At 44.5% G+C, this 144,179-nt stretch overlaps 1 pseudogene; it reads right to left on the reverse strand.

Annotated features, from left to right (window-relative positions):
• Positions 1-8,217: 8,217 nt before the first annotated feature.
• Positions 8,218-75,277, reverse strand: LOC144769670 (uncharacterized; annotated as a pseudogene).
• Positions 75,278-144,179: the final 68,902 nt, after the last annotated feature.

Genomic DNA, 144,179 nt, shown 5'->3' on the forward strand with positions numbered 1-144,179 from the left:
TTTTTCTGACTAGTGTTTCTTTGTTCTAATTTGTTTCCTTTTTACAGATGACTGCATATGTCATTGTCTTCCACAACTTCCTTGCAATTTCTTCATAATCCACCATCCCTGTAATTAACTTTGTTAGGAATTCTGCATTTAGCAACGTTAAATGTAATTTAGAGACTTGATTACTTAAACTAAAATATTTTTCCTGAATTTTGAGTTGTTGGTCCTATGTATCAATTAATTTCTTCATGCGATTCTTTTGCACATGACTACGTATGTACACGAGGAGGCACACATTGTTCTATGGTTACCCTAGGCAATTGTGATTGTGAGAACAGCATATGTCTTTGCAGCATGACACCCAATTTCCTGCCAGAGGTCTCTTCCAAAGCCCTCATAGCCCCTACATATTGATTATAAGACTCACCATCGTTGTCCACGTCATCATCACCGTTGCTATTTCATTGCTATTTGTCATAGGTACTGGGAAGGTCTTTAAAATTCTCCTCTCCTAGCTCCCAAATTATGCTTTAACATTTTCTTTATACCACTTATTCACCCCCTCTACGCCTCAAAATAATGTTTCTCATGCTTCTTTTCATTTCTCTCAAAACATAACAGGTTAGCTTATGTTTCGCAAAAACATTTGAAAGGCAATCACTGGCTACTTTTTTCCCAAAGAAAACCTAATCAGTAATATGAAATGAGTAAATACCATCGTTAGGTGCATAGGGTAACACAGCCACAATAACCTAAAATAAAAATTATTGAATTACTTATATCTACGGCTGCCACCTGGCCCGTTTTATACCGGCTTTACCAGTATTTTAATGTTCCTGCTGTCCAAACATTAGAAAAATCAGATCGAAGCCTTTGCAGAATGTGAAAATATTAACAAACAGCTGGTATTTTTCTCTGTGAACGGTAGCAACCCTACCTATATCATTTCCTTGGCTCTCTTTTTTTCCTTAGTCTGTACCTGCATTAATTAGGTCTGTAAAATGCAAAATCACTTTAAGAGTCTTCTTTCTGTTTCTATTAAAAAGCTTTGTCAAACTCTTTAAGAGTCTTCCTTCTGTTTCTATTAAAAAGCTATGTCAAATACAAACTGGCTTCCCATTACTTCTTGACTTCAGCAGGTTTAGTCATTTCACATCCAGCACCTGATGTGGGAGGAGGACTTCAGCTCAGGCAGAGTCCTTGCTTTTTGGATGATGTACATCAAGACATTGCTAGTAAGCTTATGGATCAGGATGCAGTCATTGGTGCTTATCAAATGCCCATGTAATAAACGGCTCCTTATCGGGCCAAAAAACATACAAATGACGATACTGTAGTCATCATAGCTGTTGATAGTTTCAGATTGCTGTGTGAGACATTTTCATAATTTCAGTGTTAGTTATGAGTGAAATTCAACGACTATGAGTGACACTTTCGCGCGAGCAAAACATATAAATATCAGAAATTTCACAGATTTGAGCAACCAAAAACTCTAAGAAGATCTTAAAACTGCTGCTAAGCTCCAGCAATGTAAGGGCCCTAACCGGAGTTAGACTGCGTGACTGCAGGGCAGGCACATAGCTGCCACGTTTTCAGATTGCTTATGTCTGACATGTCCATGGCATTAGTGGACTTAGGAATTACATTTAACCTCCAAATGTGTGACACTTAAGGTAAAACCACATAATAAGGTGCATGGAAAGAGATAATTAGAAGTTACACACAATGAGAAGTTCTAATAATATCCTGCAACTCGACCAACATCCCTGAAATTAAATGCTATACTTGCTTTATAATGAACTCTAAATGTCTGCACTTTTTGTGGCAGCCTAGCTTATACTGTGTGTAATACAATTTTAAAACAATGTGCATGTTCATGTGCCTTCCAGTGTCAGGCTGGGTCGTCGTAGCACTATAATATGGAAGTAACTAGCCACCACTAGCCGACAAGGACACACTTCTGTTCCTCTCTGGTTACACACAAAACATATGCAGTGAATGCATTAACCAATTGAAATCCAATAACATTAATGGGAAAGATTGCATTTCCCATCATTTTTGTTTATCATGCATGACTGCATGCAGGATCATCTTACATTTAAGGTGTGTGATTATTTTGCATGTAGTTGCCTAAAGACCAACAAAATGCTTAGAGAATACTATATGTTTCTGTTTTGTTGTGAGACCGGGGCTGCGTTGGACGCACTCAGCAGTCCAAGCTAAAGACCACTTATGCCTTAAGACCTGTGCAGTTCCAAATATGTCCACCTTTTTAAGAGTGCCTTAAAGTAGGACATCCGAGCAGCATATGTGATGCTGACAGCTTGGCGTGTACAGCTGCTTGTCGCTGGAATTCGACATTATTCATCGCACATTAATACAATTCATCCTCTTCGTGTACTAAGTAAACTCCTGAGATCAGTCTGAAATGTAAATTAAGAAAAAGATTCCTATGAATGGTGTAAACTAACTGGAATTGCAGCCTATTATTGTTAAGCAAATGCTGCAGAGATCTGCTGAACTTGACAATGCAGAGCCTGTAGACTGAGTATTCCTGAATGACTTACCTTACTGCTGCCAGTAAATGAGAGCTTGGGGAGTGTATATCTACCAGGCAGAGCGCTTCACCGCGTGGTTTCTCTTGAGCTGCATCTTGGGGCTGAAGCTCTTTAGTTGGCTGGGTACGGGGGCTGAAGGGGCATAGTTGCAAGAGCAGGCATCAGTTAAAGGGTGGTTTTGAGAGAACAAGGGTACCCCAATAAATAAAACCTGGGGTTAAAGTATTTTTAAGAAAAAACAATGGTTTCTGGTGGCCTAAAAAGGTCCTTGTGTGATGAAATATAGTTTACGATATTCGAATTAATCCTGGGAGAGAGGCTTTTTTTGTAGGGTAGCATATAAAAGGATACTTTATTTTATTTGAAAAGCATATGTTTCAGGTGCTCACATTGGTGACAAAGTGCATAGGGTGACTGAGTGACAACATTCAATAGAACTATAGCCAAAAGTCACACAAACAAGGACGTATTCCACAAAAATATATACAATGGGACAGGGGAATTTCCTTGGTGGGGTCGACGATGTTTCGATCTATATGATTTTAGATCATCATCAGGACACAGTTTAGGGATGATGTGGGTTCATCTAGGGAGATCCAGGATGAGTCTGACCAAGGCATTCTGTGTGGTCTATAGTCTTCGACGGTGAGCTGCAATCCCTGCACTGAGAGCTTCACCATAGTCCAGTCAGCTGGAGACAAGGGCTTGGTTGATGGTGCCTCTTGAGCTTTGGGGTAGCAAATTAAATATCTTATGTGACATGCAGAGGATGAAGAAGCAGGTGAAAGAGACAGAGTTAAACTGCGTTGTCATGGTAAGCTTGTTTCCCAGAAAGATGCCTAGGTTCCTAGCATGGTCAGTGGGGGTAGGAATAGATCTGTTTTCTAAGGTCCACAGGGATGCTTCCCATAGGGAGATTTTGTTTTCAAAACTCAGTACCTCTGTCATGTACGTCTTGATCTTAGGCAGTTGTCATTCATCCAATTGGTGACGTCTGTCATGCAGTTGTGGAAGTTGGTCTTGGTATTGGTGGTGTCGTCTGAGAGGGAGAGGATGAGTTGTGTGTCGTCAGCGTAGGATATGATGTGGGTTTTGGCAAAGCTGGCAGAGGTGTTATATATGTGTGAAAGAGGGTGGGGCTGAGCTATGATCTTTGCCATATTCCACAGATGATTTCCTTCCTTCGTAGGTGAAGAGGTTAAGGCTACTTTTTGCGTTCTTCTGTTGAGGAAAGAGGTGATCCAACTGAGAGCTGATCTTTGGATTCCTATGTTGTGCAGCCCTGTGATGAATGTGTGGTGGGAGGCCATATTGAAGGCTGCTGAGAGGTCAAGGAGGATCAGAGTTGCAGACTCTCCTCGGTCGATTAGGGCTCAGATGTTGTCTGTAGCTACGACGAGGGTTCTCTCTGTGCTATAGTTGCTGCAGATTCCAGATTGGGCGGAGTTGAGTAGGCACTTCCTTTCCAGATGTGAGGAGAGTTGTTCGATGATCGTTTTTTCAAATACTTTGTCCGGGAACTGGAGCATGGAGATTGGTCATTAGTTCTTAAGTTTGCAGGGGTCTGCCGATGGTTTCTTTAGTAGGGCGTTCAAATATGCATGTTTCCAGTTCACAGGGAAGGTGGCTGTGGCAATTGAGGTGTTGAACAAGGTGGGAAGTATGTAGTTGAAGATGTGGTGAGTGCAAGGGTCAGTTAGGGGCACTGTGTAAACTGAGTTCATGATGGAGGTGGTGTTCTTTGGAGCGAGCAGGTTCCACACGGTTAGTCAGATGTCTGTGGTGGTAGTGAGGTCACTGTGTTGCTTAAAGAAATCAGTGGACTTGGGCTTGTTATGTTGTGTTATTGAAATTTAGAGTGCACATAGCTACTTCAACGGAGTCTCCCAGCAGGTAAGAGGGCACTCAGGAGCATCAAACTGAAAAATCCAGATCTTCAGACATTTACTAAAAGAAAGAAGTTACGCGCAGGTTCTCAGCAACTCTGGAATCCAGAGTTTAGGGACTAAATATGTAAAGGAACATCCACTCATGCGAGTCAAGCGAAACAGTAAACACAGCGCGATTCAGTGATCTCATAGATCGAGCGGGTGATAAGGCACCACCAAGTCCTGCAGGTACCTCAGACCAAGTCCAGCTTTAGCCTTGAACATATATCATAAAACTGTTAAGTTGATATGCTTAGAAATTGTGAGACAGTGCAGCTCACAAAAAAGATGGGAGACCAAAGCAAATTTCAGAAGCCAGTAAAGAAGGCTAGCAGCTGCGCTCTGCACAATCTGCAGCCAACGATTTGTGACCGTAGTCAAACCTGGTTATGATTAGGGCTTGAATTACATTCCTTTGGGCAGGAGCAGGAATCAACAAAATGATCTTTTTCTGCCACTTAAGCAGTGCTAAACAAGTTGCAGTTAGCTTATCATCCAGAAGAAAGCTGAGATTTTTGACCTTCCGATATGGAGTAGGCAGAGCTCCCAGAGATTCTGCCCAAAGTTGTCGACCCTGGAGAGAGGAGTTCTTACCCAGAATCATGACCTCAGCTTTATCACCATTGAGATTGAGCAAGTTGGTATTCATTTAAGAGGAGATGTGACTCAAGCCCAGGCTAAAATGCAAAGGTCCATTATTCTATGCAGAAGGCAAAGCAAAGGTGATCCGTGTGTCATCTGCATAAGAAAACAGGGTCAGACCACAACTGTCAACTACATCTGCCGGAGAGCAGACATTGAAGTTAAACAACAAAGGGCTCAAAACAGAACCCCAGGGACTCCTGAAGTTACAGCATGTGTCTCTGACCTGGTACTAGATGAAAACATTTGAAACAATGGATATTTTTAAAAAGGATAACAGCCAGGCCAAAGCAGAACCATCAAGGCCAAGTGGCAGCAATCTTTCTGCCAGTATGGATTGCAACACAGTATCAGAGGCAACACTCATGTCTAACAAAATGAGTGCAGCTGTTCTGCCTTCATCAAGGCCCTGCTTCAAGTGTTTGGTTATGCCCAAAAGGGCAGATTATTTGCTATGATCAGCCATGACACCTGTCTCAGATGAATGAAGGAAATTCTGAGCCTCCACAAATTAAGTGAGCTGAGCAATAACATGTTTCTCCTGAATTTTTGAGCAGATAGGAAGCAGAGAAATTGGGTGAAAATGTGATCAATTGGCGGGGTCTAAATTAACTTTTTCCAAAAGTGGAAGAACCATCACGTGTTTCCACTTCTGAGGGACAAACCCTCCTGTAGGGAGGAATTAAGAAGATCCATTATTATAAGTTACAAGCTGGAATCCATATGCCTAAGCACAGTAGGTGGCAGGAGATCAAGCAGAGTTCCTGATTTTATAGATAAAAGAATGGTATTAAAAGTTTCAAACTCTAAAGGGGACCATGTCCTTCGTTTAGGTGTGAGACCAGAATTGGCCTACGTCCAAACAAACTGCTTGAATGAAATTCTCAGTGTCTGTGTTGACAATGGCATTGCACACATGTGTTTCATTTAAGTTATTCTTTTCCAGTTGGGAGTGAATGTTTACCACTTTCTGAATAAAAAAGAGAGCTAACTCCTCACATTGAGTCTGCGAGAGCAACAGTGTAGGAGGCGAATTACAGGAATTGTATAGTTACTTACCACCGTAAAAAGTGTTTTAGTGCAATTGTGAGCACTTAAACATTTTTCCAAGTAAAATGCTGCAAGAGCAGATTTACGAAGCCCATGATATTTTCCAGCACTGCCATGTAGTTGATTTAGCCTTCTCCATATAAGACTTACTCCAAAGTCTTTCCAAGACATTTCATTGTTTTTTTCATGCTGTAGTGTTTCATTAAACCATAGAGCCGGCAGATGGAGCCAGCCTGATCGTTTGACAGTGGCCGGTAAAATTTTCTCCAAGGCCTTCATAAGCCAGGTGTGAACCAGATCTTGATTCTCAGCAGACGCTTGTTTTAAAAAAGACGTGCTATGATGGACTGCTTTGTTCAAATCTAGGATATTCAACTTCCCCCAATTCCTTAAACGTGGTGTTATTACATGTCGTTAGAGGAAACAAATCATAATTCTAACATTAAAAGACACAGCAAGTGGTCGGCTTGGGTCTGATGTTTCTGCAGATGTTGGCGATCTTGTCGTGGAAGAAGTTTGCAAGGTTGTTGCAGAGTTCCTGAGAGGGGGTAATGTTTTTTCTTGCAGCTGAGGGGTTGGATAATTCTTTGACGATGCTGCATAGTTCTTTGCTGATATTGGAGCTTGATTTGACTCATGAGGCTAAGGCCTTTTTCTTTGTTTCTCTCAACTGTCCGTGGTAGAAGTTGAAGGCTGTCTTGAAGGCAGTCTTGTTGGTTGTTCCTTGCTGATGCCCCATCTTCTTTCCAGTTGTTTACAGTGTCATGTTGTGGGTATGATGTCTTCAGTGTACCAGCTAGCCTGCTTGGTGAACCTTCTGTGGGTGTTGTTGTCGTTGGGAGTGATGCTGCCAGCACAGTTGTTGATCCAATTGTTGAAGTCTCTGACATTCAGGTCTAGGTTTTTGCACGAGATGGGATAAGTGGTGTTTAGGGCTTTGATCCATTTGTCCTTTGAGACTTTTCCAGTTGTGGTGGGGGTTCTGGACAGAGTGTGTTGGGGGGGGGGGGTGGTCTGTGAGCTATTTTGGTTGAAGTGAATGATGTAGTGGTTAGTCCAGGTGAGTTCTGTGATGTGGTTGTACCTAGTGCGGTCACTGGAGGTGAAGATGGGATCTAGTGTGTGGCCTGCGTGGTACAAGGGGTCTTGGATGAGTAGGGTGAGTCTGATTTTGTTAATGCTGTTGAGGAGGTTGCTGTTGCTATCATAAGTTTACAGATACTCTTGCAATGGGCCACAGATGTTCTTGTACCATGCTGAATGGTTGAATAGTGGAGTTCTAGTTGGTCATTGCAGTATATCAAGTCATACAACCAGGTCTACACTGGGGGTATGCAATCCCTGCTCCACACACAAGACATGCCTCTCCACATCCTTTACTCCTCATGTATCCAACCTCAATCCTCAACCCTAACCCATCAGTCCTTATCCATTACTCATCCTACTTCTCTCCTGACTTTCTTTTCATCCCCTTGCACTTACATCTTCTTCACTTCTCTTATATCACGCTTAGGGCCCACTTTAATTTTTTTCCGGAGAGGCAACAGTGGTACCTGTCAATGCTTGAAATGTCTGTCGAGGTAACGGATATTTCAAAATGTGGCAGTCGGCTCCTCCGTCAGGACAACGTGGTAATTTACTCCATCGCCCTGGCTGACAATATATAAAGGAGGCCCTAAATGCCCTAGTTCCTCCTCTACCCTCGTCCCTCACCATCCATAAGCCATCCTCTATTCCGCATACATAAGGCATCACTCATGATTTCTAATAATCCCTTCACATCCCTCACTCTGCATCACTCAATCGACTTTTTATTTTCCAAGACTGTGTCCCAGTTTCCGATGAGGGAAGTCCATCCTATATACCACCCTGAATTGCCGAAATTACGAGATCAGCGGAATACTGTTATTAGACCGAGGAAAGAGGCCCGTTTCCAAGAACAATGGGTGTACACTCCGTGGAAAAGGAGTGAGGTTCTGTCCCTTAAGACTCAGTTACCTGACCCTAGGAAAAATCCCACTACATACTATAAGGAATTGACTGAGACTGCTTCATCGACTGTAATGACGCTTGCGGATATTGAAATGTTCTTTGGTCTGCTGGTGCCCATCGGCATTTGGATGTAGATGCACATGCAGGACCACGTTGTGGACTTGGGCGGTACCTGGGATCAGATTAGGGCCTGGGATAAGAAGAGGAAACATGGGGAGAAGCCTAAGGCAGAGATACTAGCTTTACCAGGCCGAATTATTACGTATATGCACTCTCTCATTCCACCAAGAAGGATAGATTGGGACAAGTTAACGACATGTTGTCAGAAGAAAGATGAACGTGTAATATACAGAATGATGGCAGTGGTTTTTAGAGAAAGGCCAGCACCTCTGTTAGTTTGCAATTTGTACAACGCAATATGTCCTCTGGCGCGCTCAATGTCAACACTGTGCCATCCACAGTGCCACTCAGTACATAGAGAAAATTCTCCATACACATTGAGCATTAGAATTTAAACAGAGCACAGCACAAAAAAAGTATTAGCTGACTTTCATAAGTCAGTAATCAATTTAATTCCAGACAAAGCAATAAATTAAATGATCAGCATACAGTAATCTTGATCTCCAAAATGTTGACACGTAGGTATAGAAAACAAACAGCCGACACATGTTTCGTCGTTAGACGACTTTCTCAAGGCTGTTGACGAAACAGTATGACAAGTTTTTAATGTCAAAAACAAGACGGAATACATTGTCAGACACTCCAAGTGTATATGTGGACGAAAGTCATTTACAGTCGAAAGATTAAACATTAAAAAATGACCATTTCTGATCATCTGGAGAAAGTTCGACAGGTCCGGGGTCATGGCTTTTCATCAGAAAATTGATTTTTTTGAATGTAGAAAAAATGATTCAAAATGTCAATTGGATTGTGCCTCATGTTAAATAACTACTTTTTAAAGCCTTACAGTGACCAAAATTGCCATCTTTACAGACTTTTCCTCCTACTCAGAAGCTTCTATTTCAATCAATTTTGGGCTGGAAAATGACTCTAAACACACTTACTTAGTTCCAAAAGTGTACATTCACTTTGCACGAAAGAAAAGGTGCCCAAAATCAGGGCCGGACTGGCAATTCTGGGCACCGTGCAATCCCCCGGTAGGCTGGACGGGGTGGGGGCCGGTTTGGTGACAGGGGGCCGGTTTTGTTGCTAGGCCCGATTTGTACCCTGAGGCGTGACCAAGCAAACAAGCACAATCTGCATAAAATGCAGCTGCTGTTGCACGCACAGTCCGGGACCGTCTCCTTGATGTCCTCCGATTTTATTTTAATTATTAAAATTCCACCAGTGACATCTGACCTGGGTTCGGTGGTGGGTGAACCGTGAAGCGCGGCGCGCAGAGACGTCTACTCTCGGTCTGCGCACCGCGGTATAGTCATTCACCCTTAGGGTGGAGTGAGCAAGCTCATTGGGGGTCGGCGGGTCGGGCAATAAAAAGTGCGCGTGGGCGAGACGACTGAAAGACAGGCTGGCATGGATGGAGAGTGGAGCCTGCCTCCTGCCTGCCTCCGTGTCTGCCTCCTGGCGCCTGCAGCCCACAGCCAAAGGATAGTGACAGGCATCCCTTCCCCTGCGTGAGTTTCATGGCCAGGCTGGGGAGGGGGGGGACGAGCTGCGTGTTCGGGCCCAGCCCAGGCCGCAATTAAAAACTAAAGCCATTAGGTGGATTTTGGGATAAAGTACTTCACACTTGTATACGTAGGTCCTGGGGAGAAAACACCTCAGGCCTCGAAGCTGGGAAGACGTGTCCTCAGCCTTGGGGCAGAAAACTACCACTAGGCGCAGATTGTAAAAGGCAAACCCGAGCTCACACAGCACGCTCATTTCCGCTTAGGCAGTTTGTTTGGGAGTCCGCAGTTTTACACCACATGGCTGAGTCACAGGCACAAGCGCACTTGTAAACAAGGGATCCGCGACGGTGTCTCTACTCTCTAACCTCTACCTCCTCATCCTGTGCTTAACACTACAATATCCAGTGGAACTGAAAGCTCAACGGCTGTACAATAGTTCGCTGTGGTTATTGTTTTATGAAATACAAATGGTAAGTATGCACTGTGTTGTTTTACATATTTGACATTTCCAGAAATGAACATTTATGAGAAACTAAGACCTGGCACCTGGTATGAATTGCCAGTGTGATACCTGCGTCAAAAATATTTTTGGGAGGGGGGCTCTCACTTATTCTATATTCCAAGAAATGAATGAAATGAAATGAATGAAATGAAAATTGCATTTGTATAGCGCATAAACTACCCTGAGGCCTCGCAGCACTTTGTCTGAAACAGAAGGATACAGGAATTTCGTGCTAGCAGGATGTACCAAATAGGTGGGTTTTTAGAAGTTTCCTGAATGCCAGCAAGTTATTGGCCCTTCTAAGCGAGAGGGGGAGGGAGTTCCACAGCTTTACAGCATTGAATGTAAATGAGCGGCCTCCCCAACGAGCTTTGTATATCTTGATTGAGGTAGCCAGATGGAGTAAGCTAGAGCGCAAGGCTCTGTGGGGGAGGTATGGGGTGATCAAAGGATGCATTATGGTTGGACCGGTCCTCCAGATTGCTTTCTGCGTAATACACATAGCTTTGAACTGAATCCTAGCTGTTATGGGCAACCAGTGTAACTTCTTAAGAGCAGGCCTCACAGATTGCCTCCGTGGGATTTGATAGAACAGTCGGGCGGCACAATTCTGTGTGACCTGAAGTTTATTGATTGTGGCCTTTGGAGCTCCCAGATAGAGAGCATTGCCATAGTCCAGGCGGGAGAGTATTAAGGCCTACACCATAACTCTCCTTGCCTGGAACGGAAGAAGAGGGAGGATCTTACGGAGCATCCTCATCAGGTGGATGAGGTCTTAGTGGCCTGGACCATAAAATCCAGGGAACTGTCCAACCAGACTCCCAGGCTTTTTATTTGTGTCTTAGGGGAGGGGAGGGGTCCCATACATTCCAGCCACATAGGGAGCAGGATGTTGGGTGCGGGGTTCCCTAATAACATAATTTCCATTTTTTCCCCATTGAGTTTAAGACATGAGAGCTCCATCCATTTGGCGACAGCCTCCAGACAGGGGCCCAAGGTGCTAGATGACTCCCCAGCCTGGTTTAATGAAACCACAAGCTGGGTGTCGTCTGCATAGGTGACAATTTTGACGCCAAAGGGATGGACCACCTCCGCCAGAGGCCTCATGTAAATATTAAAGAGGGTGGGACTCAGGGCAGAGCCCTGAGGCACCCCACACATGAGTGGCTGTTTAGTGGAGACAATGTCTCCCTCGAAGACCAGGAAGAAGCGCTCCTCCAGGAAGGAGGTCAGCCATGTTAGCGCCACGCCCGACACCCCCATGCCACTAAGACGATGTAATAAGGTGGCATGGTTAACCGTGTTGAACGCGGCACTGAGATCTAATAAAATAATGGCCGCCTTACCTCCCTGGTCCAGCAGACTCCTTGTCTCCTCTATTACTGCTAATAGAGCTGTTTCAGTCCCTTGATGGGGACGGAACCCTGTCTGGGATATCGACAGCAGTTGGTTAGATTCCAAGTACTCGACCAATACGTTGTTAATGTGTTTCTCCACCAGTTTGCTCCTCCAGGGCAAAAGGGAGATGGGTCGGTAGTTGGACAAGTTGCTTTGGTCCAGATTGTTTTTTTTTTTAATAAAGCTCTAACCATAGCACATTTCCATGATACAGGAACTATGCCTGAACCAATTGAGGCATTAAGAACATCAAGGATTCCTAGGCGGATTGTATCAATGACCTTGATTAGAGATTGAGGAGGCGCTGGGTCTCTCGGGGAGCCCGAGGTGACCTTGGGAATTATTTTCTCCAAGGAAGCAGGCTCTATAGGAGTAAATTGTTCCAGCCTGCAGATGGCCGAGGAATCGGAGCTCACAGTTCTAGCTGTTTCTAACTCAGCACTGTTAGGGGTAAAGGAAGCATAGATGGTCTGGATTTTTTGCTGGAAGAAAGTTGCCTGATTATTGCATCGTGTCAATGCTCCCTCTGCGGAAACCAATTCTTGGGGCGGGGCGATCAGTGATTTAGCTATCTTAAAAATCTCCTTAGGCGAGTTAGCAGCTCTGTTAATTTTGGTTTCGTAGTAGTGGGATTGTGCTGCCTTGCTTTCGGTTTTGTAGAGACGGACCGCTGCTCTGTAGTCTGCTTTCTTATCTTGAGAGTAGTCCCGTCTCCACCCCCTTTCCATCTTACGGCAGGATTGTTTCAAGTCCCTTAGTCTAGCTGTGAACCATGGGGCGACTTTTTGTCTCTATATATGCTGCAACCGTTCTTTAGGAAGGACTAGATCAAGGGAATTCTGGATCCAGTTATCAAAGTCACTACTGGCTTGAGTGGGATTAAGGACTTTTACTGGCTTGAGATCAGCAAGTGCAGATTCCCAGTGAGTGGAGGAAAGTTTGGACCACTTCCTACCCCATTGTTTTTTTGGCTCCTAGATAGACATGGGGCTCCCTGTTACCCAGTTCAAGGGAATCAGATAGTGGTCGGTCCAGGGTAAAGGGAGAGGTGTTTCCGTGGTTAATGTATCAATGTTGCTGAATACATGGTCCAGTAAATGGCCCTTGTTATGTGTTGGGACGAAACCTTTTTGTGACAGATCCATTGCTTGGAGACTCAACCGCAAATTATTAGCCGAAGGGTCAAGAGAGTTATCTAGGTGGAGATTTAGGTCGCCTAGTACCGTATAGTTGGCAGATGCAAGTGCTGAGTCGGCGACTAGGTTGACCAAGTTGGGGATAAACTGACCCAGGGCTCCAGGTGGACGATAAACCAGGATACCCGAAAAGGTGTTTATTGGAGAAAGTTCTAATGCAAAAGACATGCTTTCGCTGTCTGACAATGTGGAAGGGGTAATACGACCGTGATATCTCTCTCTATAAATAATTGCTAACCTGCCTCCTCTGCCAGAGGTGCGGTCGACTCTTTTTATCGTGTAGCCTTGCGGAGTGGCCCAGACAATGGTTGGATCAGCTTCCGATTGGAGCCATGTCTCTGTCAAGAAGAGAACATCAGGCTCATGCTCTTCTATCAATAGGGATATCTCAGTGTGGTGTTTAGATAAAGATCTGCAATTAAGAAGAAATAGCTTCCAGCGCTTAAGGGTAGTGTGTTTTCCAGAGGTAATAGGAAATAGTTTCAAATTGCAGTGTTTTCAGTGAGTCGTAAGATCAAATGTATGGAATGTACGCATTTCGCATTAACAGCAGGTCTTAATTCAGTTAGTCTTATAGGGTCGTAAGTGATTGGACTTTTAAATCTAGGGGCAGAGGTCTGGGGGCCTGGGCGCGGCTGGGCGCGGACTGGCGCAGACTGGCTTCTCTTGGGCGCCTCTTTGACGCTTCCGCGGCGCTCCCGCGGCGCTCCCGCTGCGCGTGTTCGCTGCGCGACAACATCGTGTGTTTTAATATAGATTGGGTTCCTGTGAAAGCTGGAGCGTCACCTCACAAGATGGCCGCCCGCAAATGGCACCACCAGGAAGTGCAATGCACTGTTTTCTCCCTCCACAACAAACAGCACAATGAGCTGCGGTGGAACAGGGAGTAAGTGCGAGGTTACAGCGGAGTTACAGAGTGCACAGAACAGTTTTAAAATGTGAGTAGCAAATTAAAAACAAATGGCAACAGTGTAACAAATAATAGCCCCCAAGCGCTAGCGCAACGAAGACCTGAGGCTTCAGAATCAACCTGCGCGCCGGCGCTCTGCAGCTATATATAGTCAGGATTCCTGTGAAAGCTAGAGCGTCACCTCACAAGATGGCTGCCCGCAAATGGCACCACCAGGAAGTGCAATGCACTGTTTTCTCCCTCCACAACAAACAGCACAATGAGCTGCGGTGGAACAGGGAGTCAGTGCAAGGTTACAGCGGAGTTACAGAGTGCACAGAATAGTTTTAAAATGTGAGTAGCAAATTAAAAACAAATGGCAGCAGTGTAACAAATAATAGCCCCCAAGCGCTAGCGCAACGAAGACCTGAGGCTTCAGAATCCGTTTTATTTTCGTTCATGTGTTTTATTTTCGTTCATGCATGTAGATTGCTTGGACTTTGGAAGCAACCATCTGCGCAACTTTAACATATGCTTGCAAAATCTCATACATGCTATTGAAAAAAAAGGCCAATCTTTCATTTTTGGTACCTTCATCTTTTGCACGTTATCTCTCCCCTTCAATTAAAAAATTTATTCAAATACCGTATACATTTTGTTTACTGAAAAAAACAATTCTACAGAAATGTTTAAACAGTAAATTTTGAATACTGCAAAGAATGAAAGGGAGCAAAGTAAAAGGGAGGAACTCCTATCTAATGAGTGAATAATTTCTTAGGTAATGATTTAATTGTTTCCATCTGGTATCTGCAGTATGTATTGCATTTGTCAATAAGATACTGGAATTAATGTATTGGAAAGAGCTCCTGATAGATTGCTAGGATAACTGTCTTGGATCAGTGCAACACTGCTTACAAAAGCTATTACGTGGTCAATGCTGGCCGCCTCACAGCGCTTTTTTCCCTTTGACTGTGAGCCATGTTTCAAGGCAGCTTGTCCTACTGTGCAACTGGTCTAAAACAACATTAACAAAGCCAATAGTTCTCACATAGGCGAGACCTATTGGCTTTGCGAATGCTCGTTTACATTCTGTGGAGGGGGCACTCTGCAGCGCACATTAGACCTTTGACAATATATAAATTGTTGTAGTGTGCCTGGGCGGCTTACTTCCTAGAGAAAGGTTTACTGAAAATACATAAATCATCATAACTATGATGTAACAAAGTAGCATTTGCTTCACTAAAGCGTGGGAGGGAACATAAGTAAAGGTTGTGATCTAATTGAGTATTGGCTTTGTTGTGACTAAATGCCTTCAGTCGTATTAACTATTTCCAAAACTCATTATAAATGTGCAGATTTTTATTATATTCTGTATGTATGTTTACTTAACGCTATACATCACCAGTAAGTCAGTTGAAGATGGGCTGTTCATTAATTGTGATTTCTATTTTGGTTTGTGTAACTAAATTGCGAATCTTAATCGGCTGATTTTGTCATGGCTGGTAATTATTTAGCAAACCTCAGTGACCAACATTTCATGATTCGTCAAATCTGACCAAACTGTATTGTATTGCAACATTTAAATAGCACTTTCCACCCCTATGTAGGGTGCTGAAGTGCTTGCCTACATGAGTAGCATGCTACACTTTGTAGAGTGTGTGGTTGGAAGGATGTCTTTATTTTGGTCCTTTGTGGGAAATGTTTCCATGTTGTGGGTGATGACCACTGAGGTGCGGTTATCGTGTTATGAGATGCATCACCTAGCAGTGTGTTTGATGAAGTGCGCGAGACAGACGCACATTTTTAGGGTTTTCCGTATGCTGGTAGCTTCGAACAGCTCTTCAGTTCCCTTTATGGTATTTCATATAATATAGTCTGCTCAGCTGGTTGCTGCAGTAGTTTGTCCAATCTGAGATTTAGGATATGGTTGTGAGCAGGCATGGTTGAAGTAAGAGAGAAGTGGAAAGAGTGGGATGGACATTTTTATTATCATCCCATATGCTTGTCTTTGTGAGATGTAAATGTGACTTCCTTGAGGAGATATTGCTTTTTATCACCTAGAGTGCTGCTGAAAGGTGTCTAATCTACAGCTATGGAGTGGAGGTTTCTTTTGGGTGAAGTTCATCTCGAGTTCTCCTAAGAAACTCTCCTCAACCCAAATACCGCTTTCATTTTTTAGATCCCACCCATTGCTTACCATTGGTTGGCTTCATTAATACACTCCTTCGCTTGCTTCCTATTCGATGGCTTGCCTTCCTCTACTTGTATTTGCCATTCTCCTGGCGGCTAACTTCTTTAGCATCCTTTTGATTGGCTGACTTGTATCCTTCGCACTCCTCACATTTAGGATACTCGTTTCTTATTTTTCATTCAGCTCTTTGTAAGAGTGCATTTGGTTTCTTGCTTTCTTCCTTTGTATGTCTTCTCCCTCACCCCCAACCCAAATCACTTCGCTTGTTTGTAATAAGTATATATTTTCTGTAGGGTATGACTAAATATGAGACTTTAAATGTTGTTTTGGTTTTATTTCCTCCATACCACATATTGCAAAGGCTCTTATGACACTCGATGAGTGGCCGGTTGCTGCACTCAGCTGGCATTTGAGGCAGAAGGTGTAATTAGCATGACTGAAAATTTGTTGTCTTTTGGGGGGGGGGTCCATAAATTTGCTCCCAGGCCTGCAGCAGAGGGCAGAATGGCTGTAGCTTGTTTAACTTCTGAGTCCTGTGAAAATTAAATTGGGCATTTTCATGCGTTTTCTTTGGAACTTCCTTCTTTTAAAAAAAAACAAAAATAAATTCTACCCACTTGCCCGTGTGAAAATTGTTTAAAAAAATAAACCAGACATTTACAAAGAAGTCAAATCTTGAATTCAAGGTACAGTTTAGCGAGACCTTAAGATACGTTTACGTATCCTCCAGTGTTGTGAAATTATTTTTTCCTCTTTAAACAGTACTATACAGACAAGCACTGGCAAACCCAATAGCTTGGCAATCTTACTGTAAAGGCAAGACCTATTGAATTCGCAAATGCTTGTTCCAGTGACAACAACTAATTTTTCCAAATATCCACCACTGAAATTACTTTCATATTTCACCATATTAATTCACCACTAATCCTTTATGGGCTTCCAGAGTAGCATGCTTCAACACCCCATCAGGGGTAACAAGCGCTATATAATTACAAACCTTTTTCCTCCTCTATCCTTCTGCTAACATTCTAAATCCAAATAACTGACTAACCTATCCACCAGTTAAAATGTACTTGCATGTTTCACCATACTAATTCAACACTAATCCTCTACGGGTCCCGGAGTAGCTTGCTACTCGCCGAAAAAGCGATTTGACGCCTCGTCAGGGGTAGTAAGCGCTATATAAATACACTACAATTAAAAGCCTGGTCCCCCGCAGACCGTACCTGCAGGGTAACCTGGACGCGGCCCCGCCCCAAGCCCGGACACTCCCACTGCTGCAGCTGCCACGAGCCACGGCTCCATCTTGTACAATCCCAATGACACACACACAAAACACTGCGCCCGCGGTTATTTATCTACCCCAGGCCAGCTCCCCGGCCCGGCAGCCAGTAACAGCTAGGGAGGGACCCGGACTACCCATAATAATCGGCAATGAGGCTCCTGCAACAGCACATGATCATTAATCACCAAAACACAGAGCCTGCCTGGAGTTCGCTGGAACTGGCATCGCAGCCGTGAAAGGGGTTCTTTGTATTAAGACACGTGGGGGCAGATTTATGAGGCTCTTGCGCCTCCTTGCGCCGCAATTGCGTCACGTAATGTGTAACAATGCGCCCTATTTATAACGTGACGCATCTAGGAGATGCGTCACGTTGGAAACCCCTGCGCCATAAGGAGGCGTTCCTGCGCAGGGGGGGGCGTTCCTGCGCAGGAACGCCTCCTAAAAGTGTCTGAGTGAAATCTATGAGATTTCACTCAGTCACTTTCTACGTCAATTCCTTACGCCTGCTTGAAGCAGGCGTAAGGGTGACGTACCATACATTGAATAGGTGGCCCCTGTGCATTGCAGGAGTCATGTCGCACTTGCGACATGACTCCTGCAATGCGCCGCCCGTGCGCCGAGAGATGCGTCACGCATTCTCACTGCCTTGCACCATGGTGCGCCGCATCATAAATGCGGCGCACCATGGGTGGCGGAGCAGTGGAGCGCAGTTGTTAACATACATTACGGATTGTTCTGGAGAACTTGAGCAGGTAGACACAGACACACAACCAGATAAAGATACAGAGAGAGGAACAATAGAGCAGAGGGACATCAGTAGAGCAGAAACAATAGAGCAGAGGGACACCAGTAAAGCCGAAAGCTGCAGAGACAGGAACAGCGGTAATGAACAGACAGACAGGTACACAACCCGACAAATAGGAAGAGAGGGGGACACTAGAACTTAGAGACAATCATAGATTGACAAACACACAACCAGACAAAGAGAAAGACAAACACTAGAACACAGAGACATGAGCAGAGGGACACAGACACAAAACCTGATAAGGATATGGTGAGAGGACCACTAGAACAGAGGGACAAAAACACACAACCAGATAAAGATATAGAGAAAGGAACGATAGAGAAGAGGGATACCAGTAGAGCAGAAAGATTCAGGCACCCAACTGAACAAAGATGCAGAGAGGGGAACAGAGGTAAATGAACAGAGAGAGACACAGGTACACAACCTGGCGAAGGGGAAGAGAGGGGGAAACTAGAATTTAAGAGACATGAGCAGAAATACATAGGCACAGAACCAGACAAAGAGAGAAACACTAGAACCCAAGGACATGAGGAGAGAGACACAAACCCACAACTAGAAAAAGATACATCATAGAGAGTAATGCTACAACCCAGAGGCACTGAGTGTAGGGCTGCAGGGGTGATGCAACCCCAAAATAACCACCATGGAGTTTAGAAGTGAATGAGCAATAAAACGCCTTAAATTGTGTTTTTATTTTGTCACATTTACTGTGAGTTCATAGGCAGAGGTCAAACGCCAGGTCATGCCTTCAGACAAATCGATGCTTATTCTTTTAACCTGGAGATTGGTGTTTTCTTTAATGTCTCCGTCAGCTGTTAGGGAACCAGAAAAGAAGCACTTTTTGTAATTTAGAAGTGTGAAGGAAACAACGATTCTACTAGGATCAAAACAAAGTCACACAACTTTACATGGTGATGCACACAACAAATATTTGCTGAAAACAGATTTCCACAAATATTATTGTTTGTGCTAAAAAAAATACTGCAGACCGTGATATGTACCTGCCTGAGAGGGAAGCTTGCACTGCTTCCTCTTATGTTGCCTTACGCCCGTCCTGTTAGGAAAGTGTGCATACTTGATGCACATCTCGTAATTGTGCTGTCTGCGTTAGGGAATCTTGTGCTGTTGATGTACATTTCTGAAATGGTGAAGCTCAAATTCACTTGCATCTGCAAAACATTGAACTTGTATTGAATTTTTTTCTTTAGCAGCAGCCATGTTTTGTATACTGAGATTTACGAACTGACTCATGGTTGAGAATGCAGCTATTAATGTAGTCTGTTTTGGGCTCCTATGGCCCTGTGTGCCTGCAGCAGAGGAGTGGTTCTTGTTTTGACATGTGTGGTCATTTTCCTTCAGTCCATAGAGACCATCAACCTTGATGGCAGTGGAAGGCTCTCCTTCCCGGAGACACTAAAGAAAAAACAGGACCCGGTCAGGCTGGCAGTGTTCGAGGGCTGGTTCTTCTCATAGAGTCTGTGTTCTGCTAAGCGGAGTGTTGGCGCCTAGACGTTGTTCGTGGGATACCCTGAAAGGCCTCAAGATGCCGCCCCCATGATTAATGTTGCCCTAAACATCTGATTAGATGTTATCTCTGGCCACCGTAATTCACCAGCCCATTCATTACCAAGCAGTCTGTTCTAGTCGCTTACACTAGGCACCAGGTTCTGGCTGCGGCTGTACCAGTCTCAGCACTGAAGTGTAACATATTAGTTGATGTACATACTTTCGAGATTCGAACCACGGACTCCCATGCTACTATGATGCCTAAAGACACAAGTCAAACCAGAATGTCACCTCACACACAAGATTAAAAAGAGAAATAGTTTGATAATGTATTTAATTAATTTTTGTCCACCTAGGGATTTTATTCAGGGGACTCAGAATTATGTAGTTCTAAGCCATGAGAGAGATTTTTCTAGTTACAGAGGACTAGTTCCAGGCATCTGACAGCAAAGCTATCTCTTAGGGGTGAAATAATTCCCACAGGCTCGTCCCGGAGAGCGTTTCCTCGGGTTAGAGGGTCTTCCGGCAACCCTATAGTCTTCAAGATGAAGCCCAAAACTTTGTCTCTTCTGACCACATTCTGCGAGACCCCTAGAGGCCTGAGGGCTGACCCAGTCACATGAAACAATGCTGGGGCTAAGCGGGGATCTGAGTAGGAGACTGCAGAACAACTTATCACGAGGTCAGGCGGATTCAGTTCGGGAACCCCCCCTAGAAGCTCTACATAGTAAGCAAAGCATTTGGAGCAGGATGCACTGGTACTGTCTTCATAATCGCGGATGTGATCTGTGGACCTCTTTAAGGCATTAGCTACTCAACTACATTGGAATAAATGCAAGAGTTGAGCCTTCAAAATGTAAGTCATACAACCAGGAAACTCTGCTAGAGAATAACTTTAATCACCACAAACAATTGGGTAAATGGGATGATTTCTAATTGAATGCAATGACCTTCCTATATTTTGTTTTAGACCACCTGTACATTTTGTAGTGTTTTCTGTATATATAATGTGGTAACAAACAATGCACACATTGGGTTAAGGTGTTTCAGCAGATGTGGCGGAGCTATACTTTCATTTTGGGTCCTATTCTTCAGCCTTAAATCTGCCCAGTGTCTTCACCAAGTCTCTGAGCTAATTCAAGGGACTTCTCCACAAGCTGGTGATCTCGGTCAGTGCTTACTGGCCTGGATGCCTATGTATGACATTTCCATTGCTTCTGGCCTCAGTGACCTAAAAGCTCATTTGTGACATTTCAATGCTTTCTGGCCTGGGTACTTATGTGTGCTATTTCCATAGTTTCTGGCCTCAGTGACCTGGAGGCTCATTTGTGACATTTCAATGCTTACTGGCCTGGGTGCTTATGTGTGACGTTTCCATAGCTTCTGGCCTCAGTGACCTGGAGGCTCATTTATAACATTTCAATGCTTACTGGCCTGGGTGCTTATGTGTGACGTTTCCATAGCTTCTGGCCTCAGTGACCTGGAGGCTCATTTGTGACATTTCAATGCTTTCTGGCCTGGGTGCTTATGTGTAACATTTCCGTGCTTTCTGGCCTGTTGTGATCAGGCCAGGGTAAGTGCCTAGGTGCTTACTGGCCTGGGTGCTTATGTGTAACATTTCCGTGCTTTCTGGCCTGTTGTGATCAGGCCAGGGTAAGTGCCTAGGTGCTTTCTGGCCTGGGTACTTATGTGTGCTATTTCCATAGTTTCTGGCCTCAGTGACCTGGAGGCTCATTTGTGACATTTCAATGCTTACTGGCCTGGGTGCTTATGTGTGACGTTTCCATAGCTTCTGGCCTCAGTGACCTGGAGGCTCATTTGTAACATTTCAATGCTTACTGGCCTGGGTGCTTATGTGTGCTATATCCATAGTTTCTGGCCTCAGTGACCTGGATGCTCATTTGTAACATTTCAATGCTTACTGGCCTGGGTGCTTATGTGTAACATTTCCGTGCTTTCTGGCCTGTTGTGATCAGGCCAGGGTAAGTGCCTAGGTGCTTACTGGCCTGGGTGCTTATGGGTAACATTTCCGTGCTTTCTGGCCTGTTGTGATCAGGCCAGGGTAAGTGCCTAGGTGCTTTCTGGACTGGGTGCTTATGTGTGCTATTTCCATAGTTTCTGGCCTCAGTGACCTGGAGGCTCATTTGTGACATTTCAATGCCTACTGGCCTGGGTGCTTATGTGTGATGTTTCCATAGCTTCTGGCCTCAGTGACCAGGAGGCTCATTTGTGACATTTCAATGCTTACTGGCCTGGGTGCTTATGTGTGACGTTTCTGTGCTTTCTGACCTGTTGTGATCAGGCCTGGGTCAGTGTCTAGGTGCTTATGTGCGAATTTCCAGTTTCAGGCCTCACTTTACATAAGATGCTTCATTTGAGCTCTGTTTACAAAACTCAGAATATAAAAATCATTTAATGTTTGCACATTGTCTTGTACACTTTTTTCCCTCTGAACCCTTGCACAATTGTTTGAGGTTAAGTGCGTTTTTAAATGTCTTAATGCTATTTTATATGAAGAATAAATTGGTAATATTTACATTCATGTTTTGTGCTAGACATTTCGATTTTTAGTGTTCTCTGTAGGAATGTCTGATTTATAACTGGGTATCCTTTTGCTCCATAAGGTAATCATTTACTATGCTTTAAAAGTTAATACAATCTAATATGTAATGAAAAATGTGTTGAAAAATGCTTTGTTTTGGCCTTTCTGTCTCCAACGTTTTCTTGGGGGGGGGGGACCCCCCAAACTCCCTCTAGTAGCGGTTGCTCACTGCGCTTGCTTGCTACACATCATGTGGCGGCTGGTTTCACTTTTACTTTGTTCTCTCTGATTCACTACATGTGTCTATTTTTGGTGCTCTCTGAAAGAATGTCTATGGGTACATATGACTGGGTGGGTAACCTGGTGCTCTTTAAGGTCATCATCTACTATTTACTGTGCTTTGAAAGTTGATACAATTGAATATGTAATGAAAACGGTGCTGTAAAATTCACCATTTTGGTCTGTCTTTTTCCAAAATTTTCGTGGGTGGAGAACCCCCCTAAAACCCCCTAGTAGCATTCGGGCTCGCTCGCTGCGCTCCCTCGCTATGCACTGGACGGGGGCTAGTCTGCCAAAATTTGCCAGGGCTGCTTTCAGTTCCCAGTCCGGCCCTGCCCAAAATGAACTGAATCCCGACATACTTGTAACACGGTGCCACGTGAAAAGGACTAATAGTTGGTGTTCATCAAGACTCCCAAACACCCTGAGATATTAGGCCATTAATAAATAAAAGAATGAAGAAATATGAACCAGAAAATTCAAACCAAACACCCGTGTTGAATTTACCTATTCAAAAAATCATGTGTGTAAAAAGTGAAAGAATAGAGAGGAAAAGAGGTGGGAAATAAAATTATATTCCATAAGCACCTTAAGTCGGTAATTTGTATATACAAGGAATCAGCAAAAACACCATATTCTTCTCTAGTATAAAGATACGAAAGGTGCAAGGCAATTCCGATATGTATTCGTTAGTTGCAATAATTTGGAAGAGTCACTAGGTGAGAGGCAAATTAAGATAGTAAACAGTGTAGCTTTGCAACGCCCCTTAAAACAAGCAAAAGATAATATGGTGCTAATACAATCTTGTACCATAAGGCATAAAAGTCTTAAAATATCTCAAATTAACAGTTGAAATGCCTTGTAACCCTAAAGACAGTATGCTTTACTCAAAATAAACTCTGTAACTGTCAAGAATCAGGACAGGAATGAGGAACCCACAGAGTGGTAGACCGTCTATGACACAAAGTAAAAAACAGTTACTCAGTCATCCTAAATAACAAGATGTAGCAACAATTCGTATTTACACAAGTCGCAGAGTAATGCCAGAGTCAAACGGTAAAAAGCTGAAACAGATTAATGTTTATACAGCTGGTGTACGACAATCTGCACATCAAGCAAATATTTCATGCTGAACACCACCCCCAGTCAGCAGGTCTGGTTGAGAAGTACAAGGGTACTCTCAAACTGAAATTGACAAAGATTCAGGAGAGCACAGGATTGCAGTGGCCAGATGCTTTACCATTAGCTCTTTTGTCTACAAAACCTACAGCTCACTCTAGGACAGGGTTGTCGCCGTATGAGGTCGTGTTCAGATGGCTGGCGAATTTCTGGGGCGTCTCGCAACCTCAACGGTTTTCAGTAATTGAATACCCTTTGCTAGTGGATTATCTGTATGAGTTGACTAAAAGCTTGCGTTCTATATACCAACAGATCCACGGAGTCCTACCACCTGTACCTGAGGGGCAGGACACAATATTAGGCCTGGGGACTTTGTGCTGACCAGGCATTTTCAGCGCAAAGGCAGCTTGGAGCTGCACTGGAAGGGGCAGATGCAGGTGCTCCTCGCTACCAGTATTGATGTGAAGGAGGTCGGCGGGAGGAATTGGATTCATTCCCAACACTGCCGCAAGATGCCTCTCCCTTTACCTTACAACCAGTGGGTGCTCGATGGAATAGGTGACGCCGAAACAGAGCAGGTACCCCATTTCGTACCTTTTCAGATGCGTGGCTGAACAAACGGAGGAGGAAAATGATGCAGTGTTGAACGAGGTACTGGCTTCTGAGATCAGGGCCATCCAGGAACCCCAATCTGCTGGCCCATCTGTGCTTGAGCCCCAGTCCATTGGCCCCTCTGTGTCTGAGCCCTGTTTGCAGACCCCTCTGTCCCTGGAGTAGTGGTACTGAGTCTAACTATCCTTTATTAACAGCCAGAAAGTTTTTCTCGTAGTTGCAGCCAGTCAATCAGACCATTTCAGGTTTGTAGACCTGGAAGCCGATCCCAAGCCAGAAAAGGACAGGGGGGTACAAAGCCCCCTTGTTCAATCACATTTAAGTATTTTTTATGTACCCATTTTTAGAGGTCTGTGAAAACAGATTTGCAGAGCTCTGTGAATTAATGGTCCAGGATATCTAAAATGTTAACCTCTGCATGAACAGTTGGGTACACCTTTTAAGCACTAATGTATTGACTACTGTTGAATAGTTACATAAAAGTAAGCAAAGGCACTTACCTGAGTAAATCGCTAATTTCATGTCACATTTGGGGTAATTCTTCCCAGATGTTTTTTTCTTATACCTAGGAGCAAAGAATTGTTTGGGAGTTAAAATAGAAACATTTTACTTTTGGGACCCCCCATTTTTGGGAGGTTGTTTAGTCATCAAATGATGCCAAATCTATTAACAAACAAACAAAAAAGCAATTCCCAGTGGAAAATCCGACCTAACTATAAGCACACACATGCTGTTGTCATATATGAATACATACATACATATATTTATACATGTGTGTATGTGCATCTGTATATATATATATATATATAGAGAGAGATAGATGTATGCATATATATCTCTCTCTATGTATATATGTATATATATATATGTAAATATATTGTTCCCTGTTCTCGGTGTGTTTCCCTCGGGCAGCCTTATCTGGTGGTGCTCAGTTTCGGTGCTCTACCGCACACTAATTTTACATTAATAATAGGCCCCGCACTCTGCCCCACTCCCACATGTATGCCACATTCCCCCATACTGTATTCCTTATCATGATAAGGAAGCCCAACGTACATCTTCGTCTTGTGGTGGTCATTTGTTGGCCTCAGTTTATTAGGAACACAAGGAAACATGTATATATTTTGCATATTTTTGCATGTTATATCATAGCAAACTTCCTTGGTATTATCTCTTGGACCTTCTGGGTCGTTTTCTTTGGTAGGTTGGTTTTGCGCGCACTTTACGCGGGGAGGGAGTTGCTTCTGTCCCGGGGTTAGGCCACCTCGCTACCTTGTCCGACTCTTGTTGTGCCCTGCCGTCCAGCGCGGGCTGGGCTGCGAGCGCTGTCTCGGTTTGTTACCTCCCCCTCTTTGTTAGGCCAACTCACCCAGCAATGAGGCATCCCAGAGTAAGTGGTCCTACACACCTGTCCTTAGGCAAACTCACCCAGCCATGAGGCATCCCAAGGGGAGTGGACCTATTCTGGCACACCGCCCTCTGGTGTGCCTCTGTACCAACCGATATCAGCGTAGTTCTTTGCCATGCCTTGCCTGTTCCTCAGCCCTGCAACATTGCTGTTCCTTAGATGTGGGTGAGTGGGACAAAATTGGGCTCTGAGAGGTGATTTCCAGGAGGGGATGCTGGAAGTCCTGGCAGGCATCAATACACGGTCAAGGCTACCTCAACACCCTTGCACTGGTTTTGTAATGTACTTCTCCAAAGTTTTATTACTTTCATTTGCCAATTTTAGGGCAATCCTGATGTGGTGGATGAATTTCCCCAGTCTAGCTAGGGTCATCGTGCTAGGCTTGGAAAAACACATGGGTGACACTTCGCTACAGGATTTTGTTCCATTGAAGGTCCAAATCGGACACAGTAGTTGCCTTTGTTCCTTGATAAGATTGGGGCAACAGTATAGAAGGTGCAGCCACAATTCCCTCTTGTATGAGTCTAGAGTTTGTGGCTTCCCCTCTTCGAGCCCACGCAGGGTTAAAATCTGCAATTCCTAAGGTGATTAGTCTCATGGACAGAATTTGCTTCGGGCTGATGGAGTGATAGCGTCACTTAGGTAAGCCTGGGCTTTGCCTGCTGTGTAAGATCTATTCAGCAGGTCTAAGAGTGGGCTTGAATGGAGGGATTTACAGTCAAGAACAAATGAAATTTCGCACACTTGTTTGTTTATCACTTTTTTCCATGTGTTCAGAGGGATATCCGGCCTCAATATGCTCTCTTCCACTATATTCAATGTTTCTATCACTTTATCAAGGGCGGAGTGCCAGGGCGGGCATGACTCTTCAAAGATTGATCTTAGTTGGTGTTTTAAGGTGTTAGCTGGGGCCCTTAAAATCCTGAGATAGGGTTTTGTGATGTCATCCTGGCACATCAAGTCCTGCCTCACCACCACTAGCTCCAGCCTTAGCCTTGCGTTCCTTGCTGCCCTTGGAATTTGAAGCACTGTTTTATAAGCTTTAGATTGCGCTGAGTTTAGGCAGGCCTGTTGTCACCCGGGGAAAGCTTGGTGACCATAGCTGATTGCTGGTAGCAGTTTCACTTTCAAAACTTTCAGTATTGGGCCGGCAGTCGGGCTGATCAGATGATGGTTTAGTTGCCTGAGTAGATCTATGACCCTGTTAGCCTTGGTTCTCTGATGTTTCAAATGGGCAAACGCCTTAGCTTGTTCCGTCAGCCAAACCCCTAGGTATTTGTATGACTCCGCCGTCTTGATTTGCAAGTTGACCCAATGCCATTGTGCTTTCTTTTTCTGATGGTAGGTCCCAAAGATGACAACCTTGGTCTTTCCTTGGTTTACTGTCAGATTATTGATGTTATTAAAGCGATTTAATGCAGTTAGGGCTCTTTGTAGGCCCACCTTTGTGTGATCCATAATGGCGGTATCGTCGGCGTATTGAAGCACCCGCAGGCTCGTGTTTAATTGTCTTGGTGTTACTAGGCCAGCTCCTTTTAGGGCGTCCCCCAGATCCGCCGTGTATAAATTGAAAAGAATGGGAGCCAACACGCAACCTTGTTTCAGCCCGTTCTCCGTATTAATTTTCAAGGACAGTGTGCTGGCGCTAGTTTTAACTCTTACCCAGGTGTCTTCATAGAGTGGTCTTATTGCCTTCAGTAGGTTCAGTGGAATGCCCCCAGTTTCCTAGCTTCCACCATAGTCTTCTGCGAACCACTTTATCGAAGGCTGTGCTGTAATTCACGAAGCAACAGAAGAGTGGAGGGTGGTTCTTCATGGTAGCCTGGGTGGATAAGCAGGCCAATGCCAGTACGTTATCCATGGTCGATGCCTGTGGCCTGAAGCCAGTTTGATAGGATGGTATAGTGCTATTCTCTTCTGCCCACCCCTCCAAGTGCCTAAGTAGAAGGCGAGCATAAGCCTTGGCTTCAAGGTCAAGCCTGTAATTTGATGGTTTTAAGCGGTCCCCTTTTTTGAAAATAGGGACCAAAATGGAGCCCCTCCAGGAATTGGGGGTTGTTGCTGATTTAAATGTATGGTTGTATAAAGGAGTTAGCAATGCTGCCCAGACGTCGGGCCTTATTAAAGACCGGTGCTCGAATTCCATTTGGTCCGGGGGCCTCATCGTTCTTCATGTTCTTGATGATCTTACTGACCGAAAGGGGGTTTAGCTGGGCTGGTGTTTCACCATGTGACTTACAGACCCACACAACCACTTGAACACCTACTCACACACTCACATAACCACTAGCAGCCCGTCCCGACGTTGTCTGGGTATAAATTGCTGCCGGCCAGTAGTATATTGTTTTGTAGGATTTCGTTTAGATAGCATTTCTTATCTGTGACAGGCCTGTGAAACGCTCCGATTCACAGTGCACTGCTGATGCACTTAAGAGTGCGTGTTCAGTAGTGTGTGAACTCGAGTTTCCCTACTTTATTTTTCCTATATATATATAGCGCGAACTCGACAACATGGCATGAGCAAAATTTAAATTACAGAAGAACACATTCATTTGTGGTAATCATGGGAAGACAAAACGATTTGCCTGGAATCACAGGATGTTGACCTGATGCCGAGATTCGAACGTAGCTCCCCAGCTCTAAAGTTCGCAATTCTAGAACTTGTGGCGGGAGGTGTATCTAAAAGTGTATGTCGGTGCTGGCCATCAATGAGAGAGACCTGTGCATTTTTCAAATGGGTGGTGAAAAAATATGAGTATGTTGCTGGAGATGTGGGCCGCCGTGCCACCAATGTACTTACCGGGGAGGGTAAACACCCATTATTCTGCAACTTTCTTTCCGCATACCATCACTCCGCATACTTTCATTACGAAAGTACCATGACTCCGCAATGCCCTTATAATGCATGGCATTACATTTTATATGCTTTTACCACGCATACATTTACAACGAAATTCGTTGTAAATGCATGAATGGTAAAAACATGTTTTTTTTAATGTTTAGATAAGGTAAGTATGGGTTTAGGGGTATATGTTTTGGGGTGCTGAGGTATATGTTTTGGGGTGTTTGGGTATTTTAAGGGTTCAGAGATAGTTTTGGGTTATGGGGTACAGGGGTAGTTTTAGGGTTTAGGGATAGGTATAGGTTTTGGGGTACAGGGGTATTTTTAGGGTTCAGGGCTAGGTTTGGGTTTTGGGGTATAGGGGTATTTTTAGGGTTCAGGGGTAGGTTTGGGTTTTGGGGTACATGGGTATTTTAGGGTTATGGGGTAGGGTTGGGTTTTGGGGTCCAGGGTTCTTTTGAGGGTTCAGGGCTAGGTTTGGGTTTTGCGGTACAGGGAAATTTTTAGGGTTCAGGGCTAGGTTTGGGTTTTGGGGTATAGGGGTATTTTTAGGGTTCAGGGGTAGGTTTGGGTGTTGGGGTACAGGGGTGTTTTAAGGGTGCAGGGCTAGGTTTGGGTTTTGGGGTACAGGGGTATTTTTAGGCTTCAGGGCTAGGTTTGGGTTTTGGGGTACAGGGGTATTTTAGGGTTATGGGGTAGGGTTGGGTTTTGGGGTACAGGGTTCTTTTGAGGGTTCAGGGCTAGGTTTGGGTTTTGGGGTACAGGGGAATTTTTAGGGTTCAGGGGTAGGTTTGACTTTTGGGGTACAGGGGTATTTTAAGGGTTCAGGGCTAGGTTTGGGTTTCGGGGTAGAGGGGTATTTTTAGGGTTCAGGGGTAGGTTTGGGTTTTGAGGTACAGGGTTATTTATAGGGTTAAGGGCTAGGTTTGGGTTTTGGGGTACAGGGGTATTTTTAGGGTTTAGGGATAGGTTTGGGCTTTGGGGTACAGGGTATATTTATAGGGTTAAGATGGGTTAGTGTTTAAGGGTGTTGGGGTATTTTAAGGAGTAAGGGTGGGTTATGATTATGGGGTGCAGGGGTATTTAAAGGGAGCAGGGTGGGATTAGCACACAACATGAGACATGGCATGAAGGGCGGAACGTACCACACGCCCCCAGCGTTTGTCACGGCCCCAGCACACGCCCACAGCACAACGCAGACACACCCACAAGGAACTACTTTGCTGGCAGGGTTCTTTTACTTTTTAAATGTATATGGTGGGCGTCTGCATAGCCTATGTCCTTCTGCTGCAACAGCCCTTTCCAACGCTGTATTGGGTGTTGTGATTGGTGCTGTGGTTCCTGAGATTACCCGCCTCAAAGGTTTGGGCTCTCTCTCTATTATATTAGTATGGATAGCGGCATAGACAGATTGCCTTCCTGGTTTTCTTCCAGCCATGTTTGTAACGTGTTGCCTATCTTGTCCGACTATTTGATCCTCCTCAAGACACTGTGGGGCATATTACCAACCAATAGAGATAATTTTTGTCTCTAACTTGTTTAGAGACAAAAATTATCGCCGCACATCGGCGATTTTTATCGCAGATAAACCTTGCTATTAGCAAGGTTTATCGCAAATGCGATAAAAAACGGCCGCAATGCATGAATATCGCTGAAAAGTCAGCGATATTCATGCATTATCGAGCAAATGCTCTTAGCCATGTTATCCACCTCCCATTGGATAACATGGTGAAGAACTGCTCAGGGCAGGTGTTAGCTTTTGGAGATATTCGCGCTTAGCGCGAATATCTCCAAAAGTTGGTAATAGGAGATAGCGATGTTAGCGACTGTTTCCAGTCGCTAACATCTTGGCACGCCCACTTTGCATGTCATTAGTGATAAATATCACTGACATGCAAAGCGGGGCCCAAGATGGTCGCTATCTCCTATTAGCTGTCACTAACTGGTGTTAGCGACAGCTTGGTAATAGAGAGATAATTTTATCTCCGCTTTCTTGGCTTTTAAAGCCAAAAAAGCGGAGATAAACCCCCTTGATAATATGCCCCTGTGTTTTTTGTCCCCTCTTGATGCTACGATGGTTTGGTGGTGTAGAGCTGTCGGAACTGTCATCAGGAAGACGTCTCTCAGTGGCCTAAGATCGCTTTCCGTCCTATCTTCAACTTCAAAGTCATTCAATCTGGCAGCCAGTGCTTCGCTGACCATGATGTAGACTATTCTTGAGATGTCTCTGATGGTGGGGGGAGGGTCCCATGTGTTCGAGTGGGCTTTTTTCAGTGCATGAGTTGAGGTCAGCTTAGGATTGCTGATGAGGTTGAATAAGGGTACAGCCCTGCCGGAACTCAGGGGAGGGAGGTTGGTTACATCCAAATCCCTCAGATTGAAATCCCCCGCTAGGTTAACCTGGGGCCATATTATCGAGATCGGCGATAAAATTATTGCTGTTTTAACGGCAGTAAACTGCCGCTAAAACAGCAATAATGGGCTTGATAATATGCCCTTGAGAATTCCCATAGAAGCCCAGGTTAACACCACAACATGGGCTTCTATGGAAATTCACAAGGGCATATTATCAAGCCCTTTATCGCCGCTTTAGCGGCAGTTTCCTGCCGCTAAAGCAGCGATAATTTTTATCGCTTGTCTTGATAATATGGTCCCTGGTCTTCCAGTTTCCCCAGAAGCCCCTCCAACGTCTCTTTCGTGGTAAGCTGGGCCGGATTGATGTAGCAGTTAATTATTAGAAGAGGCGTAGGATGTAAGTTAATATTCAAGCCTCAGATTTGCAGAGCTTGCAATTCAGGTGTGTTTAAGTTGATAGCTTTAGTTTCAAAAGCACTTTCGTGCTTTATAAACACTGATAGACCACCGGCCGGTCGGCCAAATAGATTATTTTTTATGGCTAGAATAAAGTGTTTGTAGTACCCAGCCAATGAGGCGCTGGACAGAGCCCAGGTATCTTGGAGGCAGAGTATGTCGGCAGTTTCCAGAAACTGCTTCAGGTTTTCATTGCCACTGATTTTGCTTATCCCTGCTATGATCCAGGAGATTATGGATAATTTCTGTTTGTGGCCTGCTCTTCGCCTTATCCCTTGTCTTGCCAGCCTGGATTCTCTAATGTTAGGCATACTGGTGCCCCCATTTATGCTTCCTGGTTGATTAAGGGGAGAGGGGCCTGCACTAATGACCCAGTGGTTGTTGCGGCAGGAAATCCTGATATCCGTTGGGACCCTAGGGGCTGTCTGAATTTTGCCGGAATACTCCGAATTATTTGTCCCGTGCAAGATTGACCACGGGGCCTTTTGCCCTGTTATCCAATGCCAGGACATGAGGATATTTTGGATGCAGCACCGTCTGAACATCGATACCCCACTCGGCAAGTTGAGTGGAGTTGTTTGCGATGGCTTGTTGTATTTTTATATGGTTTAGATTCACCACTGTTGAATTTATTTATTTTATTTATTTATTTATGTAATTTTTAAAGCGCTACAATTACCCAAGGGTGTCTCGGCGCTAAGAGCTGTATATGCTACCAGTATCCTAAGGACAAGTAAGTTCTGAGTCTAACGGACTGAGGGCTCATTGAGAGAACAACCAAGTCTTAAGTTGTTTTCGGAAAGTAAGCAATGTAGGGCTAGATTTTATAATAAAAGGAAGGGAGTTCCATAATCTTGCTGCTGCAACAGTAAAACGTCTGTCTCCCCAGTTTACTTTCCTTGTTCTGGGGGTTTGAAGCAGGTAGGCCGTGTTAGAACGAAGCGTTCTGCGAGTTGGAAGGGGCTTTAAAGAATTTCTGAGAAATTTGGGTCCCATATTGTGTAGTGCCTTATACACAATACACAAAGATTTAAACTTAGTACGGCTTCTGACCGGGAGCCAGTGTAGTTGGGCCAAATGTTTTGTAACAGAGGCAAATTTTGGAAGGCCTAATAGAACTCTGGCAGAGGCGTTCTGGATCATTTGCAATTTAGAGATGACTTTTTCCTGCGCATTGAGGAAGAGGGCGTTACAATAATCGGTGCGGGAAAACACCAAAGTTGAAATAAGAGTTTTGCCTGTTGTAGTAGGGAGGTATGGCAAAAGCTTCTTAATTTTTCGCAGGATGTAAAATGACGATGAAACAACTGAGTTCACATGGTGATGAAAAAGAAGTTTGTCATCGAATGTAACTCCCAAATTCCTCACTTTGCCCACTGGTTCAGGTGGAATGCCCATCTCTTCCGGCCACCACGATGGGGACCAGGCAGGCTGGACCTTGCCGAACAACATTACTTCGGTCTTAGCAGAGTTAAGTTTTAAGCAGTTGGAAGCCATCCAACTGCTGATGGCTCGCATCCCATCTTTAAAGTTGGCCGCTATCGTCGGGCCATTTTTGTGAATAGATAATACCAACTGAGTATCATCAGCGTATGTAGTCAGGCTGATGTTATGCGCTTTTATTACTCTCGCCAAGTCCGACACATAAATATTAAAAAGGGTCGGACTTAGCGAGGAGCCCTGAGGAACGCCGCAAGGGAGCTTGAATGTTGGTGAGGTAAATGGACCCATCTTCACTGCCTGTTTGCGATCAGCCAGAAAGGAAGCTATAAGGTCCTTCGCCTTGTGTTTGATACCGATGGCCTCGACACGGCCAATCAAGGTAGAATGATCGACCGTGTCGAAAGCCGCTGATAGATCCAACAGTATCAAAATAGCCTGACCATCGTTGTCCATAATGGTTCTAATTTCATCAGCAGCCTTGATCAGGGCCGTTTCTGTCCCATGACCTTGTCGAAAACTGAACTGAGTGTCATCCAATAGGTCATTGGCTTGAATGTAGTCAGATAGTTGTTCATTCATGACAGATTCGAAGATCTTAGCTGGGAAAGGCAATGAGGCAATGGGACGGTAGCTGGAGGACTCAGATGGATCAAGAGATGGCTTTTTAAGTAACGGTTTTATTATGGTATTTTTCCAAATATTAGGATATGTGCCAGATGCGAACATAGTATTGCAGATGTAAGTCAAAGGTGGGACAATAGTGTCTGGAATGGAATGAAGTACAGAGGGATGACAAGGGTCCAGAGGAGAACCTGATTTAGTGGACAAAATAAGTTTGTGGATATGGTAGGAGTGTACCTGGGTAAATTCCAAGAAATTAGCTGGGTTAGACTCAAGTTGAATGTTCATAGGTGACCTAGTATTAGAGTTAGGAGTAAAGTCCTTAAATATGGAAGAGACCTTATCAGAAAAATAGTCAGCTAATTTATTACATAAACTTTGTGAAGTTTCAATAGGAGGATGAGCTGGTTCTGCAAGGTGGTTCACTACATCGAAGAGCTTTTTCGCGCTGCATTTCGCCTGATCTATTTGGATGGTGTAATAGATATTTTTTTCCCTGGCTATTTTCTGCTTATAGTCAAGGAGAGCAGCTTTATAGATTGTTTTATCTGGTGTTTTATAATGTTTACGCCAGTTGCGCTCTAAGTTGCGGCAGTGTTGACGTTGTAGCCTAAGTTGTTCTGTGAACCATGGGGCCGAAGGAGTTTTCCTGTTACGTTTGAAAGTTCTGGGCGGAGCTAGAATTTGAAGCGTCCTTTCCAGAATGGAAGTGTAAGTGGCGGCTGCAGTATTTGGGTCTGTTTCCCCCTCTGCGTGTACAAACGCGTTGGTGAGAATCAGATCAAGATGGTTATAGTCCCCGTGTGTGTCCCCCTTCGTGCTCAGGAATTTCACCCATACTATGTCACCCGGTTGTATTTGATCTAGGGTTGCCAGATGTTTAAAAAAGCTGAGTATATTGCTCCTATTCAAGATGTTGTGCTGGCCCGTGCTGTGATACCTAGGGGTGAGTATTACCTCTTGGACTACTGTTGATGATCCCGGGATTGGGGCCACTTTTCCCCTGTATGGGGAGGGCTCTGCCTGACCCAGTCCTGAGTTTTGACTTCCTTCTTTGCTCGATGAGTGTCCTGCTTGGGACCAATTGTTGTGACCTTGATTGACCCTGGCGTCGACCTGCTGTCCAAGTTCTGCATGAAATGAGGACTGATCCAGTGGTTGCGGCACTGGTATGGCTGTCACTATCTGGGTGCTTGCTTCACGTGGTGCCAAGCTTAGTGTGGCTGTTGAGACATGTCCAATAGGTCTGGCCTTACAGAGGATTCTGACCTTGCTGAAGGTTAATGGCCCATCACAGCTGAGGTGCTCAGGGAACTTAATTGGCTTTGCTCTTCTGCCCGTGGGTGAGCAACATGGGCAGCCTTTTTGCCCCAATTTTTGGCAATAAAAATGGGATAGGGCTGGGGAGGATTGATGTTCCCTTGCGGGGGCTGGGGAATGCTCCTCAACTGCAGTTGCATCCCTCTTGTCTTTGTTTTTTTCCATTGTTTCCTCAGCTTCTTTTTTGCTCGCCTTGATAGAGTGGAGTCTTGTATATTGGTTATACTGATGGTGTGTCCCTGCGGGTCTGCTACTAGGGAGTCGCGCCCCCCACACTGCCCCTGGATTATGCTGGATGTCCCTTTGGCCTTTGGGGGGCTGTCCTTATTGCCTGAAGACTCTGGATCCGGGCCCGCTTGAGATCCTGCTAGCTTTTTTGCCTCTAGGTGTTTGTGGTTTATCAATGCAGAGTCATCAGTGATGGATATACTTGATGTCTCCCAACGTTCTTTAGCTATTTCTACTATGTCCGTTGGGATCTCAGGGAGGGAGGCCCATTTCTCCATAAGGGTTGAGCAGCAGCAGGTACAGTCTCCGGGTTAGCGGTTGAGTACTGATAAACCCTGTTGTTCAATTCATCCACCCTGGAGCTTATAATGACTAAACAGGCTGCGAAGGCTTGAGGGAGGTCTATTTGGACTTCCATTTTGGATGACTGCCACAGAAGGGCTTTGTTGGTAGTGCAGTTCGGAGATGTATCCAAATCCACATCTATGCTGACATTCCTAAGGTTGTGGTCGACTTTTGAGGTAATGCCCCATGAGGATGTTTGCGTCAACAACAAATTAGGGGTTAACTCAAGGGTTCTTTCGATCTTCTGACCCGGATTGTGGAGGAATGAGGCTGTTAGGTCTCAACCCACCGGGGAATTTAGCCCTTCAGTAACTGAATGTGACCACAAGGTTATGCGATTTACTTCAGGGTCCGTGCTTTGGAAATCGAAACCGTGGTCACTGGCTTGGTGTATTTGTGCTTTCACCACAAACTTTGGTGCATCCTTGGTTAGAGCTGGTTCGTGTAGCTTGGTGGGTGTAGCATCTTGCCCCATGACTGAACTTTGGTGGAGAGTTGGACACATAATTGTGCCTTTAGGCTGCATTGAGTCCGGTTGGGTGCAGGCTGCGCCCTCCTTTCCCTTCTGTCCCTTGGACGCCTTACTCGGGAGTGGACCCTCCCCGCATTTTCGGGTGTGCTCCGGAGTTGCTCTGCCCAGCCCCTTGGGACTGCTGTCTTGGGGCACTCTCAAGCCATAAGGTAGATCGCCAAGGGTTGGCTTATGGGTTGTCCCGTGGTCAGGGTTCAGGGTGTCTTTTTTCCTAAGGAAGTGCGGCGTCTTGCAGTATTTCCTTTCTGTTATCTGTAAGAGACTTAATCTTTGTGACCATAGAAGTCCCCTTTTTTAAGGAATGGGTTTTGAGAATTTCCTCTGGGGTCGTGTGCAATCGCCCTTTTCGTTTTGGGCCCATTGCTGGGTGAAAAACTGAGGGGGCTCCCCCTGCTGTTTGCTCCATATAATTCCCCTGCAGATCTTGCTGGGCAGCGCCCCGACAGGCATTGAGGGGCAAGTACTCTTTTCATTTGTGCTGAGGAAATGCAAAAAAAATAAAAAAATTCTATGGGGGATGAGGCTGTTGAAGGATCTTAATGTCTTGAAGTGTCTATTGCTCTGCACTGTAGTCCCCCCTGTGAACTGGTGTCTGCCCCTATGCAGTATGCAAGAGGGCGGGTGGGCACAGGTGGGCACAGTAGGTGGGTACATAGTTAAGGAGCTGGTGCGGTGGTACCGTAGGGCTGGAGAAGGTGGAGGTAGGCAATGCTCGCAGATTGGATCGAGGCTCCCCCTGGCACCAAAGTTCCCCCGGAATACCTCCTCACCAGGCCTTATGCTTCCCTTGCTGGTTGTAGCCCCCTTCGCTCACATGTGCCTTTCTGTGCCAAATACTGGGAAGGTTGAAAAGACAGGCAGGCAGCCCTGTCTTCCTGGTCTCCTCTGTGCCTCGCCTCTGTGCCTCTGCCTCTCCCAGCTGCTGCTGCTGTAGGTGGCGGATGACCCGCACCTTAATAGCCTGTGCCTGGCCTTGTGGAGCCGCTGAAGACTGCAAAATGCGGCAAGGGCAGGGGGTGTCCTCGGGCATTAATTTTTAGCGGGGGCCGGAGGTATCTCAGGCGCAGGAGGTACAGGAAACAAGCCGGCCTGCTGTGGACCGGACCGTGCATCCTCCTTACACTGTGTCTGGCATGTGGCGCTTATCAATCTGGCGTGCGGCATGTGACGCTTGGAGCGAGGAGCACGGGTGCGGGGGACCAGGGCCGGAGCCGTAACCTGATTTCATCGTCCTCGCGCTCGCGTTCTACCGCTCACGTCCTCCTGCTCTTGCTCCGTGGTAGCTGCGGTCTGAGTGGTATGAGCAAAAAAAACGCTCAGACAGCTACTCACACACCCATTCACCAATCCATACAACCACTCACACACCGACTCACCGACCTATACAACCAATCACACATCCACTCTCCAAGGTTGTAGTCAGGAAATAAAATGTAAAATACCTTCAAAATTCACTAAAAAAACAAAGGTTAAAGGGATGTTATAGTTAGGAAATAACATTAGTAAACTGTAGAAATTCACTGAAAAAAACAAAGATTACAAGGACATTACAGTTAGGATCCGATTTCACATGCACAAAACCATAGATATTAAGCAGTTAAATTTACCTGAGCTAACTATAACTGCTTATGACCTCATGTTGGTTGTGGTGATGGAACATGCATCATTCATGACATGGTCAGTGACATCACTGATGACATCATCCACAGAACCACTCTCACACCCATACAACCACTCACACACCAACTCACACATCCACACAAACACTCACACCCCCACTCACAAGATCTCACATACTCAGTCACACATCCACACAACCACGAATACACTGACTTACAGACCCACACAACCACTTGAACACCTACTCACACACTCATATAACCACTAGCAGCCCGTCCCGACGTTGTCCGGGTATGAATTGCTGCCGGCCAGTAGGATATTGCTTTGTAGGATTTCGTTTAGATAGCATTTCTTATCTGTGACAGGCCTGTGAAACGCTCCGATTCACAGTGCACTGCTGATGCACTTAAGAGTGCGTGTTCAGTAGTGTGTGAACTCGAGTTTCCCTACTTTAATTTTCCTTGCAATATTATATAGCGCAAACTCGACAACATGGCATGAGCAAAATTTACATTACAGAAGAACACATTCATTTGTGGTAAGCACGGGGAGACAGAGCGATTTGCCTGGAATCACAGGATGTTGAGCTGATGCCGAGATTCGAACGTAGCAACCCAGCTCTAAAGTTCGCAATTCTAGAACTTGTGGCGGGAGGTGTGTCTAAAAGTGTATGTCGGTGCTGGCCATCAATGAGAGAGACCTGTGCATTTTTCAAATGGGTGGTGAAAAAATATGAGTATGTTGCTGGAGATGTGGGCCACCATGCCACCAATGTACTTACCGGGGAGGGTAAACACCCATTATTCCACAACTTTCTTTCCGCATACCATCACTCCGCATACTTTCATTACGAAAGTATCATGACTCCGCAATGCCATTATAATGCATGGCATTACATTTTATATGCTTTTACCATGCATACATTTACAACGAAATTCGTTGTAAATGCATGAATGGTAAAAGCATGTTTTTTTAATGTTTGGATAACGTAAGTATGGGTATAGGGGTATATGTTTTGGGGTACTGAGGTATATGTTTTGGGGTGTTCGGGTATTTTAAGGGTTCAGATATAGTTTTGGGTTATGGGGTACAGGGGTAGTTTTAGGGTTTAGGGATAGGTATGGGTTTTGGGGTACAGGGGTATTTTTAGGGTTCAGGGCTAGGTTTGGGTTTTGGGGTATAGGGGTATTTTTAGGTTTCAGAGGTAGGTTTGGGTTTTGGGGTACATGGGTATTTTAAGGGTTCAGGGCTAGCTTTGGCTTTTGGGGTACAGGGGTATTTCAAGGGTTCAGGGCTAGGTTTTGGTTTCTGGGTACAGGGGTACTTTTAGGGTTTAGGGGTAGGTTTGGGTTTTGGGGTACATGGGTATTTTTAGGGTTTAGGGATAGGTTTGGGTTTTGGGGTAAAGGGTATATTTATAGGGTTAAGATGGGTTAGTGTTTAAGGGTGTTGGGATATTTTAAGGAGTAAGGGTGGGTTATGATTATGAGGTGCAGGGGAATTTAAAAGGAGCAGGGTGGGATTAGCACACGATATGAGACATGGCATGAAGGGCGGAATGTACCACACCCCCCCAGCGTTTGTCACGCCCCCAGCACACGCCCATAGCACAACGCAGACACGCCCACAAGGGACTACTTTGCTGACACGGTTCTTTTACCTTTTAAATGTATATGGTGGGCGTCTGCATAGCCTATGTCCTTCTGCTGCAACTGCCCTTTCCAACGCTGTATTGGGTGTTGTGATTGGTGCTGTGGTTCCTGAGATTACCCGCCTCAAAGGTTTGGGCTCTCTCTTTATTATATTAGTATGGATTCACACCCACCTACTAACTCACAGATTCACTCACAGACCCATACAACCACTCACATGCCTACTTCCACACCCACACAACCACTTACATACTAGTACAACCACTCACATACCAACTCACATACCTATATAACCACTCACACACCCACGCAACCACTCCCATAGCCAATCACCCAGAAAACAATTCACAAACTCATTCACAGACCTATACAGCCACTCACACACCCACTAACAGATCCATGCAGCCACTCACAAACCCATACAGCCACTCACAAACCCATACAGCCACACAGGTACTCACTCACACACTGAGACAGTCACAGAGCCACTCAGGTGACATATGTTAGAAATAGTATCACTCATTAGTAGTACAGAAAGAATAGTAATTTAAGTTATGCAGTAGCTTAGTAGATATATCTTTAAGTCTCAGAAATGTTTAAACTCCCTGGATGATGTCATAAGTGATGTCCTTTGAAAGATGTCATTAGAGATGTCATAAGTGATGTCTTTATCATGTCATGAGTGATGTAATATGTGAGGCATTGCGGGTGCGTACGTTATAGTTAGCTCAGGTAACTATAACTGCTGAATTTCTATTGTTTTGTGCATGTGAAATCTGAGCATAACCTTTAGTTTTTTCAATGATATTGTAAGGTTTTCTTAATTCTGCTTCCTAACTATAATGTCCTTGTACCCTTTTGTTTTTCTCTCGCTCTAAACACAAGGGCGCGATGTCGCGCTGCTGAGGGGGCAGGGGGGGGGCGGACACCGACAACGTGTCCCGGCGCCCCTCCCTTCGCTTCTGGCAACACTCACCGGCTCTGAGCTGCAGGGCGGCTCCTCTCGCGGCGGTGCTCCTTTCCCCTCGTCCCGGGGCTCTCCTCTCCACTCGGGGAGCCTCAGGGACCCGGCCGGCATCTTCTCCCTTCCCGGCTCTGCTGAGCAGGCGGGACTTCCGGTCGGAAAATTCTTAGCGCCTTGAGACCCTCTGGGTGAGTAGTGCGCTTTATAAATGCCTGAACTTGAACTTGAACTTGAACTTATGGTTTTTCAGTGCTATTTCCTAACTATAATGCCCATCTAACCTTTGTTTTTTTGTGCTGCTGAAAGGACTGCTGCCTAGGGTATTTTAAGGGTTCAGGGCTAGGTTTGGCTTTTGGGGTACAGGGGTATTTTTAGGGTTTAGGGGTAGGTTTGGGTTTTGAGGTACAGGGGTATTTATAGGGATCAGGGCTAGGTTTGGGTTTTGGGGTACAGGGGTATTTTTAGGGTTTAGGGATAGGTTTGGGTTTGGTGTAAAGGGTATATTTATAGGGTTAAGATGGGTTAGTGTTTAAGGGTGTTGGGGTATTTTAAGGAGTAAGGGTGGGTTATGAATATGAGGTGCAGGGGAATTTAAAAGGAGCAGGGTGGGATTAGCACACGATATGAGACATGGCATGAAGGGCGGAACGCTGTGCTGACCTGCTGGCTTCTGTTCTCTTGTCTTGGTGAGCTGGACTGGACCTATATCTATTGAACCCAGAACCCCAGAATAACTCGAAAGTGTAGTTGGCTGGCCTCCTGATCTGAAGCCTCAGGGACACAACAGGCTTCTAACCTTGCCTCTGCACCTGGACTATGCCATTTATAAGTTTAGCCTGTCAAGTGGTGCCTTTGCAGTTTTCTGTTCAGCGGGCCTAACTGGGTCCCTGTAGCCAGCCTGTGCTCCATCATGTTTGGCCTGATCTTGTGACTTTGTTCTAGTCTGGCGCAACCAGATATCCACAGTTGTCGCTTTGTGCTTTTTGGTACTATTTTACTAAAATCTTTCAAATTGAAAATCTCTGGTTCTACAGATTAGATTTTTGTCATTTTGGTCAGTTTCTTTATGAAAAACAACTTTATTTTTCCAAACTGGTGTGGAATTCTTTTGTAGTGTGTTTTCACTATGTTATTGTTTGCAGTGTTTCACAAATACTGTACACATTTTCTCTGAGTTAAGCCTGACTGCTCTATGCCAAGCTACCTTAGAGTTGAGCATAGGTTTTCTGGGGTTTCTTGTGAATTTACCCTGAGAAGAATTGTGGTTGCTGCTTGAGAAAGATTTTGCCTCCCCCAACCAACAACCCCATTTCTTATAGCTTTCATATTTTTTTTAAATAAAATCTATCAAACATAAAACGTGCTATGGTCTAATAAGCAAAGCTAGCTATAACTTTACTTTAACCTTTGTTTTTTTCCAGTGAATATAGATTTATATTTGTGTGTATAAATAAAAATATGTCGCACAAAGGAGCACCGAGCAGCGAGATATCCTCACACTTCAGTTCATATTAATGTTATCATACTCACAGTATAGTTTCTCATTTTGATGTTGGAAAGTCAGAGCAATTTGCTGCCTGTAAAGACTGAAAGGCCTGCTTATCAAGCCACGCGCTCCCAGATGCGCTAATACTTCTTATCTCTCCTTGCGTGTGAAGTGTGAACCCCGGAATTGTGGAATGTTCCAGAGGGATCCAAGACGCGCGCGCCTCTCTCCGCTCCGCTGACAGGAGCGCGTGATAACAGCAGCACTTTGTTCCCTGCAGATCCCTATCTCGTCATTGAACATTTCTATTAGGACACATGTTTGGGACCTGCCTCGCGTGATCGGCCTACTGTGCGACTACCATGTTTGGAGAGCAAGCTTTGCATATTCTGCATGTGTGTTAATGGGAGACACCGCATGCATGCTCTCTTGCTGTTGATGTACCTTGGCCCCGCCTGCTCCTGCACTCCACACAAAATGGATTAAAAATCCTTAATGTTGCCCTTGAACAACCTCTCTTCCCTGCTGTTGTAATGCCAGGAATGCTAATAGTTTTCTTATGTGCCTCATTTGTTTAGGTTCTGCCTGCACAGGGCTTGCATTGTGTTTTTGAAATCTCTTGTAAATATATTTTTTTTATAAAGGGGCATAGAGCCCTCCTATTGCTTACCTTTACTTACAATTCTGTGGCTCCCACCTCACTCTTGTTTCCTTGCTTCCGATTAGTAAGAGCCTCCGGCCTCCTCCTGGGCTTTGAGGGCTTGATTCACAGAACTAACTTAAGACAAAATCCTAAAATTACTACCATTTTGGTATTCACAGAAGGCACTTACTCATTTCGGTATTCACAGAAGTTAGGAGTCCTAACTTTACTACTCCTAAACTGAGAAAAATCCAAACTTTAAGACTTTCGGTATTCACAGAAGGCATTTAGAAGTCCTAAAGTTAGGACTCCTAACATCTGTGAATACCAAAATGAGTAAGTGCCTTCTGTGAATACCAAAATGGTAGTAAGTTTAGGATTTTGTCTTAAGTTAGTTCTGTGAATCAGGCCCTGAGTCTTCATCCTGCCCGTGGCGCATGGACAAAGGAAACTGGCCATGGGCTACCGCAGGTACTCTTTTAAAAAATTTGCGGTACGACTTCTTAGAGAGTCCAGGCATCTGCAATCCCATTCCTTCCCTCACGCCCTCTTCCCACTCTCTGCAATGTCAATCCTCCTACTCTCTGTGGTGTTAATACTCCCCTACGTCCCCCTCCCTCTATCCATGGTTTCAATCCTCTGGCCATCCTCTTTTTGCAGGCTGATCTCTTTTAACGTGCCCTCCAATCATTTCAAAACATCCTGGTCATCATTCAATTTAACCCACCCCTCCACCCTCCTCCTGCTACCCATTCTTTGCCCCCTACTCTCCTCCCTCTTGTTGCTTGCCACTCCCAAATCCCCAGCGTTGTTTTATCTCCAATGATTTGCAACTGGTTGCAGAAAAATGTAACCACAGCATGGCTAGCACTACCGGCTGGATGCAGAACAACTCCCTTAAGATCAATGCTGAGAAAACTGAGGTCCTAGTTTTTGGGCCGCAGAACTCAATCTGGTCAAACGCCTGGTGGCCTGCAGACTGTGGACCTCTCCCTGTTCCAATAAAAAACCTGGGGGTCTGACCTTTGATTTTCTGGTCAGTGGCACTGTTAGCACCTGCTCCTATATTCTGAAAACCCTCATAAAGGTGCTCCTGTATATTCCAGCAGAACGACACCGGCCCACCATCATCGCACTAGTCACCTCCTGGCTTGACTACTGCAATGCCTTGTAATATCAGCATGGCCTCCCTGAACAGGCTTCAGGTCATCCAGAACGCAGCAGCCAGGCTGATCCTCAATATCCCTAAGCATCAATCAGCGAGGGAGGGGCTTCGTACTCTGCATTGGCTTCCTATTAGGAAGTGCATCTCTTTTAAAGTCCTGAGCACGGTCTACAAGGCCTTGCACAGCATAGGCTCGCAGCAGCTGAAAAATATGTTTCAATGGTACATTCCTGGCAGGACCTTGAGATACCCTCCAAGAGAAAATTGATCTCTCCGATATTCCGCAAGGTCAGATGGAGCGGACCCTCCTTCTCTGTGGCGGCCGCAAAAGTTTGGAATACCCTGCCGCCCTCTACCTCTCATACAGATTCGCTCCCTTTGTTTATAAAGCTGCTGAAGACATGGCTTTTCTCAACACAGTCATCAGCTCTGTGTTCCCCTTTCTCTCCTCAACCGTCCAGCGCCTTTGCACCTACAGGTATTAGTGCGCTTTATAAAACCTTAACTTATCCTATCCTAAGACATATTACACAGGAGTGCGGGGGGCTGTGCAACACAGCTTAAGGAAAATAAAACCAAAACGCATGCCGCACATTGGCAATCTGTTTTTATTTACTTGAAGCCATGTTGCACAGTAACCTGGATCTTTTTGGCTTTGATAATGTTTTTAAAGATGTTGTACAGCAGCAGAAACTGTTGTGAAACAAGGCTTGAAAGTGAACAAAAAAAAGTTCAGGCTACGGCATAGAGCTTTGAATTTCTTTAATTTGACTACAAAAAAAGGGGGGAGAGAGAGGATGTGGCCTGGGACCACCCTCCAAAAGTCAGAATAATTAAAGAAATAAAAGACCGAACCTTACAAAAGCGAGGAATATCTTGTTACTTTACGTGGGAAAAACCTTACGTTTTTTTGTCAAACCCTCACCCACCAGGGTTACCCCTTGGTGGCAGGCCTCATCATAGGGTCCTTCCTGTTCTGCTACGGAATGGGGCGTGCTGTTACCAAACGAATTACGCGGAAGCACTGATTAACAGACTATGAGAGGCAGATGTTCCTACAGGGAAGGAGTAAAATAAAGTGCGTTTAAAATTACCTGGCTAGTGGGTAAAGTACTTTAATCCTTCTCCATGTCGGTTTAGGAAAAATGTTCCTGTACCCTACTGGTTGACATGTTTCAAGCCTACCCCTTTCGGCTATTCTTCAGGACCTAGTCCAGTAAATAAAAAAACTAGTTATACTCCTTTAGTTGGTTTTCAATTGCAATTCACAAAGAAAAACAAAGTGCAACAAACGCACATGCACGTTCAGGTGTACAATTCTTTCATAACACCTGGTCTTTGCATTGTTAATTTACATTGTCAATAAAGCCACGCTTCATGGTTTCACCGGCGGGGAGTTCAGCCTTTAGATATACACTCGACTCAGCCGTACTCCTCAGAAATACCTAATGGTTTGCCGCTCAGGAACCGCATCGCTTTAATTTGAGCCATGTGAAACATCTTTCAAAAACATTGGCAATGCCAAAAGAATCTGGTTAGACGTAGCTGATCGGATTTGCCACTGCTTTTTTGACTGACAAGAACATTTCCAATGTTTCAGGGAAAATTCTATTTTGTCTTTTGTAGCACTCCCCCAAACACATATAGAAGGATAATTTTTGAGGCCGGTTGCTGTTATTTGGCATCAACCCTGGCTTGTGCCTCTGCCACTTTTTCCGGCTTCCACAGGTATTTACAGCTGAAATGGGGAGAGGGGCGCCTCAGGAGAAAGAGATAAAGAGAGTGACAGAGTCTATTGATGGAGGAGGTAGGTAGCTGGGCTGTTGAACATTTTTTGTCGGGGTTGCTTTTGGATCCTATTCAGTCACTGTTCGTCATCACTACTAAAGAAGTGCTGGCTGTGGCAATACTGATGTCAAGCGTCGGGGGGGGGGGCACATCTATGGTTTCTGGTGGATATTTTGAGGAGTATCAGGGTGGTTGAAAGTGTGAATCAGTTGATTTGCCACTGTTTTTCATATGCCTTTATGTGTGAACTTATTACAGATTCATGCGCAATGAAGGCCCAAACTCCTTCAGAATATGTTATCCCTCATTCCAGAAGCCAAAATTCGGAGGCATATTACTTAAGGGTTTTGTCTCACCCTTGCGCCACGTACCTTGAGTGAGCGTGACTGGCTTGATGAATCTGGAGTAACGCAAGGCAACGCTCTGTCCAACGAGGCGTTGCATGAGTGGAGCGTGGGTGTTCCCACGTATCAACCTATGGATTTGGGTGCATTTCCAGATTTACCAACACTGGTAAACCTTGGCAATACATTAAAATGCTGCACCTCACCACGGGAGGTGCAACGAGGAGAGATATCTTTATTTCTCCTGGATGTTTCTCCTGCAATCTGCAGCACACATAGAAAGAGAAAAATTCCTCTGAGGATTGTTTTTGTGCAGAAAGGTGCCCCTTCCTGTACAAACCAATCATACCTACAACACAGGCACACTTGTACCTCAGCACAAGAGTGCCTGCGTTGTTGCTAGTCAGCCCAAAACGTGCCAGTGCAAGGATAGGACAGGAAAGTGCTACATAATGTTAAATATGGTGCATTCCTGCCCTTTCCCTTTCATGCAGCACAGCAAAGTAACTTGCTGCGCTGCGTGAAAGTTTGGCAAATGGGGCCCTTGATGTCCATGAGAAACTCACCAGCCTTGTACCCTGTTTCTAAAATGTCTGACAATGTAATAAAGAAAACTTTGGCAACCACGATAATTTACATGTCATAACATAATAGAGGCCATGTGTGAACATGAAATCTGTGATATTTACTTTCTTTATTACAATTGGTTGGTTGATTAATTATTCTTATTATTTCATTTACTATATACAGTTAAGAATAAACCCACAACACATCTAATAATATAAAAACACACTCACAATACACAAAAAATATCAGAAGTAAATAATACAAATATGAAACATTTACAAAGGACCCTTTGTTAGACCTGGCACCATTGGCGTGGGTTTCCCTTCCATTTTTGCTGTTGCCTCATGTGTTTTTGCTGGTGTTAGATGCTTTGGGCACTGTGCGAGTGCTCCCTACTGTACAATGATGTATTGATTAGTGGTTCCATGATTGGATGTTTGGTTTACTGTCAGACCCTAGTACAGTGCACTGAGTGTGCCCAGGGCGTGTAAATCCAAATGCTGCTAGTGGGCTTGCAGCACTGGTTGTGCCACCCACAGAAGCGGCCTTGTAAAATGTGTCTAAGGTCTGCCATTGCAGAGCCTGCGTGCAGTCTGGTACTGTCATGCTGACTGGGCAAGTGCACTCACTTGCCAGTCCCTCAACCTTCCCTTTTCTTCAAATTAGTCACCCCTATGGTAGGCCCAAGGGCAGGGTGCATTGTAAGTATAAGGTAGGACAAGCCCTGATGTGTGTGGCATGTCCTAATAGTGAATTACAGCCATTTTCACTATTGCAAGGCTACCTGTTCTTCATAGGCCAGAATGGGCTGTTAGAATTCTTACACTTTATAATGCTAGCAGACTCAGAAAACATGGCAGAGATTTGAGTTTAGTATGCCTGGACTTAGAATAATAAAATACACCTTTTAGTATCGTTTATTTTAATATTCTGTGTTTGCAAATACCACTTTTAGAAAGTAGGTATTTCCTTGCCTAACCATTTGAGCCTGCCTCTGCGAGGTTGTGGATTCCTTGTCTGTGTTTATATGTGAAAGGGCTGTGGAATTCCAGGAGACAGGCTGGGGCAGCCCGGTGGTGAATAGGGAGATCTGCATCTAGATGGGAGGTAGGAGTTGCACCTGGGACCTGAATAGGGCTGGGCCTTCCCTCCACAATGCTGGCTCCACCCCCTGTGGTGTGTCTGAAGTCTGGTAAACAGAGTGCTTCAGAACTGACTTGAACTGGGCACAGGCCCCTCTCCCCTCAGAGAACAAAGGATTTTGGGGTATAAGTATTGGGACCCTGATCCCATGAAATTAGATCACTCCTGGACTTACAAGAGGAAACCTCTGCTGAGGAGAAGGAACCTGAAGAAATTGAGGAGAGACTATTCCCAAGCTGTAGTGCTGCTTGGGGGATTGGCCTGCAGTGGTTGCCTGACTGCCAAAGAGAGGAGAAAGAACTTTGGGCTTTTCTTTCAACTTGTGCAAAGATCTGCAAGGGCTTGGAAGAGAGCTTGCCATCTGAACGAAGTCCCAGGACTAGTGGACTTCACCAGCCTTTGTGAATTGCTGCTGGAAACAAGTGGCTACAGAGGCAGGGAGCTGTGACCGACTCTCACGACCAGCCCGTGAGGTTCTGTGAATTCTGAACCCGTGGGTTCCATTTTGTGTATGGCAGCCATTTTGTGGTTGCCCTCACATAGGCCGATGATTGTGGCTGAACTAGTCTTTTAAGGACATGTACACCTTAGCTCGAGTTCATGCTGACTCCTGTTTGACCTGAGTGAACTGACCCTGTTGCCTGAAGCTGACCTTGTTAAACCAGTTCCTGCCCTTTAGCTGATCAAGATTAAGGATCAGAGCACAGGACATCATAAAGTTTTACTGCACACAAACATGCCTTATCCTACTTCTATCTGTTTCTGTTTTGGTCTATTTACGATATGGGTTGTGGTCCTGTTTATTATGGGTTTGTCCGGCTTGTCTAAAGAAGAATGTTGGGTTTGCTCAATGATTGATTATCGGCCAGACAACTGTAAAATGGGTTTGTCATTTGGCAGACCTTGCATGTCCATGTTAGGCATTTTTTGCATGCTTGCAAAAGCAAGGACTGCCCCTTACTTTTATGCTGAGTTTTGTAACCCTGAGCATATATAAGGCCTCTGTTCTCTGTACTCCTCAGACTACCTCATTCAGTTGCTACGGCTTCTGTGTGACGTGGCCTCACTTATCAAATTTAATAAAGATGTCTTTTCATATTTTCAACTTCTGCGCCAAGTTCTTTTTTCTGTTAGTAAGTATTCCCTGAGAATGAAGACTACATTTCTTCAAATGGCGCGGCCAACGTGGGCTTCATCAGAGAAGTGACTATCTGTGGGAGTGATCTTGTCAGAGGACTGAAATCTACTGAGGAGGACAGAACAGGATTCTACTAAGGAGGTACTCTGTGCATCGGGATTCTGGAGATTCTTTGTTTCTGCAGCCCAGTATATTTCCGATCTTCCTGATTTTGATCCTCCACATGATGTCACTCCTGACTGATAACCTTTTTGGCGTGAGTATTCTGAAAAAGACCGTTAGGTCATGTAGAACTTGACAGTTAGAATTTGGATAACCTTTTGATTAGTAAGAATAAGAAGTACAAGTGGGTCGCTCCCACGACTATGTTTGGTTTCTTTGTTTTGATTTGGTTATTGCAATTACCAAAGCCGAGGGGTTGGTTTCTTGGTTTTGATTTGGTTATTGCAATTACGGAAGCCGAGGGGCTCGTATATTTGCGAGTATATCGTTTTTGATAACCCCTTGAAGTTTGAAGCTAGATTAGTGAGCTATAAGATGCCTGGTCTTAGCAAATTTAGGACTGTAACTTTGGAACTTTGGAATTTGTGTTGGCCAACTTTGGATTTGTATAGGTTTGTATATGCGAATTGCAATTTGTGTAGAACAGGTAATGAGGAGAATTTTCTCTATTTGGTTTAGTTGAACGGTGCACGTACGAAAAGTACATTAAGCACTACATTGATTATAATATTGTATATTTTGCAATATTTTTGGCATGCCTGTTTATAAGCTCACATAAAAAGAATGTGTGGCTTTATTTGGAAGGTACCATAGTGTGATGTGAAATTAATTAGCCGGCTCTCCTAGAAGGAATACTTAAATAGGTTTAAGTATACAAACATATTCCTTCCTTGGTGATTTTGTATCCCCAGGGAATTAAAATATGACATAATACAAAACAAGGATCCTTTATTCTGCGCAATTTTATAAATGAAGATATGCAGAGCGATTTTTTGGTGTTCTGCCAGCCAGAGCTAGTGAATTAGGTGTGTTTTGGCTTCTTGGATATGCAGCAGTCTGTTTTTGCAGTCTTTTGGAACACTATTGAGAAGCGTATCTTGTAAATATGACTTACAACTAGTATTTGCAAATAGCTTGGTTCAAGTACAGTCTGTGGGATGTCCTTTATTTTTGTTCTGAGTATTGATTTGTGAGTTATATGTGTGTTTAAATGTCTATGTGGTTTTCCCTTTAGTGCAACTTCGGTAAGTACATAGCGATGGCGCTATTTGTGACATGCATGGCTAAAGCGCGCCGTATTGTGTGTCCTGAGTGTTTCACCCCTTTCTGTTTATGTCTGAAATGAGCTCAAATGTGTGTTTGTGTTTTTTTTATGTTTTCAGTCTATTAAGTAAAATGTCTAAGGGCCATATGTATGAAGCTAATTAGCATTCGCAAAGGCCGAATTTCGGCCTTTGCGAATGCTAATTAGACAAATGGTATGTATCAAACATGTTTGATGCAAAATAAGGAATAGCAAAATTTGCTATTCCTTATTTTGCGATTGCACTTAAGGAATCGCAAATTTTGCGATTCCTTAATTGCAATGTATCAAACAAAAAATATTCAAAAAATGCCATTAAGGATTCGCAAATTACCACTAACTTCTAGTTGGTGGTAATTTGCGAATTCTTTTCAAAAAGCTTTTTTCCAAAAAACAAAAGGTGCCATATGACGCCCATACATGCCCTTAGGGCATGTATGTGCGCCATATGCCCCCAAATGTCTTTTTCAGGGGTGCAGCAGGGTGTACTTGAGACACCCCTGCACCCTTGGAAAAATTCCTTATTTGCGATTAGCAAATTGCTAATCGCAAATTGCCCCTTCATTCCTATGGGCCTCCTGGCCCATAGAAATGAATGGGTAAATTGCGATTAGCAATTAGCTAATCGCAAACTAGGAATGGTAAGGAATCGCTATTATATAGAGATTTTGTACATACATACCGTTTTGCGAATTCCAAATAGCGATTCCTTAAAATTCGCTATTTGGAATTCGCAAAACGGAAGTATGATACATATGGCCCTAAATGCTTAAAATAATAAAATTAAAATTCACATTCACTAGGAATAAAAAGGCCCCCAAAAACGAATGGTGTGTTTTTGTAGAAAAACCAACTTATAGCATTTCTTCATTATTTTGTATTACAGGAAGACATTTCAATTAAGGGTTTCCTCTCTTAAAGCATTTTTGTACGCATATTCTGGGCTCTGTTGCTAAATAAAAATTGTCCTTTCTAGAAATGTGGCGCCAAATTTTGTCATGTTTTAAGTTAGGCTTCTGTGCTTAGGCTTATAAATGAATGCGTCTAAAAATGATAGGCAAGGGATGCAGCTTGCTTTTATATGTGGTATTATCAAAAATGATTGGGTTTATTAAAAATAATTATTAAATTATGAAAAATAATTATTAAAAATAAGTGCTACAAAATTCATTTTTTTTTATTCATGAAGCTTAATGCTCATACTGTGACCTCCTAGCATTATAATTTAATTTGAGTTGTGTTGCACTGCATAATGAGGACATTAGCATATGACATCTCACTTAGTGCAGGCGTAAAAAACTCATTTTTCTAAGGATTTACATGAGATATGTCTAATGTCTAATATCTGTAATGTGTAAAGAACATTCTGAGGATGATTAATATGTAACATACTTATATTTATTTTTAAGTGCCCCAAATATCAAAGTCGAAATTGGGTATTTTTGCCATTTATAATAGCTTTAAAGTGCTTTAGGCTTCAGTAAATGCATACATTTAGGTATAATACAAATTTGCAGGCTGTCCCCATTTGGGGTTTGCTTTTAAATGACGCTGTGAGATCCATTCAAGGTTGATGAAATAAGTACCATTTCAACAAGCATTTGTTCTAAAAACTGGTATGTATGTTATTAGGTTCTGTGAATTATTCACAGTAAATATTGTTTAATAATCTGGAAACAGAGATAATTTTTTAGCTCCTAAAAAGGAGACATTATTTTTCAAAATAGAGTGAATTATTGCAGGTTAGGAGGAATTAGGAAGGCCTTTTGCCTTTGTCAGCCTCAGAATGAGCAGAGGGTGGGGGCTAGTAGAGCTGCAGAGGCTTGCTCAAGTCGCGCTGAGGTGTTATCTTTAGTTTCCCTGTAAACAATGGAAGGAGGCTGTCATGTTGACATTTGTGACCTTTTAAATTAGGGCATTGTCTCTGTGAAATGCAGAATGACCTTGCTAAACAGGCCTCTAAAGGGAGGGTTTTCTGGTTTCTCCATAAGAACAGTTGCTTTTATTTGACAGAAAATGAGGTATTGCATCAAGTTTTACACAAAAAATAAGAGGAAGCTCTTTATTCAAATTTTGAAGGCTACATGCCTAAGTGAGAACGATTTGTCAATTAAGAATTCTTTTTCAAAGTGGAAATTGTGGCACAAAGTTAACATGGAGTGTCAGCGAAAGAATTTTAGTTTTAGTTTAATGTTGCAAGCTGACCGACAAGATGGTAACAGTTAAGTAATGGAAATTTATTTTTGTGTCTGTTAATGTGTATCATGCTTTGTCTTCTGATTACAAGTTATAAAGTATATTTGTTTGTTATGAGAAATGTCTCTCTTTTGTGTGTTGTATTTCTTTTTTTTTTTGGCTTCTACCCGCAGATCATTCATGGATTGTTCTGGGTGATTTTAAGGCTGACAAGACACGTAAGTTTGGTTGGTTGAAAAGAGATGTGTTTTTGCGTAACTCCTTTGGAAAGGAATGTTCAGGTGGTTTTCAAGTGACACAGTAGATTGTCTTGCCAGCCGATCACGACTGACTAGTGATCAGCTGTCAAAAGGAGGGTAAGGAAAGTAAAAGTAAGTGTGAGGAAAGTAAGGGAAAGTGTGTAAAAGAAAGTGTAATTTTGATTTTAAACCTGACAAATTAAGAAGGCCTGAATAGTGGGTTTTGGGCTGCAGGTTCACAGTGCATAAAGTACAGGACTTGAAGTGTGTGCGTCACCGCTCATTCACACATGCTATTGTTTGTCTATGTTTTTTTTTGTGCTTGAAATACAGCAAGTATATCTGATGGCTTGACATGTCCGTTCTGTGCGTTTGTATTTTTATGCATGTTTTTGTTTTATGTTGTTGCTTTAGATACTATTACAAGTTCACCTGTGTTGTGAAGGGTTCTACATGACGATGTATATCGCTGTACAACAGTTGGGTGAATTTGCGCTAAATTTCACAGATATGATATTTTTTCATCCTGTGAGCATGACAGACAACACTTCACCAGTGCATGTCAAATTTGGCTATAATGGTATTTGAACAAAAATAAAGAGATATACAGGAAACAAGGTTTCACCTACAGTCACGTTACTGCCCCCTTTCCTGTTAGGAACAGGCAGCCCTAAATTTATGTATCCTGAATTGGACGTAAGGATAAATTATAGATCTGTGACATTTGTGCATGGTGACCTAATTTTTATATTGCATTAGTCAGTTTTGTTCTGCTTCCTGAATAGTGTATGGCCTTGTACTATAAAGGAAACAAGGTTTAATTTTTTTCTCTGAAAAAGGAACTGGAACATTAGCTGCGATTACCGTATATGGTGTAGCGGCCAATGGTAGAGCTAACGTTCGTGAACTATTTTGATTTTTAGGTATCACCCCCACTCTTAGTGTTGTGTCACATGCCTGACTATCACCCAAGTAATTTCTTGTTCTTCCTATAGATTTTTCTTTCGTCACTTCTCCCCTGATTGATGTTGCATCGTGCTTAGTAATTGGGGATTTTAGCTGTGTCCTAGTCCCATTTTCCCTTTTCCATATTCCTTTCACCAGTTAGCCTTCTATTATTATTATTATTGTATTAGGTTCACACTTTCAGATTGCAGTAATGTACTAGGAACCCCATATTATGTATAAATCCCTTTTGTATAACTAGACTGGTTTTTAAGAATTTTCTTTAGGCCTACCTCGATGTTTTCCAGTCTGGCCGTCATGGTAGTGATGGACTGGTTAACTGACTCAATGCTATTATAAGACAAGTTTCCACATTTTGATCATTAGCCTGTGTATTGCATAGTGCAGTTGATGCTTGATGATATTAAAAGGGAGGTATCTACATGTCCCTGATAATCTGCATCATGTGATTTCTCTTTTGAGATGTTCTAGATAAGGAATTTAGGAACACCTAGACTTAATCATTGAGAGAAAAAATCTGTTTACCCCATTGGACAATGTCACTATGTGTGAGGACATCCATTTAGATAAAATTCTCATATAGTTATCTACCCTTAGATGGTAGAGGATATGCTCTCACATGGAAACCCAATTGAAGAAATTAGAGGCACTGTTTTGCTTATTGCCTTTGTCTTTGTACTCTATGAGAATGACAGTGTGTTCTAGACCAGAATTGTCTCATGGCGTATGGCTACTCCCTCGCAGATTGCAGGCCACCTGCTTGCAATCCTCTTGTTAAAAACAAACTGTTTTTGTACTAAATTGAAGGAAAATAACAAATGTGTCCCATTTCCTACGTCACTAGGTTCTGCCGGATTAAGTCATAATAACCTGCGGACCTTTGATGAAAAGCTAATTCCCATCAGTGACAGTCCCAGCACCCAGAAAAGCAGCAAGGCTGGACAGCGATCGCCAGCCCGCCATCAATGATATCTCCAAAGCATCGTACTTGCTCCATCAGACGGCATTGGACATCACAGAACCAGTTTTCAGTGCAAAAGAGCAAAAGAGAAGGATCCTTGTTGCTTCGAGGCTTTAGTTTTTCACCTGTCATGTGCTGGTAACCTCTGACAGTAGGCAGCCCATTGAGCCCCTTGGCCTGAGTTTTGGCCACACCCCCCCCCTTTCCTTTGCTCGAACGGAAAGGCAGTGAACCGGAGGATCCACAATTGGCAAAAGGCATTACATTATGGTGCCTATGAAAGAGCAGCCTGAGCGTTCTCTGACACTGAGTAATAAGTGTTGGAGCCTGAGAATGTAGACCCGGATCTGCATAAGATGATCTGTGCCCTTGATCAATGAAGAGCACACTATCTGTAGTGCCTGCCGCAAAGGAGAGATATTGGTGCACTACCTTGAGACATTTAGACTTTCAAATAAGCTGCAAGTGTTTGCCAGGAGGGCACTCCAACGGATACTGAGAACGACCATTTTCATGAAAGGCCTGAACGAAGAGGCCCATGCGGAAGAAAACAACAGAAGAGGATTTGATGAACAATAGAAGCCTGGCGGAGAGGCTTGGACGGACTCTGGGTATTTCCCGTGCGATTGCATAAATTGGGTGTTAGGAGACTGATTTTTGCTGTTTTGCTGGCATTGTTTTAAAGTAGTATTCTGTTTAGTAAAAGTGGAATAAAGTCCATTCTCTGTGGAAGAGTATCCCTTTTCATCTGAGAGCATTAATAAAGATCGCCACTGTTTCACCTGAATATATAATACGTTTCTGAAATGTATAGGAGCCCTAAAATGTTATTAGATAATTTTAGGATTTGCTTTTGCTTAGTTGTGAAAATGATAATTTTGTTTGTAATAGTGGTCATTACTTTCTCCTGTTGTCCATATGTTCTTAATAACATGTTTTCTAGTATTTTTAAGCATGACGTTGTCTTTTGTAGGTTGGATTGTTTTTGCTACCCAATTGACATCTGTACCCACCTCCCAACCTATGTCTCTTCCTACTACTACTTCCTCGCATTCTTTCCATACTCTACCTGAACATGAACTGGTTAGGAGGTTAGAGTTTACTAATAATTCCTTTGCACAGCTTCTGCATCAACACCAGTTAGTAATGAACACTACTAATTGTTGGGTGTGTGGTCTTATGCCACATACTACAGATAGAGGTATTCCCTATTTGGTTCTGTCATTTAGTTACAATGGGTCTGTATGGGCATATCAGACGATGTTTATTTATGCCAACGAAGTCTATCCCTTGCGTTCCATGAAAGATAACTCGAGTAATAATGCCTTAGTGAAGGGAATAACGGATAATATTGACACCGATTCAGATACAGACTGAGTGATTGCCTATGTAAGGGCAAAAGGAGGGTCTGAAGTTCTGTGAATTCTGAACCCGTGGGTTCCATTTTGTGTATGGCAGCCTTTTTGTGGTTGCCCTCACATAGGCCGATGATTGTGGCTGAACTAGTCTTTTAAGGACATGTACACCTTAGCTCGAGTTCATGCTGACTCCTGTTTGACCTGAGTGAACTGACCCTGTTGCCTGAAGCTGACCTTGTTAAACCAGTTCCTGCCCTTTAGCTGATCAAGATTAAGCACAGGACATCATAAAGTTTTACTGCACACAAACATGCCTTACCCTACTCCTATCTGTTTCTGTTTTGGTCTATTTACGATATGGGATGTGGTCCTTTTTATTATGGGTTTGTCCGGCTTGTCTAAAGAAGAATGTTGGGTTTGTTCAATGATTGATTATGGGCCGGACAACTGTAAAATGGGTTTGTCGTTTGGCAGACCTTGCATGTCCATGTTAGGCATTTTTTGCATGCTTGCAAAAGCAAGGACTGCCCCTTACTTTTATGCTGAGTTTTGTAACCCTGAGCATATATAAGGCCTCTGTTCCCTGTACTCCTCAGACTACCTCATTCAGTTGCTACGGCTTCTGTGTGACGTGGCCTCACTTATTAAATTTAATAAAGATGTCTTTTCATATTTTCAGCTTCTGTGCCAAGTTCTTTTTTCCCTTAGTAAATATTCCCTGAGAATGAAGACTACATTTCTTCACCCGGTGTCCTGTAGGCACCGCACCAAGCAACGTCCACCTCGAACAACGCACGCTCTGTGCTCACCGACTCCGTCAACGAGCCGTAGCCTGCACCGCAACTGGAAGGATACCGCGACGTGCAACATCTCGCTAAACCGAATCAAACTGGTCTAAGCGACGCGGTCACTGTTGCTGACTTCGAGTCCTGTGACCGTACCGGAGTTGGGCACCGCCTCACACGCTTTGCGACTCACCACCCAACGTGCACCGCTGTCCGGAGTGATCGACGCTAGCTCCTGAACTCCGGCTCTGTTACCGCACCGTAAAGCTGGAAGCACCACAATGAGCAATGTCCGCCTCAAACAACGCAAGCTCTGAGCTCACCGACTCCGTCTCATCGCTATCAACGAACCCTAGCCTGGACCACGACTGGAAGGACACCGTGACCTGCAATGCTTTCTTTTTCTACACCGCGACGAACCCCGGAACCGGGTCGCACATCCGTGCCGACAGCCTCAAGGAAAAGGTACTGTGACTGAGTCTGTCGACATTTGAGTGGGCCTGGACCGCCGTGGTCCGCTGGATTTCTTAGTCTTTGTGTTCCTTTCAGCAACGCTGTAACCGGACAAGGCTACCGACTCGCATAGAACCTTGAATTAAGCCTTTTTAACCTGAACTCTTGAAACTTAATAGTACTGTGGATTCTTTTTGTCGTTTATTGGTCTTGTGATAACTCTATATAAAGTATCCTTATGTTTTATATAAAACCAGTGTGGTGTCCATTTGTAGTGTTGTCACTGGGTTACTGTAGTGGTCACAACTGCTTAACTTACAACGCCTCTGAAATAAGCCTTGACTGCTCACTCATGCCACGCCACCTAGAGGGTGAGCAGGGGTTATTTTGAGAGAGTAATTCCCTTGCGCTGACAAGTACCTACCAGTGCCAACCAGAGACCCCCAATTCTAACATTGGAAGCAGCGGAAGGATTCCGAATTTGCATTTGTGACTCATGTACAGTGATTGGTGAACACTACTTAGTGAGTGCAGACCATAATGCAGCCACATACTTCTGATACTTGTTTTTGCCAGAGATCTCCATTTTTTTAAAAATCATGCCTGATTCAGTCATCATGGAGGAGACAGCCTCAGTCACATCGGTTGACTGTGATTGGGAGGAAGAGAGAATAGAAAGCTACACCAACAAGCAGCTCAAGAGCTTCTGCAGGAAGTTTAAAATTTCCACGGCCGGAATCACCAAAAAGGAACAATACCACAAGGCGCTGAGGGCCTGGGTGGAAGCAAGGAATGCCCCTGGCGATTTAGTGAATTATGAGGATGCAGAGCAGTAGCTTGGTGGTCCACTGGGTCCTGAGAGGAGGGGTGCACCCTCCCCAGTGGGTAGCAGTGTTTCTGCTCGAGGTCTGTCCCCAGAAGAGTTGGCAGACAGAAAAGAAAACAGGATGCATAAAATGGAGATGGCCAAGCTCAAATTGAATGGGCAACTGGTGCTAGAAAGCAAGAAGATGGCTCTAGAGGATAAGAGATTGCAATTGGAGCATGACAAAGTTTTGAGGGAGTTGGATCTGAAAGCCAGGAGCCTAGAGATTTCTCCCTCTGGAAGCAGAACGCCATCAGCACCTGGGGAAGGTAGAGTGTACATCTCCAAAGATGTGGTAAATGAGTTTTTTAAGAATGATAATATTGGGCAGTGGTTCAGAGCCTATGAGGTAGCCATGTCTTTCCACCGGGTCCCTGAGAGAGATTTTGGAGCTGTGTTGTGGGGAAGGTTCCTTAGTGAGGGGCGGGACACACTGTTGGACTTGCCTTCTGAAGTCCATAATTCCTATAGCCACATGAAAGAGGCACTCATGACTAGGTATGGTTTGACCGCTGAACTCTATGGCCAGAGGTTCAGGAAGTGCAAAAAGAGAGAAAACAGTACCTGGGTAGAGTATGTCATTTTCTGTTGCAGAGCATTGGATGGTTGGGTAAAGGGCAGCAAAGTTAATGATTTTCAAGGTCTCTTGGATTTGATTGCATGGGAGCACTTGTCTGATAATTGTTTTCCAGAGCTGCGCCAGCACCTGAATGATAGCAAGCTGATTATTGCTAGGAAGCTTGCTGAGGAGGCGGACCGCTGGGTCAGTACCAGGGCCCACAAGGGTCACGTGGGAGACTCAGCCAAAGGTGGGCAGGGTCCCTAGCAGAAGAGTGGTGGCGACAGGGGTAAACAGAGGGAGGTCCGCAGAGGGCCCCAAAGTAATTCCCAAGGGAACCAAAGGAAAGGTTCCCAGCCTTCCCCTGAGAAAAAGCCAGTGGTCCCAACAGGTAATCCTGTTCCACAGGGACCCCTGAAATGTTACAGATGTGGGGACCTGGGTCATAAGGCAACTGATACCAGGTGCTACCTGTTTGGCAAACCAGCACCCACTGGTGCTCCGTCCCAGCAGATGGCTAGTGTAGCCTTTGGGGAGGAGGTGGAAGTCCAAGGTGGGTGGGGTCCCGCAGAGATGTCCCTTGTCTCTTTAGGAGACTATGAGGTGGTCCCAGAGAACCAACTGCCCAACAACTAAGAAATATGGGCAGTGGGTGACCATCAATGGCCAAAAGGTGGAGGCTCTTAGAGACACAGGAGCCAGTGTGACAGCTGTCAGGTGTCACCTGGTGTCTCAAGAGCAGGTTGTCCCACATGCATTCTGCTGAGTTGTTAACGCCGACAACACATAGAATCATTGTCCAATGGCTCAGGTTCCCTTTGAGTGGGAGGGGGTCTCTGGTACTCTTCAGGTAGCTGTGAGGCCCACCATGCCTGTTGGCTGTTTGTTGGGGAACGATTTGGAGAGCTCACCTTGGGAGAAGGTGGAGAAGAGTACTCACCTGAGGATGGTGGGTCTGCCTGACTGGGCGTGCGTGACCACCAGGTCAATAGCAGCCAGTAGGGGTGCTCATGAGGACCTGGAGCCTGAGAGGGAGGCCCAGAAACCTGCATTAGAGAGAAGTGGCAGGGGGCGCTGGAAACCGGCCCCTGAAGTTCCCGTGGCTCAGGAGGAGGTAGACCCTGAGGGGGATGCCATGGAGCCTACCGGGGAACACGTAGCTGAACTGGCGGACCTGCCGGAGCTGACCCATTGCAGCAAGAAGGAGACCTGCAGAGAGAATGCCCTTCTCTTGAGGGCTTGCGGCAGCAGGCTGCAAGCCAGGCAGCAAGTGATCACTCTGGGTCACATTGGATCTACTGGGAGAATGGTCTCCTGTATAGCAAGCCTAAGGTTGCTGGGCCTGGGTCAGCCCGTGTGTTGGTGATACCCCAGCGCTTCAGAGCCTTCCTACTGGGGCTGGCTCATGATGTGCCATTGGTAGGACATTTGGGGCAGGACAAGACCTTTGAGAGGCTTGTCACCTACTTTCATTGGCCCCAAATGCGCGTGAGTTCAGACACTCATTGCAGGACCTGTCAGACTTGCCAGGCAAGTGGAAAGAGTGGGAAGCAAGAGGTTCCTCTCCAGCCATTCCCTGTTGTCAGTACCCCCTTTGAGCGGGTGGGGATTGACATTGTGGGGCCACTGGACCCCAAGACAGCCATAGGCAAAAGGTTCTCCTGGTCTTGGTGGACCATGCCACCAGGTACCAGGAAGCCATACCTCTGAGGACAGTGACGGCCCCCGTGGTGGAACGAGCACTGATGTGAATTTTCTCACGAGTAGGATTCCCTCGACAGGTCGTGTCTGACCGGGGCACCAACTTCATTTCTAAGTACATGAAGACCCTGTGGCAGGAGTGTGGGGTAACTTACACGTTTACCACTCCTTACCACCCCCAAGGAAATAGGTTGGTTAAAAGGTTCAACCAAACCCTGAAGGGCATGATTATGGGTCTTGGGGAACCCATGAGGCATAAGTGGGACGTCCTCTTACCATGTCTGTTATATGCATACCGGGAGGTGCCACAGAAATCTCTAGGGTTCAGTCCCTTTGAGCTTCTCTATGGACACCCGGTCAGAGGACCTCTGAGTCTGGTCAAAGAAGGCTGGGAGCAATCTCCAAGGAAACCTCCCCAGGATGTATATAGCTACATGCTGGCCTTCATAAACCAGACTAGGCGTTTCAGGCAACTCTCTGAGGTGAATCTGGAAGCCAGCCAGGAGGAGATGAAGCGGTGGTACGACCAGAATGCCACTCTGGTAGAGCTTCAACCTGGTCAGAAAGTGTGGGTCATGGCCTCAGTGGAGCCTTGTGCGCTCCAGGATAAGTGGACCGGACCATTTGAGGTTACGAAGCGCAAAAGTCCAGTTACCTCCTTGGTGGACTTGCGGTCTCCCAGGAACCCCTTGAGGGTCCTGCATGTCAACCGCCTTAAGCCCCACTTAGAGAGGTCTGAAGCGGGCATGCTCTTGGCGACAGATGCTGGAAAGGAAGAGGAGACTGAGCCTCTTCCTGACCTCCTGGTGGCCAAAGAGCAAGATGGGTCAGTGGATGGTGTTAACCTCTCTTCCATCCTGACCCCTGAGCAACAGAATGACTGCCGCTAGTTGCTGGGACAGTTTTCTGATCTGTTCTCCCTGGTTCCCACTATCACAGATTGGTGCGTCCATGATGTGGATACAGGAGACAGCTTACCAGTGAAGCACACGTCTTACAGGGTAACTGACAGGTTAAGGGCTTGCATCAAAGAGGAGGTCTCAAATATGCTTGCACTAGGGGTGATTGAGTCCTCCAGCAGTCCTTGGGCCAGCCCAATGGTCTTGGTCCCGAAGGCTGCAGCACCAGGTGCCACACCCAAACTCCGGTTCTGTATGGACTACCAAGGGCTCAATTTGGTCACGAAGACCGACGCGCACCCCATCCCCAGAGCTGATGAGCTCATTGGTCAGTTAGGGGCTGCAGGGTACCTCAGCACGGTTGACTTGACGTATGGGTATTGGCAGATCGCCTTGACTGATGGGGCAAAGGAGAGGTCAGCATTCTCCACACCAGATGGGCATTTCCAGTTCCGGGTTATGTCCTTTAGAATGAAGAATGCCCCTGCCACCTTGCAGAGGTTGGTCAACCAGGAGTTGGTTGGGCTGGATGAGTTCAGTGCCGCCTACCTGGATGACATTGCAGTGTTCAGTGTCACTTGGGAGGAATATCTGCTACCTCTGGAAAGTGTTGTTGGTACTGTGGAAGCAAGGCCTCACGATCAAGGCAAGTAAGTGCCAGATCGGGCAGGGTTCTGTGGTGTACTTGGGACACCAAGTTGGGAGCGGCCAGGTGGCGCCCCTACAACCCAAGATTCAAACCATCCTGGCTTGGGAACCCACCAAAACCCAGACATAGGTGAGGGCCTTTTTAGGACTCACAGGGTACTACAGGAGGTTTGTCAAGGGGTATGGCATCATGATTGCACCCTTGACAGAGCTGACTTCCAAGAAGCAGCCCAAGAAAGTGATTTGGACTGACACCTGTCAGAAAGCTTTTGACGCTCTGAAAGCTGCCATGTGCACGACGCCCATGCTCCTGGCACCCAACTTCTCCAAAGAGTTCATCATTCAAACAGATGCTTCAGAGCATGGTGTGGGGGCTGTTTTGTCACAGATGAATGAAGAGGGCCTAGATCAACCTGTAGCCTTCATCAGCAGGGTTACTTCCACGGGAACAGAGATGGAGTGCTATTGAGTATGAGGCAATTGCTGTGGTCTGGGCACTGAAGAAGCTGAGACCATACCTGTTTGGACTCACTTCCGGGTTCAGACAGACCACAGGCCCCTCAGATGGTTGATGCAGATGAGGGGTGAGAATCCAAAGCTGTTGAGGTGGTCCATTTCCCTGCAGGGTATGGAATTTACAGTGGTACACCGCCCTGGTACAGAACACGCCAACGCTGATGGTCTGTCCAGATTTTTCTGCCTTAGTGATGAGAACTCCGAGGAGGTAGGGTAGTTCTCCCCACATTTCAGCTGGAGGGGACACGTGTTAGACCTGGCACCATTCGTGTGGGTCTCCCTTCCATTTTTGCTGTTGCTTCATGTATTTTTGATGGTGTTAGATGCTTTGGGCACTGTGCCACTGCTGTCCAGTGCCACAGTGCGAGTGCTCCCTACTGTAAAATGATGTATTGATTAGTGGTTCCATGATTGGATGTTTGGTTTACTGTCAGGCCCTAGTACAGTGCACTGAGTGTGCCCAGGGTATGTAAATCCAAATGCTGCTTGTGGGCCTGCAGCTCTGGTTATGCCACCCAGAGAAGCAACCTAGTAAAATGTATCTAAGGTCTGCCATTGCAGAGCCTGCGTGCAGTCTGGTACTGTCATGCTGACTGGGCAAGTGCTCCCACTTGCCAGTCCCTAAACCTTCCCTTTTCTTCATATTAGTCACCCCTATGGTAGGCCCAAGGGCAGGGTGCATTGTAAATATAAAGTAGGACAAGCCCTGATTTGTGTGGCATGTCCTAATAGTGAATTACAGCCATTTTTGTTTTTCACTTTTGCAAGGCTACCTGTTCTCCATAGGCCAGAATTGGCTGTTATAATTATTATACTTTATAATCATAGCAGAGTTTAGTTTGCCTGGACTCAGAATAATAAAATACATCTTTTAGAAAAGTTTATTTTAATATTCTGTGTTAGCAAATATCACTTTTAGAAAGTAGGTATTTTCTTGCCTAACCATTTGAGCCTGCCTCTGCAAGGTTGTGTGTTCCTTGTCTGGGTTTGTGTGTGACAGGGCTGAGGAATTCCAGGAGACAGGCTGGGGCAGCCCGCTGGTGAATAGGGAGAGCTGCATCTAGATGGGAGGGGGAAGTTGCATCTGGGACCTGAATAGGGCTGGGCCTTCCCTCTACAATGCTGGCTCCACCTCCTGTGGTGCGTCTGATGTATCTGCCCTGCACACTGAAAGAAGAGAAGGAAGACTGTCAACAAAGTGCTCCAGGACTGTACTTGCCTTCCACAATGCCTGCTTCACCTCCTATGGGGCTGATGTGCCTGTCCTGTGCTGTGAAAGGGAAGGAAAAGTCTGGTAAACCGAGTGCTTCAGAGCTGGCTTGAACTGGGCACAGGCCCCTCTCCCCTCAGAGAACAAATGATTTTGGGGTATAAGTATTGGGACCCTGATCAGATGAAATTAGATCACTTCTGTACTTACAAGACGAAACCTCTGCTGAGGAGAAGGAACCTGAAGAAACTGAGGAGAGACTATTCCCAAGCTGAAGTGCTGCTTGGGGGATTGGCCTGCAGTGGTTGCATGACTGCCAAAGAGAGGAGAAAGAACTTTGGACTTTTCTTTCAACTTGTGCAAAGATCTCCAAGGGCTTGGAAGAGAGCTTGCCCCCTGACTGAAGTCCCAGGACCAGTGGACTTCACCAGCCTTTGTGAATTGCTGCTGGAAACAAGTGGCTACAGAGGCAGGGAGCTGTGACCGACTCTCATGACTGGCCCGGTGTCCTGTAGGTACCGCACCAAGCAACATCCGCCTCGAACAACGCAAGCTTTGCGCTCACCGACTCCGTCAACGAGCCGTAGCCTGCACCGCGACTGGAAGGACACTGCGACGTGCAACGCTGCGACGTGCAACGCTACACCGAATCCAACTGGTCTGACCGACGCGGTCACTGCTGCTGACTTCAAGTCCTGTGACTGCACTGGAGTTGGGCACCGCCTCGCACGCTTTGCGACGCACAGCCCGACTCGCACCGCTGTCTGGACTGATCGATGCCAGCTCCCTAACTCCGGCTCTTTCGCCGCACCGTAAAGCTGGAAACACCGCAACAAGCAACGTCCGCTTCGAACAACACAAGCCCTGAGCTCACCGTCTCCATCTCGATGCCGTCAACGAGCCGTAGCCTGCACCGCGACTGGAAGGACACCGTGACCTGCAACGCTTTCTTTCTACACCGCGACAAACCCAGGAACCGGCTCGCACATCCGTGCCGGCGGCCTCAAGGAAAAGGTACTGTGACTGAGTCTGTCGAAATTTGAGTGGGCCCGGACCGCCGTGGTCCGCTGGATTTGTTAGACTCTGTGTTCTTTTCAGCAACGCTGTAACCAGACAAGACTACCGACTCGCACAGAACCTTGAATTAAGCCTTTTTAACCTGAACTCTTGAAACTTAATAGTTCTGTGGATTCTTTTTGTCGTTTATTGGTCTTGTGATAACTCTGTATAAAGTATACTTATTTTTTATAAAAAACCCATGTGCTGTCCATTTGTAGTGTTGTCACTGGGTTACTGTATGTGATCACAACTGCTTAACTTACATTGCCTCTGAAATAAGCTTTGACTGCTCGCGTCACGCCGCCTAGAGGGTGAGCAGGGGTTATTTTGAGAGAGTAATTCCCTTGCCCTGACTAGAAGAGAGGGTCCTTGCTTGTCACAAGTACCTACCTGTGCCAACCAGAGACCCCCAATTTTAACACCCTTCCTGCACAAAACCAAACCTGCCTATAACACAGGCACTCTTGTATCACAGTGCAAGAGTGCCTGCGTTGTTGGTAGGCAGCCTAAAAAAGTGCCAGTGCAAGGAAAGGACAAGAAAGTGCTGTACAATGTTAAGTACTGTGCATTCCTGGCCTTACCCTTTCACGCACCGCAACAAAGTAGCTTGCTGCGCTGCATGAAAGTTTGACAAATGTGGCCCTTGATATCCCTTAGAAACTACCCAGCATTTCACCCTGTTTATAAAATGTCGTACTACCCTGACAGGCGTTGTTTCAAGGCATGCTAATACTTCCCTCTTACCTTTCTCCACCATGGAAATGGTCAGAGATTAATTCTTACAAGGTCACTATTAACTATTCTGGATAATTCTCGTGACTAACACAATATTGCCTTGCAAATCCTATACCTTTCATGCAGAGTTAATGTTTATTTTTGTTAGACCTTTAAGGCACACTTCTACTATTTCTTGTTTTGGTACTTTTCTTTATTAGTATTGTTTAGACTAAAGCAGGTTTAATTGTGTTTTTTCATAACAACATCAACAACAAAATATGCGGTGGTTTCTCCACGAGGGCAGCAGTATCAGTCGATAAGAGATCAACTACTGTGGATAGTTGACAAATTCTTCGTGAATTCAGGATTACTCCCACTGAAGGTATCAATGCACTAAATATGTCACCTACTATTTCAGAAAAATTAGCTCTTTTATTACGGATTAGTTCTTTATTGTTTTCATTGTTTCCAGTGATTCTTTTCACATGATAGACTTTAGGGAATACTATTCCAAAATATCAACTTCCATACCATCTTGTGGGTAACTTAAAATAAGCCTTATTCTCACATATATATATTAAACTCCAGGAAATACTGGATCAGTTCCCCCTTTTAGTCTCCATCCTCCAATAACCCACAAATGATAATCAGTCTTTAATCTATGGTGACACATCTTCCCTTTCTTTTCGAAATCTAGAAACATTTCAGCATGAGTCTTGCCAGGTCTATAAATTCCTTCCTTCTCAGCCCAAGGTGGAATAACACTTTTCTGTTCAATGCCTTTCTTCTGAAAATCCTGTCTCCTTCCTTCTACTAAATCCAAAAATATATTTTCTTCTACTTTTAGTGGGCAAGTAACATTTTTCTTATGGTCTTCTGCTATATCTATTGCTTTCTGTGTTAAGAAAAATTCACCATTGAACTGCGCTGCAAGGCTACTAAGTACTGGATTCATAGTCTTCCGAACAGGAACTTCTGAAAATATCACATCTAAATTTGAATAATAATGTTTCAATTTTCCTGTTTTATAAAAGAGACTTGTTAATACACTACATGAAATGCCATATGTTAGCGGTAAATGGTGATATGTGACACCTTCTGCTACTGAAGCTGGTAATTTCATACATACATAACAATCACTAATTTTCATAGTGTCTACATACTGAAACAATAACTTGGTGAAGACATTTAAATCTGTGTTATTTTCTGTTACCATGTGATGTATTTCTGACTCATCTGATGCTTCTAATTCTACTCTATTTCTTTTTATGTTAGCTAACTTTCCATTTGTGTCCGTACTATTTTTCTTTTCTATTCTCATCAAATAAAGTATTGCTATAGTTAAGATTAACCATACTATGATCACTAATATAATGATATATTTGCATATTCTACAACACTTCTTAAAGCAATTTTGTTTTGGGTTTTCAGCAACTCTATCTCTAGCCATTTTAAGAAGATTTCTCATCTTTCTTTTATTGTAATTTAAAAAAAATTGTATTCCTTCAAGGGGTCTCACCTCTTTATCAATCTGTTCAGCAATTACTTCTTCATCACTTTCTCAGTTTAAATCTAAATTCTCGAGTTCTTCAAGAATCACATAGGTCCACTCAGGGTCTTTGAATTTATTATTCAGTATTTTTAGTCTTTGACTTCTTTGCCCGGGGTTTCTCAATTGATTGTCCTGACTGACTAGTAACTTCATTCACTTGTTCAGGTTCTTCATGTATTGTCTTTAAGTGATATTTTAGTCTTTTGACACATTGGGTCAATTATCACCTTTTCTAACCCTTTTAACTTGCCCTACACTTTCACTTTCCTCTTATCTCTCAAGAGTTCTTTTATTTTTGTTGAATTGTGGCACAATTTGATTTTCTTTGTCTTCTGAGTCCCTCTCTATCTGTCCTTGTTCAGGGTTTATTATTGTGACATCATTTGCCTGAACGTGTTCTGCTTCTTCTATCTGATCCTGTTCAGGTCTTACTTTAGCTTATTCTTCTTCTTCTTGCTCAGGTCTTCCTGCCCTTTGCTTATTTGCGGCTTGAACGTATTCTTCTAAGCCTATCTGTCTCTCCTCAGATTTGTGAATATTTTGGTTCACCTCTGTCCGAGTATATTTTTCATTCCTTATCTGTTCCTTCTCAGGGTCTCCACCAATTTCAATTTCCGGAGCTTGTTCTTCTACATCTGTCTGGTCATCTCTAGTTTCTTGCTTCTCTCATCTTGTTCTATTTCTTGTTTTGATATATACATCAGGTATGTCAACCACTAGTAGCCAATCCTCCTGACTTGTGCTTAGTTGTTCTTGATCATCTACTTCAGAGTCTGTTATTCTAGACTCCTCTGCTGCACAACTTTCAGCACCCTCAACTGCTGGTATCAGTTGTGGATTTCCCTCCTCAGGAGCTGGTACTCTCTTGCTATGACTAGCGTGTATCCAGTTAGGCAAACCTGCACATTTCACTGCTGTTGTTGTAACCAGTATGAACTAGAATTTAGTGTAGGGGGGTGCAGTGGGTATACTGGGGTAGGGTGTTGTGAGGTAAATTGGAGTAAGGTGGAGTAGAGTGAAGTGGATTGATATAGACTGGAGTGAAGTGGGGTAGACTGGGGTGGATTGGAGCAAAGTGGAGTAGATTGGAGTGGGGTAAATTGGATGGATGGATGGGTTTTTATATAGCGCAATATCACCGCCAGGTCTCAAAGCGCTTTGCATTGGGAACCCGTCCTGGTTTTTCCCTGTGAGATAGCCCCTACTGGGTATCCCCAAGGTGAAAGCCAGGCATCCCGCCACGGGGGGCCGTAGTGGAGATTAAGCAAGCTATTGCCCAGAGTTGCAGAGTGTGAACCTGTGATTCGAGTAGGCACCGAAGCGAGAATTATCTAGTCCGTGGACATTTTGGGTTCAAGACCCTGCCACGTCGGGAATTGAACCCTGGTCCCAGGTCTGATCTCACCGTCCGGGTCTGCCTCCTCTAACCAGTGAGCCACACTTCTCCACTTTGGAATGTGGTACAGTGGAAGGGTATTGGAATGGATTTGGTAGGGGTGGAGTGGAGTGGGTACTATATTGGGGTAGATTGGAGTGGAGTGGGGTAGAATGTTATAGAGTGGAGAGATTAAAATGCCTATGAATAAAGGGCGTCGGAGAGCGCTTTTGGTGGAATACATATAAGATTGAGGGCATAGGCACAGGTTTTAAGGGAAAATCGGGTAGTTGCTGAGCTGCACATAACTGAAGTGCTTTAAACAGACACATGCTTTGTATGAGCAGAGAAAAGGTGAAATACATATGAGACTGAGGACACAGGTACTTAGGAGAAATGATTAACTTCAGCGCTGCTCAAAATTGAGGCACTTTAAAAAAGCCACATACTTTGTGTTTGAAAAGGCATTGATATGTCCAAAATGTTTATGTTGCTTAGTGGCAACCTGGCCTGAAGCATGTGACTAGACTCCTTGTCTGGAAAGACTATGGGAGTCTGGTTTCAGTCTAGTGTACACTTTAAACAGATGCTTTGTGTGCACAGAGAAGAGGAGCAGCCTACAAACACATGCAGTAATATTCTGTGCCATTTGTTTGGTGCTGTGAATGGTAATGCTAAATTCCAAAACATGTTCAGGTAACTCCTAACAAACCCGCTCTGCTCCTTCCTCGCAGCCAGAGCCTGAAATGTCCTACCACTCCACCTCTGACAGACGATATCACTCCCCATCTTCACAAGAAACCTCAAAACATGGCTCTTCGATAGACCTCATCCTTATGGACTGGATCCTGCACCTCCCCTCTGCCCCAGCACCTTGAAGCCCTTATGTGTGAGTAGTCACGCTCAACAAACCCATGACTGATTGATTGATTGATTTGAAGTTGAAGTTAAAAGGAACCCAAAGATGTAGCATGGAAGTGAAAATGAGGGACAGAAAAATTAAAAGAAGTGATCTGAATCACAGTATGAGCAGCAGAAGGCAGTAGAAGGACACTGAATCAAATTGAATTAATCAGTACATGGCCCATGCTCCCGAGAAATAAAAGGAAGTGATGTGCACCATTTAGGAGGCAGACAAAAAGAATGACAATTAAGCCAGCAAATGGTAAGTAATGGGGGGCTCCAAGACCTTTACTTTTTACAATACCCTTGCAGCACATACGTGCCTTTAGGTGAGACCTAAAAACTTGTGTTTGCTATGTAACACTGGTTTTAATGTAACTCTGAGCCTTGAGCTTTTCGTATTGGCACAATTAATGAGGATCCCTTAAATCTTTTTGTGGAATTGCCTCATTTTGGGTGTTGTGGTCCCTCAGTACTCGCATAGGTACCACCAGACCTATGACAACACAGGAAAGACTTCTGATTGTTTGAAATCACTGTATTGCTGCATTTACTTGAACTTCCCACCCATTCAAACTCATTTGGTATTAGCACTTGGGTGTCACTCATCTTGTGCTAGGCCCTGTTGTTTTTTCTGGACCTTTTGTAAGAGTTTTCAACTTGTTGAAAAATAGCATCTGGAGATGGGAGAAGATCACGAGGAGGCACCCAGAAACACCAGGGAGCCTCTACTGTGGCAGTTTTGTTTTCATCTCTCCGTGACAAAAAAAGGTTTCTTCAAAATTGGGACATGCACCCTTTGTCACACAGACTTATACTTCAGTGGTGCCTCTATCATGTGGAAACACATGAGGGCATGCCACCCCACACATCTGTCCCAAGCGGAATGGAGATGTGATGAGGAGGTGGTGGAGTTGCCATCTGCTGGACACTCCATTGGACCTGGGGACACTGTCCCATTGGAAGTGCAACAGAGGCAGAGGGACATCAACACTGCTTACCCACATATATTGCAGAAAGTGGTCCAAGGTACTGGTCATGAGAGATTTGCTGTCCAAATATACTTACTAGCATATATTGCAGTAAGTGGTCCAAGGTAGTGGTGTGGGAAATTTAGGCCTAGATTTATCAAACATTCATGCACCACAGCAAGAATCCATGGGTGGATGTGTGGGGACACCCACGTTCCACCCATGAAAAGCCTCCCTGGAGTAGAGTCACACAAAGCAACAAACTGCACTGCCTTGTCATACTTCAGATTAACCAAGCACCTCAGGTCCATGCAAGGTGGCCTTGAGTTGCTTGATAAATCTGACTTTAATATTTCATTGCCCTTGTGTTATCTTACATGATGCAAGGGCAATGCAACACTATGATAACTCTGGCACTTGGTGTTTAAAAATCAGTGCCACAAGAAGATGTATTTGTATACGCCAAGTTCAGATACTCATATTTTTTTTAGTTGAAGCACATACACAAATCTAAAAAGAAAACTAAAAAAAAGTTCAGTTTAAAAACACGTTTATTGGTTTCAAAATAGAAAAATCTAATATTGTTTGTCAAGTATGTATTTTTACATTAGTATATCATTATAATAAGTCTATTGTAATATATGTAAGCAAAATGCAAACACTTTACAAGGATGTTGCAGGACTTTTTTAACGTACACCTGTAGCAAAATCTACGTTGGTATTCAGAAACCAATGGAAATCACGATTGCGTTGGTTTGTAATCAAAGTAAAGCAACATAAAGCAATGCACTTCTTTGAGTTACTCTGCATTAAGGTGGCGTTTCATGGGTGGTGTAAGGACAGTGCATTCAACCATGTAGTCAAGCATGTTTTTTAATGAAAATCTAATTCTACCCTGCACCCTTAATTCTTATTTTTAACTAGCTTCAGAACACTGGTGAATTACAGTGGGCTTTTTGGTTTTAAAGCATTTGTTTTTTTTAATATTACCTAACTATAACATCACTTATACCTTTGGTTTTTTCCAGTATATATATATATATATCTAAATCCTTTGTATAATGCTCCTTCTGGAGCCGATGGACCCGTGGGGAGTGGCACATATGCCGGCAGAGCGTACCAGCTGTATATCCTTTAAGCAAAGCTCCAAAGTCAACGCGCTCCCAGGGATCATCACACACAATGAAAAATTGTCTAACAGACGCGACAAAGAATTTTCAATTCTATTAAGGACACGGAGGCGAGGATTATGCTTCTCTTAACTTTACTGACAATAACAGCAGCCAATAAAAACTTTAAACTTGCATGACCCCGGAAGGGCAACCCCCAACACTGGTCTGCACCAATCACTGTCCAGTCCCATCCATAACAGCCACTGCAAACAGGAAACCTCCTCTTTCTTTGCGATCTGTCCATCAGTCCAAACCGAGACTGGAACCCAACGTGGTAACTCTCAAATCAGCTCCGAAGGGAATAACTTCTCTCCATAAACAAAACAGCACGCAGTCCACAGGAGTCTTTCTCAAGTCTGCTTATGCTGATCACCTGAAACGAAAATATACATCGTAATGGCCATTCCAACACTCAGGAATACAACAAGCCATATACTTCATTCGGGTGGGTAAAATACATAACATTTCCAAACAACAATGCAAGAATACATTTCTGCTAACCCAGGTGGGATAATCCTCGCCTCCGTGTCCTTAATAGAATTGAAAATTCTTTGTTGCGTCTGCTAGACAATTTTTCATTCTATGTCAGTCCACGGAGGCTCTGATTATGCTAGTTTAAAGTTTCTACACCACCACCGAGGCCACATCCGCAATAGGTTTATGATAGAACGTCTTAAAAGTGGAGTCAGAAGACCAGTCTGCCGCAGTCATGATATCCTGAAGCCGAGAACCGGCACCAAAGGATTTTGAGGCCATAGCTCCTCTAACAGAGTGTGCTCCAAATTTGGAAGTGTCAATGCCCGCCAGACTCAACAACCAGGAAACCCACCTGGCCAGAGTCGCGGTGGAGACTGGGCGAAAAGGTCTCTGCAATGAAATCAACAATTGACCAAAATCATTCCTAAATTCCCTAGTACAATCCTCATATACGTTTAAACACTTTACCACACATAACTTACTGTGGTGAGGAAATGCAGGGTAAGAAATAAATTTTGAATGTGTTTTAGTCCGCCTTGAAATATTAAAGGAAACTCCCATAGGAGTGAATACTCTACCTGCCAAATCCAATGCTCGAATGTCCGAGACACGCCTGCATGAAATCAAACAGAGTAAAAGCGTAAGTTTAGCCGAGAGTTGCTTCCGCGTCAAACCCTCATTAGCCGGCCAAGCTGACAAAAAACGCAAGACCACTGCAACATCCCAAAGTTCAGTATACTTGGGTTGAGGGGGATTCACTAAACGGATCCCCCTGACTACCTTACACACCAGGGGGTGTTCCCCGACCGGCTTGCCATCTACATGTGGATGTCCCGCCGAAATGGCTGATCGAAAATTATTCACCGATCTATATGCCATGCCGGACTGCGCCAGGTCTGACAAGAAGTTCACTATCATATGGATATCGGATCCCATGGGATCTCCCTGTCGTTCATTACACCAACCAACCCATCGTCTCCAAGCTGACTCGTAGCGCTTGTGAGTGGAAGGTGCCCATGCCTGTGACAAGAAAAAGAGAGTGTCCTGTGAAACTCCCGGCACTTGCCAACGGCGCCGGAAAGTCTCCATGCCATGAGGGACAACTGTTTCTGCAGCACTAACGGGTGGCAAAGGCCCACCGGGTCCGTAAGAAGATCCGGAAACGAAGAGATTCGCATTGGCAATGCACACGCGAGACTCATCGCGACCGGGAACCATGCCTGTGCTCTCCAACACGGAGAGATCAAGATCAACTCCGCTTGCTGCCGCCGCACTTGAGCCAGCACTCTTGGAATCATGATAAACTGAGGAAATGCATATAGGAAGCCCGTCGTCCACGACTGAAGAAAGGCGTCCGAGCTGATCGCCAAGGGATCCGGCCGCCAACTGTAAAACTGGGGCACTTGCCTGTTGAGCCGTGAGGCAAACAGATCTATCACACACGGACCCCACTTGCGGTCCAATGTCTTGAAAACCCTGGGGTGCAACCTCCAGTCGCTGGCATCCCTCAGGTACCGAGAATTCCAATCCGCTGTCACGTTGACCGAGCCCGGTATATATTCCGCCATCACCGATATCTGGTGAGCCAGGCAAAAATGCCAAAAGTCCTTGGCAATCTCCGCCAGAAGGCGTGATCTTGTGCCGCCTAGGCGATTTATATATCGTACCGCGGACACATTGTCCATACGTAGGAGAATGCAGCAAGGCACTTTCTGCGGGGACAGAGTGCGAACCGCGAAAGAACCCGCCAGGAGTTCTAGGCAATTGATGTGGAGAGTGAGCTCTTCGCGAGACCAACGACCTCCCGTCTCCACTGAGCCGCAACGGGCTCCCCAGCCCCATCGGCTGGCATCCGACTCTATCACGACCTCCGGGGTTGCAGCAAAAATGGCTCTGCCATTCCAGGCATCCATATGCTCTAACCACCAGTTCATCTCCGTACGCGCCTCCGCCGAAAGGGAAACTTGCTGGGCATAAGTCAAGCCCTTGCGCAGATGCACCGCTTTCAACCGTTGCAGGGCCCTGTAGTGTAATGGGCCCGGAAAAATCGCTTGGATGGATGACGTCAAAAGGCCCACCAGGCGCGCTAAGGTCCTCAAGGAAATTGTCGGAGAGGCAAGCGCTCTCCTCAATTCTTTCTTGATCGCCACCCTCTTCTTGAGAGGTAAGAGTAATTGAGCCTTCACCGAGTCGATCTGAAAGCCCAGGAATTCCATCGTTTGAGAGGGAATCAAAATGGACGTCTGTGAGTTCAGAAGGAAACCCAATTCCTGAAGCAGGTGAATCGTCCACGACAGGTGGAGCGAGACTATCTCTGGAGAACGACCCAGAATCAGGAGGTCGTCGAGATAAATAATTAATCTCACTCCCCTTTCTCTTAACCACTGGACTATCGGTTTCATCAGCTTGGTGAAACACCAGGGAGCGGACGAGAGGCCAAAAGGCATGGCGGAAAACTCGAACCACCGGTAACGCCACTGAAATTGTAGAAACCGTCGATGCGGAGGGAAAATGGGAACCGCTAGGTAAGCGTCTTTCAAGTCCAGACGCACCATCCAGTCCTGCTCCAGCAGGATGTCGCGCAGCAAGTGTATGCCTTCCATTTTGAAGTGCCGATACACAACCCAGGCGTTGAAGTCCCTGAGGTACAGCACTAGTCGAAAACCCTGATCCTTTTTGGGAACCACGAAGACGGTGCTCACAAAGCCCTGAGCGTGTGGTGAAGTCTCCACCACCGCTCCTTTTTGGATCAATGCATGCACCTCTGCGTCGATGAAGCTCTGTTCTGGTAGGGAAAAATGTAGGGGAGCGGGTGCTTGACGCTGCGCGGGGGAGGCATAAAACTCTATGTGGTACCCCTGTACTGTTTGCAGCACCCAGGGGTCGGCCGTGAGCTCTCGCCACCTGTGAAGAAAGAGAGCCACCCTGCCTCCCACCATGTGGTCTGACGCACATAAAACTCGTACCTGAGTATGAATTGTCTCCTGCGGTATTCTGTTGTCCTCGATAGTTGCCACGATAGTTGCCTTTCTGGCCTCTGCCACCACCTCCTCGATTGCGGGAGGGATAGAAATTGGGTCGCTGATTGCCTCTGCCTCGTTGCTCCGCTCCACGCGAGGTCTGATTAAAGCCACGGCCGGATCCTCGACCTCATTGCCGTCCGGCCCTATCAAAAACACCGGAGTGGAACACCTTCCGGATGTTTGTATGTGCTTTATCCAAAGCGGAGAAGGTGGCAACGTATTTGCCCATGTCTCTCACGAATTTATCACAAAAAAGCATCCCGTTAGCCAGGGAACCCGCCTCAGTAGGGGCCATCTCTGCTAATTGGGAGTCGATCCTCATAAGGAAAGAGCGTCTCCGTTCTGTGGAAAGGGCTACATTCGCATTCCCCAGGAAGCACATGGCACGTTGTGTCCATTCCAGGACATCTGACACGTCCAGTGGCGCGTTCTGTTCCTTCGCCTTAACTGCGGCATCCATAATCTTAGTGAGGGGTCCCGAGACGTCTAACAACTTGTCCTGGCATCCACGCCATGCCCTATCCAATCCCTTCTTGGGATCCTTTGAAAATTTCCTCATGAACGCCGCCATATTGGGGTCCAATTCCGGCGTCTCCGACACCTTTCCTATCAAAGAGGGTCTAGGGCATTCGGATCTCAAAGTGGCTCTAACGCCACCCTCAAAGCCCTGCCGCAAATTACTGCCAACCTACTGCGCCACCTCAGGACAGGGCACCCATTCCGTAGATCTAGGATGGACGATATTATTGGGGTCAAACAGCAAGGTCTTAGGGGCCTGACTCACGTCCGCCTTGCCTGCCGTGTGTTTCACCTTTCTACTTTTCTTCTTGGAAACCACAGAGTCCGCCTCTGAATCTGTGGTATCAGGAGGGGACGGGGAAGAATCCCCCGAGGTACAATTAGCCATTGAGCCATAATCCCTGATGACATTCCTGGCCATCTGCGCCAAACACCTGTGCCGAGGGAGTAGAGGTACCACCCTTACGGGCCGATTTAAACTTTCTCTTGCCATACTTTTGCAGGGGTTTAGTAAAAGGCTTGAGAGCCTTAATCAGGGCTTTATTAACTGACCCTTGGACCTGACTGTCCAGGGCCTCCACCAAATTTTCCTCCAACTGATCTTCCTGTGGCTCATATTCATCATACTCATTGTACTCGACCCATTGGTCACCCTCCTCGGCGTAGTACGCCATGGCTTTAAAGCTGGGAGGTGTGGAGGAAGTTCACGGGGGGGAGCAGCCCAGGGGTGCCTCACACACACACACAAAAGTCACCAAAGTCCAAGACAAACACTCCGAGGCAATTCTTGAAGGTGGAAGGAGACCCCTTTTATAACACACAAATGCTCCCCTCGAGCCTGGCTCTGATCCGGACACGCTCCGGTTAGCGTTAAACTGAGGCCAAGGATTTATGCAGGGCTGAAAACGGGACGCGCGAGGCAGTCGGCAATTACTCTTGAAATTCGGAACCCGCGTCTGCCTCCTCCTACTCCACCGCCCCCTGCCGATCACACAGCGCTCCGCCGCATCGCGCCACATGCACGCTCACAAAACATGCAAAAACCATCACACGCGGCGATAAACGCTATCGGGGCAATAACAATGAAAGCTCTCAAGCGCTACTACGATAAAAGTCCTTAAATGCCAATATCCACACAAAGACTCGAAAGTAAGTGAAAAGGCACTTAACTCGCTGCTGCAGCAGCAAAGAAAGAGGAGGTTTCCTGTTTGCAGTGGCTGTTATGGATGGGACTGGACAGTGATTGGTGCAGACCAGTGTTGGGGGTTGCCCTTCCGGGGTCATGCAAGTTTAAAGTTTTTATTGGCTGCTGTTATTGTCAGTAAAGTTAAGAGAAGCATAATCAGAGCCTCCGTGGACTGACATAGAATTCAGAGTAGTTGCCAGAAACTGTTTATTCCACTATGCATTTCGGCTGTAAAACAGCCTTGATCACGTGTAAAGTAACCACCAATTAGTGTCCTTTTAAAATGGCAAGGTGAAGGAGAAGAAGGATATCGGGAGACCACAAAAGTCTCCGCCATATTGGAAAGTGCAAACAGTCAGTACAGTTACCTGCATAATACTCATTACTGTTCACAGCACAGTCATGAAGTAAACTTCGAAATGTAAAGGGAAAATAAACTGAAAAGTATACAGACATGCACAAGAAAAACAGGTCCACAGGAAATCGGTAGACCTAAGTCCAAATATTGTGACAATAGTGTCCTGTGTAGGGGACCATCTAAAAGAGAACACCCATGAGACAGCAAAAATATAACACTGTAAGTACGGGTATAGTACCTGACACGTCTCAATGAACTCTAAATAAATGCACATGATGGAGCAGGGTATTCGCAAAAAGAATCTGCTCGGATAAACACCCTGTAATACATACTAACAGTGTGCAGTGGAAAATAACATCCAAATCATATGAAACACATGGGAAACCACTTTGCGCATACGTGCACTACTATGAAATAATGCATGAAAGAGCTAAGCTGCATCTTACATTGCGTTTCGAAAGAAACAAAAAAATAATGCATGACGTGGCCGCATTTTGCATTTAGCATCTTGCTTTTGAAAATAATAATAAATAATGCTGCTTTTACTTAAAGGTTTGCTAGGAAAATACTAACATGGGATAGTGCAAAGGTGGGTGGTAAACAGTGAAAAGAACATTTCTATGTAATTAATGAATGCTTATGTTTTATTTGTCATTAGTGAGCCAAATGGGCCTGAATTTCCCTACAATTGACAAGATATTTGGGGGCTAGAGAGAGCATGAATAACCCAACGAATAAACAGAAAAGCTGAACACTGCAGAAATGCCTGACAAGTCAAGGTTGTTCAGCTACAGAGAACATTGTTTGTCTGCCAATAGATGAGACTGGCCGTGGGACCCAAGACTTCTTCCGCGGACGTAGCTGAGACACACATGAAAAATAATGAAAAAGCTACATGTATTAAAATGAATGAACGAGTCAAAGTACATGTCATGAGAAAGGATGTAAAAACAAAAGACTATAGAGATTTTTAATGAAATCATGATTGTGTGACAGACCACCTCCCGGCTCATCCAATTGGATGCCAAATTGTATTAATTGTTTCAACTAATGGGGGTTGGACATGCAAGTTTTAGGGTATAACGTGGTTGCCTTTGGGAGATGTGTTTTAGCGAGTGGGACCGTAGAACAACTTTTGGTCTTCCATAATTGGCTTAATGCTCGTTCAGCTGTCTTGAAACTTTCCATTTCCCATAGCAACTCCAGAATTAATTTTTGGGATCTTTGTGTGGTACATAGGGAGGGGAAATTAGAGGTGTGTCTCTACACTAAGCCCACAGATCGCAACACCCTATTACATTTCACCAGTGGACACCCCAGGACCCTTAAAGAGAACTTGCCATATGGGCAGATCTTAAGGATCCGGCATAATTGCACCAACAAAACTGATTACTTTGAACATGCTGATAAATTACAAACCAAGTTATGCAATAGAGGATACCCAAGAAAATTTGTGAGAACAGCTCTCAAAAGAGCGTGATTCACACCATACGAAACCCTACATAGTCCGAAGGAAAAACAGGACACAGATAGGATGATTTGTGTCCTAACATACAATCCTAAGGCTAATAAAATCAAACAGATTATCCTAAGGAACTGGAGACTGATGCAACAGTTTGATATTCCCAAGCCCCTATTTGCATTTCGCGAAGGCAAAAACATCCGACAATACCTGGTTAAAGCCACTAGGATGCCCCCCAGAAAAGGGAACCTGAGAAGCATGTTAAGCCTTCCACCTGTAGTAGGACATTTTAAATGTAATGGGTGTGTTGTGTGTACGCTGACAACCAATTCCAAATCTGTGACGATAAATGGCAAGAAACACACTCAAATAAGCTTCTCGAACTGTAACACCAAAAATGTGGTGTACTGCATCACATGTCCTTGCGATAAGACGTATATAGGACAAACATCTCAAAATGTGAAGATGCGAATTATTCAACATCAGTCGAGAATCAGGTGCAAAACGCAGGGAGCTCCATTGGTACAGCATTACATTGAACTTGACCACAATGAAAATGACATCAGGTGGTCTGTGCTACTGGTGGTGAGAGCCCAAAGTAAAGTGACTCTACAAATGACCCTGAACAAACTAGAGGCACGGATGATTGAAAAATATCAAACTGCGAGGGTGGGTTTGAATGATCGTAATGAAATATGGGCACTTATAAGATCATAATTAGTGTGTCATTTGAGTTTGGTTACCTGAATCTGCTTCGTATATGTGTACGGCTTTGTCTCTTCAGCTGACCTTACCTTGTCTCTCCCGTGTAATATTGCTGTATGTTTCTATGAATATATTTTTGTATTTTTGATTGTGCATGTTTTCTGTAAATTTTTGACATTTTTGTATATAAATGTATATATTTGTGATTTGACCTTGGTCCTCTCAAATCTCCTTGGAGGACTTTGGCTTATGTACACTGCCTTATAAGTTTTTAGATTGTACGTCTATCTCTGTGCTCCCCCCGGTCCTCCGGATCCATTTTTTGTCACCAGTACTAAATATATGAGGTCTTTGTTTCTAGGGTTAGTGATTGGATTTTTCACTTTAGAGTTACGTACCTGGGGACCTCTGGCTTTTTGCTTCGTTGTGACCTGGACCTCTTTCCCTTCGTCTTCTTTTTATTTTTTTTCGTCTAGGGGTTGTATTTGTATTCATTATTTTCCTTAGCCTTTTTGACCTTTCTGTTATTTTGGCTGATTTTAAATTAGGAATGTGTCCTCTTAGCAAGTTACCGATACACCTTCTTGCTTTCGTAAACTGTGGTTATTGTGACACAATCTGTTTTCAACAGAGATTCCCGATCCGTCCTCCTCCTTCTTAGTCCGCTTTCTATGGTTATTTCAAGACACTTGCACGTCCCAGTCACGTGGGACGCGCCGCGCTGCCACTTAGAGAGGAGGCGTTTAGCGTTCATGCGATGGTGAACCGCCATCTCTAATGGAGACCCTGCAGAGCGACTGAGCGACCCGTGGCATATTTTGGAGAGGGTGAGGAGGCGATTTAGAAGTGCTTTTGCCACTGGGTGCTCGTGAAGTGGGTGTTGTGTTGACCCGCTGTGGTCCGTTGGTCGGAGTTGACGCATGTATTTCTTGTTGTTTTCTTTACAGTTGTTGACCCTGAGATAATCGGTATTCAGGTTGAGCGACCTGTGAGAGTGTTCCTTGCAGGCGCTTTTTTGCCACTTAGAAGGTATGTCACCTTGGTAATAGGGTTGACCGATGGCTTTTTGATCAGTTTGCGGTATACAGTACAGGTGTCTATAGCCCACTTTTATTTTCTTTCTACCACAGAAATCTTCCCTTCTGGGAGACTTCACATAGGGTTCTGCCCGTTTGGATCCAGAGTAGTAAGTCGCCCCCTGAGAGTCAGCTGTGTTTACACTGCATGCCAGCTAGCCCCTTTGAGGCTGGCTGATTAGTCCTTTATCACTTTTTTCTTTTATATTCTTGGTGATCTCTGGATGCCCAGGCTTTGGTGCGTGATCTTGGTTACTTGAGTGCACCCCTTCTGTAGTTGTAGTATTTCACAGAAGCCTCACCATAGCTCGCTTAAGGTCTGTAACGATGATGAGGTTGTGGGTCTGTGACCTTACTATCAGTCTCTTACTCATTTATTTTTCTTTTGGTCACTTGATTTTTTTGTCTGATTCATCTTTCTTTTCTTGGTTGGTGATAGAGGTGGTTTCTGGTGGATGGGGGCACAGAGAATAAGACAGATTGCTCCAAGAAGATATATATTTTGTTGTATGTATTGTTATAGGTTCTTGTATCACCCTGTCCTGAGGAGGCCAGATTTGTTGGAAGGCCGAAACGCGACCGCGTCGATACTTTCCATAAAGAGGAGTCTGATCTAACTTTGAAATCTTATTGGAATTTCTTCCATTGACACATTCTTTATATTTGGGTTCTATATATTCATTTTTTGAACCGACTGTGTCTGACTACCTCGGAGTGCACCTCCTAGAATAAATAAGAGGACACTTAGCTTTTGCTTTAATACCTTTTTCTGGTTGAAGAAGGAATTGTTTGTGATTACGTGCTTTGTGTACAAATTTGGTGTATTTTGTCATTTCTTTGTTGTATATATCTGTGTACATAAGTATGCACATTTATGTATAATATAAATTTGATACTTATAGAAATGATCGGAGAATGATCCTGTGTGATTACGACAAACAAAATATGTAATCACGTCTTCACATAGTCGTGATGGTATCTGTATCTTGAAAATAGCGGACGAGTGGATAAGTGTCACTATTACAGGAGAATTAATAGTCCCCTATTATTTAATTATTTAGATATTCATTCCTCCTTTTCCATCTTTCCAGTTTGCTTGCATTAGCGAGTGGAGGCAGCAGGAGAGAGGGGTGATTCGTCCCTGTCCGTCGGTTTGCAGAGAGGCCTAGCTGGTCCTGTCCCTGTCCTGTTCCTGAGTTCTGAAATCTTTGTTCCCTGACTCTATTTCAGGGGACCCCCACTACCTCCTAGGCCAGGGGGGTGGTATTTCATTGATCTTTGGGTTAGTATTATCATTCTGACTCGTACTTTGCATAATCATTTGCAAATGTATTTTTTGCCTCAGAAACTTATGTCTCTTCATCTATCCCCTCCGTCATATGTATATCGTTTCACATTATTTTGTTGAAACCTATGTCTCTCTATCTATCCACTCCTTCAGATGCATTTCATTCATTGATGAGTGTGATACTGTTTGCATTTACTGATGTTTTTCTCTCCCCCTTGTGAGATTCTTTGTTTGTATTTGTAACCTGTATGCGATGAGCATTAATTATTCACGTTTATTTGAGATAAACTTTATTAATTTTATCAGGCGTGTGTGATTATTTAGCTAACTGGATAGATAGTTAGTTAGTTCTATTATTACCATCAACTTCTCAACTAATGGGCCATTGACCAAAGGAAAGAGAGTTGACATGCAGGTTCACGTTCTGTATTTAGGCGTGTTAGATATGAGTCTGTATAAAGAAAACAACTGAACATCGTCATTAAAACTTGACCCCCAGCGCATCAGGGATTTGGGTGAATGTGTATGGGACAATGGTATGTGATGTTATTGAGCATTAATTCCTGATTAGGTGTTGCTTTGTATCACACAGATGATTGAGCCCAAATGTGTGGACAGAGCCTTCTGCCCCCATAAATTATAACCAAGCGTAACCTGACTTTGCCTGTTGCACAGAGAGTAATGGGCAATCATGATGCTACGTTCACGCTGATACGCTTCCTCAAAGTTACAAATACGTTTCGCCCTCAAAGGGTGAAATGTAATTGTAACTTTGAGGTAGCGTATCAGCGCAAACATAGCATTATGATTGACAGATTCAGGGAGAAAGGATACCACAATGGGTACTTAAGAAGGCTTGTGACAGAGCCGCTACCATAAAGAGCCAAGATACCCTCTCTGACAATTCCACTACTTTGACTGACCTGACAGAGGACAGTACCAGAATCATCTTGATGTACAATATGAACGCTTGTGACGTCAAGAGGATACTGGCCAGGAACTGGAACATACTTACAAGTGACAATATCATAGGCAGTAACATGAAGAGTACACACAATATCATGAACAGAAGAGGACATATCATCAGGGACATGTTGGTCCACAGCGACATCACTGAACCACGAGCCAGGATCACACATAATTTACAAGGATTTTTCCAAAGTGGCCGCTGTAAGGCAAGCAAGAACAGTGCAGGGGGAAAACCAACACATCTATTTCCCAGTTCCTGACATGCAGTGCTACTTTTGTGATTTACATCATTGATTGCCCTTGGAAATTGGGGTATATAGGCAGTATGACACTAATGGCCAAAAAAAGGGTTTTAGAACATATGAGGGTCATCATCAACAATGATAGCCGCTACCCTGTAGCCCGACATTTTCAATCCAAACACTTCTCTGACACATCGCAACTCACATATTTTGCCATCGAACAGATCACGAGTGATCATACGGTAGGTGATAGAGTTCTCAAACTCAGAAAGAAGGAGTCTAAATACATCATAGATTTCCAAACCAAGATTATTGGGGGTCTTAACCAGGACGAGAAACTATCAATCCACTTAAGGGATGTATAGATACCTGGACCCTTGTCCCATCCCTCTGTTATCCTTAGATGTTATACCATCTTTAGCAAGTGAAACGTGTAAACTTTACTTATTCTGTATCGCATTGATTTGTTACAATTTTCTCTGTTTGTTTCTTTTGCAGGAAGAAAGGAAGGGACCCACCTCAACGTAACTCAACGGCATGGGTTCCCTACCCTTTTCTTCGTTTGCCACTCCTGGGATCATTCACAGATAAGACTTTCTGCATGCATGGTGTTTTTATGAATGTGCATTAAGGAGACCAATGTATATAGTATTACAGTCTTACACAGGACACACCTGGGCACTTGCCCATTACTCTCTGCGCAACTGGCACAGTACGGTTATGCTTGGTTATAATTTTTGGGGGCAGAAGGCTCTGTCTACACACTTTGGGGATATACATTTGTGCATTTATTTAGAGTTCATTGAGATGTGTCAGGTACTATACCCGTACTTACAGTGTTACATTTTTGCTGTCTCATGGGCGTTCTCTTTCAAACGGTCCCCTACACAGGACACTATTCTCACAATATTTGGACTTAGGTCCACTGATTTCCTGTGGACCTGTTTTTCTTGCGCATGTCTGTATACTTTTCATTTTATTTTCCCTTTAAATTTCTACGTTTACTTCATAACTGTGCTGTGAACATTAACGAGTATCATGCATGTAACTGTACTGACTGTTTGCACTTTCCAATATGGCAGACAATGTTGTGGTCTCCCGATGTCCTTCTCTGTCATCTTGCAATTTTAAAAGGGCACTAATTGGTGGTTACCTTACATGTGATCATGGCTGTTTTACAGCCAAAATGCATAGTGTAATAAACAGCCGAAATGCATAGTGTAATAAACAGTTTCTGGCAACTACTCTGGATTGTGTGTGCTGATCCCTGAGAGCGTGTTGAAGTTGAATTTGGAAATATATATATATATTTATATATATATATATATATATATATATATATATATATATATAGAGAGAGAGAGAGAGAGAGAGAGAGGGAGAGAGAGAGAGAGAGAGAGAGAGAGAGAGAGAGAGACAGATGACATATAAAGCGACGTGGTCCTGTCGCAGAGGAACGCACCGCCAGCCAGCGCGCCGAAGTTTACCCAACCTATGGACTGCCCCAGATGACTCGGTAACACAAACTTCAGGGTAACTTGGCTGCCACCAGACACCAGAGTCCTGAATGGTTCCACGTGGTCTTTAAGATATGACTGCAATTGGAGGCACACCTCTGGAAACCTTTTCCAGTGAGACAAATTTTAGCATGGGCATCACCCGATGGAAGGGCTTTTAATTAACAAACGAAGAACGCGGGACCACAGAGACCATCATGCCTGGTGAACTTAACTATAAAGACCACTAGAGGGCCGGCAACGACATAAAACAACTAATCTCACCTGTGCCTCGAGTTCAGTTCCTGATCGCCTGGGGTGCCTTTGAAGAAGTTCAGAGACTTGAACGAAACGCGTCAGGCCCCTGCCCTATATTTACTCAAAATAAATGCTGTTGCATAAGGTGTATCGTGTGCGGCTCATTTTCTCTTCACAATGGGGGAGACACAGATGACATATATATATATTACCTACTGGCGGTCGCCAGTAGGTATATATAGTTCGGATTTTTTCTCTATGGGATTTTTGAAAATTCTATGTCTAATAACTTTGGCGTTTGTGGACGGAATTGGCTGAAACTTTCAGGAAAATGGAACATTTTGTTTCCGAGCAGCCCCTGAAAATTTGGGGGGGGTTCGTCAAGGGGGGGTAGAGAAAAAAGGGGGGTCCCAAAACGCGTTTTTCTCATGTTAATTTCCATAGGGCGGTTGGACTCACTTTTAGCTCGAACGGCTGAATGGATTTGCACGAAACTTGGCAAAATTGTAGAGACTGGTAGCCTGATGTGCCTTTGCTAGGTCTCAATATATGTGCTCCAGTGGATTTTGAGAAATTAACGTTCAAAAAAAGATATATATCTGTGACAGCGCTCCGGGCAGCGCTCCGCTTCGCGTACTTTTCGCGTTACGGAGCTTTGCGAAGCGAAGCTGATTGGTTCCCCGGCGTCTGTAAACATTCCAAACAGTCCGTAGCGGCCGCCATCTTGTCTCTCGGTAGGATCGAGAGACAAGAGGAGGTCAAAGCGAAGGGGCAAATGACCATAAGGGGGCATAGTAGATCCTCCCTGACCCCCTAGGTTTGATGTGGAGGTTTTAAAAGGGCCCCGCGGGGCAAAAAAAAAAAAAATAAATAAAATCGAACGGGTGAATGGATTTGCATGAAACTTGGCAAAATTGTAGGGACCGGTAGCCCAATGTGCCTTTGCTGGGTCTCAATATATGTGCTGCAGTGGATTTTGAGAAATTAACGTTCAAAAAAAGATATATATCTGTGACAGCGTCCCGGGTAGCGCTCCGTTTCGCGTACTTTTCGCGTTACGGAGCTTTGCGAAGCGAAGCTGATTGGCTCTCCGGTGTCTGTAAACATTCCAAACAGTACGGAGCGGCCGCCATCTTGTCTCTCGGTAGGATCGAGAGACAAGAGGAGGCCAAAGCGAAGGGGCAAATGACCATAAGGGGGCATAGTAGATCCTCCCTGACCCCATAGGTTTGATGTGGAGGCTTTAAAAGGGCTCCGCGGGGCAAAAAAAAAAAAAAAAAAAAAATTCGTTTTTTTTCGTGGGGTGCGCCTGGTTAGCGTAACGGGAAGCGGACTGGGGAGCGTACTACAAGGAAACAAGAATGATTGACTTTTAACTTATTGTATGTTTATAGACTTTTTTTAACTTTTTTTTCTGCCGAGTGACGTCTCGGCCTATCTCCACGGGATGCAGTCCCTACCATCTCGGCGTTTAAGCCCAGGGGGACCGGTAGTGTGGGAGAGATAACGTCTGTTAACGTTCGATTCGAAGGAAATCAGGAAGTGTTGAAAAACATTGTCTGCGCCATCTTGCCTTTTTTCAAATGCCACACTTTTGTCGTGCACGGCAGCCATTTTAGATGCCTTGACCAGACCCACTCTCTGCACGCTGTCGATCCTTAGCATGGCTCCCCACCCTCGCAAGCATCTCCCCCAGGCACTGGTCACCCCCGCTCTCTGTCTTATGCATGGGCAATAAACCTCCCCCCATCTGCGCTGCTCTTCCCTGAGAATCACACTCTGTGCCCGCCCGACACCTCCCTTTCGCCCTATTCACTACCGCACCCTCTGACACTCCTCTTCCTCTGTGTCCGATTGTCCAGGCCGGTCCCAGGCTATCAGGTAGCCCTGCAGATGTACTTTATGGCCCCAGCTGTAAAGAATCACCCCTCTTCAAAGGAGTTACAGTAGATCAAGGCCCCCACCCGATGAGATCCGTCACACCACACGCGTTCCTACTATCTGAAAACCATCCTGTATTGTGATTGGGGAGGGGACCGAGCCTGAAGCAGAAGATTCCAGGGATGCCTTTTTGTACATCAAAGTTTTTACAATTATGTGTCACATTAAAAATATATAGACATCCAACAAAGTAGTAGGATTATAAAACTTTAATAACTTATAAATATAAACAACGCAACAAAAACAGTAAAAACATTTAAACATTTTTAGGAAAAAAGAAGGAACAATGGTCAGTAGCGGTCGGTTGTGCGAATAGTCCCAAGGCAGCACAACGTCCTGAGTTCTGGACGGCACCCAGGTGATGTTGCGTGGGTGCCGCACTGGTTTTGGGTATCCTACAATGCTGCTCCGAATAACGGCGTGGGGCGTCCCGGGGGGTGGCTCGTCAGTAGCGGTCTGTTGTGCGAATAGTCCCAAGGCAGCAGAACGCGCTGAGATGTGGATGGCACCCAGGTGATGTCAAGTAAGTTGCCGCACTGGTTTTGGTATCCCACAATGCTGCTCCGAATAACGGCGTGGGGCGCCCCGGGGGGGGGGGGGGTGAGGCGGCGTGAACGTGCCTCCCCAGGTGGAGGCTCGTCTGCTGTAGTGGGGCGCCCCTTTACCGTTTCAGTTGCCATTCGGTGGGGCGTCCCGGGGGGTGCGGGGGGAGGCCTTGTCAGTAGCGGTCTGTTGTGCGAATAGTCCCAAGGCAGCAGAACGCGCTGAGATGTGGATGGCACCCAGGTGATGTCCAGTAAGTTGCCGCACTGGTTTTGGTATCCTACAATGCTGCTCCGAATAATGGTGTGGGGCACCCCGGGGGGGGGGGGGGTGAGGCGGCGTGAACGGGCCTCCCCAGGTGGAGGCTCGTCTGATGTAGTGGGGCGCCCCTTTACCGTTTCAGTTGCCTTTCCGCCCGCTTTTGGTACACTGTGCCAAAATCCGCCATTCAGCTGAGTTGCGCCCACTCTTGCGGTGCAGCGATAGGCGGCTGCCACAGGACTCTCAAAATGGCGGCAGGCTCTTTCCTTTTTGGGCCTGGTCCACTGAAATGGCCCTGGGACACTTTGGAACTCGGACGCTTGTCTACTAGGTCTTGGACCCCATTCTCGAAAGCGTCCCCTCAGCCTTGAGGATTCTACAAAAGTCTTGGGGGCCCCCGACTCCTGCAGGCTTCCGGTGGGGAGCGGCTGCCATGATTGCTCGCGGAATGACCACGACGGAGCCACGAGATGGTGGTGCTCTCATGCTGACGCCAGCTTCAGTCTGAAACATCCAGAAACAAGGTGGGGCTTTCATCGTTTGGGAAAAAAAAAAGTTTTCATCCAATGAAAAGTGTTATTTTTAGGTCATATGATCAAGCCTTCCATCATTAGGAAACCAAAAGTAAAATGAAGCAATGAAAAGTTTTATAAACAAGTCACATGACCTGTTATGCGGCATAGGGTATAAAAAGCGTAGAAAATCCGTTGGCACGTGAGGCGGCATCAGTAGCGGACCGATGTGCGAATAGGCCGAAGGCAGCACAACGCGCCAAGATCCGGATGGCACCGAGGTGGTGTCTAGCAAGTTGCCGCACTGGTGTGGCCATCCTACAATGCTGAAAGTCGGCGTGGGGCGCCCCGTTGGCCTGTGAGTTCGCGTCAGTAGTTTACCGATGTGCGAATAGGCCGAAGGCAGCACAACGCGCCAAGATCCGGATGGCACCGAGGGGGTGTCTAGCAAGTTGCCGCACTGGTGTGGCCATCCTACAATGCTGAAAGTCGGCGTGGGGCGCCCCGTTGGCCTGTGAGATGGCGTCAGTAGCGGACCGATGTGCGAATAGGCCGAAGGCAGCACAACGCGCCAAGATCCGGATGGCACCGAGGTGGTGTCTAGCAAGTTGCCGCACTGGTGTGGCCATCCTACAATGCTGCGCCGAAAGTCGGCGTGGGGCGCTCCGTTGGCCTGTGAGTTCGCGTCAGTCAGTGGGGGTTGTTTGAGGATCTGACTGCATTGGAAAGCAGTGTGATGCTGTGCGTCGCCCCCAAGATGAAGGTTCCTCGGCTGCAGTGGGGCGTCCCTTGGTGTTTCACTCGCTATGCAGCTGAGTTGCGTGCGCACTTGCGGCGAATAGGCCGAAGGCAGCACAACAATGTTTTCGGAATGGAAGACACCACAAGGCGCTGAGATTCGGTTGGCACCGAGGTGGTGTCTAGCAAGTTGCTGCACTGGTGTGGCCATCCTACAATGCTGCTCCGAATAACGGCGTGGGGTGCCCGAAGGGGGGAGGGGGGGAGGCGGCGTGAACGGGCCTTCCCAGGTGGAGGCTCGTCTGCTGTAGTGGGGCGCCCCTTTACCGTTTCAGTTGCCATTCAGCTGAGTTTCGGCCGCTCTTGATGCTACAGCGACAGGCGGCTGCAACAGGACTCTCAAAATGGCGGCCTGTTCTTTGGATTTGGGCCTGGTCCACTAAAATGGCCCTGGGACACCTTAGAACTCGGACGCTCGAATTTTTTTTCCTTTCCTCTACATGCAAAAAAGGTAAATGCCCGGTACGTTACCTGCCTCATCTGCCACGATGTACTCTCCAGAGGAACCGAAAAAAAATATAGTTATGGTAACTATACCATGCATCGTCATATGGAGAGGTGGCACCGATTAATTATAGTGCTGCACAAAAGAGAGATTTGGAGGAGAACCCCCGACCTGCCAGTACATTCACCAAAGAAGTGGCACTGACAGCATCAGAGGCAAGGGAAACGGTCCCAAATATTTAGAAGAACTTTGGAAAGATTAAAATGACATGTTTAGATTGTGGCAAATTAATTTCATGTGGACAGATGAGTGTTACTCTAATAAATACAGCATATGAACATCATCATAGTCGATGGTTGGTAGAGACATTTTGACTATATCCTGGACCTGCCCGTCCTCGCCCAAAATGGCGCCGGAATAAATGGGACTCGTAACTCCTTGTTGTGTACTGGTTGCTGAACCTTGAAATCACGAGATACGTATGCAGTTTTGAAGCACATGGCGGGCGGGGACGAGAATTGATTGAATATTTCGACATCCCTATTGATATTAAGTTCTGATGTGTTATTGATTACTGTACTATTGAAAGTTTGAATTAACGTCACCCATGGTACTTGCCCGCAAATGTATATCTAGATAATTTTATTGTAACTGGCTCTGTCGTATTTTAATTATAAAATGTACGTCCACCGATTCCGCAACTGTTAGACACCTTAGTTCTTGCAACCTAATGGCCCGCCCGTTACGTTCCTCTACAGTGTAAATGTCTACTCACCATATACGATTACAGTTTGCTCCGTGGCCGGCCCACGTGGTTATAGGCCCGTATTTGTATACTGACATTTTCACAATAAAGGTTTTTAAAAGAAAACATGGTAGTAGTATTTACATTGGTAAAGTTTTTAATAATAGTCACTGTTTTAGAATCAGTAAAAGGCAAGTGAAATAAAGCAGTCCAATTACATGAAGGGTAAAAGGTATAATACGCAGGAATGCAGTAAAGATAAATGGTCAAGGGCTGTTGTGTTTTCTACTCCTGCAACATAAAGTGATTCATAAGAATCTGATATTCAGGCGTATCGGCGACTAAGACAGCAGGCCGAGCCTCTTTTGCTCAACGGCTCCGTCATGGGACGAAGAAACGCCCTTTTTTTCGAAAAAGGAATATATTTTACTTGCAGGACAGTTGTAAATTTTCCGGGAAAGTACATTAGCCTGGAACATTATAACATATGTTTAAGAAAAAATAGTGTTCAAAAGTAATAAAAAGCGTAATTTTTAGGTCATATGACCAAGCCTTTCATCATTAGAATAAGAAAAGTAAAATAAACCAGTGAAAAGTTTTATTAACAAGTCACATGACCTGTTATGCTTACGTTACGCGCTGCGCGCCGCGCCCCGGATCGCTTCCGGGAAGCTGCGCTTCGCGCACCGGAGCACTTCCGGATGCGCTAACGCGGCGCGTCATATGACGCATTACGCGACAACGCAGGTCCAGAATATAGTCAAAATGTCTCCACCAACCAGCGGTCGGAACACAACCCCTTTCAGCAGGCTAAATAGTTCTGTTAAATGACAACAGAAGGGACAGGCAACAAGAACCATCAGTCAAAGAGGGGAGGGCAAGTTCTTCTCTACCGGGTCACGTTGGGGCGCTACCGGAACTGATCGAATTGGTAGTCTAAAGTGTTTCTGGATGTTTCAGACTGAAGCTGGCGTTAGCATGAGAGCACCACCATTTCGTAGCTCCGTCGTGGCCATTCCACGAGCAATCATGCTAGCCGCTCCCCACCAGAAGCCTGCGGGAGTCGGGGGCCCCCAAGACTTTTGTAGAATCTTCAAGGCTGAGGGGACGCTTTCGAGAATGGAGCCCAAGCTCTAGCAGACAAGCGTCCGAGTTCCAAGGTGTCGCAGGCCCATTTTAGTGGACCACCCCCAAATCTGAAGAGCCGGCCGCCATTTTGAGAGTCCTGTGGCAGCCGCCTATCGCTGCACCGCAAGAGCGGGAGCAACTCAAGTACATGGTGAGCGAGACGCTGTAGTCGAAAGAGCGGGCGGTAAACAGCTGAATAGCGGAAGAGGCACAGTGTAGCAAAAGTGGGCGGAATGGCAACTGAAACGGTAAAGGGGCGCCCCACTACAGCGTGTCTTTAGGTGAAACGGATTGTGGGACAAGGTCAAGAATGGAAGAGTCACCAAAAGGCAAAAAGTTCCGCTTGACCCCGGGAGCCGGCCACCTATGTCGGGGGCGATCTCAGGCCACACCAGGGCAACACGACTTGCGGAGGGGGCCGGAGCCAAGCGCCCCCTCCGAGTCCGCGCCATGACACCGTCCCTCGGGGGCCTCCGTCAAGTGGTTCAGGGTGGCACCGCATCACATTGTTTTCAAATGCAGTCACGTCCTCAAACAGCCCCCACTTACATTGAGAATAGTGAAGCTGTAGCAAGTACAAATAGGCTTCAGACAGTGTTACAAGCACTCCTCAAAACTTTGAACTATCAGAGTGCATGAGTTTCATGCTCGATCGATTGAGCTAGCCGGATCGGGCAACAAAAAGTATAAAATAGTTATGTAAATAGTTATTTAATAAAATGTTTTACCCTGTTACTTTGCTGGTGTGTTGTATATATTTGTAATATTTGCATAGAGTTTATCGTTATTTTGGGCGGGGTGGGTGGCGGAGCCGAGCTGTCTTGCAGCCATCATGGTGTGGAGCTCAGTTCATCTCACTAGTTTCGTATTTCTCATGAGGGGTTGTTCCTAATGTTTCTATTTTAGCGAGGTCAAAAAGAGATCCCATTAGTGGCCTACTGATTTTGCTCGATTCCTTTTGTTTTTTTACACGATTTTTCACTATCTGCAAAGACTAAACAGAGTATTGCGACTCTGTGCTTGTTTGTAAATAGAGAATGAACCAAAGAGAACCAATTCTAAAACAGTAAATGCTTGGATAACAATCAATCAAATGGAGAGAGAAGCAGGCACGACGGATTACAACGGGGGTAAAGGCCTGCGTTAACTACCCTTCACTATCTGCAAAGAGAGAGTACTCCTAATAGAAATGAGGGGGAGGGGGGGGGGGCAGCATTCAAAGCAGATCAGTGTGCATAAACACGAAAATGTTTTTACTTACCACGTACTTGACATTCGACAGCTTATGATATTTGCTATTAAAAAACCATTGAAATTCACTGAAAAAACCATAGGTTAGAGACCATAGGTTAGAGACCATATATAGTTAGGAATTAGCATTTAAAAAACCTTGAAAATTGACTGAAAAAACCATAGGTTATAGACCATATATAGTTAGGGATTAGCATTTAAAAAACCTTATTTTACTCACACAAAACCATTGAAATTCCATATATAGTTAGTTGCACTAACTATATATCGCGCACCCGCAATCCACTGCTGATGATGTCACATATTACATCATTCATGACATGGTCAGTGACATCACTGATGACATCACTGATGACATCTCAAATGACATCACTGATGACATCTCAAATGACATCACTGATGACATCACTGATGACATCTCAAATGACATCACTGATAACATCTCAAATGACATCACTGATGACATCTCAAATGACATCACTGATGACATCACTGATGACATCTCATTTGACATCAATGACCACATCACTGATGATATCATTCATGTGACAATACAATGCATCTCCTCACACTTTAATATAACCTCTGTTACACCCAGTGTTAAATACAGAGTATAATTTTTGAAACCATTGACACACCAATACTAGTTACTACATACGCACTCAGTGATTCCTATGTTTAAACACACATTCACTCATTTACCCATACAATCATTCATACATACAATCACTCATCTTTACAACACTATCATATGCACTCATACACCTATACAGACTCTCACACTCTGTCACTCATCCATGGAGTTACTCACCCACCTAGTCAGTCCTGTAAAGAATCAATCACACTTCCATTTTCTAATCTATACAGTTAAACATAGAGCACCTTACATTTTGAAACATATACTAACACATACTTACTCTCTTATACAATCATTGATACAAGTACACATTGATCTGCACAGAGTCACACACCTCCCAGCCAGCCACACACACACTCAGTCTCCCATACAAATACTTGGGCAATCAATCAATAACCCATATAGTTACTCATATAGCTACTGATCAACACATGCAGCAGTTTACAGAACAACAGACATAATGATGCACAAATTAAGACAGTTCAGTCACTAACCCATGCACTCAGTGAGACACATTTAATCACTCACTCATACAGTCAGTCACGCACCTACTAAATCCTTCATCCAGACACTTCTACATCTACTCATTCTTCAATATGTAAAACATATTTAAACTTTACAGAAACACACAGTCACTGGATGATGTCATCAGTGATGTCATTTGAGATGTCATCAGTGATGTCATCAGTGATGTCACTGACCATGTCATGAATGATGTAATATGTGACATCATCAGCAGTGGATTGCGGGTGCGCGATATATAGTTAGTGCAACTAACTATATATGGAATTTCAATGGTTTTGTGTGAGTAAAATAAGGTTTTTTAAATGCTAATCCCTAACTATATATGGTCTATAACCTATGGTTTTTTCAGTGAATATATATATATATATATATATATATATATATATATAGTATATGTATATATATTATATATATATATATACATGCACATTTTTACGCATATTTATATATATAAAAATACAGACCCACGTTATGCATTACAGAGTTGTGTATACGTTTACGTTACATGTATATATGTGTATCTATAAGGGGAGTCTGGTCCTTGGCTAATGGACAGCATCTTTCATCCTGTTACTAACAGAGATATTTCCTATGCACATGTTAAACCGAACACAAAGCCCAATAAAAGCTGCTATCTTCATTGGCAATCCACCCAGGCGATGTTGGCTCTTCAATAACCACAACTCTTGGGGAGGAGGATGGGGTGGCTGCAGACAACAACAATCTCACACACTGTAGCCACTAGCTCTTTATCTCCCAAGAAATGTAATTTCTGCATCAAAGGTGACGTTATCAGAGATTCCAGAGTGCCAGGACAGAGCCAGCGCGGGCCATGAATCTGAGTCCCTGACACAGATAGTTGCATGGCTGCTCTGATAGCGTTCTCCCTGCAGTGGGGGTCCATCCATCAATGGGCGATCCAGTCAACAGGGGCAGTGGGCACATTTCAAAAGCAGTAGATTACAGATGGCAAGGCCCAGGAGTAATGCAAAGAAAGTGCCACTGTGCGCCTCTAGTCTACCAATTCTCCTACTGGCTTTGTGCCTGATTCACAAACTGCATTTTGTAGTACTTTTGTAACTCTACAGTAGTACTACAACTATGATAGAACATGCTATTCACAAACTACACTTCTGAAGTATTACTGCAAAACAGTAGTAAGACCAGCACTACACGTGGCCAACCACTGGTACAGCAACATCATTCTATAACACATAATGGCGGTAGGCACTAAAACTTCATAGGAAATAATGTTAAATTGAATTACATTATTTAAAATAGTTACAAATATAAAAACATTTTGTTTAATGTCATGAACAATTTTAAAAAGTACTTATTTATTTTTTATGTAAAAAATATTTGAACATACTTTTTGAATTTAAACATTATTGTAACGTTTTTAATTAAATATTATAAAATACTAGTAATTAATTGTGTACATCTCTTTTAATAATTATTTACCACAATAAATAAATATATATTTTAAGTCATGTTTAATAAAATGACAACATACATAAGGTTTGGACTGTGGCAATGAGTCCTACTGATTACAAAGTATATGTAATTAGCAATACAATTTGAAAAACTGATATGTCATTTTCAATATTTTCCTTGCAAATCATCGTTTTATAAGAGAGTTGAATACATTTTGGCATATGGATATGAAGCTCACTGTATGAGGCCAAAGACTTCACATCCTTGAGTTTGGTCCAGGGATAACCATTCAGGGGCGGCTCCTCCATTAGGGGGGAGAAGCCATCGCCCCACTGCTTTCACGCAGTGCGAGAAGCAGAAACATAAAATGGTATTTTAAATGCCATTTTATGTTTCTGCTTCTCGTGCTGTGAGAAAGCAGAAGGCAGGGTATGCCTGGTTGGGGGCGGGTGGGCGGGGGAGGAGTGGATTGCCTACTGTTGTTGGTCCTAACTGTTTGGTCAGCCCTAAGGGGCCGACCAAATAGGTCATGTGCACTCTACATTTTCTCTATGTAGGCTGCTTGCAGCCTACATAGAGAAAACAGTCTCCCTATAGGCGCCCGGCTGAGTACCGTCTGCACCAATCACAACACTGTCATTGCAGCGTTGTGATTGGCAAAGGAAAGGGGAGGGAGGCTGCCTGTGGCTGCTTCCTGTTCAGCAGGCCAGCAGCAGGAAAACGCTGACCCGGCCAGGCGCGGAGGCGGCGCGGGACCCGGTAAGATAAGTTTTTTTTTTAAATGTAACACCCCCGCATGACCCCCACCATGTGTCATGCGAGCCGCGACTGTAACCGTTACTTCCTTTTACTAAGGAGGGACCTTTTCTACTTGTTGAGAGCAACCAAGCTTTACAGGCTCCAGACCTGTGCTATGGGCCCTCAGCCTGGCCTGCTTTTCTGTAGGCCATCCATTCCATGCCTTGGACACCGTAGGAAGGTGGAGTACTATGTAGTGGTGCTGGCTTGGCTTCACCTACCCCAAGTATGGTCTTTGGATTCACAATTATACTTAGCTCAGTCCTGGTAGATTGGCAAAGAGCAGTCAGGCTTTTCTAGAGGAACATGTGTTAAGCATTTCAGAATACCAACATAGACAATAAGTATTTGACACGACTCGAAAGAAAACTGACACCAATTTATAAAAATAAAGCAGACCAGTCGTTGTTGTCAGACTGTCTGGGGCTGGCCGGGATGTATAAATGTAAATGGCTTCTGTATGTTAAAAACACCTTACTGGAACTCGATGTGAGCTCTTTACTAATGCTGAGAGTATTGTTCCCCGTGATTAAATAACCATTAGACGGGAACTCTTTGACCATCTTGTGGCAAAAAGAATGGAGACTGAATCAAAAAGGGAATTGGTGGCAACATTTCTTCCCTTATGCTATTCCGCCAACATTGATCCATAGTTGTTAAAGGTGTCTAGACATCATAGGTATCTCTTGATAAGGTTTAGGCTTGGCCTGGCCTAAATTTTGGTTGCGTACCCCTCACATGAGTATAATGTGAAGAACCCAGCATCTTGCCCTTGTGATTCGATTACTCCCCATTCACCTCAATTTTTAATTCCTCTTAATTTGAAACAATATATTCAGCTATGTTATATCTTCAATTTCTGCTAACTGGTGTAGTCTGTTTTATGGGGTACAATTACATTGCTGCTGTGGTGAAAGCTAAAAAGAGGGTGGGCAAGTAAATAGGTCTTGCATGTGTCTGTCTCTCTTTTAACCTCTTTATATTTTTAAGCGATCAGATGTTATCAAATTTTTATTGAATTTTATATTCATGAATGACAGGGGATCAGTGTCTGATTTAATGATGACTTGCTTTATGTGTTCATCCAATTGACTGTATTTTGGGATTCTGCATTATTATTATTATTATTTATTTGTACTTTTTCCACATTTGTGTTTTGCTTTTATGGTTCAATTTAAATGAATAAAGCTTACTAAAGAAATAATTATTATATAAATTTGCACACCAAAATATAGTCAATCGGATAATGGTATAACCAGAGTTACAGATTTTAGAAGCAAAATTAAATCAGTGCAAAACAATTCTACAAAACCTTAACATTGCGGTCAACTGGAAAAAGCAATAGTGACAATTGGTCCCTTGCAGATCTAGTTGCGTGTAACCCACGGAGGGTTAAGGTGATGCAGGTTTCAGGACCAGGCCACAACTGTCAGTCCTATTTTACCTGGCTCGAGAAGCATGGTTGCAGAGTTGTCCTGGCTGCCCTTGGTGCTAAAGGGAAATCTGTGGGGGAGCTGGTTTTACCACTTACACGGTACTGGTGAGGAAAGGGTACAAAAAGTCGACAACCAAGTCACTGCTGACATTGGGTGAAGGCGGTGTGGCGTTCCTTCGAGGTACAGCGTCGAGTAAAGTGGTGGTTGGCAGACTTGCCACCAACAAGTCTTGACAGTGGTTAGGTCAGCAGAAAGTTATTTTAATGTCTAAAGGTCTGGGAGTAAACAGTAGCTGCCTGAAACTTTCTGGAAGTCAGGACTACATTTCCCACAATGCACTGGACCATCAAAGTTTGTGCAACCCCTTGGAGGACCCAATGACCAGCGATTCTTCGGAGGTACGTTGTTTTTACCTGCGGTGTGCAGGGAACTAGTGCCACTAGTCTAAGGGAGTCTAGAGTTGTCTTTGGCTTTCAAAGGGATCCCTTTGTCTTGGGGGACTGGTCTTTGGTCCGGGACCGTTGCCATAGGTACAGGGTATCACACCTTTGGTCTATGCAGCTCCTGTTGTCACGGACTCAGGTCTTTTCTATATCCATAGTTGCAAATCAGATAAAAAAAACTGAGTTTCTGGTGTCAGGGCACACCTTTAAATCTTACATTGTGGGGCCGTAGGGGTGTGGGTGCAAGTGGCCAATGGGCTTACTTGCCCCAACAACTAATCCGTCCCAAGGTGATCACATCTAGAGGGGGGGGGAGGTGCCACCTTTTCTACCCAGAACCCTCTATGCTGCCACTTATTGAAATTGCAGAAGCATTTTTTAGCTGTCAGACCATGTAGCCAACCCAAGAGGTGTGGCTAGCCTTCTGGGGAGTACACCTCCTGAATACCTCATTTTCCCACCTGCTCAGGTGCAAATGTGCCTGGGGCCAGAGGGGGGCTGTTTTCTCTTTTGGGGTGCAGCCTGGTTGCATATCACAGACGGTGAAGGCTTTGAAGCTCACTGCCTTGCAGTGTCACTTCACGAAACCTCCTGTGAGGGAGGGAGGAATGACCTCCTTCCCCTCCTGGTCACTGTTTCTGACTCCGGGGAGAGTTCACACCTCCTGGCAGGGGTCAGATTCCTCTCTTGGCGCCAGCAGCTTGCGGGTTGGGAGCGAGGCACAGTGAAGTATGGAGCAACCAAGTGGGCAACCTCTAAGGTAGCCACCTGGGTACATGCCATCTAGACCTTGGCACGAGAATCATAACAGGGATGATGAGGCATGTTGTTTGTTACCAAACATGATATATTTTGGCTGTACCAAAATGGAGATGTTGATGCTCATGTAATTGACAAGTGGCGCACATGCAATCTTTAAAATGAAGAAGAGAAGGAAGGTAATTCAGATGCAGTATAACTTGATGATTGTGTGTGAATAAAATGGTAGATTGAAGGAACGTATGACAGTGTCTGAGGAGCTCTATAAATATTGAATAAGGTTGGGGTCAGGGCCGAGCCCTCAGAACCCTGCAGGAGATTTATTACAATTCTGAGCAGGAAATAACCAATGATACTGTCTGGGAGTCATCACTGAGACATGAAGAGATCCCCTGGAGTGCTACATAATTAATACCAATGTGGACCAGTAAGTTCAGCAAGATGACAGGTGAGACCACATCCAACTTTGTTGTCAAGGAAATGATGCATAAGCCTGCAAGGTTTGGAATAATCGAAGGGGCAAGAAAAGATGCCACTTTAGGGCAACTAGGATCTAGTGGCGAGGCAGATGAGATAGAAAGTAGCTTGGCTGAAAACAAGGAGACCGCAGCAGGAGTGAAAAAGGTTGCCAACTTTTTTCCTTCACAGCTTTCTTTCTCTCTTTGTTTATCTTCCCTCTCTTTATCCTGTTGCTCAATGTTGAGCTTCTACTACTTAAACTCATTGCCTTTGTAATTCAAATCGTCTTTGCATTGTATTTGGTCTTGCCATCGTACCTAGGTTTTAGATTAGTGATTGCAATCTCTATTCTTTTTACCCCTCGAAAGTCAGCAGCCAAGGGACCACTGGGCATAGCAGTTGATGCAAGTGTAGATGTGCTTGGGCAAATTGGCACCAGAAGACCGAAGTAAGATTAGTCCTTTTTCCTAGGAAAAATTGGCCGTCCATGGTCCTGAGTGGTCAGAACCATCACAAGTTCTCGCATTAAAAGTATCCCACGACAGATGCTTAAGTATAATAGTAATGCAATAATTTGCATTAGGCCCTACTGCCTGAGTGATATCACCTTTTTCTGTCAGGGTATACTCCTTCCAAACCTTGCCATCAGCCAGCTTAACTGAGCTCTCACTGTTAATGTCATGAAATGTATTGACAGTTAGTCAGAGCCTTCTCAAGTCTGAAATCTTGTGATCACAGCTCTCTAGGAGGCCCTTTCTGATCATGGGGCAGTCAGCGGTCATTTGGACACATCCATGGTGGATTCGACCATTTTACAAGAAATGTCCCATAAGCGACGGAATTTCTACAATTGGATCTCCATGAATAGTTGAGTTAGAGACTCAGATAAAGCATTGCGTGGAACTAACCAACTATAAACTGAATGTCTTGTCAGTACTATAGTATTACGAAAGATCTTGATAGTTATGTAAAATAGGCAAAAGTATAAAACATAAATAAATAGAATGTACTGATGCCTTCTGCAACAGACAACTTCATTTTAATTTAACATGCAGCATCTAACCAGGGGTTAGCGATAAAACCACAAATGTATTTAGAGCCTTTACAACAAAAAACATAACTGGGGCCACATGGTCGAAATGATCCCATTTGGAAACCCTTGAGCTGGCTTGCTACAATGCAATTCTATGGCCCATAGCTCATATGTCTGGGTCAAGGAAGTCTACCACTATTTTTGTAACAAGACTCACGGAATCGGACAGAGGTGTGAGGGAAGAAGGACCAAAGTACCCACTTGGATATGAGCTGTATCTTGGTCCAAAGCTGTACCCGTAGTTGTTCTAAGACAATTTAACTCGGTTTCCAGAAAAAAAGGGAAATATTCCAATTAGCCCAAAACCTACCATGGAAACACCTACATAGATTCTACCCAAGTGATCAAAGTAAGTCTAAGTTACAAGATCAGTTCTTACAAAGTCTCAGTTTCCAGTTAATGAAGCAACTGGGGACAAAGATTTGGCAAGATCTGTGCCCATATATGTTTCCTCTAAATGCACCACACTTAGGGAGTGCATATTTAAAAATATGAGAGTAGTGGCTGAGGGTTATTGCTGTTTATGGATGAGATTCAGAGTGCTCAGCATGTGGAGCTCCAGTTGTGAAGCGATAGCTTTAACTACACAAGAAAAGGGGAGGGAGAGCAAGAAAACCTGTTGAACAAAGGAAGAGAAAATGATTCTCATCTAACCATCAAACAGCCCTATGGAGGAGACCACACGCCAAGGGATAGGCAGGGTGCCATGTGTGCCATAGACGAAGGAAGTGTGCATGGGACCTGCCAACTTGTGAAAGCCAGTTCCTTTCTTCCTGGTGCATTGAGTACCTGTCTTCCAGGTGCATTGAGCTCCTTTGCTCCTGGTGCATTGGGTTCCTTTATTTCTAGTTCATTGTTACATTCTTACAGTGCAATTCATTCCTTTAATTCTGGTGCATTAAGGTCCTTTCTTCCAAGTGCACTGAGATCCTTTCTTCCTGGTGCACTAAGCTTCTTTCTTTCAGGTGCATTGAGTTCCTTTCTTCCTGGTGCATTGAGTACCTGTGTTACAGGTGCATTGAGCTCCTTTGCTCCTGGTGCATTGGATTCCTTTATTTCTAGTTCATTGTTACATTCTTACAGTGCATTTCATTCCTTTAATTCTGGTGCATTAAGGTCCTTTCTTCCTTGTGCACTGAGATCCTTTCTTTCTGGTGGACTGAGTTACTTTCTTCCTGGTGCATTGAGTTCCTTTCTTCCTGGTGCACTGATTTAATTTATTTGAGATGCACTGAGTTACTTTCTTCCTGGTTCATTGAGGTACTTTCTTCCTGGTACACTGAGCTCCTTTCTTCCTGGTGCATTGAGTTAATTTCTCTCTGGTGCAGAGTTTCTTTCTTCCTGCTGCAGTGTATTCCTTTCTTCCTGGTGCATTGAGTTCCTTTCCTTCAAGTGCAATGAGCTACTTTCTTCCAGCTGCACTGAATTCCCTTTTTCCTGTTTCACCGAGCTCCTTTCTTCCTGGGGCATTGAGTTCCTTTCTTCCTGGTGCAATAAATTATTTTCTTCCTGGTGCAATGAGTTTCTTTCTCCCTGGTGCATTGAGTTCTTTTCTCCCTGGTGCACCGAGCTACTTTCCTCCAAGTACAATGTTACTGTACCTCTGGTGCACTGAATTCCATTTTTCCTGGTGAATTGAGTTCCTTCTTTCCTGGTGCCCTGAGTACCTTTTTTCGGGGTGCATCAAGTTCCTTTTTTCCTGTTGCACTGAGTTATTTTCCTCCTAGTGAATTGAGTTACTTCTTGGGAAGGGTTGTGTGTTTGCTGTTCCCACTTTTGGTCCCCATTTAATGATGAAACTACACTGCCAGTCTGGCACAAAGTTCATGTGTTCCGCTGGGTCACTGGCTCAGTCCTTGGAAGAAAGGACATCAATGCTGACCTATTCTGTGAGCGAGGGACGCATAAGCTGTTGATGTTGATGTGTACCTCTTCTGGAGGGAGATTAGATTTCATTGTTGATGGACATGCCACTCCTTTTCTGATAGAAGCAGCTCCTGTTTGAAGGCAGGAAGCTTGCACTGCTGATGCACATTCTGCAACTGTTCTGTCAGAGCTGGAAGTTTACACCATTGAAGTGCATTCTGCAACTGTTCTGTGAGGGATGGAAGTTTGCACTTTCAATGCACATTCTGCAACTGTTCTGTGAGAGCTGGAAGTTTACACCGTTGAGCACATTCTGCAACTGTTCTGTGAGGGATGGAAGTTTGCACTTTCAATGCACATTCTGCAACTGTTCTGTGAGAGCTGGAAGTTTACACCGTTGAAGCACATTCTGCAACTTTTCTGTGAGGGATGTAAGTTTGCACTTTCAATGCACATTCTGCAACTGTTCTGTGAGGGATGGAAGTTTGCACTTTCAATGCACATTCTGCAACTGTTCTGTGAGAGCTGGAAGTTTACACCGTTGAAGCACATTCTGCAACTTTTCTGTGAGGGATGGAAGTTTGCACTTTCAATGCACATTCTGCAACTGTTCTGTGAGAGCTGGAAGTTTACACCGTTGAAGCACATTCTGCAACTGTTCTGTGAGAGCTGGAAGTTTACACCGTTGAAGCACATTCTGCAACTTTTCTGTGAGGGATGGAAGTTTGCACTTTCAATGCACATTCTGCAACTGTTCTGTGAGGGCTGGAAGTTTGCACCGTTGAAGCACATTCTGCAACTGTTCTGTGAGGGATGTAAGTTTGCACTTTAGATGCACATTCTGTAACTGTTCCGTGAGGGATGGAAGTTTGCACAGTTAAAGCACATTCTGCAACTGTTCTGTGAGGGATGGAAGTTTGCACTTTAGATGCACATTCTGTAACCGTTCCGTGAGGGATGGAAGTTTGCACAGATCAAGCACATTCTGCAACTGTTCTGTGAGGGATGGAAGTTTGCACTTTAGATGCCCATTCTGTAACCGTTCCGTGAGGGATGGAAGTTTGCACAGATCAAGCACATTCTGCAACTGTTCTGTGAGGGATGGAAGTTTGCACTTTAGATGCCCATTCTGCATCTTTTCAGCGAGGGATGGAAGTCTGCACCATTAATGCACATTCTGCAACTGTACAGTGGTGCATGGAATTTTTGCACCACTAATGCACAGTGTGTACTTGTTTTGTGAGGGATAGAAGCTTCCATTGCGGAGCAACATTCTGTATCCGTTCCATGTGGGATAGAAGCTTCGGCTGTAGCTGTTATGCTGCACCTGTAATTTGACGGATGGACAACTGCACTTTTGGTGTCCATGCTGTGTTTATCTTGTGAGGGATGGGAGTTTTCACTATTGATGTTAAAGTTGTAATTGTTCTGTGAGCAATGAATGCTTAATCTGATAATGGACGGTAACGTTTCTGGAGAGAAGGAAGATTGCATTACTTTCGACCAAACCGTATGCGACAGAAACTCATGTTATTGATATACTTGAAATCTGACAATTCTTTGAGGGCTAGAAGCTTGCACTCCTAATGCAAATGCTATACCTGTTTTGTGACAGAAGGGAGCCTGATAGCCATTGTTATGTTATATGGATTTGTAAAGCGCGGCTAATCTGTGTGTCTTCTGAGAAGGATGGAATTTTGAACTATTCATGTCCACGCTGCACATTTTCCGTGTGGTACTGAGGCTTGCTATGTTGATGCACAGACTGCACCTCTTCTGTGAGGGGTGTAATTTTACACTGGTGATGCCCAAGCTGTACCTGTTCTATGAAGAGGGAAGTTTTCTATTCTGGGCTCCATGCTCTAGCTGTGTTGTGGGTGAGAGAAGTTTTCAGATGTGAGGTCCATGTGGCACACTTGCTCTTTGTGTGTGCTTGAAGTATTGGTATTGCATGCCGAGGGGTGTCCAACCCAGCATCATCGGCCTCAGATGTATAATGGTTTGCCCTGTTGGTCACATGACCTTATGTCTCAATAAACAGGCGGAACCGTGAGTTTGCAGTTCCGCGTCAGACCACCACGAGTGTGCAGGCTGTTTGTTTCAGCATGGCCTCAGGGCCGACTTGACATAGGGACTCCCCAGAAAACAACAACTGGCAACAAGGACAGTTTTCCTCAGTCCTCCCCCTGATGACCAGCTGTGCTGCGGTCTGTGGCCCCTCAGCCCCTGAGCCTCCTCTTGATCTAATTGGCTGGTGCCGGCCGCCCAACACCCGTGGGGGGCATATTACCAACAACTAGCGATATTTATCGCTAAATGGGCTTAGCGAGTATTTTTTTAACGCCAAGCATCGCCGGATATTATCGCAGAGATAACGTGCTATTAGCAACGTTTATCTCTAAATGCGTGAATATCGCTGGTAATCCAGCAATATTCTCGCATTATCGCTAATGAGGACTTAGCCATAATATCCAACTCCCATTGGATATAATGGCTAAGAACTGGTCTGAGCAGGTGTTAGTTTTTGGAGATATTCGCGCTTAGCGCGAATATTTCCATCGCTACGCCTGCCTTGCTAATAGGCAATAGCGACGTTAGCGACTGCTGTCAGTCGCTAACAGGTTGGGTACGCCCACTTTGCATGTCATTAGCGATAAATATTGCTGACATGCAAAGCGGGACCCAAACCGCTCGCTATCGCCTACAAGCTGTCACTAACTGCTGTTAGCGACAGCTTGCTAATAGGGCAATATAATTATCGCCGCTTAACGGCCGAAAACGGCCGCTAAAGCAGCGATAATCAAATATCGCCCGCCTTGGTAATATGCCCCGTAGTGCTGCCCTGCCCACTGCTCCTGGCTCCCGACAGTCGACACAGATGGCAGCCCCCTAAGCTGCATGGCCCGCCACCTGCTATCAGTGCTCGGCAAGCACCATTTTTGGCACCTCCACCCAGGGGCTGCATGTTGTGCTCCCCACCGGGGATCCACAAGCCCAAGGAAGATATCTCCTCCTTCAGCCACCTACACCTACAGGTGCCTTGAGAGGTGAGGCCAACAGCAAGGCACATGCACCTCGAGGGAGGAGACCTACTGCTGGGCAGGGTACTGCTGCAGTGTAGGGCCCTCATCCTCCCACTGCCTACCGAGGGGCCCCCACATGGGTTCTAGCTGCACGGCCCAGGCAGAGCACAGTGCGTCAAAAGGGCTATGTATACATTCCTAGAAGAATATTGTCTGACTCCACACACCACCACAGGGGTAGCACCCAGCATTCTCTCTTTTGGGCCAAGCGTCGAGGATGTTATTCTGCACCACCCAACTTGGGAACGAACCCCAGCACCAAACAGCCAAGTTCACTCTCGTCAAAAAGAACAGAACCACTGAGTTTCACAACAAAAGGGAGCCAAGATCCCGAGCATCTGTGTAGGGTGCTGGATGATAGTGAGAGATAGGAACCCAGGGAGTAAGTTCAGACTCCCATTCAAAAGCCACCTGTGGCGAGTCACAGGAATCCAAGGAATCATTGTGTCAGCATCTAAGGGTCGAGAGACGATAACCAGAAATGTTTCCTACTTGAAAGGATTCCGGGGAAGCCCTAGGGAGCCACTAGACCAAAGTAACGTTGACCCAAAAGACAAGCACCTGCGCAAGAATATTGAGGAAACAACATCCCAACGGCAACCCATCAGACCCCGAACCAACCACGCTGCCCGCCCTGCCAAAGGCAGGAAAGGACACAGGAGGACCCACCTCCGTGCAAGAGGGACATGACCATGGCCTACCCAGGTACAATATACAGAGGAACCCTACTCTGTCCCAGAAGTTTCAGGACTATGTGATAGACTGGTAGTATACGAGACCAGACCGGAGAGGCTACAATACCAGAGAGTTAGTATCTTTTAGACCCATGTAGTAAACTTATACTCCTCGCAACATGGCCACCTTTGGTCAAGAGACCTTTCTCTATGTTCACACCTCTTAAGCCTCCCAGTATAGCTATGTGCATTCTACTTTGTACTAGAAGGTTCCACACTTGTCAGTTGATGGTCTGGTCAGCTGGTGAGGTGTACTACTCTGCTGTGTCTTAATAAACCTATCCTGTAACTGTAATTTATCCAGAAGTATATTGTGATCCATCTACATCCATCTACAACAACCCAAAGGGCAGTGTTTTCCTGTCATCGTACCCCTTTCGGAGGATGTCTCTAATATTGTCTCGATTTTGACTTAATATTTCTGTATTTGTCTGTTCTTTTTCATTGGGGTAAAGGAGAGAAATATAGCATTGCTTTGTGAGGGGTGTCCAACCCAGCGCCCCCAGCCTCAGAGGTATAATGGTTTGCCCTGTGGGTCACATGACCCAATGTCTCAATAAACAGGCGGAACAATGCGTTTGCAGTTTGAGGCCAGACCTCAATTGTGCAGGCTATTGGTTTCAGCGCGGCCTGTAACCTGCGCACAGTGTCTCAGCCGGCCTTGGCACGTGGCTTCCCCAGAGCACAACATTGCTGACACTTTGACATAAGAAAGTATACACAAGCCAAAATGATTAGCATTGCTAGTGCTTGTCTTATAAAGAGCTAGTGCCAATCAAAGGTGAACGACAGTATGTGCTAAGAAAGGCAATTAATTGTTCAAAGCACTAGACTCCAAAGCAGCAAATTGCACTGGAACAGAGAATGTGACTGGAAGAACCTAATTTAGAGACGACAAGTAAGTCATTTCACTGTTCTCTAAAAAGCAGTGGTCATGGGGCTCCTCTAAAGGTGGACTTTATACCACAGCAGTCTCCACAGGATGAGGGACATTAAAACATACCATGCCACGTCAGTGGTACTCCATACTGTGGAGTCTTCACTGAGAAGAAGTCCATTACAAACGCTTATCATGAAATCTTGCGTTACATTCTTCTCTAAATGAAGACCAAAGCGACAGTGTGTAGGCAGGGACCCTGGTTGACCCCGTCACTTCCGGTTCCTCTACCCTTCCTTTGCAGCGCGTGAGGACTGAGGGCGGGGCTGTCTCCTAGAAGTGGCGGGGAAAGGACAGCTTCCCTCCTCCTCCATCAATGTTCCCCACGCCGGGGGGAGGGGGGACGCGCTGGAAGAGAGAGAGCTTCGAGAGGAAGGAGCGCGAGATCAAAGGCAGCCTCCTGATAAAAAGAACCCCTCATCCTAACAAGAAAGGAGAGCCGGGTTAAGAGCTGGAGAACAGCTTGAAGGACGGCTCCGCGCAGGCCTCGTTTGAGGGCGGGTTCTCGCGGCACGCTGCGGCTGCTGGATGGTCATTAAGCGGGAACATCCAGCAGAAAGTGATGTCTGAGCAGCTGCGTGCGCCTCGGTGCGGAAGCCTGCCTCCAGGCACTCGACGTGAGGCGGCATGCAATGCTTTCCCCGGATCACAAGTAGAAATGCTCCCCACCCCCTGCAGGGGGCGACAGAGGCAGCGATTTGAAGAACCCGTAAAATGTATTTATGGGCCTCATTTTAAATTAGGAGGATAACTACAATCCCATTGGATCTGGGGGGGGGGGGGGGGGGGGTGCTAAATTCAGCACAGAATCCATGGGTGAAATTATCTTTATTAGCTGTCATGTGAGTGAGTACTCAGTACGTTTAGTCAAAGGTGTGAATATGGGGTCCTTTCAGTAAAACGTGTCTGTGCGGTTGTGGTTACCAGACACAGCTTTCTTCGGAGTATGACAGTAATTGTAAAACGTTGCTTTCGCCCGGTGCTGTAATATTGTATTTCGTGGAAATTGTGCTCAGTACTGGGTTTTCTCTCTACACAATTTTCATGCAGGAATTTGGTTAGAGAAAATAATTATATTATGGGAATAACGCGTCTGTCACAAAAACCCCAAACATTTCTGCTAGTTATTTCCTAGTGGAATATGAAAAACATGCAAATTGGAGCAATAACTCTGCTGAATACTGTGCAAAGTGTTTCCTCCTGCGTTTTTTGCCACTGCTGTCCTTGACGTTTATGCTGCTCTTATTGTCAGTCTGTGACCCTCGACCTGTTCACATTGTCCACCCAGGAGTATCAGTTTTCTGACAATGTGTCTCCTGATGCAAGTTGTGTGTTTGCCCCAAGCTCTTCCTACAATCTGTTTTATGCATTGAGCTCCCCCTGCCGCAGAGGGGTCTAATGCTTGTCCCACTGGCCGTCCACACATCTCAATACGAGTATATGCATGCAGAGGTCCCGGATAAGCCAATATGTCCTGGTGGTCACTAGCACAACTCTTTAGAGAGTGATACACAAGTGCGCTCCAGTTGACTTAACAAAACTTTGATAGTTGTATCAGAGTGCACATACCTGATCCATGGCTGAGGCAGTGGCCAACAGGGCAATACGTACTGGTCTACCTCATGGTAATTTGCGAAAAATTAGAAAAATGCAATTTTGTGCATTTTTCAAACTGTCATGTTGTGCACACACATGCCCTTAGGGCATAGATTGATTTCAGGGGTGCAACAGGGTGTCCTTTGGACACCCCTGCACCCTTGAAATCGCAATCTCAATTTGCGATAAGCTAATTGCGAATCGCAAATTGAGATTGTCTTCCCATTCATTCCTATGGGCCTTTTGGCCCATAGGAATCAATGGGAAGGGATTACTTAGTTGCGATTCGCAAATTGTGAATCGCAATTAAGGAAAATTAAGAAATCGCAAATAAAATTGCGATTTCTTAATGCATACCAATTTGCGATTTCTTAATTGCGAATCCTTAATTTTCGCAATTAAGAAATCGCAAATGGGCACTTTGATGCATGTGGCCGTACATCTCTTTATGCTATGCTGGGTATGCACTGAAAGAACAAGCGCCTTTGTTGGAACCTCAACTGTGGTACTAGAGCCTCAATTTGAATCTTGATGGTACTTGCTAGACAGCCCAGGCTGGAATGCAGGTTTATTATTTGTGATGCTGCAACAGGTACCTCTGAGTGTGAATGACAGCGAGAGATGGACGAGTCTTAGATGGCAGAGTGTAGGGGTCCTGGTGCAGTCTAGAAGTCCCTCTTCCCTGCTGGGCACTGTTAGTGATGTGATTAAGTCACAGGAGTGATTGTCATTATCACGGGGATGAATCCCGTCTTTGCATGCTCTTGTTGTCGCATTAGGATGGCCTTGTGCAAAGCACGTGGTCTAGTTCAGTTGAGCTGTTTTAGTTTCTCATAGCATCAGGAGGTGGACTGATGGACGGCCATTGCAGACAGGAAGCATGTGATAGACCAGCTTGATGGATGAGCTTGCAGGAAGGGTTCATGATTGTTGCAAAGTCACCCTGGGCATTCCCAATTTTGCTGACTGGTGATAACTGACTCGGACTGTTCCTGGGCTCTCTTAACCAGGGCCATTGCAATGGTGAAAACACACACACACATTAGGGTACAGTATGTTAGAATACATCTAAATTTGGCATGACCTACCCTATGAGACACTAGTACATAATTAGGCAGGAGGATTAAAACTACCTTTAAGTCCCTAGTATATAATAAGGCATGGCGGTTTAGAGGCCAGCAGCACTTTCTACACTTGCATGCATGCACTGCTGAGAGCCCAAGGTCATTTTAAAAGCAGCCCAGTGTTGAACCACTGCTTATAAATGTAAATTGTGTCTAAACTCAACTTTGATGGGAGAGGCACTTAAAAACTGATAAACTACAATAGTTTGGCATATTAGCTACCACCAGGGTCTCCCCTAGGTGTTCCAGAGGTGGTAGTGTCATGTAATTATAAGAAGGACCCTTATAAAAAAAGGTTTGGTGGGCCCTGGGGATAGAAAAATTGCACATTTAACTACCCCTATTGTATTAAAGTACTTCCCACAATTGACTTTTGTACTAGGAACACTGCAGAGTGAGGATCTACGTTATATTTGCATATTTAGGACTCCTAAAGTCTTCCCTAGGTGTCCCAGGGGTTAACATTGCAATTGTTTATGAACTCATAACTATCACTAGGGATTACCAAAAAGTATCATTTAAGGGTTTGTGGAAAATTAGTACGGTTTGGTAAACATTATCTGCGCCATCTTGCCTTTTCCCCCGATGCCACACTTTTTGTCGTGCGCACCCGCCATCTTAGGTGCCTCGATCAGAACCACCCTCTGCACGCCACCGGCCCCCAGCATAGCCCTTCACCCTCGCAAAGCCCGCACGCTGACAACCCCCCCCCACTCTCACATGCCTCGGGTCATAAACCCCTCTCCAGCGCAGCTCTGCCTCAGAACCCCATCCTGTTCCCAGCGCGACACCTCCCCTCATTCCTTTCATGGTCCCAGGTCCTTTTGATACAAACCCCCCTTTCCTGTGTGCCCGTTTGTCTTCCTCGTTCCCAGGCCGACACCTAGCTCTGCCGATACTGTTTATTGCCCCTCCCCGTACAGTAGAAAGCTTCCCTCATCAAAGGACCCCCGAGTTGATCAAAGCCCCCACCCTATGAGATCCGATCAACCCCACACATTCCGTGAATCGGCGGAATGTCCAGCTGCGCGATAATCATCACCTGCTGTGATCGGGGTGGGGACTTCTACTGTATATGTGTGTGGGAACGGGCTTGGAGCGGGGATTCCGAGAATGTCTTTCCGTACATCAAAGCATTGCCAAGAATGTGTTGTATGTAATAAAGCAATAAACCTGTGTATAAGAGGCCAGGCCTTAGAGATGCGGTTAGAGCACCTCATGACGATACCTGCTGTCTGAACTGATGTGTTCTCCTCCGGAGAGAATAAACCTTGTTTCCTGCCTTCCCGTCTCCAGCGCCTGCCTCTTCATTGATTAATATTTCGTGGGTTAAAGAGGCGATACCGCCGGGCAAATATCGATTGTCCTTTGACCTTAGATTTCACAATTGGCGTCCCAAGCGTGCGGCCCATCAGCGACTCGTGGATCCAGTGGGAGAGGTCCTGACGACAGAGTGAATGACTGCAACGATCGGGAGAGCTCTTGCCCAATAGACCTTCGTCTGGCAGCCGATCATCCGAACTTCACTGGTTCCGAACAGACCTCTCTCGAGTGATCTACGGTCCTGACTGGGAACCATCAGGAGTGCTGCGAGGAATATGAGGAAAAGAGGACGATCGGGCGCTGGATTCGGAAGATAAGAAACTGTCTATACGGTCCGGGTAAGGTCGTGTAGACACGACGAACTGCGAAATAATTGTTTAATTGTTCAGAAAATACTAGTATTACTCTTTGTTGACTTATTTGGAGATTCACTGTCTGCACACGGAGAAACAGTAGGCTCTTTCTCTTTGCAAACAGTGAAGGATAGGTAATGCAGCCGTCGTGCCTATCTTTCTCCCCCACTGATTAATTATTTATTAACGGACACTGATTAACTGTTTTTATCCCGAACTACTGTTCGCGGATTGTTTTCTGGAGATTCTCTGTCTACAAACAGGAAAGAACAGGTTCCCCTTTGCAGATAGTGAAAGGGTAGAGGACGCAGACCTTTTGCGAATCTACTTATTCTTCCCACTGGTCGTTTATTGTTTATTTGTTATTGGTTCATGAGGTATTCACTGCCTGCAAACAACGTAGAATAGAAATATTCTGTCTAGTCTTTGCACGCAGTGATACGATAGGCAGTGCTGACTTTTTGTCCCTCGTTGTGAGCTGTCATGTCTGTCTTCTCCCCACTGGTCGATAGCTGGTTCAGCCCGGACCGTTTATTAGAGGTAGATCATCTGGCCCCGCTGGAAGGCACCCCTAATAAAGACATGTTCATAAACTATGGATTAGTTACCATAGCCTATAGTAAACTGTGGCACAGGTATACCAAAGAAAATCAAGAGAAACAGTGGCCACTGATAGGATCCTTCGATCTTGATAAAATAGAAACGTTAGAAATAGCCCTTCGTGATAATAAGACAACGCCTATTATGCTCGACAGTCTCGGTATGTGGCGCAAAGAAGCAATGCTACGAAAGAAAAGAGATGAGGACGGAGTAGGTGAAGGAATATATCGACAGGACGACCCCAGGACACAACGTCCCGAAAGTAATCCCCCGACACTACGCACAGGACGGCCAGACTTAGGGCAAAACCAATGTGCTTTTTGTAAATATGCCGGGCACTGGAAAGCCCAATGTCCGACTCTACTGAACGAGAGTAGGAACAGAGGACCGACAGGAAGAACAGGCCGGCAGAAAGGGAAAAGGCGCGAGACAAAGATGAGTCAGACTGACATGGACAGGCCAGATAGAACCACCACGTTCGATTATGCCCGATGGCACAGATTTCGCCAGGCCGATTTCAGCGACATGTTCGAGTTCTCATAGATCAAACAACGCTAAGATGAGAAACCCAGTCTAGCTCTAAATTAACAAACGACAAACCCCGAATAAAGCAAAAAGAATAATGTACACACGTGATCAAGCATTCTTACGTTTAGCCAAGTAGGGAAAAGTTTAGGGTAAAAGATAATTATGGCCAATAACTGCTTTTTGTTTGTCTTGGGTCTTTGTATATAATACTTGTACTGTCTCCCCGTCTGAGTTTGTGTGTACGTGATGCATGAATCTACGTCATCCCTCTGCCTGTGTTTCCGTGTTACTTAACTTCTGTTAGCAGAAGCTTTAGCATGAAACAACCTGGAAAGAAAGGAATGGGAAAACGAAATCAGTAGGCCACTGATGAACATGAACTTTTATTTAACATAACGAGCAAGAAACAATAACAATACGTAATAATAACACCTATTAATGCCCTAACAACAGGAAATGTTAGAAACAAGAACGGTAAACTGTAGAAAATGAAAGTCAGCAGAATATCCCCCCACTCTGGAAACTTCCAAGGTGGAGCAGGGTTGCGGCTACGCCCAGCCGGCAGCAACCCATATAAGGCGGGTCCTGCTGCCAACAGTCGGCCAGGAAATCGTAACATAGGGTGGAGCCGGAGGAGAGACAGGGGCCAGCGGGACCCAGCCGCGGTGGCACGTGGGAGTTGCAGGTAGTCCCGCCACATGCCCTCCCGGTCCGGCCACCAATGGCCAGGGACTGGGGCCAACTGGATCCGGCTGCAGCCGATGAGCCAAGGAACCCGTTCATGGGGCCAGAGCAAGGGGCGTCCGGCCGACATCCACCGGAAGCCCGGCCCAGAGACGGACGGGACACTTCTTTCTTTTCTCCTCCGTAATGGCAGCAGCAACACGCCAGGCGCCACTTGAATAATGGCTGCGACAACTCTGGGGGGGATGTCTTGTACATACCTCCGCGAAAATTAGTCCAGGTCGGGCTGGGAGGGAGAGGCGACGCGGACGAGCCTCTCCCACCTCCACAGGTAGGAGGCTTCCCAGTCCCAGTCCGGCCATCACAAGTACCTCCACTGGAATTGCTCCTGGTCGGGCTGGGAGGGAGAGGCGACGCGGACGGGCCTCTCCCACCTCCCCGGATAGGAGGTTTCCCAGCCCCCGGCCCGGTGCCGAACTCCTCCAGCCAGGCGGTGCCAATACCTGCGCAGCACCGAACATACAGCGGTGGCGCCAATACCTGCGCAGCACCGAACATGCCATGGTGGCGCCCCAGTACTTGCGCAGCACCGAACATGCGCCGCAGGTGGCCATACTTCCGCAGCACTGGGCATGGGACTTGTGGAGCACGGGATGTGGAGAGGCCATCGTGCATGCCCATGAAAGAGAGCGGCATGGAGTGCACCGGGAGAGGGAGACGGCGCGAACGAGTCTCCCTCGCCCCCCCAGGTGGGGGCACCACAGCTGCACCCTAGCCGAATGTCCTGCTTCCACAACACAGAGTTCCATTTCCTTTTCCCCAAAAAGGTCTCTTCCACTCTTGCAGACTCGACGAGGGGGGGGCTGCTGCAGGGCCTCAAAATGGCGTCTGGGCCCCCTGGAAGGCGGGTCTAGGCCGCTAGAGTAACTTTGACCAGCAATGTAGCTCGGACGCTTGTCCACCGGGGCACGAGCCCCCACCTCCGACAGCATCTCCACAGCCTTGAAGATTCTACAAAAGTCCCCGGAGCCCTCGGCCCCTGCAGGCTTCCGGTGAGGGACAACTGCCTTGATCGCTAACGAAATAAGCATGACATAGCCACTCCTTCTGTTAGCATGAATTCTTGAGCTGCCGAAAAGGACTCTGGTCCAACTGCCGGTTGTAGGAAACATTTTTCCCTGATGCTACTTCCGGACTAACCCGGCCCTGCCCAAAATGGCGCCGGTATCAATAGGAACTTACGAACTCCTCGTGGTGTTTTTTAGCCAAAAAGACTCGATGTTCCGAGATATGTTATAATCCTTTGTACACTTGACGGAAAAAAAGGAGGGTTCACTCGACGAACATGTAAAAAAGGCCCTGTGAAAAATGTTTTTTTCAAATGTACAATTTATTATGATGTTTATTGTAGCCGATACATAACCTCGCTTACGACACACGCACACGGTATACATATAGGAAATTTGATTGCAACTAGTCCAACTGTACTGCCAACTATGAAATGAATGCCCCTTGATCCCTCAACTATCGATAGACGTTTTAGTCCCCTGCAAATGAATGAATAAACCTTTTTAGTATTCTTAATATTCCCAATACTGCAAAATAACCCCCCTACTGTACGCACTTTAGCCGTTGCGGTGTTCGGCCAACCGAGATCGCACTGTCATATCAACATGCTGAACGGTTGTGCAAATAAAGGTTTTCCAAACTATGAACGGGTATTGCATGTTTTTAAATGTGGGATCAGCGGGAGAGTTTTTCTGTGCACCCTACTTTGCTCTCTCTTTAAGGTTACTAGAAGATGGTTGCCCAGCCCCGGATGGAGGATCGAATATAGGACACGATACTCTGCCTCCAAATATGCGACTGGCTCAGGAACTAACGCATGGAGAAGGACCTCGACTTCCGAGGATGGGTAAAGTGAGGCGGTGTAAATGATAGAATGTTATAAAGGTACGGCACTCAAAGGTACTAGGGAACAGAGTTGGCCGAAGTGCCGATATGCCTTAGAACATCACAGCGTTGGAAAAGATTTAAGGATCCCGATGGCTAGATATGTCTATAAACTAGATACCTCACACTAAACGTTTCCCTATACACAGCCTATGATGTCCCATTCGAACCGTCTCCCTCATGAACTACCTATCGCTCGCCATTCTTGCCACACTACCCCGCCCCTCTCCCTTGGCTCCAGAAACCAAAACCCCAGGGATTCTATCCCGAGGAGATAAGACGAGTATGAGGTAAGTAAAAGACTTTCGTACCCGTGCATTTGATATGCTCGAATGTTGTTCCCCCTCCCTTCCCCTCTTTTCCTCCCCCTACAGGCCACATCGGAATCACGACCGAGGTATGGTGAAGATGTGAAGCCTCGCCATGTCTGATACACGAAGCGGACTAATGTTGCGTTAATGGGCACGTGTCACGTATGTCTGAAACTATGTCGTGTTGCGTGAATGGGCACGTGTCACGTATGTCTGCATCTATGAGAAAATGTTTTTGTGCGACTGAGACGTTGACTTGACTGATCGAAGGACCGAGAGTGTGAGAAGTGCGATACAATGATGTCTTTTACTCAAAGCATGTCCCCTCTACTCCGCCTAATGTTCGCCCGCCCTGAACCGCATGCTTTCGAAATTCTAACACAGACCCGTGACGTCTCATGTTGATTAATGCACTGAATAGCCTATCTTAATACACGGCCGCTCCCTATGTTGCACGTGTACTATTTAGCCTATTGTTGCATCTCTCTCTCTCTCTCTCTCTCTCTCTCTCTCTCCCTCTCTCTCTCTCTCTCTCTCTCTCTCTCTCTCTCCCTCTCTCCCACACTCTCACTCTCCCTAACGACTGACTCCAAATTGACAAACCACCACCCAATTGGCTCCAAATACCACAAGTATTTGCACAAATTTGTCTTAGATAAATTCACTTCGATGCCATGTTACTACCTCTCCTTTCTACTAAATATTGATGAAACCTAATAATTGACAAAACGGGAAAGGACAGGTAAGACGACTGAGGTTCCCTCATCTGGCCCATATTAAGGGAACTACACGTCAGTGGCTACTATGATGAAAATGTCTCAGGTAACACGACCTTCCCCGTCCCGAGCTATCTCAATGCCCAAACAAATAAAAATGAATCAAATAGTTATCGCCAGCCCCCCCCCCCGTTTTTCTTTTATGAAGTAGTCAGGTTATAAGAGACTATGTAGGAATTAGAATGATGTTCTGCAAAGGTTAAGATTAGACCGAAATGAAGGAACTGTTACGATGAACCCTGGTGAAGGAAAATGTTTAGCTAAAGGGTAAGATGCCTTGATAGAAATGAGAAATGTTTAGCCTATGTTCGTCCCTCAGAAAGATACCTATCAGACCATGGTGATAGCACGTTGCACCTTTTTTAAATATAAAGCCCTGGAGAACGGTATAGCTTTGTAAGGCTCGTACTAGGAGGGTGGGTCTCTGTCAGAAGAACTGACGTAACTGTAATGCAATAAAAGGTACCAGATCTCGTACCACGACAATGAATGTAACACCAACAAACACCAAAGAAATAGTTACGAAGGAAAGTTATAGGAAATCCAACCAGCCCATCATCAATTATTTATATGGTGGTTGTGAACCCCAATGTAACGGATGTTTCTTATTTGCTTGGAGCTGGGAGAGAAATAGACTTATGTGATTACCTTCCTCTGCCAATTCTCTAAAGACTGTCTTTTCAAACTCATTTAAGGGTACCGCTGTCGGAGGAAAGAGAGACCGGATGTGGGAGCACGTGGCCTGACTACAGATCGTGGAATACCTGCGACATTGGCCAAGGCGAGATCGCGACAGAAAGGAGTTGCAGGACGAGGCACTGTTTCCGACAAAATGAGAGGAAAGGGCTGACCTGATGCCCCTGCTCGAAGTTCAACGTGTGCCGAAAAGTCCCCGCTCTCTGAACTCGGTCATGAGCCCGCCTACCTGGGATTTTCCGTCCCCCTGGTCTGTTCCCGATTTGGCCCTGCTCCATCCCCCTTTTTCTCCGACCTACCCTAAAGACTACTCACTCACGCACTTCTTCCACCCGAACTTTTTTTGACAATCGACTCAAAGGACACAGGGCGAAAAGGACCTTTTTGACCGGGAAAGCGAGGAAAGGTCATGCCCTGCAACGCGGAATCTAGAATAGAGCTGGACCCATAGCTCCACCGCCGGTGCTCCACAGTGCCAACAAACGACGACAACGAATGCTGAGAACTCACTAACTTCGAACAACGATTATTGTTTTTACTATGTCTCATTTCTCTCCCAGCCACCATTGTATTGATTATGCTCCAACCAAATATGAACAGAACTTGCATATATAATGACCTATCAGTTCACATTCCGAACGACTATAAGTATCTATGAAATGTACTCCATGCTCTCACTAAAGAATCGTTTTTTTTGTCCGATATTGCATCACTATGACTTTCCTATCGATAGAACCGCCTCCTAAAACGAGAGATCTTAAATGTAATGTTTATGACTCCTTCACCTGGGTTCCTACTGCTTTTTCTTATGACCACCACAGTAGACATGAATAGGAAATAGGCCAGCAAGATGTCTTGGATATGTTAAAGGGAGGACTGTGGAAAATTAGTACGGTTTGGTAAACATTATCTGCGCCATCTTGCCTTTTCCCCCGATGCCACACTTTTTGTCGTGCGCACCCGCCATCTTAGGTGCCTCGATCAGAACCACCCTCTGGCACGCCACCGGCCCCCAGCATAGCCCTTCACCCTCGCAAAGCCCGCACGCTGACAACCCCCCCCACTCTCACATGCCTCGGGTCATAAACCCCTCTCCAGCGCAGCTCTGCCTCAGAACCCCATCCTGTTCCCAGCGCGACATCTCCCCTCATTCCTTTCATGGTCCCAGGTCCTTTTGATACAAACCCCCCTTTCCTGTGTGCCCGTTTGTCTTCCTCGTTCCCAGGCCGACACCTAGCTCTGCCGATACTGTTTATTGCCCCTCCCCGTACAGTAGAAAGCTTCCCTCATCAAAGGACCCCCGAGTTGATCAAAGCCCCCACCCTATGAGATCCGATCAACCCCACACATTCCGTGAATCGGCGGAATGTCCAGCTGCGCGATAATCATCACCTGCTGTGATCGGGGTGGGGACTTCTACTGTATATGTGTGTGGGAACGGGCTTGGAGCGGGGATTCCGAGAATATCTTTCCGTACATCAAAGCATTGCCAAGAATGTGTTGTATGTAATAAAGCAATAAACCTGTGTATAAGAGGCCAGGCCTTAGAGATGCGGTTAGAGCACCTCATGACAATACCTGCTGTCTGAACTGATGTGTTCTCCTCCGGAGAGAATAAACCTTGTTTCCTGCCTTCCCGTCTCCAGCGCCTGCCTCTTCATTGATTAATATTTCGTGGGTTAAAGAGGCGATACCGCCGGGCAAATATCGATTGTCCATTGACCTTAGATTTCACAGGTTTAGGACAACAGTATTGATGAATACAACAATATGATATTGTTGAATTTATCCTAGATTATACAGAAAATAAGTTATAAGACTTTCCTGTTTGTAAGCCAAAATTCAGCCTTCCTGCCCTCTTCCCCGATTGGACAGAGTTAACAGGATTAGCCAGGCTGCTTGATGAAGTGAAAAGTGTCACCCGGGGAAAGAGGCTATCTGGTAGGGGAGCGGCTGTGCTACACAGGAATGCCAGAGCAGGAGGACATGTCGTAAAGAATGAGCTTCAAATTTAGAGTTGGCTGGTATAATCTGATTATTTGTGTAATAAGGATAGGTTCACCAGTGGAGCACTCCCCAATATACGCCGGTGTGTGAGTAGTGTGCGACCCCACCCCCATTTGTAACTTTAAAGCTCCCGTGAGCAGTGGGCTGACGAGCCTGGGATCCCGCACCTACGCGCCTGAGTGGTACTATACCTGGCAGATATTGGCACCATCGGCAACCCCAGTACACGGCCTATCCCTGTTGACGAGGGGTGATACCCCGAAACACGTGTCCAGGGATGGCGAAGACAGCGAAGATAGCAGAAGATCGAAAGATGATGCATCGCGAACACTTTACTACATTGACCAGAGTCCTTAGGGGCGACACCGCCGGTGTGTGAGTAGTGTGCGACCCCACCCCCATTTGTAACTTTAAAGCTCCCGTGAGCAGTGGGCTGACGAGCCTGGGATCCCGCACCTACTGGCCTGAGTGGTACTATACCTGGCAGATATTGGCAGCCATCGGCAACCCCAGTACACGGCCTATCCCTGTTGACGAGGGGTGATACCCCGAAACACGTGTCCAGGGATGGCAAAGACAGCGAAGATAGCAGAAGATCGAAAGATGATGCATCGCGAACACTTTACTACATTGACCAGAGTCCTTCGGGGCGACACCGCCGGTGTGTGAGTAGTGTGCGACCCCACCCCCATTTGTAACTTTAAAGCTTCCTTGAGCAGTGGGCTGACGAGCCTGGGATTCCGCACCTACGCGCCTGAGTGGTACTATACTTGGCAGATATTGGCAGCCATCGGCAACCCCAGTACACGGCCTATCCCTGTTGACGAGGGGTGATACCCTGAAACACGTGTCCAGGGATGGCGAAGACAGCGAAGATAGCAGAAGATCGAAAGATGATGCATCGCAAACACTTTACTACATTGACCAGAGTCCTTAGGGGCGACACCGCCGGTGTGTGAGTAGTGTGCGACCCCACCCCCATTTGTAACTTTAAAGCTCCCGTGAGCAGTGGGCTGACGAGCCTGGGATCCCGCACCTACTGGCCTGAGTGGTACTATACCTGGCAGATATTGGCAGCCATCGGCAACCCCAGTACACGGCCTATCCCTGTTGACGAGGGGTGATACCCCGAAACACGTGTCCAGGGATGGCAAAGACAGCGAAGATAGCAGAAGATCGAAAGATGATGCATCGCGAACACTTTACTACATTGACCAGAGTCCTTCGGGGCGACACTGCCGGTGTGTGAGTAGTGTGCGACCCCACCCCCATTTGTAACTTTAAAGCTTCCGTGAGCAGTGGGCTGACGAGCCTGGGATTCCGCACCTACGCGCCTGAGTGGTACTATACTTGGCAGATATTGGCAGCCATCGGCAACCCCAGTACACGGCCTATCCCTGTTGACGAGGGGTGATACCCCGAAACACGTGTCCAGGGATGGCGAAGACAGCGAAGATAGCAGAAGATCGAAAGATGATGCATCGCAAACACTTTACTACATTGACCAGAGTCCTTAGGGGCGACACCGCCGGTGTGTGAGTAGTGTGCGACCCCACCCCCATTTGTAACTTTAAAGCTCCCGTGAGCAGTGGGCTGACGAGCCTGGGATCCCGCACCTACGCGCCTGAGTGGTACTATACCTGGCAGATATTGGCAGCCATCGGCAACCCCAGTACACGGCCTATCCCTGTTGACGAGGAGTGATACCCCGAAACACATGTCCAGGGATGGCGAAGACAGCAAAGATAGCAGAAGATCGAAAGATGATGCATCGCGAACACTTTACTACATTGACCAGAGTCCTTAGGGGCGACACCGCCGGTGTGTGAGTAGTGTGCGACCCCACCCCCATTTGTAACTTTAAAGCTCCCGTGAGCAGTGGGCTGACGAGCCTGGGATCCCGCACCTACGCGCCTGAGTGGTACTATACCTGGCAGATATTGGCAGCCATCGGCAACCCCAGTACACGGCCTATCCCTGTTGACGAGGGGTGATACCCCGAAACACGTGTCCAGGGATAGCGAAGACAGCGAAGATAGCAGAAGATCGAAATATGATGCATCGCGAACACTTTACTACATTGACCAGAGTCCCTAGGGGCGACACCGCCGGTGTGTGAGTAGTGTGCGACCCCACCCCCATTTGTAACTCTCCAATATACTGTTTGCTGCCAGATTTCCCGCAGCCATCCTAGCAGGAGAATGCTACAGATACTTTTATAAACAAGTACGGTAACAGTAACTACCCCTTAAGGACTGAACTCGAGTTTGTGTGATAGTAAATTAGGTATCCATTGCAGAGGATTCTACTTGTATGTTAAACCGGCATAGGAATAGCCACCACATTTAAACATCTCAGCCACTTCCGTGGAAAGATGCTTTTGGAACAGCACATTGGTAGAGAAAGGTCTGGTGGAAGTTCCACTAACATTAGGTTTTCCTGTTTTCAGTTTCTGTTTCTTCTAAATTCTTGTCAGCGTTTACTAGTCTTTGCAAAACTCTTGAAAATCTGTGTTTTCATGGCCTTCCTACCTTTTAGCCTTTTATTGTTTATTCCTTTTTCCTGTCCACCACTCCCTTCCGTCTACATTTTTCAAATTTTTTCTTTTTTCAACTAGCATTTCATTATTTCTCTCAGCTCCCAGCTTTCTTCATTTCCCACCAGTTCACAGAAGTGCATGGCTAGAGACCTGTTTCCACCTCATTATTATTATTATTTTTTATTTTTTATTTAAAGAGTTTAATATAGCGCTGGCTAGACCCGAAGGTATCAGAGCGCTTTACATGAAAATAAACAATGTTACAGAAAAAGATCAACAATTACACAATGCATCAAAAAAATAGGCAATACAATTAGGAGAGGAGAGAAAGGAGGGTGGAAAGTAGTGGAGGGGGCAGGGGAGGTGAGAAAAGGAGGGTAAGGGAAGAGACAAAAAGGAGAGACTAAAAGGAAGTCTGTCTAAAGACCGACTGGGTAGGTGACGACCAAGGCGGGAATCCACAGTCCATCTCCCCTATAGCTAAATCAGGTAGCTCCATCGGGCATCAGACAAAATAGTTCAGTCTCAATACATTGAGAGAGGAGAGAAGGAGAGACATAAATAGAGGGAGGATGCGGGAAGAGACGATAGGAGAGACGAAAGGAAGTCTGTCTAAAGACCGACTGGATAGGTGACCTCCAAGGAGGGAGTCCCCGGCCTGTCTCCCCTATAGCTAAACCAGGTAGCTCCATCGGGCATCAGACAGAATAGCTAGATCTCAATTGACGAGGGAACAGGGTGGGGACTAAGGGCCAGGAAAGTTGATGGCAAAGGTCAGTAGCAGGAAAGTGGAGTAGAGCGGAGAGGGGTAGGGGAGGAGGGAGATAAGGTCAGGAGAGATGCAGGAGGGTTTGTTGGGCCGTCATTTTAGGCAGGTATAGGCAGTATTTCAGGAGCAATCACAGTGTGAGGTGACTACATCACAGCTTAGTTGTCTCTCATGTCTCTATAGGCTCTGCAAACTCACTGCATACCACAGTTTTTTATTTTTGGGCTTGGCCATCACAGAAAGTTTGGCAGAGGAGACAGTTATGCACCTAGGTTGAGCCGACCCCTCTCTGAGTCCCTTCCGTGCAATTCCTCTGATGTCATGTAGGAAGGGAAGGTCGAGCTCAAGAGGTGTTCAAACAAGTGAATTAATCAGGAGCGGTTGGGGAGAGAAGCTTGAAAGACCCCTAGGATGTCGGTCAGTTCATTCCCTCAGTGCGACCGTAGGATGTGGCATCGCCCCTCCCGAAAATACCATAGGTCGCCGTCAGAATAAGATGAGAGCCCCCATGTATGCAGGAGATTCAACAATTCCAGGTCCCACGTGGAGGAGGATGAAAGCAGGGACCTCAGGATCGGCTGGTGCACAATGCCCGGAGTCACAGAGTGGCCGTCATTTTAAGGTTAGGCGGCAGCGTGGAGAAGCACAGTCCCGCAGTTTTGCCCCAGTCTGCAGTCTTCTCTTAACACCAACAACAGGGCCAGATATATGTTAATGGTGGTCATTTAACTCGCCACCCTGGTGCTCTTTTCTTCAGCCAAATGCCACTGACTGGCTCTATGAAGCAAACATGGCATATGTAATTTGGGTTGGTTGTTCTTTGTTATGAAAATGCAAGCAGGTGTTGTGCTCTTTGTCTCAAGATACCATGAAGGAAAGGTTTATTAAACATATTGTTACTGTATAATATGGGCCTTTCCTGCTGTCCATGCTCACACTGGAAAAGTCTACTAAAGAATTAACATGGATGCTATATGACATTTGGTGAGAGCAAAGTGTGCTAGTGTAAGAAAAAACAGTTGAAGTCTTAAAGAAGTTTCATGACCTGCAGGAGGCCTTTGGTCCTTTACCTCTGTAGGTGACAATGTAAATGAAATCAACTCATGCAACAGAGGAGATGGTCTGGTAAATGAAGCAAGACGACAAAGGCAAGGTTTCTGCACTTTGGTGACCCTTTTCTTCCCTTCTCATGTGCCGTGCATACCCACTTGATCCTGTGTTTATTTGGAAGTCAGACTGAGGACTGCTGAGCATGGATTTCTGTCCGGCATGTGAGCCTGTGCCTATTTGAAAGCAGTAGGGGGGCTGCTGTACTCCTGCCAGGTATGTGTGAGGGTTCCACAGGTCACTTTATGTTTGTGTTCTCTGCAGCCGCTGCCCTGCATGCACGGTTCTAGTGCATTTTCCTCATGAACTGAGGTTTTTCCCTCCATATAGCATATTTTCATTCCTTTCAATTACATTTTAATAAACTCAAAATCAGGTCATATACTTATCTCTTTATTAGAATATGCTGCCCTTTCTGTGGCATTGGATGCAATTTCACTAGACATGTAGATGGTTCATAGGCAGTGGTACCTCTCTGCCAAGACCGAGCGCATAGCAGCCTTGGCAATAGGATTTACTGGCTTCTACATATTTGTCATTTACCATACTATTTGCAGGCAGATAACCTACGAGTGGTGTCAACATTAAAACTGTCATTTTTAGGTTCATGTCTTTTTTCCCATTACTGCCTTTCTCGAGGTCAGGCTGACTCGTAGTTTCAAACTCTTCTGATAAATTCTGGTTAGATGAGATATAAGAGCAATCTGGGAACTACATGAACCCCAGAAGTGTTGGACTTTGCAATCTCTCAGGAGCAGAACTTAACTTACCATTCCTCAGGAGAGACCAGACACTTACAGCAAACCTCACCTTTGAGCCAGGTTAGAAGCGCATAACTATTCTGGTTTATCGAGGAAGCAGATATTAAAAAAGTGGATTAACTGTCGCTGTCTCGGGCAGGATATTGGGTGAATTAGAGTCTGGCAAATGCCAATGTCCCAACTGCTTTGCCAATGTGTGGCGGTTCATCTACCAAAAATGCTGGCCCCCACAATTGCGTGATCTACAGTATTTGATCCACCATCATACCTGGCAGAATTACCTCTGTTGGAGACCACTGGGCGAAGGAGGACAGATGTTTTATAAAAGGTAGTTGTTGTATTGCAAACAGTAGTTCTGGAGACCACATGTGGGCACTCACCATGTACTCCTTCATGAGTCTGCAAGCATCCACTGTTCACACAGACCTACTGATGGGAAATCTCCTGGCATAGACAGCCATTTGATGATTGACCTCCAGTGCTTGGCATTCCAATAAACTCTTTTCATTGTGGTTCCAACCCGTTTGGACGGGAAACTTCTCTGCATTGTCAATGAGTTTAAAGACCATGCATTTTGCTCTGCCATCTTGCTAGAGGAGGAAAGTCCACCTCAAAGCTGGCAGGTTAACTTTTCCAAAACCCATAATCTGGTCCTTATGGGCTGAATTGCAGTTGAATGGTTCCTGTAAATCTGTTGATTATGGAGGAAGTTTTTTTCCGGGAAACAACCTTTAAAACGCAGTCATTACATCGCACTACCTTTATAAAGCAGTCATTGCATCGCAACATCCTTTACATCGCATGTCATTATAACACAGCCATTACATTGCATGTCACTGCAACGCATGTCATTACAATACATGTCACTACAACGCAGGCATTACATCGCAAGTCATTACAACGCATACCATTACAACGCATAATACCCTTACACTATCCAACACTTACCCTACTGTTGCACTCACTGGAGTTAGAATAGTAATTATTACCCAACACTTACCTTAAATGCATTGTAATGGTATGCGTTGCGTTGTAAAGGTAGTTTCTGAAAATGCGATGTAATGGCTTGCTATGTAAAAGAATGCTTTGTAAAGGATGTTGCGATGTTAAAACTGCGTTGTAAAGGCATGCATTGTAAATGTATGCGTTGTAACGTCATACATTCCTTTTTGCCCACCGCTGGAGTTTTCTCCATCAATGGCAAATCAGTTGGTGTGTTCTCTGCCTTCTGGCAGATTGATCACTTGAGAAAAATGCTTGAATAGTGGATGTGTTCCACCTTCATTGCATATACAGTTACCACCTAGAGCTAAACAATACAGAATCCGGTCTGCGTTGTTGCAGCAGTCAGAGAAATGGGGAAAATCAATGGAGCTGACGGTCTCTCTCTGTCATTTTTGTTGGTTATCAGTTAGTGGCATACTGTCATTGATCAACTGTTACAAAAAAATATTGAAACATTGAAGAAATATCAGAGCATGCACATTTCCCTATCTTTAGACCAGAGGCATTCACTTGGACTGCCTGGAACATGCTTGGGGCCCTGAATCACAGAGGAATGCCGTGTTTCCCCTGGTTTTGCGTCTTTTGTAACACTGACTTGCCAGATGTTCATTGATGTGATCCCTCTCAAATGAGGCTCAGGAGCCAATAGGTTGTGCAGCTGTCACAACTATTGACTGGTAACAGACTGAACCTGCTCTATTCATGTGTGTGATCTCGCAGTCTTGTGTCTTGACCTCATGGGGTCACTAAGTGACCTCTCTCCTAGTAAGCCACTAAATTCCCACTTGTGTTCAAATTGCAGGGCTACAAATATTTTCGTATGTTACAAATCCAATTGTCTTTCATCTGTGTTGGAAATGAAATTCCTGCACGTAGGTATGAATTAATGTGAAATGTACATACCTTGAACCCACTAATCCTAATGCAGTAGAGGTCTGTACTGGGCCAATGTCAAGATTACAATGAAAAGATGATTGGAGGGGAAGCTAGGTTCTAAGAGTTGAGGTGGAATGTTAATTCATGGTGATGCAGTATTCTTTACAGGAATGTTTAAGTTGTTTCCTAAATTGGAGCTGGGTTTGGGTGGTTGAGGACTTGTACCATGGAAGCGACTTCATGGCCTGGCATGCAGGTTAGCCTTTTGACCCACTCCATCACCATTGACACATTGGGATTATCCCCACCTAGAGCTACACTGTGAACTGTTAGCCAATAATAGCTAGCAACTTTGCTTTTTTGATGGTTAAAATGAGCTCACAAGAACTTCTTCCGATGATTCTAGAATCATGCCATCTACACCATAAAATGTTTGTTCTTGAATTATAAAGCATGATTTTTTACCACCCTTAGTGTACAGTTGCCAAAAGGACAGGAGGACAATATTCCTTTCAAAGATTTAGGGGCATATTAACAAGGGGCTTATCTCTGCTTTTTTGGCTTTAAAAGCCAAAGAAGCGGAGATAAAAATATCGCCCTATCAACAACAGGGTGCTAACATGCAAAATCGCATGTTGGCACCCTTTTTCACTACACTTCCCTTTGCATCTCTAATGAGATGCAAAGTGGGCATTCCAGTGCAAAATAAAGCTTCACGCTAACCCTGTTAGAGACAAAATAAGCAGCGCTAACCTCGGTTAATGCTGCTTTTTTACGTCTGCTAATTTTCAGGGGATTATTATACCTTTGGAGTATACTTTCTTTATGATCATTGGATTTGTGATTGAAACTCACGTTCAATACTTGTACCATCATATGACGTAATATGATTGAAATGTGAACTTTTTTGCTAAGAACTTCAAAATCGAACTGATTAAAGACTACTATCATTCTAATCACCTTTGGAGTACTAGTATACATTTAACTACGCACTTTTCTGCATTTAAGAGTGCCTAGGGGACAGCCCTTACCCTCTCTAAGGCTTGCTTGATTCTTCTATTTAATAGCACCTTTCTGAACCAGGAGGTGACCCCCCTAAGCACCTAAAAACCTTGCATCTATTTACCCTTGCAACTTACATTTATTCACCTTGGAGTGCAGCGGTTTCAATCCAATTCCTTCAATTTTCAGACTTAGCCATGTAATCCAATGGCAGGTGGATTACATGGCTAAGTCCACCATGGGCTATCAACAAGGATATCCCTATCCTTGTAGTTTTATTGCTGCATTACCAGCGATAACCTCCCAAAATGCCGCTATTGCTGGATTTTTTATCGCCTAGGTGGTTAGCGTTGTTAATAACGCGATAACCAGGCGATATCATCCAGCGATAGCGGGCGTTAAATAAATTACCGCTAAGCGCCCTGAGCGTTCATTTTCCCTGTTCCTTGTTAATATGCCCCTTCGTTTTGCTTTCTAGGTCAAATCTAGGGAAATGGTTAAGAAGATAAACCTGGCTAAATCGTTAGACGATTTGATTGGAGCAGTCCTGGACATTAACTGAGGAGAAGTCGCTCAGGCCGAAGAAGATTTGTGCCTCTCAGGAAGAGTTTTACCCTTTCACTTTAACTTATTCACAGTTGCCATTCCCCTGTCTCACGTCTCACTGCCTGCACCTGCACAGGACTACCATTTTGTAGTACTAAATCAGAGACTTGATAATTAACCCTCACTAAAGCAAGGGAAAATGTCTATTTCCAGACATATTCTTCAGTTTGATCCTTCATGGAATAAGACATGAAGAAGGTCAAGTATTCAAAGGGTTTGTTTCAGACTCAACCAGTGGACATGGCTTGCCAATAGAAGGGCAGCTGAGTCAACAATAGTGAGTCCTGTCCCACCAGAGAGAGGCTGTGCTGGATTCTTGCACTGTGTTCTAAAACCAGCTCTTTAGCAGACACTAACATCAAGAACACTTGGGGTCAGATTTATCAAGCCCTTGTGTTGCCCTTGTGTTGCCCTTGTGTGGATTAGCCAAATTCAGAGTAACGCAAGGCAGCGCAAATCGCTGCCTTTGCGTCACTCTGCGGCAGAGAGGCGTTCCATGGGCAGAGCGTGGGTGTTCTCACACATCCACCCATGGATTTTAGTGCATTTCCAGATTTACCATTAGTGGTAGATTTGGAATGTGTCAAAATGCTATGCTTACTTTAGGGAGGTGTATAGAGGAGAAATATCTTTATATCTCTTCATTTTTTCCTCTTTCCTCTTTCTAGGTGTGCTGCATTGTGCAGCATACATAGAAAGAGGAAAATGGCCCTGAGTATTGTTTTTGTGCAGGAAGGTGTCTTTCCCTGCACAAAAACAATCCTGTTTGTTATGCAGGCGCCCCTGTTCCTTGGGTGCCTTTGTTACCACAGGTAGCAGCAATGCACCATATCTTAGTAAATATGACTCATTCTTCCTCTCTCCATTTGAAGCAGTACAACAAGTTGTCTTGAGGCTTTGCACTGCTGCATATGTTAATAAATTGGACCCTAAGGAGGACATTAGTAGATTTTGCCCATAACATTTGGAGGTCCTAAGGAACGTAAGCCTAGTCTCCATTGGATCTACCAATGAGTCCGTCATTGGGTTGTTTTAGAGTCCTAGGGCCCGATTCACAGAACTAACTTAAGACGAAATCCTAAACTTACTACCATTTTGGTATTCACAGTAGGCACTTACTCATTTTGGTATTCACAGAAGGCACTTACTCATTTCGGTATTCACAGAAGTTAGGACTCCTAACTTTAGGAATCCTAAACTGAGAAAAATCCTAACTTTAAGACTTTCGGTATTCACAGAAGGCATTTAGGAGTCTTACAGTTAGGACTCCTAACTTCTGTGAAGGTCATAGAGAAAATCGACAACATCCAGCTGACCCGCCATCTCGAGGACAACAACATCCTAGACCCATCCCAGTCCGGATTTAGACGTAACCACAGCGCCGAGACAGCCCTCATTGCCGCCACAGACGACATCAGATGCCAACTAGACAACGGCGAAACTTCAGCCCTCATCCTCCTGGACCTGTCGGCCACCTTCGACACAGTCTGCCACCGCACACTAAGAACTTGCCTCCAAGAAGCCGGAATCCATAAGAAGGCCCTGGACTGGACCACGTTCCTTCCTCTCCGGCAGAACCCAGCGAGTCCGCCTCCCACCCTTCCGATCCGAAGCCACCGACATCATCTGCGGCCCACCCCAGGGCTCATCCCTCAGCCCGACCCTGTACAATTTCTACATGGCCCCCCTCGCACAAGTGGCCGCCAGCACAACCTGAACATCATCTCCTACGCCGACAACACCCAGCTCATCCTCTCCCTTACCAAGGACCCACACACTGCCAAAACAAACCTCCACGAGAGAATGAAGGCCGTCGCTGAGTGGATGGGGAACAGCCGTCTGAAGCTGAACTCCGACAAGACGGAAGTCTTCATCCTCGGCCCCACCCCTCGGCGTGGGACGACTCCTGGTGGACGACCACATTGGGAGCACCTCCAACACCCACAGACCACGTACGCAACCTAGGATTCATCGTTGACTCCTCCCTCTCCATGTCAAAGCAGGTCAACGCCATCTCATCCTCCTTCTACAACACCCTCTGCATGCTTCGCAGGATCTACAAGTGGATCCTGCCCGAAACCAGAAGAAAGGTGACCCAAGCCCTCGTCAGCAGTAGGCTTGACTACGGCAACGCACTCTACGCAGGAATCCCGGCCAAACACCTGCAACGACTACAACACATCCAAAACGCCTCCGCCCGACTGATCCTCAACGTCCCCCGCCGCAGCCACATCACCTCCCACCTAAGAGACCTGCACTGGCGCCAACAAGAGGATCACCTTCAAGCTCCTCACCCACACGCACAAAGCACTCCACAGCACCGGACCAGCCTACCTGAACAATAGACTCAACTTCCACACCCCCGCCCGCCAGCTCCTATCCTCCAGTCTCGCCCTTGCCGCCGTCCCGCGCATCCAATGTAAACCTCCGGCGGCAGATCCTTCTCCTTCCTCGACGCCAAGACCTGAAACACCCTCCCCACCCACCTACGCCAGACCCAAGACCTGCTCACCTTCAGAAGACTCCTCAAGACCTGGCTCTTTGAGCAGTAGCAGCATCTCCCCCCCCCCCCCCCTCAGCGCCTTGAGACCCTCACAGGTAAGTAGTGCACTTTACAAGTTCACTGATTGATTGAATACCAAAATGAGTAAGTGCCTTCTGTGAAAACCAAAATGGTAATAAGTTTAGGATTTTGTCTTAAGTTAGTTTTGTGAATTGGGCCCATTGTAATTGGTGGTGGGCCAGTTGCCCTATTCAAAGTATTGATATGGTATTTGAGAAGTCTACTGAATTTTCAACAGACCATTTGACGTCTGACACCTCCAATGGGTCTGCGTTTGACCAGTGCCTTTGTGAGCCCAGCTGTGCTCGTATGGTAAGCCTGCTGTACCACCCCTGTCGAAAACAAACCCGCCTTCCTTGGCAGGGAAGATTTAGATCCCTGTTTTATCAAAAAGCTGTCCGCTTCGCCTTGCTTCAGATTTCATTTTGTTTTCTTGTTTGTTTCTGCGGAGCGCCATCGGCAAAGTTCCTGGCATTGTGTCTTAATTCACAAAAATTTATTGCTCCCAGGTAGTGATGTGATATAGAAGTGAAGATGTAAATCACCATAAAAGCCAGGGACATGAAGCAAATTGCTCTGAGCAAGCTGACGTGATGTAAAAAGCTATAAAACTACTTGACATGATGTAAATTGGCATTAAAGCAAGGGGGCGATGCAGGTCTTAAAGCAACAGTCACTCTAAGTGCTGGAAATGGTGGCAATCCATGGATGGGCTGGGCTGCACAACCTGACTCAATGACATTGCTGACAGTTGCCATACAGGAATTTCAGTGTGGATGAAGGTATGCAGAGTATGATTGTAGTTATGGGCCCGACAGTTTGATTGATGTGTTTTGGACTCCTAGTGGCAACTGCGGCTATGACAGTTTGTTGGGTTTTGGCATGAACTTTGTATCCTTTCAGTAACACTAGAGTAGATAAGAGGTTTACTGCTTGTAGGAGGTTAAAGAAATCCTTTTGAGAGTTGAAGGCCATGCTGTGTCTGAAGCCTGCTGCAAGGAAAGTACCGGTCCTAGGATGCTTGTTTTCAGTCCACGGAGGACCTGACTTGGCAGTTCGGGCTGGACTGTTCCCATGGGGTACAGGGTCAAGACTGATTTACATATGGCTGGGTTTAAACTGGAATGGCATGGTGAGCAAAAAAACGATGGATTTAGGCCCAGATCTCTGTACTGGGGTGAATGTATGACATTGTTCTGCATTCTGTCCATCAACTGTTCTTTTTGCATTTGTCACCCCGAGTGGGACGGGTATGCTCAGACGTGAGTCCCCTGCTCTCCATGCCACTGGAATCAAGCTATCCTGGCTGATGAGGGATGAAAACCCGAAACCGGTCCTAGGATGCTTGTTTCCAGTCCAGGGAGGACCTGGCTTGTCAGTTCGGGCTGGACTGTTACCATGGGGCACAGGTTCAAGACTGATTTGCATATGGCTGGGTTCAAATTGGAATGGCATGGTGAGCAAAAAAATGATGAATTTAGGCCCAGATCTCTGTACTGGGGTGAATGTATTTATTTTATTTCATTTAAGAAGTTTTCTATAGCGCTGGCCAGACCCAGGAGTATAGGAGCACTTTACAGTAGGTACAGAACCGATAATCATCAGATACAAGATAGAAGAGCAACATATCAACAGAGGCGGGCAAGTAAGACATGACATTGTTCTGCATTTTGTCCATCGCTGTTCTTTTTTGCAAAGAAAGTAGGTGCAAATTTAGAGTTTTGCTGACCGAGTACTTCACCACAAAGTTGGTGGAGTACTGTATCTGTCAAACCCTTGTTCTGCCCGCTCTGTTGTGAGTCAGGCAGATGTTCATCTTTTCGAAGCTGTTGCTCCTGCTACCTCTGCCATTGGAAAGCTTACCCCAACAGGCTGATGGGGTAGGCACATCGGAATAAGGACATCAGACCACCCACCCTATTTAAAGGACACAGCCTAATGTTTTTTCTGTCTGTCACCACCAGGAAATACTCGTTAGCACGGGACAGAGAAAAAAAGAATAATAATCACACATCTGGTAAGAAGTCTCCCAAGGTGTAGGGTTCATTAGATTTCTGTTTTTAATTTTAAATTAAAAACTCTCATTTTGGGAGTTTGTTTTCTTAAAATATCAAAAGGTTTTGCAGCCACCTGAAAGATGGCCGCCGCACATCAAAGTTGCAGTTTCTTCATAGGAGCTGCCGGGACTGCAGTTTCTTTGAAGGCACAGAGATCCTCGCTGGGCCCGTGGTGTTCTCCAAATTTGGCGGGAGGTAGTCTGCCATATTGTGCCTCTACGAAAAACGGTGTCCATTTCTGCATCTCATAACTCCGCACTAATTGGCGTAAAAATGGCACACAGATGTGGGTTTTATGGCAAGGAACTGGCAGCAAATTATGAAAAGCTTTGCTCTTGCTTTCTAGCATAAATGCTGTTTTAGGTAGCACAACATGCTTGTACCATCATAGTTCCCTCACACATGCTAAAGTGTAGAAAGCAAATGCCATTTGTAAATGTGCAATTTATTTTGTTTTTTTCGTTCTGCTGCAGACTCAATTATTTATTACATTATAGATGATACCGGGGCATATTTTTTCAAGGGCACGCCAACAGTGCAGAGTTCAGGAAATGTCAATGGAGAGTATTATGCACACTCAGGGTAAGAGCATATGGGAATTGAGGGCCCTATGTATGAAGGCTTGTAACACTTTTAAGCCGCAGTTGCATCACTTTTTGTGACAGAGTTGTAACGTATATATTGTGTCATGTTGCGCCGTATTTACAAATGACACATCTAAGCAGATGCATCACTTTATAAATACCTGCGCTACATTATACTTGCGTCAGGTATAATGTATGCACGGTGGGCGTTCCCACATGCCGCAGTGAGATCTATCTGTTTTTACTGTTCCATTTCTAGGACACTACTGCGTCACAACCATATGCCTGCCTTACAGCAGGTGTAAGGGTGATGCAGTACAATGGCATTTGGCCTCCCCTATGCATTGCCATGCTTACAACACAACTCCAGCAATGCATGGGTTTTTGCGCCAACAGATATGTCAGGATTCCTGATGTATCTGTCATTCTTTGTGACATGGTGCGCCATACAATAAATACAAAGCAACCATTGTGTAGCAAGGAGGGCACACTGATAAGTGTTGCATCGTTGCTTTCACGCAGCAATGTAGCACTTTTCATAGATGAAGCCCTGAGGGTACTGATTGTGTTGATTTTTACCATAAATGGGAAAAGTATCGTATTTACATTGCAGTGAAAATCTATGAAAGTAATGTGCAACCGTGATGTGTTGTCATGGTTTGATAATTAAGTGAGTGCTTTGAAATCCCTAAATACAGGAATGTACAAAATATGTACAAGATTGTGAGTGATTGTTGTTCAAAGATGGCGTGACTCGTTTATGTACCTTACAGCAGCTCACACCTTCATGGGCTCAATATTAACGCATCATACCTGTCAACTCACATGGTGACACCGGTGCACAGACATAATATCGACTCCAAAATATCGTTTGGATAGAATATCGAGTTTTAAATATCGTTTGGAGAAAATATCGACAGGACAGAATATCAACAGCCAAAATATCGTTTTTAAGGTAAGTGAAGTAATATCGACTGTAAATAATATAGAAAGTGAAAATATCCAAGTATATAATCTAGATAGTAAAAAATATAGTTTTTTAAATAATATGTAATTATTTATAGTGTTTTTATGTTATAATATGTGTGAAAAGTGTCATTTTATGTTATAATTATTTTTAATTAATGATTATTTTTTACATTATTGTGTAATTTTATTCTGTAGCGGGTTGTGGGTTTATAGGGGAATAGGGTGGGAAGTAATTTAATTATAATTAATTAAATATGTAAATTTATTAATTGGTAGTAATAATTAATTAATTGGCAATTAAATAATATATGTTAATTATTTAAAATTTAATTGGTAATTAATTTAATTTAATTTATTAATTGCTAATTATGTAAATTAAAATAATGTATTTCCTGTAGCGGGTTGTGGGTTTATAGGGGAATAGGGTGGGAAGTAATTTAATTATTATTTATTAAATATGTAAATGTATTAATTGGTAGTAATATTTAATTAATTGGTAATTAAATAATATTTGTTAATTATTTAAAATGTAATTGGTAATTAATTTAATTTAATTTATTAATTGCTAATTATGTCAATTAAAATAATGTATTTCCTGTAGCGGGTTGTGGGTTTATAGGGGAATAGGGTGGGAAGTAATTTAATTATTATTTATTAAATATGTAAATGTATTAATTGGTAGTAATATTTAATTAATTGGTAATTAAATAATATTTGTTAATTATTTAAAATGTAAGTGGTAATTAATTTAATTTAATTGATTAATTGCTAATTATGTTTAATTAAAGGGGTATTTTTAGGGTTCAGGGTCAGTTTTTAGTTTTTGGGTAAAGGGGTATTTTTAGGGTTCAGGGTCAGTTTTTAGTTTTTGGGTAAAGGGGTATTTTTAGGGTTCAGGGTCCGTTTTTAGTTTTTGGGTAAAGGGGTATTTTTAGGGTTCAGGGTCAGTTTTTAGTTTTTGGGTAAAGGGGTATTTTTAGGGTTCAGGGTCAGTTTTTAGTTTTTGGGTAAAGGGGTATTTTTAGGGTTCAGGGTCAGTTTTGGGTTTTTGGGTAAAGGGGTATTTTTAGGGTTCAGGGTCAGTTTTTAGTTTTTGGGTAAAGGGGTATTTTTAGGGTTCAGGGTCAGTTTTGGGTTTTTGGGTAAAGGGTTTTTTTAGGGTTCAGGGTCAGTTTTGGGTTTTTGGGGTACAGGGGTACATTGTAAAAATAAAGTAAAATTAAATTTACATTAATTTAATGAAATGAAATTAAATTAAATTATATTTAAATAATTTTAAATAATTTAAATTAAAAAAATTATTATATACTTACCGATACTTACGTTGTAATGGTAGTGCGTTGTAAAAGTTGCGCTGTAACATCATATATCCACTGTTGCACTCTTTTGCAGTGGGAATAGTAATTTTTACTCTTTTGTATTTGTACGTTAATAATATTGGCTATTATTTAATTAAATTTTGTTACTATATATATATATGTTTTAAGAAATATGATTAAAAAAATATTATTTTTTTACTTTCATTAATTATTTAATTATTAAAGTTATTTTAAGTATTGTTCATTATATTTTAGTAATTAATTTTTTATATTAATGTAATTAAACATTGTTTTTATTAAAGTCGATATTTTTTACAACTATATTTTTGTAAACGATATTTTGTACTCGATATTTTTGTACTTACCTGTTTGTACATACAAACTCGATATTTTGGTTGTAGATATTTTTTCCTCGATATTTTGGGTAGTCGATATTTTGGTAGTCGATATTATTTCAGTGATCCGGTGACACCATCACATGTAACACAATTTTGGCTCCCTTCACGCGGTCACCCTTTGATGAGCCGAAATAACACAGTGTCTGAAAGCCGAGAAGGAAACAACTGCATAAAGTGGCTTTCAAACTTGTCTTTGGAGGCAGTAGTCAGTCGATGTCCATTAAGGGGTGCGAAAACACCATGGAGATCCAAGACACCTCAGCAACCTTTTGGTTTTTTTGGGTTGAGAGAGGGTGGTGGACTTGGTGGACGGCAGGATTCCTCTTAGGTAGTTCTTGGCATGAGGCCTCGTCCCTTCACGATCCCACCCGCTCCTCCTATGGCGAAATGTACTTATAAGTTGTCAGGTCTGACGCGTGCAGAAGTGCGCCATGCAATATTACACTAACGTTTATAGATGAGTGAGAAAAGCAGCCTGTGGTGAGGTGTGCCCCTTGCGGCTGATGTTACACTGTGCACTGGCGTGGATTTTTCTTCTCCTGTTGTTGGCTTGGTCTCCCTGTCTGCCTGTTTCTCGATGAATATCAGTCTTCTATTGTTCTTATTCTTTGTGGCTGTTCCTCAGTCTCGGGTGTTTCGCCTTTACCTTACTACTGCTATATCCTTAATTCTTCATCACTCTCACTGGCTTTTTTTGCTCCTCCCAACCACATTCTCCTTCCTCTCTTGGAATCATTCAGAGGCATAGTTTAATCAGTGTGATTCAGGGGGTGTGACTTTCAAATTTCCCAACTAAAAAATGCAGTGGGCCGCAGGGTGAATGGGTGAAATGACCAAGGTTTGGGATGAGCTGTTCCCATGATTAGCATAGTCAGTACTGTTTTGCATTATGTGGGCCTTTGCGGCTGATTTAGAGTTTGACGGACAGGCACTCCGCTGGAATGATCACGGAGTACCCTATTTACCAAACTCAAGGTCCACCTGCCCAATTTCAAGTCTGACAGACTGCAAGGTTTAAGCCATCCGACAATCCGCGCTATCTAGAGTGGATGCCAGATTTTGTTTTGTTTACTGTCCCTCACCAGAAGTTATATCCCAGTGGTTGAGGGGCAGTAAAATATGGAAAATGACCCTTACACCATGGGAAGAAATTCCCATGGTATGAGGTTCATTACTTTTTTTTTATTTTGTAAAAGCAAACTCCAGCTTTGGGAGTTTGTTTTTGCAAATAGAAATCTCTGGAAAAGTTTGATGGCCAGCCAATGTGTTTTTCAGAGCTGTACCTCAAACCTTTCCCATATTGACAGGAACCACTGTTTTGCTCCTGCCAATGTATAGGTGATGTCCGTGGGGCCAGCAGACATCTCTATTTTTGGCAGGTGGAATAAACGTAGGGTGGTGGACCTAAAGTCCACTGTCCATCAATAAACAAAAGACGGTCCTATATTCCTGCGCGGGCCTGATGGGCAACGTCAGTGCAGTCTTGGGTGAAGTGGGGATCTCTTGGTAATGTGGTGCATTTTGTTACCTAGGTATTAGGGTGACAGATACAGTGGCACAGTATCACCAGCTAAACATGGAACAGATATTGCAGGGGCTCCGATCCTCCTTCATGTTTTGGAATTTCCTGTAGCGGGTTGTGGGTTTATAGGGGAATAGGGTGGGAAGTAATTTAATTATTATTTATTAAATATGTAAATGTATTAATTGGTAGTAATATTTAATTAATTGGTAATTAAATAATATTTGTTAATTATTTAAAATTTAATTGGTAATTAATTTAATTTAATTTATTAATTGCTAATTATGTAAATTAAAATAATGTATTTCCTGTAGCGGGTTGTGGGTTTATAGGGGAATAGGGTGGGAAGTAATTTAATTATTATTTATTAAATATGTAAATGTATTAATTGGTAGTAATATTTAATTAATTGGTAATTAAATAATATTTGTTAATTATTTAAAATGTAAGTGGTAATTAATTTAATTTAATTGATTAATTGCTAATTATGTTTAATTAAAGGGGTATTTTTAGGGTTCAGGGTCAGTTTTTAGTTTTTGGGTAAAGGGGTATTTTTAGGGTTCAGGGTCAGTTTTTAGTTTTTGGGTAAAGGGGTATTTTTAGGGTTCAGGGTCAGTTTTTAGTTTTTGGGTAAAGGGGTATTTTTAGGGTTCAGGGTCAGTTTTGGGTTTTTGGGTAAAGGGGTATTTTTAGGGTTCAGGGTCAGTTTTTAGTTTTTGGGTAAAGGGGTATTTTTAGGGTTCAGGGTCAGTTTTGGGTTTTTGGGTAAAGGGTTTTTTTAGGGTTCAGGGTCAGTTTTGGGTTTTTGGGGTACAGGGGTACAGTGTAAAAATAAAGTAAAATTAAATTTACATTAATTTAATTTAATGAAATGAAATGAAATTAAATTATATTTAAATACTTTTAAATAATTTAAATTAAAAATATTATTATATACTTACCAATATGTACGTTGTAATGGTAGTGCATTGTAAAAGTTGCGTTGTAACGTCATATATCCACTGTTGCACTCTTTGCAGTGGGAATAGTAATTTTTACTCTTTTGTATTTGTACGTTAATAATATTGGCTATTATTTAATTAAAATTTTGTTACTATATATATATATGTTTTAAGAAATATGATTAAAAAAATATTATTTTTTTACTTTCATTAATTATTTAATTATTAAAGTTATTTTAAATATTGTTAATTATATTTTAGTAATTAATTTTTTATATTAATGTAATTAAACATTGTTTTTATTAAAGTCGATATTTTTTACAACTATATTTTTGTAAACGATATTTTGTACTCTATATTTTTGTACTTACCTGTTTGTACATACAAACTCGATATTTTGGTTGTAGATATTTTTTCCTCGATATTTTGGGTAGTCGATATTTTGGTAGTCGATATTATTTCAGTGATCCGGTGACACCATCACATGTAACACAATTTTGGCTCCCTTCACGCGGTCACCCTTTGATGAGCCGAAATAACACAGTGTCTGAAAGCCGAGAAGGAAACAACTGCATAAAGTGGCTTTCAAACTTGTCTTTGGAGGCAGTAGTCAGTCGATGTCCATTAAGGGGTGCGAAAACACCATGGAGATCCAAGACACCTCAGCAACCTTTTGGTTTTTTTGGGTTGAGAGAGGGTGGTGGACTTGGTGGACGGCAGGATTCCTCTTAGGTAGTTCTTGGCATGAGGCCTCGTCCCTTCACGATCCCACCCGCTCCTCCTATGGCGAAATGTACTTATAAGTTGTCAGGTCTGACGCGTGCAGAAGTGCGCCATGCAATATTACACTAACGTTTATAGATGAGTGAGAAAAGCAGCCTGTGGTGAGGTGTGCCCCTTGCGGCTGATGTTACACTGTGCACTGGCGTGGATTTTTCTTCTCCTGTTGTTGGCTTGGTCTCCCTGTCTGCCTGTTTCTCGATGAATATCAGTCTTCTATTGTTCTTATTCTTTGTGGCTGTTCCTCAGTCTCGGGTGTTTCGCCTTTACCTTACTACTGCTATATCCTTAATTCTTCATCACTCTCACTGGCTTTTTTTGCTCCTCCCAACCACATTCTCCTTCCTCTCTTGGAATCATTCAGAGGCATAGTTTAATCAGTGTGATTCAGGGGGTGTGACTTTCAAATTTCCCAACTAAAAAATGCAGTGGGCCGCAGGGTGAATGGGTGAAATGACCAAGGTTTGGGATGAGCTGTTCCCATGATTAGCATAGTCAGTACTGTTTTGCATTATGTGGGCCTTTGCGGCTGATTTAGAGTTTGACGGACAGGCACTCCGCTGGAATGATCACGGAGTACCCTATTTACCAAACTCAAGGTCCACCTGCCCAATTTCAAGTCTGACAGACTGCAAGGTTTAAGCCATCCGACAATCCGCGCTATCTAGAGTGGATGCCAGATTTTGTTTTGTTTACTGTCCCTCACCAGAAGTTATATCCCAGTGGTTGAGGGGCAGTAAAATATGGAAAATGACCCTTACACCATGGGAAGAAATTCCCATGGTATGAGGTTCATTACTTTTTTTTTATTTTGTAAAAGCAAACTCCAGCTTTGGGAGTTTGTTTTTGCAAATAGAAATCTCTGGAAAAGTTTGATGGCCAGCCAATGTGTTTTTCAGAGCTGTACCTCAAACCTTTCCCATATTGACAGGAACCACTGTTTTGCTCCTGCCAATGTATAGGTGATGTCCGTGGGGCCAGCAGACATCTCTATTTTTGGCAGGTGGAATAAACGTAGGGTGGTGGACCTAAAGTCCACTGTCCATCAATAAACAAAAGACGGTCCTATATTCCTGCGCGGGCCTGATGGGCAACGTCAGTGCAGTCTTGGGTGAAGTGGGGATCTCTTGGTAATGTGGTGCATTTTGTTACCTAGGTATTAGGGTGACAGATACAGTGGCACAGTATCACCAGCTAAACATGGAACAGATATTGCAGGGGCTCCGATCCTCCTTCATGTTTTGGAATTTCCTGTAGCGGGTTGTGGGTTTATAGGGGAATAGGGTGGGAAGTAATTTAATTATTATTTATTAAATATGTAAATGTATTAATTGGTAGTAATATTTAATTAATTGGTAATTAAATAATATTTGTTAATTATTTAAAATTTAATTGGTAATTAATTTAATTTAATTTATTAATTGCTAATTATGTAAATTAAAATAATGTATTTCCTGTAGCGGGTTGTGGGTTTATAGGGGAATAGGGTGGGAAGTAATTTAATTATTATTTATTAAATATATAAATGTATTAATTGGTAGTAATATTTAATTAATTGGTAATTAAATAATATTTGTTAATTATTTAAAATGTAAGTGGTAATTAATTTAATTTAATTGATTAATTGCTAATTATGTTTAATTAAAGGGGTATTTTTAGGGTTCAGGGTCAGTTTTTAGTTTTTGGGTAAAGGGGTATTTTTAGGGTTCAGGGTCAGTTTTTAGTTTTTGGGTAAAGGGGTATTTTTAGGGTTCAGGGTCAGTTTTTAGTTTTTGGGTAAAGGGGTATTTTTAGGGTTCAGGGTCAGTTTTGGGTTTTTGGGTAAAGGGGTATTTTTAGGGTTCAGGGTCAGTTTTTAGTTTTTGGGTAAAGGGGTATTTTTAGGGTTCAGGGTCAGTTTTGGGTTTTTGGGTAAAGGGTTTTTTTAGGGTTCAGGGTCAGTTTTGGGTTTTTGGGGTACAGGGGTACAGTGTAAAAATAAAGTAAAATTAAATTTACATTAATTTAATTTAATGAAATGAAATGAAATTAAATTATATTTAAATACTTTTAAATAATTTAAATTAAAAATATTATTATATACTTACCAATATGTACGTTGTAATGGTAGTGCATTGTAAAAGTTGCGTTGTAACGTCATATATCCACTGTTGCACTCTTTGCAGTGGGAATAGTAATTTTTACTCTTTTGTATTTGTACGTTAATAATATTGGCTATTATTTAATTAAAATTTTGTTACTATATATATATATGTTTTAAGAAATATGATTAAAAAAATATTATTTTTTTACTTTCATTAATTATTTAATTATTCAAGTTATTTTAAATATTGTTAATTATATTTTAGTAATTAATTTTTTATATTAATGTAATTAAACATTGTTTTTATTAAAGTCGATATTTTTTACAACTATATTTTTGTAAACGATATTTTGTACTCGATATTTTTGTACTTACCTGTTTGTACATACAAACTCGATATTTTGGTTGTAGATATTTTTTCCTCGATATTTTGGGTAGTCGATATTTTGGTAGTCGATATTATTTCAGTGATCCGGTGACACCATCACATGTAACACAATTTTGGCTCCCTTCACGCGGTCACCCTTTGATGAGCCGAAATAACACAGTGTCTGAAAGCCGAGAAGGAAACAACTGCATAAAGTGGCTTTCAAACTTGTCTTTGGAGGCAGTAGTCAGTCGATGTCCATTAAGGGGTGCGAAAACACCATGGAGATCCAAGACACCTCAGCAACCTTTTGGTTTTTTTGGGTTGAGAGAGGGTGGTGGACTTGGTGGACGGCAGGATTCCTCTTAGGTAGTTCTTGGCATGAGGCCTCGTCCCTTCACGATCCCACCCGCTCCTCCTATGGCGAAATGTACTTATAAGTTGTCAGGTCTGACGCGTGCAGAAGTGCGCCATGCAATATTACACTAACGTTTATAGATGAGTGAGAAAAGCAGCCTGTGGTGAGGTGTGCCCCTTGCGGCTGATGTTACACTGTGCACTGGCGTGGATTTTTCTTCTCCTGTTGTTGGCTTGGTCTCCCTGTCTGCCTGTTTCTCGATGAATATCAGTCTTCTATTGTTCTTATTCTTTGTGGCTGTTCCTCAGTCTCGGGTGTTTCGCCTTTACCTTACTACTGCTATATCCTTAATTCTTCATCACTCTCACTGGCTTTTTTTGCTCCTCCCAACCACATTCTCCTTCCTCTCTTGGAATCATTCAGAGGCATAGTTTAATCAGTGTGATTCAGGGGGTGTGACTTTCAAATTTCCCAACTAAAAAATGCAGTGGGCCGCAGGGTGAATGGGTGAAATGACCAAGGTTTGGGATGAGCTGTTCCCATGATTAGCATAGTCAGTACTGTTTTGCATTATGTGGGCCTTTGCGGCTGATTTAGAGTTTGATGGACAGGCACTCCGCTGGAATGATCACGGAGTACCCTATTTACCAAACTCAAGGTCCACCTGCCCAATTTCAAGTCTGACAGACTGCAAGGTTTAAGCCATCCGACAATCCGCGCTATCTAGAGTGGATGCCAGATTTTGTTTTGTTTACTGTCCCTCACCAGAAGTTATATCCCAGTGGTTGAGGGGCAGTAAAATATGGAAAATGACCCTTACACCATGGGAAGAAATTCCCATGGTATGAGGTTCATTACTTTTTTTTTATTTTGTAAAAGCAAACTCCAGCTTTGGGAGTTTGTTTTTGCAAATAGAAATCTCTGGAAAAGTTTGATGGCCAGCCAATGTGTTTTTCAGAGCTGTACCTCAAACCTTTCCCATATTGACAGGAACCACTGTTTTGCTCCTGCCAATGTATAGGTGATGTCCGTGGGGCCAGCAGACATCTCTATTTTTGGCAGGTGGAATAAACGTAGGGTGGTGGACCTAAAGTCCACTGTCCATCAATAAACAAAAGACGGTCCTATATTCCTGCGCGGGCCTGATGGGCAACGTCAGTGCAGTCTTGGGTGAAGTGGGGATCTCTTGGTAATGTGGTGCATTTTGTTACCTAGGTATTAGGGTGACAGATACAGTGGCACAGTATCACCAGCTAAACATGGAACAGATATTGCAGGGGCTCCGATCCTCCTTCATGTTTTGGAATTTCCTGTAGCGGGTTGTGGGTTTATAGGGGAATAGGGTGGGAAGTAATTTAATTATTATTTATTAAATATGTAAATGTATTAATTGGTAGTAATATTTAATTAATTGGTAATTAAATAATATTTGTTAATTATTTAAAATTTAATTGGTAATTAATTTAATTTAATTTATTAATTGCTAATTATGTAAATTAAAATAATGTATTTCCTGTAGCGGGTTGTGGGTTTATAGGGGAATAGGGTGGGAAGTAATTTAATTATTATTTATTAAATATGTAAATGTATTAATTGGTAGTAATATTTAATTAATTGGTAATTAAATAATATTTGTTAATTATTTAAAATGTAAGTGGTAATTAATTTAATTTAATTGATTAATTGCTAATTATGTTTAATTAAAGGGGTATTTTTAGGGTTCAGGGTCAGTTTTTAGTTTTTGGGTAAAGGGGTATTTTTAGGGTTCAGGGTCAGTTTTTAGTTTTTGGGTAAAGGGGTATTTTTAGGGTTCAGGGTCCGTTTTTAGTTTTTGGGTAAAGGGGTATTTTTAGGGTTCAGGGTCAGTTTTTAGTTTTTGGGTAAAGGGGTATTTTTAGGGTTCAGGGTCAGTTTTTAGTTTTTGGGTAAAGGGGTATTTTTAGGGTTCAGGGTCAGTTTTGGGTTTTTGGGTAAAGGGGTATTTTTAGGGTTCAGGGTCAGTTTTTAGTTTTTGGGTAAAGGGGTATTTTTAGGGTTCAGGGTCAGTTTTGGGTTTTTGGGTAAAGGGTTTTTTTAGGGTTCAGGGTCAGTTTTGGGTTTTTGGGGTACAGGGGTACATTGTAAAAATAAAGTAAAATTAAATTTACATTAATTTAATTTAATGAAATGAAATTAAATTAAATTATATTTAAATAATTTTAAATAATTTAAATTAAAAAAATTATTATATACTTACCGATACTTACGTTGTAATGGTAGTGCGTTGTAAAAGTTGCGCTGTAACATCATATATCCACTGTTGCACTCTTTTGCAGTGGGAATAGTAATTTTTACTCTTTTGTATTTGTACGTTAATAATATTGGCTATTATTTAATTAAATTTTGTTACTATATATATATATGTTTTAAGAAATATGATTAAAAAAATATTATTTTTTTACTTTCATTAATTATTTAATTATTAAAGTTATTTTAAGTATTGTTCATTATATTTTAGTAATTAATTTTTTATATTAATGTAATTAAACATTGTTTTTATTAAAGTCGATATTTTTTACAACTATATTTTTGTAAACGATATTTTGTACTCGATATTTTTGTACTTACCTGTTTGTACATACAAACTCGATATTTTGGTTGTAGATATTTTTTCCTCGATATTTTGGGTAGTCGATATTTTGGTAGTCGATATTATTTCAGTGATCCGGTGACACCATCACATGTAACACAATTTTGGCTCCCTTCACGCGGTCACCCTTTGATGAGCCGAAATAACACAGTGTCTGAAAGCCGAGAAGGAAACAACTGCATAAAGTGGCTTTCAAACTTGTCTTTGGAGGCAGTAGTCAGTCGATGTCCATTAAGGGGTGCGAAAACACCATGGAGATCCAAGACACCTCAGCAACCTTTTGGTTTTTTTGGGTTGAGAGAGGGTGGTGGACTTGGTGGACGGCAGGATTCCTCTTAGGTAGTTCTTGGCATGAGGCCTCGTCCCTTCACGATCCCACCCGCTCCTCCTATGGCGAAATGTACTTATAAGTTGTCAGGTCTGACGCGTGCAGAAGTGCGCCATGCAATATTACACTAACGTTTATAGATGAGTGAGAAAAGCAGCCTGTGGTGAGGTGTGCCCCTTGCGGCTGATGTTACACTGTGCACTGGCGTGGATTTTTCTTCTCCTGTTGTTGGCTTGGTCTCCCTGTCTGCCTGTTTCTCGATGAATATCAGTCTTCTATTGTTCTTATTCTTTGTGGCTGTTCCTCAGTCTCGGGTGTTTCGCCTTTACCTTACTACTGCTATATCCTTAATTCTTCATCACTCTCACTGGCTTTTTTTGCTCCTCCCAACCACATTCTCCTTCCTCTCTTGGAATCATTCAGAGGCATAGTTTAATCAGTGTGATTCAGGGGGTGTGACTTTCAAATTTCCCAACTAAAAAATGCAGTGGGCCGCAGGGTGAATGGGTGAAATGACCAAGGTTTGGGATGAGCTGTTCCCATGATTAGCATAGTCAGTACTGTTTTGCATTATGTGGGCCTTTGCGGCTGATTTAGAGTTTGACGGACAGGCACTCCGCTGGAATGATCACGGAGTACCCTATTTACCAAACTCAAGGTCCACCTGCCCAATTTCAAGTCTGACAGACTGCAAGGTTTAAGCCATCCGACAATCCGCGCTATCTAGAGTGGATGCCAGATTTTGTTTTGTTTACTGTCCCTCACCAGAAGTTATATCCCAGTGGTTGAGGGGCAGTAAAATATGGAAAATGACCCTTACACCATGGGAAGAAATTCCCATGGTATGAGGTTCATTACTTTTTTTTTATTTTGTAAAAGCAAACTCCAGCTTTGGGAGTTTGTTTTTGCAAATAGAAATCTCTGGAAAAGTTTGATGGCCAGCCAATGTGTTTTTCAGAGCTGTACCTCAAACCTTTCCCATATTGACAGGAACCACTGTTTTGCTCCTGCCAATGTATAGGTGATGTCCGTGGGGCCAGCAGACATCTCTATTTTTGGCAGGTGGAATAAACGTAGGGTGGTGGACCTAAAGTCCACTGTCCATCAATAAACAAAAGACGGTCCTATATTCCTGCGCGGGCCTGATGGGCAACGTCAGTGCAGTCTTGGGTGAAGTGGGGATCTCTTGGTAAT

The sequence above is a fragment of the Lissotriton helveticus genome, chromosome 7 (assembly GCF_964261635.1).
Source record: "Lissotriton helveticus chromosome 7, aLisHel1.1, whole genome shotgun sequence".
Classification (NCBI taxonomy): domain Eukaryota; kingdom Metazoa; phylum Chordata; class Amphibia; order Caudata; family Salamandridae; genus Lissotriton; species Lissotriton helveticus.